The sequence below is a fragment of the Mauremys mutica genome, chromosome 2 (assembly GCF_020497125.1).
Source record: "Mauremys mutica isolate MM-2020 ecotype Southern chromosome 2, ASM2049712v1, whole genome shotgun sequence".
Classification (NCBI taxonomy): domain Eukaryota; kingdom Metazoa; phylum Chordata; order Testudines; family Geoemydidae; genus Mauremys; species Mauremys mutica.
In genome coordinates, this window is record NC_059073.1 from 124688859 (window position 1) to 124789893 (window position 101035).

The window sequence follows — 101035 nt, forward strand, 5'->3', positions numbered from 1 at the left end:
TGGGAGCATGCTTTCAGAAGTCTTAAAAAAGCAACACTCAGATGCAGAAACTACATAACCTGAACCACCAAAAAAGAAAATCAACCAACTTTCTGCTGGTGGCATCTGACTCCGATGATGAAAATGAATATGCATCAGTCCACTCTGCTTTGGATTGTTATCAAGCAGAACCCGTCATCAGCATGGAGGCATGTCCTATAGAATGTTGGTTGAAGATGAAGGGACATATGAATCTTTAGCGCCTCAGGCACGTAAATATCTTGCAATGCCAACTACAACAGTGCCATGCAAATGCCTGTTCTCACTTTCAGGTGACACTGTAAACAAGAAGCAGGCAGCATTGTCTCCTGCAAATTGTAACCAAGTTTGTCTGAGCGATTGGCTGAAGTAGGACTGAGTGGACTTGTAGGCTCTAAAGTTTTACATTGTTTTATTTTTGAATGTGGTTACAAATGTAGAATTATGTACAAAAAGTAAGTTGAACTTTCATGATAAAGAGATTGCACTACAGTACTTGTCTGAGGTGAACTGAAAAATATTATTTTTGTTTTTTATAGTGCAAATATTTGAAATAGAAAATAAAGTGAGCATTATACACTTTGTACTCTGTTATAATTTAAATCTATATATTTGAAATGTAGAAAACATCCAAAAATATTTAAATAAATGGTATTCCATTAACGCGATTAATCAAGATTAATTTTTTTAATCGTGATTAATCGAGATTAATTTTTTTAATTGCTTGACAGCCCTTGTTAATATTTTTATAACCTACAAGAATTTTCCTCCATTATTAATTGGTAGAGGCCCAGTGCCATACAGCCTGGCTCTTTACAATAGTCAACCAAACAGCTGGAGAACAATAAAAACAAAACGCTGAGCTGCCAGCCTTAGCTTTAAAACAAGGAACTCCGCGAGCAAGATGAAGGTCCCCTCAGAGAACATTCAATATACAAAGGACAAGGAGCAGTGCATTCAATTTAGAGAACTCTTAGACAGAATATATAGAGCGAGACCCCCAAAGGTCAAAGGACAAACCTCTTATAATTTGAGATTATGAGACCTGAGGGAACATGGTTGCACTGATAAAATAATTAAGGGACTGGGCAGCTTTTGTGCAGCCCTGGAAACAGAGTGGGCTCCACATCTATGTGCAGAACTAAATTGGGGAAGAGAAGACATGGGCATAATGGAAAGATTTGGAATACACCAGCTGTAATATCATAGCAAGCAATATAAGATTTACTTGAGGGTGTAACTGAGTCATAATAAATTTAATTGTGCATTATTAAATTTTGAAATGGGGTCAGAAAATTAAAGGAAAAATGTCTCCTGTCATCTTGTTTTGATCCAGAAGAATTCTGAGCCATGATACAGCTGCATCTTGCTGATGTAATAAAAAAGATCTATGGGTTTGTCTCCACTACCAGTGGGTTTGATGCTGTGGCGATCGATCCACCGGGGTCGATTTAGCAGGTCTAGTGAAAACCTGCTAAATCAACCACTGATTGCTCTCCCCATCGACTCCAGTACTCCACTGGAACAAGAAGATTAAGGGGAGTCTACAGGAAAGTTTCTCCCGTTGACCCAGTGTGGTGTGGACCCCATGGTAAATAGATCTAAGCTACTAACACAACTCAAATTACATAGCTTAGATTGACTTTTCCCCATAGTGTAGACCTGTCCTATGACTAGAAGGACTTTCTGCCTTACTCTGCTGATCTCTAAACTTGGATGCAGTGTCATCTAGTGGTTAGAAAAGAGGATTGGGAAGCTAAGATTTGGGTTCTATTCCTAGCTCTACCACCACCATGTTGTGTGATCCTGGGTGAGGCATTTGACTTTTGTATAGATGGGGAAACGGGCACAATGGGGATATTAATACTTATCCATGTTGTAACGTGGGTACAGACCATTACTCTCCCATCATTGCTAGTGAAACTGACAAAGATAATGGTTTTCTTATAGGAGATGTGCACACCTGTTCAGTCTGCCTTGTCCATGTCCCTGCCACTATAGGGCTCTTTCCCTACAGGGTTTTCCAATGCTTTGTCCACCCATGTTTTAAAGGGCTCAACTGATAAGGCTTCCACCAGTGAACAGGGAGGTTTCACACACTAATGCATTTTCACCTTCAGGATGTTTTCCCCAGGGTACAGTTTATTACAAGATAAAAGTGCTTGACAAAAACTGAATGAATTATAAGCTTAAAATTCAGTCTTCTGGGTTCAGTGACTTGCAGGTTAGGAATTGACAAGCCTGACAGTGAAAACAGCTTTAAATCAAATGTTTGGGCTAGATGAGATCTCAAAGGTCACCTTCATCCAGCTCCATTCAGGTAGAGTAGGTTCATTCTTATGTGATAGCTCCCCCAGCGTCCTTCACCAATATCTTCCATCCAATAAGTCTATATTGATATGAAGTCACGGTATCTGAGTTATGGTGCAGTAAAGACAGACAAAGCTGCTTAGTATTCATCTTCCCAGCTGCTGGCTCTCATACATAACAGAGCCAATTCAGATAGAGAAGGCAAGAAGTGGATTAAAAAAATAGGAATCCATTATAGAAGTGCAGTCCAGAATGAGAAGAGCGATTAAAAGAACATTTATGTAGATAAGAAGCAAGGGTTGTTTAAAGAAAGGTAAGTCATTGATCATAGCAAAACTATTCACTGACAGTCAAAAGTAAAAATAGCAGAACTTGTACAAAGGAACACACGGGGTGGAAACAGCAGCAGGGAGGTCAGGGCTAGGAAATGAACTAGGGAGGGTAAATTAAATAAAAACCGGTTCTCTTGATCACAAAAGTCAATCAGCTGCAAGATACTTCCCAAGAGCATGTGACCTGGGTAATAGCATAGGAATATTTTTAAAAGGCAGACTTGAGGGAAGGTAGGAACTCTTAAATTAAACCAGTTACTGACCCAATTTCTTTTCTACATAAGGAGATTGAAGGTTCCTATATACTTTCCAGTATATTGTGCCAAGACCTCATGTCCTACTTGGCACATTAGACTTAAATTACATGGACAGGCTCCCATTTACCTCTGCCCTCCCTCAAGCCATTTCCCACTCACAGCTCCATTCCCCAGTCAAGGTCAGCCATCCTTATCTGGAGATCAAGTTCAATTTATTTTGCATTGTCCCCAGATTTTCAATATGTTGCAGGCTTTGGGTATAACAATGGGTAACTGGATTGGAGAAGTTGTCAGGAAGCCTTGACCTGGGGAGGGGGACATTTTGGGTTCTTAGAACTCAGAAAGACAGAGGAGTGAGTTTGTAAACAAAGATTAGGCGTAGGAGACAACATTAGATATTCTGCCTATCAACTCACTGGGCTGCCCTGGACGGTTCCTCAGTTTTCTCATCTGTAAAATGGGAACAATTCTTACCTATCTCCTATGAGTGCTGTGATGAAATGATGCATAAAGAGTAATTTGAGCTCTGCTAGTGAAAGGTGCCATTCCAATGCAGCACATTTAAAATTGGAGAGGAGGGAAATGCACTAGGTTCTTCAGGCTACTTCTGCTGCTTTCACAGGAGAGCTATTAATTCTGCTCTATTGTTCTCATCAGATGTTCATGTGAGGACATGAGATTTAGACCCAGGACAAATAAACGAACTGAGAAGCGGCAAACTGCCAGTCTAGTTTAAAAAAAAATTTTTTTGGTTGAATTTTTAGAAAGCAAAAACGAATCATTAAAGCTCCTGATAGAGGAGCAGCCCTTCATCCCCCTACACAAAGCTAGAGGATGACAGTTGCTTTGGGACACTCTATCCCCAACCTCAAAGATCAACCCATTCAACATAAAACAAAATCAAAGATTTCTTTACCTGTTCATGTACAAGTACCAGCATTTCCCAGTGCTTGTTATGGAGCCAGATTTGACAGAGACCATTTGAATCATACACAGTAACTCCTCACTTAACATTGGTCTCAGGTAACATTGTTAATTAGCAATGAAACATGCTAGTGTAAGGTTGTGCAATGCTCCCTTATAACGTTGTTTGGCAGCCGCTTGCTTTGTCCACTGCTTGCAGTAAGAGCAGCCCGTTGGAGCCAGCTGGTGGGGACTTGGAACTACTGTGGAGCGCCAGCTTCCCCCCCCGCCTCCCCCCCATCAGCTCCTGGTTCCCTTAAGTTCCCTGAGTGATAGCCTACTGGGTGGCTGCCAATTGCCAGCAGTTCAGCTGTCCCTCCCCACTGCAATGTGCTGCTCCAGCCCTCTGCTCCAACTTCTCCCAGGAGCCTCCTGCTTGCTGTGCAGGGTGGGAAGAGAGGGGCTAATGTCAGGGTGTTCCCCTCCCCTCCTACTGGCCCCCACTTACCCCATCTCCATAGAGGGGGGTGGGACAGGACGACACAACAGGGCTTAGGACGCAGGGAGCTTGCTAGCAGGAACTCAACTTCCTGAACTACTTAAAAAGGCAATGTACTTAAAGGGGAAATGCACATCTCTCTCTCTCTCACACACACACAGGGTGTGTGTCTGTTTCTGTCTGCCATGCTGACTCTTCCACTCTCTAACTTCACCACCTCAACCAAGCTTCACAATCATCATAGCTGTGAACAGTATTAAACTGTTTGTTTAAAACTTACACTGTAGGTAGATATTTTATATGTTATAGTCTTTTGTCTAGTGAAAAAAATTTCCCTGGAACTTAACCTCCCCTTATTTACATTAATTCTTATGGGGAAATTGGATTCACTTAACATCGTTTTGCTTAAAGTCGCATTTTTCAGGAACAGAACTACAACGTTAAGTGAGGAGTTACGGTACTGAAGTGATCCATGGGGCAGTATTTCTAGCTCAGAGTACAATACATCCCTCCAGCTTGCTTCCTGCTGGCCCAGCTGTTGGCCCTCCTCCTGCTAGCCAATTTCCTCCTATGCTTATGCTACTTTCAGAGAGAAACCTTGCTTCAGGCCATGTCCTTCAGAAGAGGAAAAAGTTTAAAAGGGCCCAGTTTGGGCAACAGCATTAAGTGTGAGCCTGAGAATTTTCAGATGACCTCATTGACAAAACAGGGAGACAAAGGAGTAAAGATGACAGAAGGGAGGTAACACATGAACAGCAAGGCAAAGCAATAACAAGACCTACTGCAGGGGTCGGCAACCTCTGGCACGTGGCTCACCAGGGTAAGCACCCTGGCAGGCTGGGCCAGTTTGTTTATCTGCTGTGTCGGCAGGTTCGGTGGACTGCGGCTCCCGCTGGCCACGGTTCACCGTCCTGGGCCAATGCAGGAAGCGGGAAGTCGCAGCCAGCACATCCCTCGGCCCACGGTGCTTCTCGCCGCCCCCATTGGCCTGGGACGAACCGCGGCCAGTGAGAGCTGCGGTCGGACGAACCTGCCAATACAGCAGGTAAAGAAACTGGCCCGGCCCGCCAGGGTGCTTACCCTGGCGAGCCGCGTGCCAAAGGTTGCTGACCCCTGGCCTACTGGATGGCTTGGGACCAACAGTGATAACTGCAGAGAGACTGTAAGAAGGCCGGAACAAACAGCATTGTAGAAATGGAGATACCTGGACAGGGAATTTTCCTTATTGTTTGTATTACACCAGCATCTGCAGGCCTCAACCAAGACTCAGGCCTAATTCGCTAAAAATGTATTCCCCCTCCTCCCCCCCCCAGATTCTGGTAGAGGAGGCAGGTGTGAGATGCTTAAGAAAACATAATAGCCACCACTAAAAGTCATTTGCATTTGTATTTGTAAACTGGTACAAATGCAGTTGTTACTGGATTTCGAGGAAGGGGAAACTGGCATTTCAGACATCACCATGTGGCAAGTGAGGACTTTTTAAGCTGACTGCTCTGCCTTTATTTTGTTTCCTCAGATAAGGCAGGAACAATCTGTAGTCAAGGCTCCCCTCTTCAACCTGTCTTGATGCCTCAGCCTTAACATGCAGTGTCTTTATTTTAATAGTCCTCAGCTGAGCAGTGAACCACATTACCACAGAGTTTAATTGCTGTTGTGATCCTGCAGAAATCTTTACCCAAAACAATATATACACAAACTCCCATTACTTCACTGGGGAGACAGAATGGACCAGATCCACCACTGTTACTTCAATTTCTCATTCATGTAACTATTGATGTTGGAGCAAAAATGCCCAGAGCTGCAGTTCAGTCTTTAAGAAAAGAACTTCTACTCACTGTATTGGCAGCATCCAACTTTGCTGTTTTAATCCCCCAACCCCAAGATCATAATTTGCTTGCTCCTTCTGCACAGGGAGATTTGCAAAGAACAACTCCATTTACAGATATGGGATTACAAATTCTCCCCCTTAACTTCTGCTAGGGTTTGGGAATACTGCAAATTGCTGTTGATTCCCATAATCATTTTCTTTCTCCTTCGGAACTCTAACATCTTCTTATATCAAAGGCACGGCCAGCTGTAAAAATAATGTACTGGCGGAGATAAACAATTACTACAGAATATGCAAACACCTAAGCAAACCGAAGTAGCATTATGTACAGCAGGAGAAAGAGAAACACGTTTTGAACATAATTTTTACAAAGAATTAAGGGAGCTGCCCAGATGTTAGAATAGCATTAGAACAAGCTTGGCTTCCTGCACGTATACCTCGATCAAAGAAAGAGACTAAAAGAGCATTTCAAACGAAAGAAAAACATGCATCTGAAATACATTACCCACATTGGTCATTGAAGTAAGCAGCTTTACTGAGTTCAAAAGGAAATTCGATGCATTTCTAAACAAAGAAACTGAACAATATGGGGCAAATAATATATGGAAATGAAGAGAGCAAATGAGAGGCATCATGTAGCCTTGCTTTTTTTTTTTTAAATAATTCTGAATATTTTCATATCTAAAGCTTTAATATTTGAACCAGATATAATCTAAAACAACAGCCAAAAATAAAACCTTTAAGCTGTGAATTTAAGGTATAAAACAGAGGTCAGCAGCCTTTCAGAAGTGGTGTGCCGAGTCTTCATTTATTCACTCCAATTTAAGGTTTCGCATGCCAGTAATACATTTTAACGTTTTTAGAAGGTCTCTTTCTATAAGTCTATAATATAGAACTACACTATTGTTGTATGTAAAGTAAATAAGGTTTTTAAAATGTTTAAGAAGCTTCCTTTAAAATTAAATTAAAATGCAGAGCCCCCCAAACTGGTGGCCAGGACCTGGGCAGTGTGAGTGCCACTGAAAATCAGCCTGCGTGCCGCCTTTGGCACGCATGCCATAGGTTGCCTACCCCGGTATAAAACATGAAGCATCAAGGGATTAATAAACGAGTTTTGAAAAAAATGTTTAAGAGCTCAAATTACTAATCAAATATCCTATTTACTAACAACATATACACATATATTAAAGTTGTCATATTAATAGCTTAGGTTTAAGTTTCCCAAACTGTTTTTGTTTTTTTTCCAAAATTTGAGCAAAAATGGTTCAGCAATGTGAGAATGAGGCTTGTGAAAAATAGGTAGAAAGGCCCAGTGGCCAAAAATTCTTGAAGAGCTCTAGCACGCCCATGATTAGGAGCAGAAACTGAAAGTTTGTCATCTCTGACCCCAGGATTTCTGGTGCCCTGGAAAAAACCCATCCAGTTTTGGTCAGTTCTGAATCTCTGAAAAATCGCCATCTACAGAGCTCTATTGCTAGTTCTTAGTTTTCTGAACATTCCAACTGCACTACACATGCTCCCAAACCCTGCTGATTCTCCTGTAGTGTAGGTGTAAGCCCCTGAGGGCCTACACAGCAAAAAGCCCACCCACCGTGGGCCTGTGCCAGTTAACCCTGGCTTGTGTGGCTCCTGTGTAGATTCCCACAGGGTCCTAGAGCCCAGGCTCCAACCCCAGCCCAGATGTCTACACAGCAATGAATTAGCCCCACAGCCTGAGTCCCACGAGCCCAAGTTGGCTGGCACGGGCTAGCCGCGGGTTTTTCTTTGCTGTGTAGAAATACCTTGAGATAGAGCTACAGCGTTTCAGATGAAGCACAAAGCAAAATTCCTCCTTCTCCAGAAAGGTGCATTGAGCTGGAAGCTTTGTCATCTCCTCTTCCTCTCTAGCCTAAGGAAAGAAATGCTGGGCTGGGAGCCAGGAAGCCACAAGTTACTGTGTTAATTCTGTGCACTTCACAACCCGTAGTACAAAGGTCACATATTCCAACCTTTGGAGGCAGACAAGTATACAATTCCCCACACTTTAGAGGAGATAGAAAAAGTAATTTCTGGCTGATTTGGGAACAGAACCCAAGTCTCTAAAATGACAGACCCACCAGTTTCACATACCTAGATGCACTACTTCTTGGCATGCTCATTTTGAATGTGTGTGCTTGGCTAACATGAGGTTCATAATGCAGACCTGGCTGATGAGCTGTACTGGGGGTTGTTACGCTGTCTGTAAAGTGTGGCTGCTCCTGCATAACCATGTTTGAAAAGGGTTCTGAAACCTAGAGATGCTATCATTAGCATTTTATTTTAGCATTCCTATTTTAATAGGAATCATTAAAAAGGGGATAGAGAATAAGACTGAGAATATATTATTGCTCTTATATAAATCCATGGTACGCCCACATCTCGAATACTGTGTACAGATGCGGTCTCCTCACCTCAAAGAAGATATTCTAGCACTAGAAAAGGTTCAGAAAAGGGCAACTAAAATGATTAGGGGTTTAGAGAGGGTCCCATACGAGGAAAGATTAAAGAGGCTAGGACTCTTCAGCTTGGAAAAGAGAAGACTAAGGGGGGATATGATAGAGGTATATAAAATCATGAGTGGTGTTGAGAAAGTGGATAAGGAAAAAGTTATTTACTTAGTCCCGTAATACAAGAACTAGGGGTCACCAAATGAAATTAATAGGCAGCAGGTTTAAAACAAATAAAAGGAAGTTCTTCACGCAGCGCACAGTCAACTTGTGGAACTCCTTACCTGAGGAGGTTGTGAAGGCTAGGACTATAACAATGTTTAAAAGGGGACTGGATAAATTCATGGTGGCTAAGTCCATAAATGGCTATTAGCTAGGATGGGTAAGAATGGTGTCCCTAGCCTCTGTTCGTCAGAGGATGGAGATGGATGGCAGGAGAGAGATCACTTGATCATTGCCTGTTAGGTTCACTTCCTCTGGGGCACCTGGCATTGGCCAATGTCGGTAGATAGATACTGGGCAAGATGGACCTTTGGTCTGACCCGGTATGGCTGTTCTTATGTTCTTATGCTATGTAAATACAAAACATGATTAAAAGACAAATAGGAGAGATGTCTACCATTTAACCCCCTGCTCTAATCTGTAGACCAAACTCCTCTTAAAAAAAAAAAGGCTAGGAAGACCCTGTGTTTGCTAGGGGAAAAAAGATGCATTAATATTGTGAGTTACAAAATCCTAATGAAGATAAAGCCATTTGTAGTTTCCATGTGGTTGAAAAGACCACAGGGGAGGCTACTAGGGCTAGATGATCAAAGGTATTTTAGGTGTCTAAAGATGAAGATAGGTGCTTTAGGGAAATCCTCTTAGGCACCTATCTCCTGTTGACAGCGATGGAAGTTAGGTGCCTAACCTGCTTAGGCACTTTTGAAAAGCTCACTAGGTGCCTATCACATCTACACGAAGTTGAAAGTCTGGCCCCTAGTCTTTACCTCAACCTGCTAACTCGTATGGAGACTGCAAACTCCCTCATCTTCAATAGGATTTTACCTTGAGATAGCTAACTTGAGTTAAGATCACCTTTATTTCTATGGAAGACAAGACAACCCAGGAATCCAGACACACAATATTCTATTGCCTTGCAGTGAATAGCTACAGATGATGGATTTTCTTTGTTTTCAATATTTTACAGACAGTTAAGACTGCAGATCTCTGGGGCAGTGATCATATCTTGACTAGTTACTGTAAAGCACCTAGCATGCTTTTAGTTGCTAAGAAATAAGCTCGCACATATATTTTGTATCTAATATTTTTAAATTAAAGAGTATTTTTTTAAAAATTCTTCCTTTCCACTTACCTGCCAGGTCCAGTGTTCTCTTGATGTGTGTGTTGAAAACTGCTGAGTGAAAACCCACAAGGAGGTGTTCCAATGGTGTGATTACAGTACTGAGTGAAGGGACCTTGATTCTATTTACAGCTCTGCCATTGATTTCTTGTGACACCTTGGTTAAGTGAGTCAGCCTCTGCCTGAACTACTTGTAATGTTTGTTATGGAGATGCTTAGTACACTTGGAGGTTGAAACCATCTTTGGGAAGCACTTTCCCCAAAGAGAAGGCACAAATAGACATGCAAAGTTTTTCTCAATAACTATTGCAAGGGAAATAGTGTTGTGAAGTGAGACTGAGGGGCAAATTGGAACTTAAAAAAAATGGTGTTTCAAAATGTACGTCTATTTATTCATTAGGCTAAGGCGCACATACTATTGTTGACCTAGATGAACTGCAAAAGCTCACCCAACTTCCCCTCCCCCATTTGTTAAGAGCCTAATAAATTAGGAGATGGGGTACAGTCTTCTACCATATACCTGTCCTAAGTCTCTGTGGCTCCAGAGGCCTCCTGGGTTTTGCAGTTTTGAAGGTTGATTTATTTCAAAGTGGTAATTCTCCTTGTAAATGGCTGTCCAATGCAGTTTTCCTGCTCAATAACTCAAACTGAAGAATGGTCATATGAAAATTACTAGCTCCTTTCATCTTGAAAGCATCAGGATTTAGGGATGAGAAAAGAAAGGAACTGGTCCAGAAGGAGCTAGCCCCTTTCCACTGTGGCCCAAGCAGGGATAAAGGATGTGACGAGCAACTGCCATGTAGGGTTTGTTCTCCGACCCCTCCAGGGACAAACAAGAATGCAGTGGAATGTTTGTGGTAGGTATTTTTGTTGTTTTTAAATATAGGCATGTTTATGTTAGAGAAGCCAAGGTCAGAGAAACCCACCTTGAACTTGGAGCAGAATTGTGGTGGTCCTTAGTTCCCATGGGAATACATTCTAATCTTGGACCGGTACCTGAGATAGCTCTCTCCTGTCCCAACCTTCATCCTATGCTGGAGAAAGTTCCATTGTTGCAGAGTAACTCTAGCCGTATAGCTGGAGAAGCTCCAGCTGATTTTGTATGGCCCCAGGTTGTGAAGGAAGGAAGCATGGGGAGCAGGGAGGAAGAGGGGGTAAAGAGGAGACAAGCTGTGACAGAGTTGCAGTAGTGCTTCTTAGGGGCCTCACAGCTCTCTAATTCAAAGACTCCTTTCAGTTGTTGCATGCCAGGTCCTCTTCTCTGAGCAAGTCTGAACACCATACAGTCAGCATACATGACCCAGAAAGCTGCATATATTTGTTGCTGAGTAGATCCCTTAGAACGCAAACACACTGCTTCCTCCCTCACCTTTGCTACTCGGGAGATGTTCTGAACAGTACTAGAGAGTACGTCAACTACAGAAACTAATCTTTCAGGTGTTCAGCACCTGCAGCTCCCACTGACTCCAACTATTGGAAATCAGGCCACTTAGGTGCCGAGAGGATGTAGAGCCCAACTTTAGGCTCCTATTTTTAAAAATATGGGTAATCAGTGTTTGGCAGCAGTCTAAAGACTCCTGCTACCCTACCCCTAATCAGGACATGCATTGTTTATCTCACTATTACTCGCTAAAACAACAAGGAGCCCTTGGGGCACCTTAGAGACAAACAAATTTATTTGGGCATAAGCTGATACAGACTAACACGGCTACCACTCTGAAGCCTATTATTCAGCTGGAGTTTTTGCAACTACTCGTTATATGTGCTTGGGCCCATATCAAGGAGGTACGGTGGAGAAAACTGATGCCTATAGATCAGGGGTCGGCAACCTGCGGCACACATGCTGATTTTTAGTGGCACTCTGCTGCCAGCTGGGGTCCCAGCCGCTGGCCCACTCAGCCCACTGCCTGGATGAACGAAACCCCAGGCTGGCAGGTTGAGTGGGGCCGGCGACTGGGACCCCGGCTGGCAGGAGCCGGCGGACGGAACCCCAGACTGGCAGATAGAGATGCTCAGCCCGCAGCCAGTCTGGAGTCCCAGATCCGCTCAGCCCGCTGCCAGCCTGGATGGACCGAACCCCAGGCTGGCAGTGGGCTGAGTGGGGCCAGTGGATGGATCCCCATACTGGCAGCAGGCTGAGCTGCTTAGCCTGCTGCCGGTCTGGGGTTCCGTCCGCTGGCCCCTGTAAATATAAAATGTATTACTGGCATGCAAAACCTTAAATTAATGAGGACTTAGCACACCACTTCTCAAAGGTTGCCAACTCCTGCTATAGACAAACTGTACCACAGCCATTTAATAATCTTTGTTTTTCTTAAAGAGGACAATAAAGTTATAGTATGATCTTAATTGATGAAAAAAGCAGTACATCTGGGAAAATACATGCACACAGCAATATTCCTCTGTCCCATAACTTACAAACTTATTTGGCTAGCATTAATAGTTGAGTTTTTGGCCAATTCTCTCTCTAAACTAAGGTCTCGCCTCCCTTTCCTTCTAATATAGTACATTCTATAAATTATATAATTATGAAAAAAGGGAGAGAAAAATGATGACTCCCAAAGATCTCTCAAAATTGGGTGACTGGGCAACAAAATAGCAATAGAAATTCAATGTGTTGATAAGTGTAAAGCAATGGACATTGGAAAAAATAATCCCAACTAGACCCCATCATTCTGTATGTATAATGAGTTACCACTCAAGACAGATCTTGAAATCAATGTGGACAGGTCTCTGAAAACATCCGCTCAACATGCAGCAGCAGTCAAAAAAAAGCTAACAATATTAGGAACTATTAGGAAAGGGATAGATAAAACAGAAAATCTCATAATGCCACCGAGTCTGTAGTACTCCCACACCTTAAATGCTGTGGCCAGTTCTGGTTGTCCCATCTCTCAAAAGATATAGAGGAATTGGAAAAGATTCAGAGAAGGGCAAAGACGATAAAGAGTATAGAATAGCTTCCATATAAGGAGAGACTAAAAAGATTGCAGCTGTTCATCTTAGAAAAGGAGGCAACTGGAGGGCAGATATGATGATAGTCTATAAAATCATGAATGGTGTGGAAAAAAAATGTTATTTACCCTCTCACAATACCACCACCAGGGGTCACCCGATGAAATTAATAGGCAGCAGATTTAATACAAACAAGAGGAAGTAAATTTTCATACGAAATGCACAATTAACATGTGGAACTCGTTGCCATGGGATATTGTGATGGCCAAAAGCATCACTGGGTTCAAAAAAAGAACTAGATAATCTCAGAGGATAGGTTCATCAGTGGCAATTAGTCAAGCTGTCCAGGGATGCAACCCTGTGCTCAGGGCCAGGGACGTAACCAAGCAATTTAGCACCCAGAGCAAGCACATTTGCATCCCCTACTGTTTTTTCCATCATCTCCCACCTCCCCACTCCCTCACCCTGGTTATGGCCCTGTTCAGGGCAATCCTAAGAGACTGACTGCCAAGCTGCCCTGTTCTGTACACTTCCCCTGAAGCTGTGGTACTGGCCACTGTCAGAGACAGGATTGTGAGCTAAATGCTGCATTGGTCCAGTAAGGCAGTTCTTATGGATTTTAATCTGTTGAAAAGCATAGGTTGCATACTGTGCTAATCTATTCAACAAGATAATGTGTATCTGAGATGGTTAACTGTACTGATTACACGAATACATAGTTCAGTTATTTGCATACCTAATTGATACAATTGTTGGTTTTAAAACTTTTGCCAATAACTAAATCTGGTTATACATAAAACGGCTAATGAAATCTAAAAGACTGGCTCATCTCTGTGCATTCAAACCCTGTCTTTTAAAAAAATTAAATACCTCCAACTCCACCCATGCACCACGCCAAAAGTTATCATAAGCTATAATTCAAGAATTCTGTTATGTTGAGGGAATGGTTTAGTGGTCTAATTAATTTGATGGTCTAATTCTTGAGATTTATACTTCTAATAATTTCTAAGAGCTGATTCAACCCTTTCTCTTCCAGAAGCTAATAATCAGTTCCATGACCGTTACTGATCATAGGGGCTTTTTGGATGAATTCTTAAAAACAAAGGTTGTGTCCATACTGCAGAAACACATTTCAGCGCTGGGGTATATGTATATGCTGTAAAGAATTTCAGGATCCAGTCAGGATGAAAGATGTTGGAAACAAGCAAAGGATACTTTTATACAGTAATGCATAATTAACTCTAGATTCCCCACTGAAATGTACTAGCATTACAAAGTTAATCAGATTTATTTCAGAAGTTTGGAATCAATTCCAATCAGAACAGTTAGGGAAAAAGTGTCTTATTAGAAAAGTTAGTAAAAACTTTAAGCTTTCAATTTACAGATGTTCAATAAAAGGAGTGCCTAGTCTTTGTTCTAAGTGCTACTTAACATGCATTAATTACTCCAGGACTCCCCTTCACTCAATTATCTAATTACTCAGTAGCTTAAAGCATACTTGATCTTCGAATAGCAACCGGAGTCCTCCATTTTGGGGGGAGGGAGAGAAGAGAATGTCTTGAGAAAGCAGGACTATTTTACACCCAGGAAGAGTTCCAAAGCTAGGGAATCAATGATATTGCAGCTACAATGCACTCAACTAAAGCTATTAAGCTACTGTATTTTACCAACTTAAATGATTTATTCAATGCCAATGCAATAACCTGCTTTTTGTACAGGATTTTTTAAAACCATTTATACGGGACACTTTCTGCTCACTTGTTCACTCACACTAGTCAAGTTAGTTATACCAGTATCAAGAGAATACACAGGGTCTCTTTTTTTTTGGGTACATTATTGCACAGGATCAACACTTGGCAAATGTACAATCTGGTTGTAAACACTATTTTGTACTGGACCCTAAGGCTATGAACGTACAGTTGGAGGAATAAATGAAAACCTCTCCTGAAAGGACAAAAGAAGTCCTCCAATAACCATTTTGAAGGTTAAGGCAATGCTACTTTTTACCTCTCTAAAAAAACATGTCTACACAAACCACCACCATTACATCTGTGCATTTGTTATATGAAAAACTCTAAGTGTTGCTAGTCCCCAAGTTCCCATGATACAGGTTTTGTTTTCAACTGTTCTTAATTCTTCAATCCTCACTATGAAAACACCAAGAGCTCCATGTACTTGAGATTTTAGAGAGGCGTTTAATAAACTAACATCTTTGATATTTGTTGCCAGAAAGCCAACAGTACTATACCCAGCATACTAGGCAATGTATTACATACTAAAACTCTGGAGGAGTAAGCTTGTCAAAATTGGGAACCAAAGAAGCCCCTTATGAAAATTTAATAACGATTAAGTTTACGTTGAAGGCAGGAAGATGTTGAAAACATGGACAGCTCAAGTCTATATAAAAACTCTCATGAGAAGCTGCAGTATATTCAGCTAGGTTTATACTGCTGCACAGAGCACAGATGAACTGAAAATATGCTTATTTCACAATAGGGTAAGATGGGCTTGCAGTGCTTTGAGGTCTCTTTCGTATACAGTGTTTACAATAAGTTTATTCTACAATTGAAGGTCTTTTCAGATCATAAACCCAGTGGAGTGCAAATGAAGCAGATGATGAGTGACTTGCATTTTACTATCATCAATCATCAATTCAAGGGTTTGGATAAAATTATTTGAATTATGGTAGCACCTAGTAATCCTGGTCAAGTTGCTCTTCATTCTACTCCCTTTCTAATCAGAAACTGGCAAATGTACTTTTAACTAAAAACAGGGCAAGTTAGCACTTTAAAACAGGCTCCTGGAGCACTTGGCAATTTATAGCAGGCCAAGCCACGTGGAAGAGTCTTGGAGTGCTGCCTGAGACAGTTGGTGTTAGTGCATAAGTTTTTTGGACCTAGATACCTTATGGTACTTGCAGAACATTTTTTTTTTGGGTCTCTCTCTTGCAGGGACAACTGCTGGATTCCCCCATTGGTGACTTATTCCTTCAATGTGTGGAACAATTAACTGTGGAGCTTAAGGAGTGGGGAGTTGCTTACTCCACACTAGTCTCATACCATAACAGGTCTGTCAGATCACATTTTCTGATGAGTAAATGTTGGTTTAGAGAGGGGTGGGCAAGCCTTTTGGCCTGCAGTCCCTCACTTCACTGACCTAATAACCCCGCCTCTATGAAAGGCATAGTGCTTCGGTTGATGTAGTTAGGGCAACGCAGTATCTGTGCAGACACTGCGTTACTTACATCACTTGTCGGTGTCCAGCAACGGGGCTCTGTGCAGAGCAGACAGCCTGGGCTGTTGGCACCTGGCAGCAAGGCTCCAGCTGTAAGCCCCACACAAGGTTGACTGCTTGGGCTGTGAGCACCCCCTTCCCCACTTGTCAGAGCAAGTGCTCCCAGTGAGCGGAAGGAGGGTAGTATGGACATGAAAAACTGCAGTAACTACTGCAGTGGCTGTAGGTTGACCTAACATAGGTGGACTTAAGTGTCTAGTGTAAACAAGGTGTATGGTTTTAAAGCTGCTATTAAGGCCTGGAACTGTGGTGCTCTGGATATGAAAAAGGGAAGTCAGGTGACAGATGGAGCATAATTCCTTCCATTTTTGACTTAGGCCAAGACAGCTTGCCCAACAAGTTATCCTGTTAAGGAGTTAACAGAAGTGCCACTTGGCAGATGCTTGGATTTTCAGCCATTGCAGGCCTGTTTGTCTTCTATTCTCCACAGCAGAATGAAGAAAATGACACGAAGACAGCTCACTTTCCAGGTATTATGACTGGGTATGTTGATTTTTCCAGAGCGTTAGGGACTCTGAGCTTTCACTTGGACCAACGAAGCATATCAGAACAGGGGCTTACCCTAAGCCCAAGACATGCAGCCAACAGAGCCTAGACTTAGCTAAGTTTTACTGAGATCCCTGAGGCTTTAAACCACTGTTGCCCCAGATCACTTCATTCCTTCATTTATTTTCATAATTCAATGAATCATAGTAGCTGGTAGTTCACTTACCCAGTCCAAGATATCATGGCCCTGAATTAGGCTATGAAGTTGTTCTTATCTCAACTAGTCAAAGTACTTCATACTTCCACTAACAAAATGGTCCAATATATGCCACTTTCCAGCCAAAGGAGTACCTTGCTAAAAACAACATAATAGGGCAGGGCACCACTTTCATTAGTTTTGTTATGAGCGATAAAGTACAGTACTTGCAGAGAGACGCTTTTTTCCTTTTTTATTGCTGTTAATTCAAGGAAGAAAGGTTGCATAAAATCCAATCTGTTCTAGAAATATAAGTGACCTTTCCAGTACATAACATTTCAAATATCAAAGTATATGGTAAACATACAAATAAAGAGAAGGTAACATACCTCCTATTTACAGTACAGTATTTTAAATCATAAAATAAGTTCCATAAAGTACAACTGGCAGGTAATTCACAATGTGAGTCCATTGGTGCTTTAACAGCCTCACTTAAACTCAAATGTAGTTAATTCATTTAATAATGCGGTTCAAAAATACCCAGATCAAATAAAATATTTTTAATCAAAATAATTTCCATTTACTACTTACTTTTTCTTTTCTTTTTAAAGTAAAGCTTTCATCTACCCTACCCCACCCCAAGGGGGAGAAATGTATACTGGTGCTATAAATATAAATGCTACCTATGAAGACATTTAGTAAATCAAGCTTTTTTTCTTCAAGTTTTTTTTAGCAATTAGGCAGCTGAACCCCCAAACAATTTTACTTTTGTCACCCTACTGCATACCAGCATCTTGCTTTCATTTCTGCTATGAACTGTGAGGAATGCCAAAAACCTATGGATATACAGTGGTAATTGTTCATCGGTGTTGAATGTAGCAGTCATGAAAAATACACTCAATCTTCCAGATAACCTCAGTGCACTTTAGGAAATCAAATATTACCTGGAAGCAATTTAGTACATATTGGCTTTTAAAAATAAAAATACAGCAGCATTAAAACTTATTGACATGACACCAACATGATTAATACCATCTTAGCACACGCATTTCAGTCTTTCACATTATACCATAATCACGCATAGTGGTAAATTATTATAAAATAGTGACTTTGCTATTTGGTAGACTGGTCCTAATACGAATACTTATTTTGTAGAAAACCATAACTTTTGTTCAGACTGAAATAAACCATTTACATTCTAAATACAATGCAACACTAATAGTTTAGGGAAAAATCAAAATCAAGTAATGTTCATTCTGTGTTGACACAGAAGTAGAATAGCTTTTAAAAAAGGACTCACTGTCAGCTTTCATTAGAAATGCAAACACATGGAATACAACATTCATACCAATTCCCCCCTCCCCCCCCCGCCTTTTTTTCTTGGATCAATCAGGCTAAAACATCACAATGGAAATAAGATCTTTCAGTTTAAGCTTGTTCATGTTCATAAATCTGTTCAAGTCCACACAGTTTCATTCCCTTCCCACTTGAAGTATTTTCATTTACTCTGGACCCAGAGCTGTGTGTATGTATAATACAAGATATTACATATATACACAATTCTGTGAGTCTTTAGTCTTGCTCCTCACAGGAAGACTAAACAATTTCCCCATATAATTCATGAGCATAACAATTTGCTATAGTATGGACAAACTCTGTATAAGCTGCCAAATACTCATGCAGTCCAATGAAACCATGTGGACACACAGTGAAGGTGGGAGAAAAACAAAAACAGCAGCATAAGGAGAACAGGCTGGAGGTGGAGTGGGGTGGGACAGAAGAGGGGGGGATTGTGAGGGAACATGACCAAGTTTCTTCTTTCAACCATATGGCTGCTCCACCAGTGATGTCAGAGGTCAAAGGACATTTAAAAAAATGCAGTAAACATTGCACATGTCTTAAGTCTTCAGTGCAAAAGTATGGTTCAAATGCTCTTTTGATTGTTTGGCTGTGTGTTTGAGTTGCATGCATTATGTAAGCTTTTTGCAGACTCAGGAGATCAGGGACTCAGTTTTCTTCTTTTGTATTGAACAGAGGTGCAAGAGCAATGAAAAATTCCAAAAGAATATAAAACCAGGAATATCCCAAATGCAAGACCACAGAAAACATTCCCTCTCCCCCCCAATTCCCCAAACTTCAGTTTGTTATGTAGGCAATGTTTACTTGTTTCAGTCTGCAGAATCCAACGTATCATTGGAAGGGGGAGGGGGAGGTGCGTATCTCAGTCTGTAAGTGCCTAAAACAGGAAAGAGAACTACTAAGTCACTGTTTACAATTAAACAGATTACAAAGCACTACAAGGTATCAAAATGGACATGCTCTTGAAAAGGCACTATCTTGTTCTCCGATCTTATTTAAAAAGGAGGGCTCAAACTTCATAGTTTTTCATCTCCTTGATGAAGTGTCAGCATAAAAGAAATCCAACCTAAAAATGTAAGACACTACCTCCCCTGGAAAAATGCAAAGTAAAAGCAACCCCCAAACACCAAGACTAATTTTTCTTGTTCAAGTTTGGCAAAAATGATTAAGGTCAGAGCAGACACACACTGAGGATCAGAAAGGAGGTGATGGAAGAAAAATGTATTTAATGTTCTACAGGTACAAACACTGTTTCCCCCTCTTTTTTGAATGGAAAGAGGATGGAAGTTCTAAAACTGAAGTCATTTGTTAAATTTTAATTTCTTATTAGTGTCTTATTTCAATGTCTTTCTGCTGCAACTGTCTCAGGTTTCAAACAAATCCCACCTACATAAAATAGGTTATACAGAGGATAGTTGGTTATGCAGAAGTAAAAAAATACATCAGAATGACCAGTTGTTTTCCAAATCTTCACATGCTTTAGAAATCCAAGCCATGTATTGTATATAGTACCTGACAATTTCCAATCCTTTTTGCAACTGAATTCTACCAAAACATCAAAGGGAGTGGAAGACTTGATATTAATAGCATGCAAGTCTGAAAATACTGCCAAAAGCCTAGAGAAAAGAATGACAATTTAGAACAGAGATGGGTTGATTTCCTAGCCCCATTTCATACCCTTTTAAAATTTAGTTTAGTACCTGTGAACTCCATTTCCCCCCAGTGTTTAATCATTGGGCCTAGATAAGCCTCTTTGCAGTTTTATAGCAGATCACTAGTGCACAACGTACATTTATACAAACACACACGCACACACCTTTCTGCAAGAACAGAAACAGCATGGTCAGTAAGGTAAAGAGAAACTAGTAAACTCAAAAGCAAGTCCGTTGTGAGCTATCATGATTACCTTGCTGATTGGCCTCCATGGATGACTGCTTACAGTCCTGCGCATAGTGTCCACTTATACCACAATTGTAACATGAAACATTCCCATTCTTCTTGGGCCCCGATCCATTTGTGTTGGCAACTACGTTAGGTGCTGGATATACAGGATAGTACCTCCCAAATCCTGCCATTTGCTGCATACCATAGTTGGCTTGGCTCCCCATTACTGGGTCATGCATCAGTCCATTTGCATATGGAGTCTGAGGCAGGAAAAAAGGAAACGGTGTTCCATTGCTTTGATGTGCTTGGTTGAGGTAGCTGCCATTGCAAAGAGATGGCAGAGTGAAGAAAGGTGGAACTCTGTAGACTTGTCCATGAATAGGGTTATGATAAAAATAGCTATTGATCTGAAGGCTTCCATTGGACCCACAGCTGCATCTACGTCCACAAGAACCACAAGCCCCAGACCCCAACTGCTGTGGAGGCATTAAAGTCCCATTAGTGTTAGTATTTCCAACAGCATTTATATAGGATGTGCTGTCACTCTGCGCAGTGCTGTGTGTTAAAGCAGGGCTTGGGCTAGGGGCAGGGCCTGGTGTATGGGTAGGTATTGCAGGGGGAATAGTTGACTGGATCTGACCAACACCTAAACCAGCTGATTGAGGAGGTGTGGAAGTTGCTACAGTGTTCAGCACATTTGTATTCTGGTTGGGCAACACACTGGTAGCATGAGGAGTGCCTGGCAAAGTATAGGAAGTTGGTGGAGGTGCTGTTGAAAGACCAGCTGCGGGAAGAACTACCTTTAGACTGGTAGGCTGAGGGATTGCTCCGGTGTTCCCCTCAATATGAGGCACCATTTGATTCAGTCCTACCACTTGGGATGCAGGTTTTGTGATGGGATCTGTATTAGGAACTGGGGATCCTGGAAAACTACCTGGACTGTGGACTGGGATAAAGGCAGTATTTGGTGAGCCAATGCTTAAGTTTCCTGTTGGTTGCTGTGGTCCATTAACTGTGCAATTTTCAGATGATCCCTGCGGAGAGGGTATTTTCAATCTGTGTATTGCCAAGTGCAAAGCTGGGCTACCAGGCTGGATAGAATGTGGAAGAAAAGTGGATGGTACTGGTAGAGGGGAAGCCAACAGCTCAAGGCGTTTTTCAGATTCACCAGAAGTCACTGGCCCTATTCCAACTGGAGTTGAATTTGCAGATTCTCTCATTGGCGATATAGCGACAGGAGTGGTAACAAGCATTCCCATTGTTTTACCATCAGCAGATATGGGTGGTGGAACTACAGCTTCAGGTTTCTGTGCACCATTGTGCATCACACAGTGTAAGGCAGGCATAAATGAAATATGTTGAAACTTTGAATTTAAAGGATCCTCTGAAATACTTCCATTCTCATTACTCACTGAAGGAATCTGAGCTGCTGCTTTGATGTTTGATGGACTGACAGCACCATAAACAGTAAACCTGGCTGCATCTTGATTCCCAGAGTCCTCTGAATTGCTGTCTGTATCTGTTGAAGATAAAGCATTAATGAAAAATTAAAAATGTAAACTTGAGGTTTTACTATATTTTAATGGCACTAGTAAGTGTTATTTCATCTTGAATTAGAATAAATTAAAGACCGTTTATCCACCTTTCCAACTTGAGTTGGACTGATTTTCTCTTTTCAATTAGAGGCATATCTGCCTTGCTTTCCATTCTTTGCTAACACCAAATAATCCACTTGCTATTTTGTGTTTGTGACTTCTATATACATATGTATAAGTGGAGGGCACAGAACAAATTAAGCTCCTCCCATCTACCTGGAAAGATGTGAAATCATTATGCCCCCAGCTGGTACAATTCTCAAAATATATGTGGCAGGGGAAGAGGAGAAAGAGCTCAGGCACACCATGTATATTTAAACAACTTTTCTGCTCCTTGAGCTTTTAGGACAGTCAAAACATTTTCATCTACTGCACTGTCAAATACAAGTAATCTACGGCAGGGGTTCTCAACCTTTTTCTTTCTGAAGATCCTCAACATGCTATAAAAACTCCACGGCCCAGCTGTGGCACAACTGTTTTTCTGCATATAAAAGACAAGGCTAGCTTAGGAAGTAGCAAACAGGGCAACTGCCCAGGGCCACACACCACAGGGGGCCTGTCAAAGCTAAGTTGCTCAGGCTTCGGCTTCAGCCCGAGCCCCGGGGTGGAGGGGTTTGGGGCCCCAGCTGCAGTCCTGTGCGGTGGGGCTTTGGCTTTCTGCCCTGTGGCGTAGCAAGTCTAACTCTGGCCATGCTTGGCAAACCCCCTGAAACATGCTCACAGCACCCTAGAGGGCACCGGACCCCTGATTGAGAACCACTGATCTACAGCACTGAAAACAAACAAACATGGTTAGCATTGAGATTTCTATACAATAGGTTTGCTAAATAAAAAAAAAAAAAGTTTTCATGTGTCACTTCTCAATTTTCAAAGAAAGCATTTCTTGTATTTAACCAAGTCTCTTAATTGTTAAGAGCCCCAACACAATATTAAGTGTATGAAAGCAAGGCAAACATGACCACTAGCCCATCATTCAAAGAAAATAAAAAAGCATAAGTAAATGGTGAAAAATAAATTAAGATGAAAAAAACACTAAGGTATTAACAACTCAGGTAGGGATATTTAAAGATATACACAACGATTTTTACCTTGACAGTGTTCCTAAAACCTAAGATGGTCTGCCTTAACCAAAGGATAGTCAGGCAATCCAAAGGAACAAACCATGAAACAACAAAGTGTCTACATAAAAAAGTGTAGTCCTTCTTATACAGCCCATGCCACCATGCACTACTCCACATGGTCTCCTTCCCATCCCTGGCTCCTACCCAGCCTTGTGTTCATCCTGCCTCCACTGCCCAGCTCCACAATAGACTGCATATATCCTCACTCAACATCGCATTTCGTTTTATGTTTAAAAAGCTGAACGTAGAAGAAGAGTATAAGGCACTGAGTGGGGCTAATTACAAGGCACATAGGGAAGAGTTTTGAAAATGCTATGCAAGGAGCATGAGGCAGGGAGGAGCTCCAAGTCTCTTACAAGCAAACATACAAAATTACGGAAGGTCGAAAAATTTCACCAAAAGTGGAAAGTTTTTCTTAACTTATCAGATTGAGAGATGTTACAGCTGAAAACATGACAAAGTGTAATTGTGCCGCACATTTGGAATCTTACAGCTGAATCTCAATGTGGGGACTTTGTATATGCGGTATGAGGCTGAGCATTGCTCCTTTTTTCCTGGGGTGTATGTTAGTGGCAATGTATTTATCTTGGGGATTTTTTGGTATGTTTTATATTAAAGTAAAATTCAAAGCTATTTTTAAAAGCTTTTGAAAACAGCCCCTCTCAGGAAGGCTGACAGCAGAACATTCTCCAGAAAACTTATTTCAAATACAGACTATGTAGTCACCTCAAGCCTGCAGTGAACAAATGCGATATCTGTACATCATCTCATTTCGCATAACTTTGTAATTTCCAAGGAACTCCTTATCAGTTAAAAAAAGCTTTGGAAATTGCCAAAATGTTGTCGCGTTACTGAAAGTAAACCCATAACTTGTTACAGAACTGTGTCTGCAGGAGATCTATTGTTTGTTCACTGCTTTCTGGAAGGTGCCATGTGACATGCATCATACTCCTTCACAGTAAATAGACATCTTGTGTCTTCCAATTATGTTGCTAACTGAAGTATATAAAGCACATTTTCCTACTGTCATATGACTGCATGTGTGAGAAGGAGTTATTATAATGGTATAAAATGAAGTGTATCAGTTAAGTATTGCAAAGCAAAGATTAGCATTTCTTGCCTTCAGGCATCAATACTACAAAATGCATCACCTAGGTACTCTCTACCATCAACACAAACATACATACATATCTGGATGTAAGTTAAGTGTCAGAAGTGTTATTAAGTAACTTTGGTGTTTTAAAAAGAAGAGGAAAAACCTTAGTGAAATTTTTGGAATACTGTTTTCTTGGAGGCATAAAATTAGTCAATTGGCAAATTGAGTATACCTAGAAGTGAGTTATTTAACATTGCAAAACAAGGTTTTGAAATAGCAGTGAAAACTTGAATCCTGACCAACTGGCAATGTGGTAATCAAATATATGGACTGAGGCAATCACAGTTACACTACTTACAGATTATAGGAATAAAGATTAAACCAGACCGTTGTTAGAGCATTCCAGAGTAAGTGGTCAAGCTCAATGTTTGCCCTACTGAGGTGTTCAAACAAGTACGTACGTACGTATGTACGTACACACACACACACACACACACGCACACACCACTGCACAAATCCAACCTCTGTCTTTCTCTTCTTCACTTTCAAAGCTTTCCCTCCCATGTCGTGGGCTAGAAGGAGAACTGTAACTCTCTGAAGACGTTTCTCCACATGTGTCATGTCCAGATCCAACGTCCAAATTCAGATCTAAAAATAAAAAGAACCTCTCTTTTTATTTTGTATCACACTGTATGGCAGCTGGGTTATTTTGGATTGCTCACACCCTACTAGTTCAGACTTTAATTTCTATATGTACATAGAACCAAAAGAAAGGATAAATGCTCAGTCAAATGGTGTCCCTTGCTGAACTGCAGTATAACAATCATGTCCTTTCTTTTGAATTTCTATCAAATATACTGTTAGGAGGACTTTCAACCACACACACACTTCTCCACCTTAGACTTATTGGGAGAAAGCTCAATTTCCTGGGGAGTTTTAATAGTTAAATATGTAGTAAAACAGAGTCATGACAGATCATATCACCCATCCTACCCAACCAAGTGCTAGCAGACTTCTTGGGAGTGAGAATTTTGTATTCACTCAAATGAGACTGAAAAACCAATGTAGTCTAATGTTCTCTTAGCTATAAAGGTAAATATTTGCTGCTCTGGTCACTGAAAACAAAATCTTCAAGTGGAATCTCAGAAGTATCTGACAGTGTACAAAGCTACAACATAATTAACTGATGGCATGGCAAGACTAGAAACAAGAACAAAAGATCAGAGGTAGGAGATGTCATGAAAGACAAAAAGTGGTCAAGTTTTACCAACCCAAACAGAACATTCTTAGACCATGCCTGGTTATAGCTACAGAGGGATTCCAGCATGCCATTCAGGATGGACATTCTTCACAGACTGAGCTCTGCCTTTGAGCCCATTTCAGATGCAACTTAGTATGTTGTGCAAATATAACCTGGCTGATCACAAATGTTTGGGAAGAATACAAATGACCATCTCGCCTCAAGTAACTCAGTAAAGTCAGGGTAGACATCACCAGCTTTCTTGCCATACGCTAAGCAACAAGCAGGCAAGCACATTCTGTAACTATTACCTTGAAATTGACAACTCCAAATAAAAGCAAATCGCTTTACTTGTTCACTTGTGATTTGGTTATCACCTTGGCGACGGTCCCTGTCAGGCAACATTCAAATGGTAATTGATCCTCCAGAATACTACTGCATTATGGACTTCCATACAAAGGGAACAATCCAGACATGCCTTAACTTCTGAACCTCTCGGAGACATTGCTCTGGACTCCCCTACTTGTTCTCACCAAAATACCCCAGAATTTCCCTTAACAGAATTCTTGATATATGTCTTGTCAGTCTTAAACAGTAAACACTCCAGAGCAGATATTATGCTGTATAAAACACCATGTAAATTTACAGTGTTAAGTGACTGCTTGCCATTTCCTCAAACCACCACAATATTCAAATACAGGATATTACTTATATCTTATCTGGGTTAAAACTTAAATCACCTCTCTCTTATCCAAACAAAAACGTGTGCCAGACAGCCACCACAGTGTACAGTTGGGTTGACAAAGGACACAAGTAATCATATTCATTAAAATATTTTCCTGCAGATCAAAACATACCTTAGCATGGTCACAGAGAATGAAAAGAAGGACCCAAGATAGAAGTCTGTAGCATTTCAAGAATGAATTATGTCAGTCAACCAAGTATCCCTCAACACTTTGAGACCTCCTCCAGGACTGAGTTCAGCCACTAGGTGGTACCAATACCTTATGATCAATTGCAATCAAAGATTATCAGCAAGGACAGACTTTTTTTGTCCATAGTTCATGCCATGACAATCTGAACTGGATTGACTGACGTTTAATTGACAACACCTTACATTAAAAACTGTCCCAAAGGCTAACCAGAAGACAGCTGAGCATTGCACCTATTCAAGAAAAATTAGTCTCCTCCATCAGCTGTGGATCAAGCACTTCTCCAATAGCCTTAATCAGCCAGGGAGAACACTGATCTGCATTTACAGGGGGTGTCAACTTGCCAGTCAAGCAATATTTAGATCTATACAATAGAAGGCATATATAGGGAAACAGAATGTATGGTACGTGGCAATGCCTTCTTAAGAACATAAGAAAGGCCGTACCGGGTCAGACCAAAGGTCCATCTAGCCCAGTATCTGTCTACCGACAGTGGCCAATGCCAGGTGCCCCTGAGGGAGTGAACCTAACAGGCAATGATCAAGTGATCTCTCTCCTGCCATCCATCTCCATCCTCTGACGAACAGAGGCTAGGGACACCATTCTTACCCATCCTGGCTAATAGCCATTTATGGACTTAGCCACCATGAATTTATCCAGTCCCCTTTTAAACATTGTTATAGTCCTAGCCTTCACAACCTCCTCAGGTAAGGAGTTCCATAAGTTGACTGTGCGCTGCGTGAAGAAGAACTTCCTTTTATTTGTTTTAAACCTGCTGCCTATTAATTTCATTTGGTGACCCCTAGTTCTTGTATTATGGGAATAAGTAAATAACTTTTCCTTATCCACTTTCTCAACATCACTCATGATTTTATATACCTCTATCATGTCCCCCCTTAGTCTTCTCTTTTCCAAACTGAAGAGTCCTAGCCTCTTTAATCTTTCCTCATATGGGACCCTCTCTAAACCCCTAATCATTTTAGTTGCTCTTTTCTGAACCTTTTCTAGTGCTAGAATATCTTTTTTGAGGTGAGGAGACCACATCTGTACACAGTATTCGAGATGTGGGCGTACCATGGATTTATATAAGGGCAATAATATACTCTCAGTCTTATTCTCTATCCCCTTAATGATTCCTAACATCCTGTTTGCTTTTTTGACCGCCTCTGCACACTGCGTGGACATCTTCAGAGAACTATCCACGATAACTCCAAGTTCTTTTTCCTTATTTTATCTTTGCATTTATACTACCCAAATTATACATTCTCCCTATCATGTTCTGAGACAGATAGAGCACCTACACTACTGGACGTGCTGAGTAATTTTCTCTTTGCTGTGCACATTTTTGGTGTGTGTGGTTTTTAATAAACAAAGCTTGTCACGTAAAATGCACTCAGATGTGTCCCTTGTGGGTGCTCCACTATCCTCCCTCTTCCCCTCTACTTCGGAGTGTCATAATAATGCTAGAGAAGGAAGGGGGAGGGGGGTAAGAGAGAAGGTCGCACATCGCCAAATAACCACCTCAAGCGCAGGGGGGCTCCAGGCCCCAGCACGCCAAGAGCATGCTTGGGGCGGCAAGTCACGGGGGGCGCTCTGCCGGTCGCCGCGAGGGCGGCAGGCAGGTTGCCTTCGGCGGCATGCCTGTGGAGGGTCCGCTGGTCCTGCGGCTTCGGCGGACCTCCCGCAGGCATGCCGCCGAATCCGTGAGACTGGGGACCTCCCGCAGGCAAGCCGCCGAAGGCAGCCTGCCTGCCATGCTTGGGGTGGCAAAATACCTAGAGCCACCCCTGCTCAAGCAGTGCGAGACGAGGACTGTGCATGTGCAATCCAATCAGGCATGCTACCATAAATCTCCAATTCTGCATGCTGGGGTGGGTGCACAAACATCTAAAGTGGAGCACCCACAGGGACACATCTCAAAGAACCTAAGTTATTGCATAAGGTGAGTAACTTTCTTCTTCTTCGAGTGATGATGCCCCTGTGAGTGCTCTATTTTAGATGACTTCAGAGCAGTGCCCTCCAGTGGAAGGAGGGAGCTTTGGAGTTAAAGTTGTGGCAGATGACAGTACAGTGAGTCCAAACAGAGTATCAGAGGTTACATGCTGTTCTAATGCATAATGTTGAATAAATGTAGGGGCTGAGGTCCACGTTGCAGCCTTACAGATGTCCATAACGGAAATGTTAAGGAATGCTGTGGAGGCCAATAAGGCCCTGGTGGAATGTGTGTGAATCTCTGCAGGGGGTTGCCAGTCATGTTGATGGTAACACAGTTTGATGCAATCCAAAATCCATTTGGATAGCCTCTGTTTAGATATGGCATCCCCTTTGGATCATTCAGTAACTGATACACATAGTTTTGGGGACTTACAACATGATTTAGCTCTATTTAAAAGGCTATTGCCCTGCGTGCATCCAGGGTACGTAATAGGGAGTGCCGTACCTCGTGGGGTTTGGGGTAGAATGTTAGTAGACAGACAGACTTTAGGCAAAAAGTTGGGGTGTGGTCTCAGGTAAACTATCTTTGAAAAAGATTGTGGGTCTTTGGTGGGTCTGCCATGAGAGCTCCCAACTCTCCCACTCGTTTGGCAGATGTAATGGCCACAAGGAACACTACCTTTATGGAAAGGTGCAGTTGAGAGCATGTCGCTATGTGCTCAAATGGAGGGCTGGTGAGAACTCAAAGGACTAGGCTGAGGTCCCATGGTAGAGTAGGATTTTACACTTCCCGGTAGATGATGCCTTTAAGGAACGGTTTTGTGAGTGGGTGGGCAAAGAGCGATATCTACTTTATGGTGGAATGCTGTGACAGTGGAGAGATGTACTCTGAGCTCATGGAGAGGCCCGATTTAAGTTCTAACGAATAGTCTAATATTAGAGGCAAGGGGACAGAGATTGATAGAATCTGTTTTTGTTGGCACCAGGTATTGAATCGCCTCCATTTGTGCAGGTGCACGTGACGGGTGGTTGTTCTGCAGCTGTTTAACCAAGTGTTTTGTACCTCTGTCAAGCATGTCATTTCAGATCCTGAGCCACGGAGTAACCATGCTTTGAGGTGGAGTCTTTGGGGATCTGGGTGAAGGATGTGACCTGCGTCCTGCGACAGAAGACAAGGCAGAAGTGGGAGCATATGTGGTGGATGCACCACCAACTTGAGAAGATAAAGGTATCAGGTTTTCGGAGGCCACATGGGGCTTATTAGGATTTCTTTGGACCTGTCCTGCCTGATCTTGTGGCTCACTTGAGCTAAGAGGGGGATGGGAAGGAAAGCATATAGAAGAGGAGTGTTCCATTGGATGAGGGAGGTGTTGTTGCCTAGAGAGTGGGGACCAAGTCCTGCCCTGGAACAAAACAGCAGGCATTTGACATTTTATGCAGTTGCAAACAGGTCTATTGTTGGGAACCCCCAATGCTTGAAAACATTTTGGAACACATGTTCCTGAGAGAAGTTCCTGCTTAGTGCATCTGCTGTGGTGTTCTGGCATCCAAGTAAATATGCTGCTGTGACATGGATATTGTGCGAGATGCATCAGTGTCAGAGCTGCATGGCTTCTCCGCATAGCGAGTGTGAGCACGCTCCCTGCTGCCCATGAAAAACATTCATGCCATGTTGTCCGTGAGGACTTGTGTGTGTCTGTTACAGCTGTCCCTCCTGCTGCATTCCTTTTTTTCCCCTCTCCTTTCTGGTGTTCTGTGTCCACCCCTCCCAGCCTTGGGCTAACAAAAGTCACAGCCTGGCCCTGCTGTTCATGGAAATGACTTGTGCAGACTAACTGGAGCCATTGCTCTGCTCAGGGGAGGGGGGCTTTTGGCTCCTTTGTTCAGACCTGGGCTCAGTGTAGAGGTGCTCTGCCCAGGTATGCAAGACCTAATATGGCCAAATAGCTGAGCATATGAGTCATGCCTGTGGCTTAAAACTTGCTCAGACATGTCTGTGCCCACCTGAAGTCTCCTCTCCTCCCCTCTAACAAGGGGAACCAATCAAAGTTACTGGCGGGAAACTGCCTAAGTTTGCCTTTATAACCAGACATTTTCTGATCAGACCTTAGAAAGATTCCTGCATTGCTGCCTGGTCTGATCAGCCAGCGGTTCTGGGGGGTCCTTTCTCCGCTCTCATTTTATTTTTGAGCGTACCCCCGTTTTTAAACTCCCCTCCCACGAACAACTAATTTTGCCTGGAGATCTCCTGATTATTGTGAGCGAATTGAGTCCTCTGATGCTGAAATTGCTGTGCCTGCTTCTGCCTTTGCTGCTGTCCTGGGGATTGGTAAGAACTCCCTCTTGCAAACCCCCCCGTCCTGGTTGCTGGCTCTGTTTCCCCAGCAGACAGACCTAAGCTAACTCCATGGTCTGTGCTGCTGGAAATAAACCTGTGCCACTGCCAAGCTGTGCCTCCCTGGATTCTATCCTGGGCAGCCCACTTACAGTTGTCCCACTGCTGCAGCCACACCCTTGGAGAACTACCCCTACCTAGTATAAGGTGCACCCATTAGGTTAGGTTTTGCCTTTAGTCTAGATAAATTGTAATTTCATTTTGCATAGCTGTGGTTAAGTTAGGTTTAGCATTGTACTCTGTAAGTTAGGCTTAGAAAATTGTTGCATTGTGTTTTGTTACTTACTAATTTGTGTAGTCTTGGTTAAGTTAGATCATAGATAATCACAATTATACAGAACACAGCAAAATCTTAAGTCTGTCTCCCCACTGTCAGCACCCCCCCCCCGGGCTTCCCCAGCCACTTACAGTCTGTTTGTTCTCTGTCTCCCCCTGAGTTTAAATCTCCCTCCACCTCATGCTCTCTCTTTTAATTCCTTCCCTCACATGTTCACCCCGCTCCTATTGCTGAAGTCTAGCATAAAACCCCATTGGTTACTTTTTCTCTGATACACCTCACATTCTACATTTACACCACTGACACATTTTTACCTAGAACTGTTTGCTACTTAACATATTTTATCCATAACTGTTAGTTGGTTATATGCTGCTGTGACACACCCTGTACATAGAAAATTGTTAGCTACCTGTTACATCATATATTTCTGTGTTAATTAGTTACCCACTGTATTGTATCCTACTGTATTGTACCCCACTATTGAAACCCCCTATACTGTTCACCAAAAGAAACCCCTCCCCAACTGTCTACCTTAACAAACCCCATACCCCTTCACTATTGAATTTTCCCTGTTTTTGCATTTTCTTAATAAAGTTTATTTTGCACCCCACCAGTGCAGTAATTGTCCCCCAAGATCCCCTACCTGCTGGCAGGGACAGTGTGGTCTTGTTTTTGATGATCAGTAAGAAGTTGGAGCAAGCATTGTGAATGGCTCGTAGTTCTAAAAGATTTATGTGGAGAAGGGATTCTGCTGGGGACTAACGGCCCGGGATGGAATGTGAGTTCAGATGTGCCCCCCAACCCAGGAGTGATGCGCGTCTGTCATGATGGTCATCGTTGGGGAATTTTGTACAAGAGGAACCCCATGCACAGACTGTCTGGTTGTGTCCACCAGAGCAGGGAGTCTTATTTTGTTTGGCATTGTGAGGTGCTTGTTTATACTGTGTGTGGGATGTAAACTGACTGGAGTCAAGCTTGTAGATAATGCATGTGTAGTCTTGCGTGCCTGACAATGAACATCGTGGCGGCCATGTGGCCTAGTAGTTGCAAGCAAGTCTTGACAGTGACTTGCAGGCTGTTTCGTGCTGTGGAGATCAGGTTGGTTAAGGCAGGGGTCCCCAACCCCCGGTCCGGTACCGGGCCGCGGCCTCTTAGAAACTGGGCCGCGAACCGACCCAGTGGACCTCCCGCAGGCGTGCCTGCGGGAGGTCTACCCGAGCCGCAGGACGAGTGCTCCCTCCGCAGTCATGCCTGCGGGAGGTCCGCTGCTCCCGGGGCTCCGGTGGACCTCCCGCAGGCATGACTGCGGACGGTTCGCTGGTCGCGCGGCTCAGCTGGACCGCCCGCAGGCACGCCTGCGGGAGGTCCACTGGCTCCGGTTGAGCTGCCGCAGGCATGCCTGCGGGCGGTCCAGCTGAGCTGCGCGACCAGCGAACCGTCCGCAGTCATGCCTGCGGCAGCTCAACCGGAGCCGGTGGACCTCCCGCAGGCACGCCTGCGGGCGGTCCAGCTGAGCCGCGGGACGAGCGCTCCCGACCGGTCCCTGGTCCTGAAAAGGTTGGGGACCCCTGGGTTAAGGTGAGAAATTGTTGTGGTAGAGAGGCTGTCACCTCGGGAGAACTGAGGTAGGCTCCAATCAACTCTAGTTTTTGCACTGGTGTTAGGGTTGATTTTTGTGCATTTATCTGGAGGCCAAACCTCGTGAAGAGATCTATCGTCTGTTTGGTGCACTCTGATGCTGCTTATTGTAGGTGCTTTCAGCAGGAAGTCATCCAAGTATGGGAATATCAAAGTTCCTTTCCTGTGGAGGTAGGCCACCACGATGGCAAGGACCTCTGAAAAAAAGAGAGAAGTAGTGGATAGGCCGAAGGGTAGGATCTTGTATTGGAAATGATCCTGTCCTATTGCTGGAATTACAGTGGCTAACGTGACCATCTTGAAGTGTTGGGTTTTCACAAAGAAGTTGAGTGGAAGATTGAGAATGGGTCTCCACCCTCCTGTTTTTTTTTCTGTATGAGGAAATAATGTGAATAGAGCCCTTTCCCTCTGTATTCTGTTGGTACCAGTTCTACCGCTCCTAGATGTACGAGGTGGATTACCTCTTGTTGCAGTAGGGCTTCGTGAGAGGGGTCCCTGAAGAGAGAGGGAGAATTGGGGGGGGGAAGGGGAGTAAAAGGGATGAAGTATCCAACCTCAATTATCTCCAGTACCCATTTGTATGTTGTGATGGACTTCCAGACTGGATAGTATGGAATTAGACAGTCTGCAAATGGTTGAGAGATGGGGAGGGGTTCCAACACTGAGAGATGTGGTGTTCTCTGACCCTCGACCAACACATCAAACTTACTGTCTGGAGGATGGTTGTAAGATATAGCATATTGAGGTAGAGGCTGGCATCTCTTTGCAGGCCTCTGTTTTTGGCCCTGTGGTTCATACTGTCTAAGTGTTTGTGTCTATGGTGTAGACCGGAATTGCTGCATGTTATAGTATTTACTCTGTCTTCTCTTGTTCCTAGGCGTATAAATTCCCAGGGATTTCAGTGTTGCCCTTGAGGATATGTAAAGACCCATCTGTCTTGACCATGAAGAGTTTGGGCACTTCAAACAACAGATCCTCAATTGTCAATTGCATCTCTTTTCCAGAGAGATGCAATCAAGAAGCTCTCCTCATGACTATCGCAGTAGCTGTAGACCACGCTGCCATGTCTGCAGAGTCCAAGGTGGCCTATAATCAATGCCATTCCAGCAATCAGTTGTCCCTCAGAGACATCACTCGAAACTGGTATAGTTGTATGTGTTGGTTGTGGCAGACTGATGGTAGGTGGCAGCACGTCCTGTAGTTGCATGGAGCTGCTTGGTGCTGAGTGGTGGTGTTGGTGGCATGGGTTTTGTTTTCCCCTTACTGTCTATATCTGAGCTGGCTCGCTTGGAGTCCTTGGCTCTCTTGTGGTACCCATAGTACCAGAGGGTGCTGAAACTTCAGTGGTAGAAGTTTCTGGTGCGGTCAGTACCAACTGCATGTGTTAGCTTGGGGACTGACGTCTCTTGGTCATTTCCCAAGTTGGTGAATCCAAAGTACACTTTTTAGCCACCTTTTTGGTTGGGTGGTTGGTTGTCTGAGCCTTAGAAGAACCACCTCTGTCAGAGGCTGCTGTGGGTTGACTTTTGCCCCAGGGGGAGGGGAGGTCTGTGCTTCTGGCTCAGATGCTGGCTTGTGGGACTTCTCCATTAGGAGTAATTTCAATTGCAAGTCCCTGGCTTTCCTAGTCTTGGCTTTTACTTATGGCAGTGTGGACACTTTTGAGGTATGTGTGTCTCATCTAGGCAGTGGACACACTCAGAAAGAAATAACTGGGGGGTTGTTTTATGCTAAGTAAGCTCTGAGGCACTGGCTAAATGCTCTGACAGCAAAAGGCAAAGAAGGAACTGAAGGGGGATGGTCGCACAGCGCCAGATAACCGCCTGAAGCAGCGCGAGATGAGGGCAGCCCATGTGCGACCCAACTGGGCACTGCTACTATAAATCTCCGATTATTCACTGGTCTACAATTTTTGAGAAGTCGTCTGCTTCAGAGATAAAATGTGCTATTTATTATGTATTTTGATGTGCTGAATTCAAAGATGACAATTAAAACAACTGATTGGCTACTGTTTCTAACATTTAAGTTTTTACATTTTATGTCTATGCATATTGTGTAGATAGTAGAGTTTTAATCATAAATTGTAAACCTAGGTCTTTTCATGCGTTTATGATTGCTTTACATGATAATATTTCACCTGTCCTGTTTATGTCACACACTAAAAATCAGCAAAAGGGTTATATAAATAAATTTTATTATGAAACAAAAGGCAAAAAACTATTATGTACATAGTTTAGTCCTATTCAGTGTCTACTCGGCGCTTCTTGGCTTGTCTCTTGTATTCATTAAATGGAGCATCTCTTGTCACTGTCCAGCAATAGTCTGCAAGCATTGATGGGCTCCATTTGCCCTGATAGCGTTTCTCCATTGTTGCAATGTCCTGGTGAAATCGCTCGCCGCTCACTGCTCCGCAGTTCGGTGGAAAAAAATCTAGATGAGAGTGCAAAAAATGCATCTTTAGTGACATGTTGCAACCAAGGCTTTTGTATGCCTTGAGGAGGTTTTCCACCAACAACCTGTAGTTGTCTGCCTTGTTGTTTCCGAGAAAATTTATTGCCACTAACTGGAAGGCTTTCCATGCCGTCTTTTCCTTGCCACGCAGTGCATGGTCAAATGCATCATCTCGAAGAAGTTCACGAATCTGAGGACCAACAAAGACACCTTCCTTTATCTTAGCTTCACTTAACCTTGGAAATTTTCCACAGAGGTACTTGAAAGCTGCTTGTGTTTTGTCAATGGCCTTGACAAAGTTCTTCAGACCCAGCTTGATGTGTAAGGGTGGTAACAAAATCTTCCTTGATTCAACAAGTGGTGGATGCTGAACACTTCCTCCCAGGCTCCAATGACTGTCGGAGTGGCCAATCTTTCTTGATGTAGTGGGAATCTCTTGCACGACTATCCCATTCGCAGAGAAAACAGCAGTACTTTGTGTATCCAGTCTGCAGACCAAGCAAGAAAGCAACAACCTTCAAATGGCCACAAAGCTGCCACTGATGTTGGTCATAGTTTATGCACCTCAAAAGTTGTTTCATGTTGTCATAGGTTTCCTTCATATGGACTGCATGACCAACTGGAATTGATGGCAAAACATTGCCATTATGCAGTAAAACAGCTTTAAGACTCGTCTTCGAGGAATCAATGAACAGTCTCCACTCATCTGGATCATGAACGATGTTGAGGGCTGCCATCACACCATCAATGTTGTTGCAGGCTACAAGATCACCTTCCATGAAGAAGAATGGGACAAGATCCTTTTGACGGTCACGGAACATGGAAACCCTAACATCACCTGCCAGGAGATTCCACTGCTGTAGTCTGGAGCCCAACAGCTCTGCCTTACTCTTGGGTAGTTCCAAATCCCTGACAAGGTCATTCAGTTCACCTTGTGTTATGAGGTGTGGTTCAGAGGAGGAGGATGGGAGAAAATGTGGGTCCTGTGACATTGATGGTTCAGGACCAGACGTTTCATCCTCTTCCTCGTCTGACTCAAGTGAGAATGATTCTGGTGCATCAGGAACCGGCAGTCCTTCTCCGTGGGGTACTGGGCGTATAGCTGATGGAATGTTTGGATAATGCACAGTCCACTTTTTCTTCTTTGACACACCTTTCCCAACTGGAGGCACCATGCAGAAGTAACAATTGCTGGTATGATCTGTTGGCTCTCTCCAAATCATTGGCACTGCAAAAGGCATAGATTTCCTTTTCCTGTTCAACCACTGGCGAAGATTTGTTGCACAAGTGTTGCAGCATATGTGTGGGGCCCACCTCTTGTCCTGATCTCCAATTTTGCAGCCAAAATAAAGGTGATAGGCTTTCTTAACCATAGTGGTTATACTGGGCTTTTGTGATGCAAAAGTCACTTCACCACAAACATAGCAGAAGTTATCTGCACTGTTCACACAAGTACGAGGCATCTCTGCTCACTTAGGCTAAACAGAAATGTGTCCCTTTGCAAAATCAAACACTGACAAATAAGAGAGCACGACACTGTATGATTTCTAGAGCTGATATAGGGCAATTTGTTCAGCAGAGTGATGTAAGCTTCGTTACGATTGCATCATCCATGACGTCTAGGAATAACATGATGCAATTCATATCATGTATGACGCAATACCAGCTTCAGATTGCATCATTCATTGTTTTGCCTAAAAAGCAAGTACTGTCCAAACCCAGTCACAGATTTATTCATAGATCCAGTCAAAGATGTATTTTAGTCATTTCTAGTTTAAATTGAGATCCCTTCCCTTTATAACTCACTTATCCTCCGCTATTAACAAGTCAAGGGTCGTATATACTGACCCAATAGCATAACTTGAAAACTAGAGCCAATCAACAATTTTAAGCATCATTTTCGTTCTCAGTGACCCAGAATTAGTAAAGTTTGACTACATTTATTTCAGAAGCATTTTGGCTGTAGAGCAGTGGTACAAGAGTAAGGGTGCATGAAAACCTAAAATGGATCACTCACAGGGACATCACTTGAACAACACTATCTTCCAAAACATAAGAAATGTTCTCTACTTGGAGAGCTTACAATTAGAACTGGTTGAAAACATTACAGATTTAGGGAAGTTCACACACTGACAGTCATTTTTGAAATTTCAATGTCTACTTAAGTCTCGTAAGAGAATCCTCCAACAAATAGGATTAACAGTTCAGGACAGGAAAGGGATGGGGTTACTAAAGCTGCGAAAAAAGAGGAGAGAATGAATTCTTGATAGAAGACAAAGGTGAAAAGACCAGCAAGACAAGCATATAGCAGTAGCATTTTGGACAGACTGTGGGTGGGTGAACAGAAGACAAACAGTAAGGAGAGGGAAGATCTGAAATGGCAAAGATGTGACTTTGAATTTTTCTCCCATATATCTAAATAATCACTAGATGACAGATTAGGAGTCTGGGAAAAAGAAAGATAGCAAAGATGGGGAAGAAGCGTGATTAGGAACAAACAAGTTAAAATTGAGATATTAGTTTAGATTTATGGTGTTAAAATTTCACTAAGGAGGAAAGTGAGAAGAAAAAGGGAAAGTAGTTAATGAATAGCTGAAGTGTTACCTCTAATATTACAATCCTGCTTTCCAACTATGCTTTTCCCCGCCTACTCCCGCCCCACTCCCAACAACAATAGCTGGAGGAGGAGGGGAAAGTACACAAGTGAAAATGGTACCCACAGGAGATTTCTGTGCCAAAAAATTAAAATTTCTGTGCACAATATTTTAAAATTCTGCACATTTTATTTGTCAAAATAACAGAATATAATTGCTCCGGTTTCAATTATTTTGGTAATTTATTTCAAAAATTCCTGTCAACATGTCAACAATACAGACAACAGCAAAGATGATTCCCCCATGAGTAGAGAGTTAAAGAAACCCCTACAACAACCCAATTCCAGTTGGACAGGGGGTAGATGGGGCTGTGTGGGGTCCCGAGCTCAGACACCTGCACGCCCATCCTTTCAAGCCCAGGTGCAGGGTACCCCTCAGCCCAGATAGCAGCATGCCCCTCCCCACAGAGCCCAGCCACGGGGCAGCCCCAGGCCCAGACAGCAGCACCCCCAGAGCCTTTACTCTCCCGCAACTTCTTTACTGTCCCACTAGGGGACGTGGTGTGATGTGACCCTGCCCTTCCTCACCCCCTTTCTGGCATGACCAGGTGTCCAGTTTTTGACTGAAACATCCGGTCGAAAAGGGCCCCAGGCGGCTGTCATCAACACCACTGACCGGGCCATTAAAGATCCGGTCAGCAGTGCTGCGACGCGAAGGCAGGCTAGTCCCTACCTGTCCTGAGGCACCACGCTGCACCCCGGAATCAGCCAGCAGGTCCGGCTCCTAGACAGGGGGTCCATGGGGCTCCATGCGCTGCCCCTGTCCTGAGCATTGGCTCCGCACTCCCATTAGCCGGTTCCTGGCCAATGGAATCTGGGGGCAGTACTTGCAGGTGAGAGCAGGGCGAAACACAGAGCCTCCTGCTTCCCACCTTCCCCCCGCCTAGGAGCTGGACCCAAACCCCTCCTGCCTGGCCCCACCCCAAAGCCAGCATCCCCCAGCCCAGAGCCCATATCCCCTCCTGTATCCCAACCCCTAGCCCCTCCTGCACCCCAGAGCCTTCACCCCAACCCTTGCCCCAGCCCTGAGCCCCTCCCACACCCTGAACCCCTCATCTCCAGCCCCACCTCAGAGCCAATACCCAGAGCCCACACCCCAACCCCCTGCCTCAACCCACAGTCCCCTCACACATTCCAAATCCCTCGGCCTGGAGCACCTTCCTGCACCCCAAACCTCTCTTCCCTGCCCAGAGCCCACACCCCCAGCCAGAGCCCTCACCCCCTCCTGCACCCCAACCCCCTTCCCCAGCCCAGTGGAAGTGAGGGTGGGGAAGAGGGAATGTAGTGAGTGGGGGAAGGGGCCTCAGGTAGGGGAAGGGCTAGGGTGTTTGATTTTGTGCAAATAGAAAGTTGGCAACTCTATCCCTTTGCCAGAGCTGGCTGGGTCTCCCAGGTCCTCTCCTATCCCTGGGAGAATAAGGATCAAATAGCATGCAGCCTCCAGCCCCACCAAACTGGGGGCTCCACTCACTGAGAGTTGGCTTCTGTAGAGTCCAGCAGCCTCTAGTGGCAGCCAGAAATTCTGAGGGGGTAAACAGAATTCTATGAAATTCTGCATTGCACAGTGGCACAGAATTCCTTCAGGAGTAAAATGGCAGAGCAGCTCTGATCATACCAGTTAGGAACCAGACTACCAACTAGTAGAATACATGAACTGCAGAGGTGGTTAAAAAAAAAGGTCTCACTCCATTTGAAGGCATTAGTTTGAATGTGCAATTTCAATTGTTCTACAAGTCTTAACATTGTAGCAAATCCACTCTAATGGCACAGAAGGATTATCAGAGCTGCATGAAAGTATTCTGGTAGCCAAGAGGCCAATGGGGAAGAGGAGAAAGCACAACTGAAGTGAGGAAGGGGCAATACCTATAGCTTGTACAGGCCTACAAATTTTATATAGAAACAAAAATCAAAGTTATGGGACTTTGTGACCTCAGACAGGTGTGACCTTTACTCCAGTCAATATGCAGTAACAGACATTATACACTAGGGCTATGGCTACATTAGCGCTTCAAAGCGCTGCCGTGGCAGCGCTCCCGCGGCAGCGCTTTGAAGCGCTAAGTGTAGTCAAAGCCCCAGCACTGGGAGAAAGCTCTCCCAGCGCTGTCCGTACTCCAGCTCCCTGTGGGGAATAACGGACAGCGCTGGGAGCCGCGCTCCCAGCGCTGGGGCTTTGACTACACTGGCGCTTTGTAGCGCCGCAATTTGCAGCGCTGCAGAGGGTGTTTTTTCACACCCTGCTGCAGCGCTGCAAATTTGCAAGTGTAGCCATACCCTAGGAAGATAACAAAAAATGACAGGATGCTTTCCTGTTCTCTGGAATTCAGAGAGTAACATTTGGCAGGTACACCACTACTGCTGCTGCAGATATGACAGCATTCACTTAAGACATCTCATTTTTTAACATTCAGAGGCATCAGGATACTTATGGACACCTGGCACACATTTTAGGTATGTTATAAGGCACAAATCCAAAAGGAAAGTGCCTTTACCGTCTGCAAACCACAACTCAAGACAACTGAATAAAAATTAAGACTAAAAATTAGGGCTATTGGTTAATTGCAGTTAACTCACGCGATTAACTCAAATTAATTGTGATTAATTGCAAACAATAGAATACCAATTTAAATTTTAATATTTTTGGATTTTTTCTACATTTTTAAATAGTGATTACAATTACAATACAGAATACAAAGTGTACAGTGCTCACTTTATATTTTTTATTACAAATATTTGCACTGTAAAAAGCATAAATAGTATTTTTCAATTCACCTCATACGAGTACTGTAGTGCAATCTCTTTATCATGAAAGTGCAACTTACAAATGTAGATTTTTGGTTACACAACTGAACTTAAAAAATAGAACAATGTAAAATTTTAGCGCTTACAAGTCCACTCAGTCCTACTTCTTGTTCAACCAAAACACTAAGACGAACAAGTCCGTTTACATTTACAAGAGAAAATGCTGCCCGCTTCTTATTTAGAATGTCACCTGAAAGAGAGAACAGGCACTTGTATGGCACTTTTGTAGCTGGCATTGCAAGGTATTTACGTTCCAAATGTGATAAACATTCATATGCCCCTTCATGCTTTGGCCACCATTCCAGAGGACATGCTTTCATGCTGATGATGCTCATTAAAAAAATGTGTTAAATTAATGACTGAATGCCTTGGGGGAGAATTGTATGCATGCTGCTCTGTTTTACCCGCATTCTGCCATATATTTCATGTTATAGCAGTGACCCAGCACATGTTCGTTTTAAGAACACTTTCACTGGAGATTTGACAAAATGCAAAGTAAGTACTAATGTAAGATTTCTAAAGATAGCTACAGCACTCGACCCAAGGCTTAAAAATCAAAAGTGCCTACCAAAAATCTGAGAAGGATGAGGTGCGGAGCATGCTTTCAGAAGTCTTAAAAGACCAACACTCAGATGCGGAAACTACAGAACCCAAACCACAAAAAGAAAATCAACCTTCTGCTGATGGCACCTGACTCAGATAATGAAAATGAACATGCATCAGTCCGCACTGCTTTGGATCATTATTAAGCAGAAATCAGCAGGGATGCACGTCCTCTGGAATGGTGGCTGAAGCATGAAGGGGCATACAAATCTTTAGCACATCTGGCACGTTAATATCTTGCATTGCTGGCTACAATAGTGCCACGCGAATGCCTGTTCTCACTTTCAGGTGACTGTAAATAAAAAGAGGGCAGCATTATCTCCTGCACGTTTGTTTGAGCAATTGGCTGAACAAAAAAGTAGGATTGAGTGGATTGGAGGCTCTCAATTTTTACATTGTTTTGTTTTTAAATGCAGTTTTGTTTTGTACATAATTCTACGTTTGTAAGTTCAACTTTCATGATAAAGAGATTGCACTACTGTACTTCTATTAGGTGAATTAAAAATTCTTTTTTTACAATACAAATATTTGTAATGAAAAAATAAATAAAGTGAGCACTGTACACTTTATAATTGAAATCAATATATTTGAAAATATAGAAAACATCCAAAAATATTTAAATAAATGGTGTTGTATTATTGTTTAATCACATGATTAATCGTTTGACAGCCCTACTAAAAATGCAAAACATTCCTACAGTGCCTTAACTCCATCAGCAGTTGAGGCTGTTCAACAATCCAAGTCCCCATCAGTGGTCTCCATCAAACATTTTTCCAGAAGTTTGGTTACTCATCTTTAAACAAGATGAACACAACTGAGGGAATACAATAGTAGAGTCTTCAGATAACAAATCAGCACATTATAGTTTACCAGCACGAACTATTTCTACAAATTATACCTTCCAAAAGATGGCAACATAATGTGACAGAAGTTCTTTAAAAAATGGTAGTTTAAAGTCACCTCTGGAAGGAAAAAAAAATTCACTTCAAAAGGCCCATTAGCAATATTTTTATGAGTGTAAAGAAACCTCTGAAGTGATCAAATAGGGAGGTTCCTCAAGATGTACGGTCCCCATCTGTATTCCACACAAGTATGGATGAACACCATGCACTTGAGTCCAAAGATTCTCAACAAGCAATGTCCATTGGTGTGTACACCCCCCCCCCCACACCCTCCTCATGCTCCAGACTGAGGGCCTAAAAGGCAGCGTGGGCCAATGGGACATCTGATTTTGTCATCTTCCTGAATTAGAAGATTCAGAGAGAAGTTAATCCTGATAGGATGAAGGGCTGATATCCTCAGAAGGTCCGGGAACAAAAACGGTAGAGCCAGTTGGGTGCTATGAGAATGACTCCTGCCTTGTTGCGACAGATGTTTCCTAAGACCCATGATAGCGGGGAATGGGTGGAAAGACACATCTGAGTTGGTCCATCCATGAGAACAGGAGAGACTCACCCTGAGAGTCATTGCCCATAGATGCTCTGGAGCAGTACTGGGGAAGTTTGGGGGTATGGAGGGCCCATTGAGGTGTTCCCACTAACTGAATGTCTTGCTCAGGACAGAACTCATGGTCTGCAGAGAAGTCTCTGCTAATGAATTCTGAACACTTGGACAGTGATATGGTTTCTGGTGCACCAATTCCAAAGCCTGACTGCTACCAGGCAGAGGGAAAGGGATCTTGCACCACCCTGCTTGTTTTTATATAAGAGAGCATGGTGATGTTGTCCAACATTGCTTGGATACAGAATGACTGCATGAGCAGGAGAAAGGCCCACTCACACTCGTTCTGGGTTCAATTACCAGGTCAAAGATGTGATGACCCTGGCGAGAATGGTCACTCTGGTGTTTACGTGGTCTCCATCTGGCAAGTAGAAGGACAAGAGCTGGGCCTACTGGCAGCATAAATGAAGTCTGACAAATGGTGTTACAAGAACACAAGGCCATGTGGCTTAGCTGAGAAAGCATACATTGCCCATTGAATAAAATGTTTCTTTTTTTGGGGGGGGGGGGGGGGGGGGGAAGGGGTGAGAGCAGGAAGAAAACTCTTGCTGAAACTCGAGTCCAGTGTCACTGATGCACTTTATCATCTATGTGCTGCCAAAACAGACTTTTCTTTGTTCATGTAAAACTGCACTTCGCCACAAGATGAAGCAGGAACAAAGTCACTCATCTGACTGTGTGGTTGGAGTGACCTACTACTTAGAGCTAATCATCAAAATAGGGGGAAAACTGACATCTCAGATGGGCTGCCACCATAGAGGAAAGCCTTTGTGAATACCCTGAGCACTATTGCTAATCCAAAAGGAAGGGCTCCGAACTAGTAATGTTTCCTGACTAACCAGGAACTGAAGCAATTCTGTAGGACAGATTAATATCTGCATAAAAAAAAAGTGCCCTTCATATCGAGAACTACGAACCACATTCACATCTTGTAGGGAGGGGTAACCAACCTGAATCTGAATAAGATGTTCAGTTGTCAGGGGGTCCCGGATCCCAACCCGACATCTCTTTTGGAGACTAAGTAGCATGGGGAATAGTAACCCTCTCCCTTGATACTGAGGTGGTACTTGCTTGTTCTATTGCCCCTTGCTGAAGAAAAGAATCTGCATCCTGGCAAAGAATCTCCTTGTGAGAGCGGTTCCTGAAGGGGGGCAGGGGGGAGTGCGGAGGGAAGAGAAATTTGATGGCGTACCATGGTGGATAATCTTTAGCAACCAACTGTCTGTCATGATAGAGTCCCAAGTGTAGGCAAAACGTGAGACTGCCCAAAAGAAAAATGGGGAGACTGATGCCTACCATTTCTATAACTGAGGTGTCAAAAGTAGCCCTTAAGTGGGTGGGAATGGGTGGAGGTCATGGCAGTAGAGGGGTCTGAAAATGGTGTGAACATCTATTCTCTCAGAGGCAAAGGTCTAAATGCCCAGTGAGGGAGCTTGAGCCTTTGAGGGAGTGGAGAGACTCATTAGTCTTTGATATTATCAGCCTATTCTGTGAGGACAGATCTTGGATGATACTCTGCACCTCTCTAGGGAAACCTAAGCATTGCAACCACGACTCTCTTCTCCTAACAATGGCTATAGCCATCTCCCTAGATGCAGTATCTGCTGCCTCCCCTGTGCTTGGAGGGAAGTTTTGGCCACCAAACTGCCCTCATTCACTAACGCCTGGAAACAGGACCTATTCTCCTCAGGGAGCTGGTCATTAAATTCCATACACTCAGCGTAATTAGTAAAATCATATTTGGCCAAGAAAGCCTAGTAATGAGAGATCCAGAACTGGAGAGAGGTGGAAGAGAAGGTTGTGCTGCTGGTCTCTCTTATCAGAGGGAGTAGCCTTTGGTTGCTGTTGCTTAGATCACTGTAGCCACCTACACCACCAATGAGTTAAGCAGTGGGTGAGAATAAAAACCCTCACCAGTTGGATGGAACAAACTAATGCTTCTCTGCCCTCCTAGGGATGAGAGCACAAGAAGCAGGAGTGTACCAAACCGCCTTTGCTGGGTCCATAATGGCCTTGCTGATGGGGAGGGCAACTTGACTGGGACTTCATCAAGCTGTATCTGTAGCTGCAGCACCACCCTAGGCATGAGCTCTTGATATTGCTTAAAGTTGTCTGGTGGAAATGGAGAAGATAGAGTAACCAACTCATTGGGTGAAGATTATGAGATTGCTCGCTAAACTGTTGGATCCGGCTCACCTTCCCGTTCTGTATATTCCAATAGTGCCATTTGTGGATGTCCAGGCAATGGCAAAATAGGATTCCTGCAGCAATTCTGGCTGTTTAGAGTAGGGCTCTCATGGTCCCTATTATTGCCAGTATGATGGCTCAACTGACAGAGGAGGACCTCATACCACCTCTCTCCTGTGGAATCTTATCTGGGGCTCCTTTGTCATGTCACTGCCTGATGTTGCACAGACTTCTGTGGGGCCTAAGACTCATCCAAAGAGAAAGCCATATCACTCATCTCCAGTGGAACTGACAGTTGCATCTTAACGCTGGCAGGTGGGATAGGAGAACAACTCTACCTAATAGGACAGTCTTTTCCTCTGTTATAACAATGTCCCAGAATAGAGCCTGTCCTGATAGGATTGAGCAAAGATGTCTGCTGGGGAAATGTAGGTCTTAGATCACCCTGGAGAACAATGAGAATCCACTGGCATAGCTGTCAGTACTGGTGCTTCCCTGGTCATCATGGCAGTTGGCTCTCTCTGGGGCTGTCTCATACTGGTAGTCCATTGGCTGTAGAAGTGGATGGGACCACCAGGAGGTATTTATGTGTACCAGGTCTCCCAACTTTGGTGGGTCAGGAAAAAGGACACTCTCTTCGGGGCAGTCTTAATTTAAGATGGCTTGTCCTTATGTTTATGAGAGTGCTCCCAGCACTTCTTTGACACCTTCTCCTTAGGCTTCACAGTCTTAGCCTCTGGCTCCCAAGTTTGTGCTTGGAGGGGCTCTGCCTGCTCTATGAGACTGATGTACTTGGCAGGGGAACGAGGGGAGGTCATCCCTGGCACAGCTCTGGTTGGGGATTCATTGTCTTCTCCATGAGATTTTCCGAGTCTCAGTTCCTAATTTTCATGAGTTCTGGGGTGAAAGAGCAGCAGATGACGCACTTAACAGAAATATGTGCCTCACCCAGGCAATAGAGGCAGCATAGATGTTCGTTGCTCACTGAAATGACTGAGTTCAGGAAACAGTTTTTGAACCTTGTGCATGCATAATTATAGACTGGAAAGGTGTCAGCCTACACCACCTTTTATGCCTTTGGTTTGGCACATGAGGAGAGCTGACACACACATGCAGGCAAGACAGACGCACTACATCCAGGTGCAGGGGGCACATGCATATCCCATGTGTGGAATTCAAACAGGAACCATCATTTGAAGAACAAACTATATTAACTAATATAAAAACTATTTACAGACTATAAAAAAAGAAGTTGGAGAAATCTGGGGACACTGGATTGTGACTCTGGCCACGCACTGGTAAGAAGAAACTGGAGAGGCATTGGCCTGCACTGCCTCTTACACCCTAAGTCTGGAGCACAAGGAAGGCATCTGCGCATATGTGGGCCAATAGAATTGCTTCTTATGAATCCCAGAGCTGGGTGATGACATGCATGTATACCCATGTGTGGAATACACACAGGGACCAGCACTCAAAGAAGAGCTGACTATTGCAACTGTCATATGATCATATAGTACCATTGTACTCACTTTCAAAGTCATTTCTGAGGTTGGAAAAAGCAGAGTCGAACAGCTGAATGTGACCTTCCTCCTACTGCTGGGTATACCTCCCCCTTCCCCATTTTTCCCCTCCTTGATTTTACTTGCTCCTGGGTGAATTCTGTACCACTGCATGCGCACTGAAAACACGTCCCCTTACAGATTTCTTTGCTTCCCTGCAGAAAGTGATGGGGAAGTGAAGGGAAGCCACATCGGGGCTTGTTACTTTAACAGGCCTGGGGATGCCCATGGGTGTAGTCTTGGGGGGGGGGGGGAAGGGAGGAGGAGGAAGAAGTGGCAGGGGGGAAGAAAGGGGGGTAGAATAAGGGCATGAGAGAGGGATGGGAAGAAAAGGGAATAGGGGAAATCTGAAGGGGGAGGAGCTCTGCGTGCAGTGTCTCATCAGCACCATCAGCATCTGGGGCTTTCCCATTAAGCAGGCCCATCGAACCCTCACTCTGATGAGCCCCACCTACCCTGCGTCTGGACCACCTCGATGAGCCCCCCCCGAATCCTAACCAGCAACACCTGGAGCTCCACCCCCAAGCCCCACTCCTCCTGAACTGGGTCCCCCCTACTGAGCCCCATCCCCCATACCTAGACACCCCTGCAGAGTCCCATTGTCCCTGCATCTGGAACCCCAGAATGAGCCCCTGTGTATCCAGATTCCCCCATTCAGCTGCCCACACCCAGACTGCCCCAAATAGAAACCTCTCACCCCACACCTGGATCCTTTCCGCACTAAGCCCCACTACATTTGGATCCTGCTGGGCTCTGCCTGCCTGCCCGCCCACACCTGGTGCATCCGGCGCAGAGTGTTTCTGAGGTGGGGAAGGTCTGGCACTTGTGTGCGACAGGGTTTGGTGCAGCCTCAGTCGGGTCCCTATCCCGGAGAGAGGGAGGTGTGCGCACATGCAAGGTCATCTCCCAGTTCTATGCAGCCAGTGGCCTGGGCTCCCCACTGCCATGCTGAAGCCTTTATTTATTGGCAAATACAATTTGCAGAATTTTAAAATATTGTGCAAAATTTTTTATTGGTGCAGAATTCCCTCAGCTGTACTTCACGTAATCTGCTATTTGAGCTACTATTTATATGGGATAAAATGCCCTCTTCCCTCTGATAATGTTCCATTTACTATGTACTTTAATTCTTGAAGTGCTCAACATTTGGTTTCAGCTCCTCTACTGGTTCAATTATATTGAAGTATAGAGTAGAAGCATTTCATACAAGACTTCACACTTTTCCCATTTGAAGTGAGAAGTTGGTATTTCTGCAGTTCTTCAGTTTTGTTAAAATATTCAAATATTGACAATACACTAGGAAATAAGATATCTGAACTATTTAGACATAAACCAATCTTCCTTAAAGCAAATGTATGATTTGATGGATATTTTTTACTGCTTTTCTCTCTGCTGCTACATGATGAGCAGGTTAGCACTAGTAAAAGTTTCATTCCTTTCTCCACTTTTACTCTTTACTTCCTCAAACTGCACTACCCTCAGTCTTACTGATCATTATGCTAGCCAGACAAAGGTTGTTGGGACAGCAGCACTTAGGACTCCTTCCTCTCAACGTATATACAAATAAACCATAATAAACTGCTGTTTTGTGCTGATTCAGAAATTCTCATTTCACTCTACTGCTTGTGTTTTAAGCAGCCACTTATGCCTACCCTACAATACTTTTCCTTTGATGCTAACAGAAGGAGGTGGGGAAACCAGCAAAAGAGAACAAGCTAACAAATATGGTATCAATAGTTGTGCTGACATGGGAGATAAAAGTAAACAGGCTTAAGTTAGGTTTTTGTCCAAAACAAATAAGGAGATGAGGGGAAAGTGTTCGATGCAGAGGGGCACAAGAGGAGAGGGAAACAGTTACTGAGTTTTAGATAACAGTAAAAAAGATACATACTGGAATTGCCCTTCAATATTAAATTAAATAAATTCCTAACTATTGCAATCACTAGCAGAGGATCTGGACACTGGGCACTCTTAAACATGCATGTAGTAATTGTGCAAAAAAAATAAGACTAGATTAAAAGATATGGCAGCTTTAACAGATTTCCTTAGTATAATGTACTATTTTATTATAGTTAATAAGAATCTTTTTCCTGAAGGGAATGTCTTACCTTTTACTGCCCCTGCACGGATGTGCTGTGTTGCTGCAACTCTAACTCCATTAATCCTATTGCTCAATCTGCTGTCAGTTTTCTTTATTTTATCCCTATGTAGGCAGAATGAAAGAATATTTTTCGAAGGTAGTTTTGGCAAAGATAACCAAGTATACTACAAAAGGTATATAATATTACTTTTATTTGCACTGGAATATTTACTTGTGACCTCAAATGTGCTTATCAGTGAAAACAGTACCCTACAGAAGTCAATTTTGGGATATATCACAGGTCAAAATTGCAACCCATGTTATTCAGTATATTTAGTAAAGATAAATGAGAAAATGGATGGGAAGTTGGAGTTAGCACTGAAGTTTCTTCAGGTACATAACAGAAATATAGCAGAGGCACATACCAGGTTGTCTTACAAAATGGCATATGATTTCAATTTGTGAAAAAAACTTAAACCAGTTATACATATACTGATGGGCTACTAGCTTACAGAAACAGCTGAAATGGTGGCTAATTTAAATACATCCATCTTCACCAAATTACTGTACACTAAGCAATGTCACATTGAGGAACATTTTAATGAAGTGTCCTGGATAATTTTACAGCCTCTACCTTTCACACACGTTAAGAAAAAGGAAATCCTATATCTGTTCAGGATATAGTTGAAGTCAGCTTTCGTCAACAAAACAGTGGAGGTATACACACTGAAACGCTTCTTCTGCCGATGTAACTCCCTTGCTATGCCGACATAATAAAGCCACCTTGACGAGAGGCCAAGGCTTATGTCAATGCAGTTAGGACAACGCAGTGTAGACACTGCGTTCCTTACATCCGCTGTTGGCTGTAATTCTTGTCAATTTCACAGCTCCAGTGGCTGCTGCTGGGTCTCCACTTGAAGCCAGGCTGCCACACAGGCTCTTGGCTTGGGCTGCTGCCCAGGCACCCCGCTGAAAGCCCTGCTGCCCACTGAGGTCCTAGCTCAACAGTCAACCGCACAATCTGGGTGTGGATCTCTCCACCGGAGGCACAAAGCCCCTGGCAGCTGCCTCCGGCTCACAGCTGAGAAGCCCCAGGAGGCAGCTGGGCTCCTGATGGGAAGCTGTGTGGAGTTGAGAGCCCTGGCTCTCAGTCCCCCACACTGCCCCTCTTCAGTTGATGGAAGTGCTCCTGGTAAGGACACACATCACTGACAGGAGGTTAGTATGCACATCAGCCACCACAGTAATTAATGCGGTGGCTGTAAGTCGACCTAACATCGACTGATTTAAGGTAGTAGTGTAGACATAGAATTACGCTTTGTCCTTCCTCCATCCCTTGCACATTTGGCTAAGTTGCAATTTTGTGACAGATCTCAAAAGTGTTTGTATATGTTAGCTTCTCTTCATATGGAAGAATTAGCTTCTTTTTCTACAGATCTATTATTCATTATATTCTTTTTTTCAAACTACAACAAGGAGTTACGGATTTGTATGTTTATGTGACTCATAACATGCCTATCATCATCATCATCCAGCAATTCCAGGCTGAAACAAATGGATGAAAAAGGAACAGCATCCAATTCATCCTTGTATTTACACTTACAAAAAGGCAATCATTTAAAAAAAACAACAAGTAAGCTTGCATGCCTACATTTGACAGAATCCATTTTAAAACTTATATCTTGAAGGCACAGAATGAAGGTCAAAACAGTCAGTCAAAAGAGGGAATCAAATTTTAAGAAATTGCTGGAAATAAGATACAAATCCTCAAATCTCAATGTTAATGGAAACCAAAACACTTAGATTAACCATGGATTTTCTGGTTGCATGCATTATATTTAGGTCCTTAGTTACTAGTTATATGAAATTAAAACTTACTTTTCCAGTTGTGGCTTTCCTTTCTTCTTGCTTATTGAAGATAAGCCCCGTTTCTCTCCTGCATGCTAGAGAGCAAATACCATGATGGTAGTTAGAAAATAAAAACTCCACAAGAACCAAGCAAAATATACATTTACATCTTGTATTGGACAAAAAGTATGAAGTCCACAAAGTTTAATAAGAGTTCTTTAGAGGTAGAAATCTCAAGAGTTTTTCCCCATTTATAGTTGATGGCTAAGGCTCCTAGGTGCTACAGTATTATGGTGACAAGTGTGTTTTTAGAAATCCCAAAGCATTTTATGATGTTTTCTTAATTTAGAATTGCCAGGAATTACGTTCATGTGGTCTGCCTTGGCTGAATGGTACTAGCCAGTGAAAAAATGTTGATTATTAGTATCAGCAAATATTTGGGAGAATGAACCAAATTGCTGATTTGAGTGTTGGAAGCAAGCCGTAAGTCTTTTCCTGTTGAGTGAAACTAGAAGAGTTTCAACTGGCAACACCTAACAATTCCTTCATTGAAAAGAACCAGTTTGATCTCCAGAGTTATTCACAATTCTTATGTCTATTGACACTGCTGAGAGGAGGAGCTAATTTCATGAGTGAATGAAGTTATTGGCTATTCAGAAGAGTGTCTACGTGCTGCAAGTTACTCTACTCCATCACTTGGATGCACACCACTCATACTGGAGACCAATATTTAGAAACAACCTTCAGTTTTCCCCACTCTGGTTGTTGGGTACCAGCCATAGGTACGTCAGAGAGGAATATGGCATCTATGCTCTCACAGGATGCTTCTCCCAATTACTACCCCCAATCTATCAAGACTGGTACAATGAACCAAAAGAAAGCTACACTCTCCTTAACTGTAAATAAGATTCTATAATTTGGTGAATGAGTGAAAATTAGTTATGACAATTCAGAGTAAGTCTGCAGTTATGATGTATTCATCCTTCCCCTTAAAATAGTAGGTAGTGTTTAACCTGCTCTAGTATAGTATTTAATATTTACAGTCTCATGCTTATATACTATTAAGTCAAGAAGTAGAAAAAGTTAGCAGATTGCAAGATTTATAGAATTACTTTGAAGGAAACATTAGTTCACTGTGTATTTTGCAAGACCCACAAAGCTGTTCTTTTGGCTTGCAATATTGCTATATTTGTCAATACCCAACTCTGTATGTCTGATGAAAAATAAATGTAATTCCATTTATTGAGATATACCATAGTAAGTATTAGTTACTATATACAATTTTTTTTCAGAAACGAGGCAGATGACTCATGAAAATTTTAAGTACAGTATGTGTAACTATCTACTAATTTAGTTCTTCCACTTCTGTAACAGTTACTCTTGTTTTACAGTTACTGGAGAATTGCACTGTAATATCAAGGGGATGGACACTGGCTAGCCACAAATAAATGTCACTACAATTGTCTTTCAGCAAAAGATAATAGCATTTTAGTTGCCTATACAATGCAGGTGTGATACAATGGATACGAACGAAGTGCTAAGTGCCCTCAGTTGAGACATTTAAACAGTACCAAACAGGTTACTCTATCCTGCTGTTTGCAGTTAGGTATAAAATAATCTTCAAGCTTTGAACTGTATCCAGTGAGAACTCATTAAAATAAGGTGTTCCCTGTAGGAAATTAAGTGGAACTGAATATTGACCTTTCTGTTCAGAGCTCTCTCATTAGGATATTATGGATCAGCTGAACTTAAACAGTTTCAAGAATTAATGCTGTAGTGTGTATAACTAGCCTTGAAGTAAAATTTAACGGTGAGCTCTGGGTAATATCCTCACCTACCATTATGAACTAAATGAAAGTCACTCACCTGATCAAGTAAGTTTGTACAGTGCTCTGGATGCTGTTGAACAGTGCAGTTTTTTCTTCTCCAATCCACTACCCCATTCTGTTCAGAGTGTTTTATGTTAAGGCCATCCAGTGAAGAACATTTTGTACTGCCAGTGCTGGTGAAAAACATATTACACAAGTATAAAAAACTTCTGAGATTTCCATAACAGCATTCCCAATTTTGTAACATATTGGGAAGACAGGTGTTTTCAGAAAAATTTCAATCTCTCAATAGATCTCTAGGTGGAACATGTTTAGAGTGTGTGTGTGTGTGTGTGTGTGTGTGTGTGTGTGTGTAAACACACAAAAACGGCTCTAAGCTAGATCAACCTTAAATTTACTTTACTTAACAGGCAATTATATACTAGGGATACTTAAGGTGTGTGTGTACATGTGGGGTAATGTTACTACTGGGGGAATTCTGCATCACTGCACATGTGCAAAATTTATGTCCCCTGCAGATTTCTTTGCTTCCCCACAGAAAAATGACCAACAGGGAAGTCACAAAAGCAGTCACGCGACCTTTCCCAGCAGTATGTTCTGTGTGCCCAAGGTAAATGACTGTGGGGCAGGAGGCAGGACTGGAGAAGACCCTGCACCAGGCTCACCTGCTAGTCCTGGCTGGGCTGGGGAGGACAGGACTTCCTCTTCCCCTGCACAGCATCCGGGGCTGGGTAAGACCCACCCCTGGATTTCTCCCCCAGCTGCAAGAAGCTTTGCAAACTCCCCAGGCCCCCACTCCACATCCTGTACCCATCACTCCTCAGCTACAGGGGGAGGGATCCCTGTACAGGGAGCTGCTCCCCCATCAGCCCAACCCCCATGCATCCAGACCCCCGCATACTCACTTTCCTGCCAACCCCCCCCAAAGACTCAAAACTCCCCTGATGAGCCCCACTCCCCCTGCATTGGACCACCCCCACGAGCCACCTGCACCCAGATCCCCACCCCACTGAGCCCCAACCAGCTGTACCTGTATCCCCACCCAGCTGAGCCCCACGTTCCCAGCATCTAGATCCCCCCCACAGAGCTCTATCCCCCCCACACCCAGAGCCCACCCTGCTGAGCCCCAAACACCTTCACATGGACCCCCCCCGCCGCAGAGTCTCATTACCATTGCACCCAGAACCCCCGCAACAAGACCCTGTGCATCCAGATCCCTCCCTGCACCTGGATCCCCCACTGAGCCACCCACACACAGAACCCTTTCAACCCACACTGGGATCCCCCCACACTTTGATCCTGCATTGCTGAGCTTGCCTGCCCACATGAAGGAGCAGGGCCCTTGGGTGTTTCTGGGGCAGGCCCGGTCCTTGTGCTGTGTCAGGGTTGGGTGCAGCTTCACTGCTGAGTCCATGTCCGAGGGGAGGGGGAAAAAGGAGCTGCACAATGATCTCCCACCTCTGTGTAGCCAGTGGCCTATGCTCCCCGATGCCATGATGGTGCCTTCACATTTATTTGACAAATAAAATTTGCAGAATTTTAAAATATTGTGCGCAGAATGCCCTCAGGAATATAAATGTGTTCTATTAGAGTGTGATTTCTAAAGAACCCTAATTTGCTGTATTATCACACTGTGTAGACAAGCCCTTATGTTGACAAAATTTAGGATATATACAACCTCACAAATCCTAATAGCTCATGGAAATGTTTCATGATTCATTGCCTTTTTTCACACTTAAAAAGGGCAAGTGGTTAAACAGCAGTTTTCCAGATTTAGATTTAAAAACAAACAAAAAAAAACCAACTCGTTTTCCTTCTCCTCTGAACTTCAAAAACATTGAAAAAGTGACTACATACCGTTATTTTTAAACTATACAAGAAAGTTAGAAAAAGCCGTGTAGGACCATCTACAAACCACTTTTGTGCTCATTTCTACAACCACAAAGCAGAATTTAAAACTATTCCTTTGGCTGCATATTCTCTGTCCTCACACTTGCCACTTTTGAAGAGTGTTGAGAAATCTAAACTAATGTTTGGCATTTACTTTGGGCCTCAATGCTTTCCAATCAAACCACATGTGGCAATAGCCAGTCTGATTGATTTGTAACTAAGTATAGACACATTGGTCAACATGGACTCTTGGAACAAGATTTCTGATGGGGGTCACCAGGCCACATGGACCTATACTCCACCCTTCATCTGTCATCCACAGATGTGCCCCACTCTTGACTGAGAACAAAAAGAAAAAATAATAAATAATGTGTCTTATAGCAAAATATTGGTTATAAATGTATATGACATTTTGCTTTAAAATATATTTTAAAATTAATTGTTCTTGCCCGCTTCAGGAAAGCACTGCAATACAAAACACTTTATTCCATTCTTGGGATGGTGTCACTCTAGTGCATTCCAAGGCGATAGGGATACTAGAGAGCTTCAGTTGCTCATTACCAAGCACCTCTGGAAGATATTAAAGGAGAGGCTTTAAAGTGAGTTAAATGTTTCAATGAATCCTCAGGAAATAGTTCGAGTAAACCTCGATCAGAACTCAGTCTTCAAGAGTCTTGAAATAGACACACGGAAAGGTCCACAACTAATGTGTACAGGCGTACTTTGGAAGCTTCTGCTAAAGAGAGTCAGCTGATAAAGGGTTAGGGACAGGGACTGTTTTCAGTGTAACCCTTGCTGCTTTTCCAAATACATCAAGTAAGTTTTAAGACTATTTTGAGTCTTCACTTCAGATTCCTAACCTTCTCTCTTTAAATCAATTTGTGCTTTTTCTAAAAAAGAGTGATTGTAGAACTTCAGCCAGAATGTGCAGAAGGTACTATACAAGCTTCTCTACAGTGTACCACCCCTATTCCAGAGATATAATTTTCCTGACCCAAGATTTACACCAGATTCATATGGATGAGTATGTAAGAACTGACCTACAAAAATTTACTTCACCTAGGAGACGCCATTCGTATTTGAACACATGAAGAGAAAGACTGAAGTTATCCACAGGAGGGGAGACAACTTGGGGGGGAGGAGGGGAGAGATTTTAGAATAGCAAGATTACTTCTGTCCCTGTCTTATCTGCTTGGCTGCTGCAAGGAAGGAGAAGTTAAGACCTTTCCCCCATTTTACAGAAACCAGCAGATTCAAGGTGGGAGAGAAGAGAAAGTTTCTTTTCCATCAACTTGCAGATGGGGCACTTCAAGTTTCAGATTGCTACTACCTGAACCCCTGTACCATCCCAGCAACTGGGTTAAGCAAAGTGCTTTTTTGTTTTGTTTTTTTAAGTTAACAGAACCCTCATCTTATGTATCCAATAGGTTTAGTTTAGTCCTAATCGATTAGGTCTACAGACAAGGTGTGGCATAGAACAAGTTATAGTTTCCAGTGTAAGAGAGGGAAATTTAGATGGAGCATGATGATAGATGTATGTATGTATGTAAGTAAGTAAAATGGAAAATCAGCTTCTCTTCTTACTCTGTGCCAGGAGCCACAGAATTTAAGATACATATTGATACTTATGCTAGATATTTTGCAGTTTCTGGTTTTGGTTTTTTTTTTGGTGTGGCCAAGATACAATAAAATTTATATATAGAAATGAAGAACAAAGTGGCAGGCTATAAGGCACCTCGCATACAGATTTTCTGGGAAAGCTAAGCTGCTGTAAAAAGACCATTATATATAAATGCTGTAAGTCTAGATACTAAGATGGATGAACCAGAGTGCCAGGCATTAAACAAGGATATTGGTAGACTATATACCATGGAAACTTGATGTAATGAGGATAATCAATAGTACACGGCACAAAATATATAGGTATCAGTCACATATCAAAAATATATTAGAATTGGAAAAATACAGAGAATGGCAACAAAAATGATTAGGGGTATGGAACAGCTTCCATATAAGGAGACATTAAAAAGAGAGAGACTGCTAAGCTTGGAAAAGAGATGGTTAAGGAGGGATATGATGGGGTCTATAAAATCATGAATGGTGTGGGGAAAGTGCATAAGGAAGTGTTATTTACCCCTTTACATAACACAAGAAGTAGAAGTCACAATGAAATTTATAGACAGTTTGACTTTAAAGTAGACATGCTCGTTTTGCAAACCTTAATACCTACTTGGCAACAGGACTTTTCCCATTATGTTTTTTATGGACTGATGTGTGCTGCATTACATCTGGAGGAAAAAAGAACACAAATCAGCAATGCCAATAGTAATAATTGTTTCTATTATAAGTCAATCCAGGAAAATAACCCATTCAGTAAAGGTTTTCGACTATATTTCACGCAACGTTTTGGTAGTGACAGGAAAAAGACCAGTGCTACTATAGATACAGATCCCAGTCTTACAATCTGATCAAACATGAATGGACCCCTTACACTTGCACAGACGGCCACTCAAGTCAAACAATGCATGGAAGCAGGGGTCAGTTGACATGGATCAGATGGGTAGGACTGGGGACCTTCCAGTTTCCCAGAAAAGTCACAAAAATACCAAAAAGCACAGGGAGAGAAGTGTACATTTCATAAGCAACTGGGATTATTTTTCACCAACAGACTAACCATAGGTGCCCTGGTTGTGTCATTAGAGGTTGCCAGATGTAGCTCAATGGGACAGGGGGGAGGAAAAAAAATAAATCAGTCAAATCAAAAGGAAAAATGGAAATTGTTTCCTTTCTCCAACTCCTGGATATTGCCCCAGAAGGTTAATACGGTACTGGTAAGTTATGAGCTGCTTAATGAGTAAGTTCCTGCATTGATATAATGCATTTAGAACCTGAGATTAGTTGCAATTTAAGTAAACCTTACAAGTAATAGCATGTATATGTAGAAAAATGTTTATTATTTTTAACCACAAGTCCTTGAAGCAATGACCTTGTCTTTTTACCTCTCTGAAGTACTGTATATTTATTATACTGCCAAAAGTAAAATTTCTACAGTTCAATTGCTGCTGATCTTTGGCTTCTAAGTAAGCTCTTTGTCTCCTTTGCTATCATTTCTGGGTTTTTCTATTTTTCTTTTGAAAGTTGCTATCATTTACCTCAACTCCCTTAAAGACGCAGTTCAGAACAAGATCAAAATAGAGATCCAACTAGAAAACTGAAGGCAGAGTGAGAATTGGAATTATTTGGAAAGTACGAAGTTTAAAAGCATTACCAGGGCCGGCTCCAGGCACCAGCGCAGCAAGCTCTCGGTCCCTCTCGGAAGGAAGGACCGGCTTCAAATTGCCGCCGAAGAAAGAAGCGGCGTGGTACAGCAGCCACCAAAGTGCTGCTGATCACGGCTTTTTTTTTTTTTCCCTTCCCCTCTCTTCGCTGCTTGGGGCAGCAAAAATCTGGAGCCGGCCTTGAGCATTACCAAAGTTTACACTAATGGCAATAAGCATGTATTCAAATGCATCTGAAATTTTAAAGTGGAAAAAGTTCTCATTTAAGGACAATGTAAAAATGACAATTTGAACTACACCTCTACCTCGATATAACGCTGTCCTTGGGAGCCAAATAATCTTACCGCGTTATAGGTGAAACTGCGTTATATCGAACTTGCTTTGATCCGCCAGAACGCGCAGCCCGGCCCCCCGACGGAGCGCTGCTTTACCGCGTTATATCCAAATTCGTGTTATATTGAGGTAGCGGGGTATTTTCAAATGCATTCCAGAGTTTGGTTAGTGTTTTAAGATAGATCAGCGCAATGGGTGACATTTTCTTTCAAAAACAGATAAAAGCTTTTCTGAATTGCATAGTTTTCCAGTGGTAGAAGATATTCTCTCTGCCTTGAAGGGAACAAAATTTGACACAAATCAACCAACCCTGGCTTTTACAGTACAGAACTTTAAGAATCACATTTTGCCAATGCATTGCAACACAATCACAATCAGAGAATCCACTGGATAATGTGTCTCCTTAACAGGGACCTGACCAAATAGCTTACTGGTGAAAGGAATGGACTCTTTGAAAAATAGCTATTTTGTATTATTGCAGTACTATGGTGAAATAGCTAAAATTAAAGATAGTAACATTTCTACTAAAGGAGCAAGCAACCTATTGCAAGTTCTTATGAAAACGGAAGTTGAACAGGAATTTAGTCTTGTCGTCTCTTTAGCATTCCTGCCTGATGGCCCAAGCTGCTGCGGTCTTTTTTCACATTTCTTTATTTGAAAAGAGAGTCAGAAAAGTTGCATCCAAAAGTACATCACACTCCACCTTGCATGTCTGCATAAGAGGATAGGAATGATAATACTGTGCACTAGCAAACAGTATGGCTTAATAGTCCTTTGCGTCGCATGCCCTCCTTTGCCTAATCGAAAAGTCAAACTAGCATACTGCGCAAGTGATGCAAAACTGGCTTGGCATTCTTTTCAAAATAAGACTACTTATCCACTGGGCTAGTACATCCCATCAAAACTTATCATGGTATCTGAGAAGTACCAACTCCCATATCTGGAGTTCATTACCCAGATCAGAAGGGTTAGAGTCACTGTTAGTAACTGGTCACAATGCTACAGAAGTGCAGCTTTGAGATAAAAATAGAGGAATGAGGTATTTCCAGATAGAGGATCTTCATATTTAAGATGTTTTATAAATAAGCATCAACTAAAACTGAAATAACTCACTCAACATTAACCAGGTCATAAAAAAATAGACACATGAGGAAGTCACAAATATCTTTGTCTGCGTACTAACAAACCCTCACAACTCTTCCTAGCTGCTCACCCCAGCCTCTCAAAACAACTCAAAAAGCAACCACACCTCCAAAGCCTTCCTATTCACAAAATGTAATAATCGTATCAAGTTACTGAAAGTGTGCAGTAACAAAAATTAAAATGTATATAGCAACTTTCATCCAAAGTCTTCAGCACTTTACAAGAGGTAGAAGTCAGTCAAATACATTATTTCTGTGACTGTCAGCCTGGTAAAAATGTTACTCATAAATAGAACCTTTGAATATATGAATACCTTCCTCCTGACTTGAAGCCTCTGAACTGTCCTCCTTGAAGTGTTCTGATGCCTTAGCTGTCTTCAAAGAGGGTTGTAAGTTACCTGTTGAGAATAAGTTTTATGTAGTTTTCTAGGAAATTACAGCAACTAACTCAGGGCAAAAAAAGTTAGCTTCTGCAAGAGGTACAGAAAACTAGAAGCTATGTTAAGGGAAAAGTGAGAGAGAGAGAGAACACACACTTGGGGCTTTTATACCAACTTAAAGATACCATCTTAATTTTAGCTAGATGAATAGCAGGTGAAGTTATGTGCAAATATCATGAAAACCAGAAGCATACTTTACACAGGTGTGCCAAATGCAAATAAAAGCACTCAGCACACATTATAAATGACTAAGAAGTTGTGTTTCTTTGCAGTTCTAACACCTTTAAAATTCCAACTATGACACATCAACGTGAACTATACCAGTAACATACTCTCAGGACAACAAACCCTTCCAGGACTGGCTATTTTGAGAGAAGGAGTGAATAAGTGTGTCATTTTAAAACTATGGTGCAGCTTTGACTGTATGAAGATGGTTAAACAAACTACTTTAAAATCTCTTTGAAATGGGTTCAAATGCATTTCTGCAAGTTTAGAGTTATTTCTTAATCCTTTCACAAGTATAGGTGAAAGTGATGTGGCATTAACTATAGTTAAGTTTGCCTAATACCTTCTACTGCAAGCTCTAATTTGCAATTACTTATAACGGCCAAGCCAGCCACGTGAGCTAAAATTTTCTATATCAGGTATCTGCCTTGAGGTTGCTCTTTTTGCGCTCTGCTCTTGGGGACAGGGAGACAGGGGAAAAAAGTTTTTAAAAATTCTAACAGTTGTTTTGTTGAGAAACAAAAAGTACTCCCATGCTTTGGAACAGAAAATCTGACAGCGTTTGCTCTGGAATCATTGTTTTTTCCTGTCCAGGAAAATCCATGAAGATTTGGCTGAACTGTAAGTCTTTGGAAACAGTTTGCACATGTGGATTAGAGGCTTATGGGAAGTAGCAACACAATTTTCCTGAACACTGTCAATATTGAGCATGCTTTACCCCCAAAGCACAATCCAGGCTGGGATTGAGTAGGCCTTTTGCTGCTGGTGCTTCTCCAGTCGGCTGGGAGACGGTTGCTGTGACACTGAGAATGAGGACTGAGAGCTAGTGTCTCAGGCAGTGTGGATGACTGCTCACTGAATGGTTAGCCATTCAATATCTTTACCCTGTATGCATGGCCCTAAGCCTTATTTACTGCACACCTTTCAAAACTTGCCTTGAATGCAAATTTAGTAAAATTTCCTCATGGACTTTATGGTGTTTATCCCTGTTACATAGGAGTGCTTCACAAACATTAGTCTATCTTCAAAACAGCCCTGTGATGCAAGATATTCAGTTACCCAACTATAGAGTGAGGGTCTAAGGCAGAGATTCAGGCCAAGGTTGTCAAAGGTGTCCACTAATTTTATTATAGCACTTCAGCTGTTCAAAGCACAACTCCTACTGATTTCAGTTGCAAATAATCAGCACTTCTGCAAGTCAAAGCACGGGTGTCCGAAATAGGGCACCCCAAAAACAAACTGTCACCAGGAAGTTTTGGTTTACGTAATTTGCCCAGCATAACGTAGGAACTATGGAAGAGAGAGAGAATTCACTTCAGAGTAGCACTCAACTGCTTTAACTACAACACTAACCTTTTGCTTCCTGGGGTATCCTGCCTCATTTGCAACTTAACTTCAAACTTCTGCAACAACTGAGGCAGTAGTCTAGACCCCCAACCACCACCACCACCACGCAAACATGGTCCACCCTGTGCACTGAATGCAGCAGGGTGTCCTTTGGAAAAAGGCATGATCATATTATTAGGCTGTACCCTAATGCATTTGCACCAGGGGACAAAGTGAAGGCTGCATGACCAACTTATGCTGCATAACAGATTTCCCACCAGGGAAATCTACTGCAAAATACGTTTGTCAGGGGTGAGAGCCAAAAAGAGACTCTGGACAAGATTCAATATCTTTTGGAGATCAATTTGCCCCAACATTTACACGGTGCAAATCCTACTTTAAGCACTGAAGCATCCAGCATTGAGGTATCTAGCAAAACATGAGGAATAGAGATAAGAAACTGAAGCTGATCTGAAGTCAGCCAAGTTGAATCCATAAATATTTTGTTCCAAGTCTATGAAGGTGTTTGTCATTCACTTTACAGGGCTATAAACATGATACAGAAGGCTTTGGGGGGTGGGGGGGTAGTAAAGATAAATGTAAAAATTAATAATTCACAATAAGTTCATATTTTCCCTTTGTGCCTTGCAGTCCTTTACTCAATCTCTACAAATATATGGAAAGGTCTGCACGGGCAAAAAGCCTGCACACTATGCACTAGTTTGCATACTAGCATGGGAGGAAAAAAGATTTCCCTCCCAAAAAGCAGGATCAACCATTGACTGATATGATCCAAAGAGATTCTATGGAGTACCCAAAATCAGGAAGCCTCAAATTGCTGCACACACTAAGTGTTGCCAGTCTGCTAGAACAGAGGTGGGCAAACTACAGCCCGCAGGATACATCCGGCCCGTGGGACCCTCCTGCCTGGCCCCTGAGGTCCTGGCCTGGGAGGCTAGTCCCAGCCCCTCCCCCGCTGTTCCCCTCACCCGCAGCTCACTGCACTGCTGGCGCAATGCTCTGGGTGGCGGGGCTCTTGCAGAGCCGCAGCCTGACCCAGTGCTCTGTGCTGTGCAGTGGTGTGGCTGGCTCCAGCAGGCGAAACGGCTGCCTGTCTTGGTGCTCTTGGCAGCGCAGCTGTAGTGCCACCAGCCACTGATGCTCCAGGCAGAACGGTAAGGGGCAGGGAGCAGTGGGGGATGGGTAGAGGGCATGGGAGTTCAGGGTGGTGGTCAGGGGGCAGGGGTGTGAATAGTGGTCGGGGCAGTCAGAGGGCATGGAACGGGAGTTGAATGGGTGCAGGGGGAGCAGTCAGGGAGAAGGGGGGTTGAATGGGGCAGGGTCCCAGGGGGACAGTCAGGAAGGAGAGCAGGGGTTGGATGTGGTGGGGGGGGGGGGGAGTCAGGGGTGTAGGGTCCGGGGAACAAGGGGGTTGGATAGGGGGCAGGGGCTGGGCCACACCTGGCTGTTTGGGGAGGCACAGCCTCCTCTAATCAGCCCTCCATACAATTCTGGAAACCTGATGTGGCCCTCAGGCCAAAAAAAGTTTACTTGCCCCTTTGCTAGAAACTCAAAGAAAACAAAACATTCTACAGTATCTTCAGTCTCATTCTAGATTTGTATTCTGGAGAGGGGGGCCAGTGAATAGTCACTTCTGCAATGGATACAAAGTTCATAAAAGGGATAAAGTAACTTGGGGGAAGGAAGAAAAAAGTCTTACAGCTTCTTCGTATTATACAAAAGAATATTTAGAAATTTCTTACTGTGAGTGTGCAAAGATTCTGATGAAATTGACTGGAAGAAATTGTACACTCTCTGACTCTGCAGAAAAGCCTGTGACATATTTGAAAATAGCTGCCTGAAATAAAAGAGTTTTCAGTTACTTTAAGACATTGGTTTTTAACGTAAAGCCATAAGTCATTTAAAATCATCCTAAATTAACCATGAAACAACGTTTAGTTTTCGTTAACACTTAATTTGGTATAGACAATATAAAAAAGTCCATCTTTGTCTTTGAGCTAGTACAGTATTGTTAGAGTACAGACCTTGCAAAGGAATAGTTAAAAGCAAAAACCAACCATGACTTGTAAAGAAGTCTCAATGTTCATCTAAAAACATCCATTCATATAGAATTTTTATTTTTTTATTTTTTTTTTAAATTCCACATTTTTGGTTTCAGACTAGCTTGAACTTTTTAACTGACTGTAACATTCATAAGCAAGACTTGGGGCTACCAGACCATGGAATTAGTGCTCCAGCATCTTAAATTTTTTTGAAACTGAGCACAAGGGGCTACCAAATCCAGTCAGTTTATTCTTTTACGTGTAGATTTAAATTTGTCTATGGAAATAAGTCAGAGTAGTAGTCTGAATATTCTTGGAGGTAAACATGAAAAAGGACTGGATTTTCAAAAGCACTCTGTGTTTATTTAAATCTGCTCCCACTGAGTCAGCAATGAAACCCGTGAGCCTTCAAGTAAGAGAAGGCTTAGGCTAACATCAAGTACTTTGAAAATCCAGCCCAAGTTCCAGTTTTTGCTTGCTGAAGAGTATTACCCAGTTCCATTTTCCAGAAAACTATGCTTTCCATTGCTGAAAAACGTCAAGTTGTGTTACATTTAAAACAACAAACAAAAATTTAACTCTGTCCTGCAGTGACACCACGAGGGGAAAAAAAAAAGTCAGTTTAATCTAACCTGGAACCACAAAAACCACAATGCCATAATTATATGGTTAATGCATGGCATCACAGGACAGTTAACAATGTTTGGGTATCTTAACCACATTTCCATACCATAACATGTTTGGATTTCTTTTAAGTGTAACCTTAACAGAATTTCCTGGCTTTGTAATTCTTTCATAATCATGCATTACAGCCTCCGTGTCATGCTATTAGCCTTAAAGATATGTATACTCCAATTTTAGAGTGTGTGTCCTGGAATTTCTATTAAAATCAATTTGGATTTGGATTATTTGGGACTATCAAATTCTACATATAGCTAGGCTATTTAATTCTATCTTCACATGATACTACCCTTACCCATTCTCTTTCAAGACATCTTGTTTGTCACTCATTGCCTCCTATCTTACATGAAACTATTAGCCCTTTGGGGCACTGTCTTCCTATAGTGTTTGTACAGCTCCTAATACAATGGAGATCTGATCCCTGGATATAACGCTACCATATAATGTTATCTCAAGACAAGCATTTTCTTGAGTAGAGCAGCTAATTATTAAGAGTATCTTCCTAAGAGTGTCTCAGTTGAATACCAGGCTCTCAAAGATAAAACAGTTGCTGTTTCACTTAGCCACTGCAAGTCCATTTTGCCTGTAAATGCTCTGCCCCATGAGCTCAATTAATTCCCACTAAAGTCAATGGATTGAGTCTGGTAGCCACTGGAGATTTTGAAATAAAGTTTCATTCTGCAGTACATATTCACAAAAGAGGGAGGGAAGAAAGCATATAGAAAATAGGTTCAATGGGAAAAAAAATGACTGAACACTGGTTGAGGGAAGGAAATGCTCATTTGACCTGAAAAAGAGGAATCTATTTTCTTTTCTTCAAAGTTAAGGGGAGGAGGGGAGAGAAAAAAACCAAAAAGGAAATGAAGAGAAACTGGACAGAATAAGATACAATAGGTTTCCACATGCGACTCATATCTTATATTACTTTTCTGAAGAAGCCCAGAGCCACTGAGGAAGTCTTATCACAGAATGCCATGCTGCTGACAGCTCACTTAACTTAGGTGGTTTTTTTCAAAGAAAATAATTTGTCTGCTCAGCTGGTTACCTTATTATTGGCTCTAGATCTGGGTGCCGCCGTTCTTCCTTCTTCTGGAAACCCTGATTTAGTGCTCGTAAAATGGTCTTGTCAAACGCTTCAGAAGACAGTTCCTTTGGAAGCTGGTGAAAGGATTCCAAATGAGTTATGCACTTTCATATTCAAAGACTTGACAACAGTACGCTTTATAAGAAGTATAATTGCATGTACTTAGCAGCACTGAGCTTGGATTTGCTACTTTTAAAACAAATCTCATTGCTCTAGAAGCGTGTGCCCCAGTTAACAGCAAAACAATTTGTTAGAGAACTGTGAATATTAAAGTGTCCGAGGCCACTTAGATGTTCCAATTTAGTTGGAGACAAAAATTTGTTAACATTCTTTACACGAAAGCTTCGAAATGATGTGCTGTAATATGAAAGCATGAGATGAGATTCTAATAAAGAACGTCTAAGAAAAAAAAGATAGTTATTGAATTTTTATTTGAGAAATGCTAGTAATCCAATGTCAATTTCCAAAATTTAACTGAATAGCAATACTGCACCTTTTAACATCTAGTGACAGCTATGATCAATAGGTTATACCGTTTACAAAGAAGCAGTTGTCTGTCAGCAGCATCCTTCAGCATATTTGAAGAGACTGAAGTCAGAGTGCTAGCTGGGAACTGCATGTTATTCACTGGCCAGGAGTTAAGAATTTCTTGCACTGCATGAAGAACTATCGGTACCTCATATTTAATGCAATGTGCGCAACTGCTAGGTAGCAACTTACAAAACTTGACAATCAGAATTTCTAAATAAAAACCTGCAAATTAACATCCCACACAAAGAGTAACGAAGGCATAGAAAAAAAGAAAGTGGCAAATTTCAGAAGTAGAGGTTTTTTTTTACTCTCCACTTCATGAAGTGGGCATTGGTCTCATGGACTAGACCACAGCAGCTAGTGGAAGCAGAGGAAACATGAAGACTCATGAAATATAATATTCCTAAGTCAAGTGTGAGTAGAGTGCCCGTCTTCATCTCTAGGACTAGGTGCTTTCATAAGAGCTTGTGTTCTATAGGTGTTTGGTTTTTAAGATACGGACATCAGAGACTTGGTGCTAAATTAGTGGTAATGAGAAAGGAGATTTTGACCACAGAAAATACGAACTTTAAACTCAAATCAAGTGTTGAAAGTAGGAATGTCTTAGACCAGAATGGAAATCTACAAACTGGGGAAGGCTTGCAGAGATCCACAGCACAAAAATCTTGATAGGTGTTCATTATCCAGGGATGCCACCTTAAATGACAGTTTAACTGGTCAAGACCTAAATTCTTGAAGTGCCTGCTTTGAAACCATTATGTAAAAAGTGAATTTGGATGCAAGAGGACTTAGTAAAATTTCCAAAACATACCTAAGTCAATCATCATGACACATGTGGGGACGTACAGATTTGAATATACTGCAAGTTCTCATGGAGATTCAGTTAATGAGATCTTTCCGAGATGAAATGGAAGTATTAGAATGACCTGAATAGTCCTTTGCTTTATGGGGTTTGTTGTAATGAAGGGGACTGAATTAATCTGTCCTAAATAGGGTATTTCTATTCCACAGAGTAGCCCTATGGAATTAATAAGATTCCCCTACCAGACATTGTAGAGGTGCATAGATTTCCCCATTATGCTTTCTTGGGCCACTGAAGTGAGGGAATCATGTAGCAGTTTGAGATGGAGATTGCAGATGCAGCCTTGGCACAGCTTCATTTCCCTTTGGAAGCAGAGCTTCTTTTTCTGTTACCTTGAAGAGTGGAAAACTTGAAATGGCTCATCTTGGCTTGTCGTTTGAGCAAAATTCCCTCTTGAATTGCCTAACCGATGGAGTGAACATTTTCTTCTAGACTTCAGCGACTGAACAGTCTAGAACCTTTTAAATGAGTTTCTCAAGAAACTTTGAAAGTGAGTGTTGAAGACTATTAGTCTAGGTAACACAGGAAAGAGCATTAAATCCATGATCTACTTATTCCAATGTCCTATCTGAGAGAAGCCAAACCTAGATGCAAGAAACCCTGCCGCAGGTAGATACAGGACAGACTGTCCTCACTAAGGTCTCATCTAATACAGTCAACCCTTGCAATAACGTGCCCCATGATAACACAAATTTGGATATAATGCAATCATAAGTTGGCTCCCCTTTAAGGCCGTAATACTATCCACGTTTTGCTGGAATCTTTTTTTTTAAATGACATTTATAAATAAACTGCGTTCTTCCGGTTTTATAGGATAAAGTGACTCATGGCCATTGCAGGCCCATTGCACTTAGTTCTCGGGTTGTACATGTGTATGGTGTTTGCCTATGAACTTGTTATTAATTTCCTATTTTAAAAAAATATTTTACAGTTATGGATACGCCAGTTCACAAATGCAAGTAGTTTTCTGCCCAAGAGAAAATTGTACGGCCTGGATCAACTGAAGAAGGACAAACAACTAACTCAGCTTGCTAGAGATCTAGGAATTAGCGAGTCCACTCTTCAAGGGTGGAAAAAAGAAGAAAAGCTCGGTAGCCTACCCTGCATTCTTGAAGAGGAAACTGGTTTACAGCATAAAAAGGTCAAGTTTGCTAATGACAAAAGCCTAGATTCAGCCTTGTACCAATGGTTTGTCCAGGCTCACTCAGAAGGAGTTCCCATTTCTGGCACTATTCTGAAAGATCAAGCAGAGAAATTTGATCGCCTTATCAATGGAAAAGAATCCAAAATTTAAGGAGAGTAATGGCTGGCGGGACAGATTCAAGAAAAGGCACACTATAAGCCAAGTTCTTGTGTCTGGGGAAATCCGCTCAGCTGATAAAGAGGCTGCCGATTCCTACCCAACTGAGATTAAAAAGTTGCTGGAGGAAGGTTGCTACACAGCCGATCAAGTTTACAAGTGCCACGAGACTGGTTTAGGCTTTAAAATGTTCCCCGATTGCACCCTCACAACCAGGACTGATAGTCACAAATGAAAAGGCTTTAAGCAGAGGAAGGACCGAGTCACTCTTGTTTTGCATCAACAAGTCTAGCAGCCACAAAGTCAGACCTCTGATGATCGGAAAAGCGAGGTCTCCCAGATGTTTTCATCATGTTAATATGAAGGCCCTTCCCTTCGAATACACCAACAGCAAGAATGCATGGATGAATAGCTCCATATTTAAAGACTGGTTCCATAAAACTTTCGTGCCAGCCGTTCTGGGTCATTTGCGAAAACTCAAGCAGGAGAAAAAAGCTCTCCTGCTGGATAATTGCCCTGCCCACCCCACAGTGGAAAATCTTGTCAGTCATGACGGCAAGATTAATGTCTCTTATCTCCCGGAGAACACTGTCAGAAATCCAGCCACTGGACCAAGGCAAAACTATAGTCGTGAAATGATCAAGCAGATGGTAGCGGATAACAACTCCTCCATTGACACATCACTGGCGTCACTCAACTTGAAAGAAGTCTGTCACCTCAGTGGGAAAGCCTGGGATGCTGCTATCTCTGCACGTTGCATTGAATGATGCTGGATAAAGGGTCTTGATCCAGCTTTTCCGTCATCTACACACAATGGTAACAACGACGAGCCTGAATTTACAAGATTCACTGAAGACAACGTATGTTTAGCCAAAGAAGCACTCAGAGAATATGAGCACAGTCATGATATCCTCAGCTGGTTTTCAGCAGATGACATCTGCCCCATATGAACACATCTCAAATGATGAAATTGTTGCAAAGGTCAGCGGGAAGAATAAAGCTGCACCACCAAAGCCCGAAACCAGTGGCACTAATGACGACGATGACGGCAGCACCTCAACTCCCCCACCAAAAGCATCTGAGGCAGTAAAGCACCTAGAAGCCAGTTTGAGGTGGCTGGAAACTCAAGACATGGACAGCAGCAAAGAATCCTGTGGCACCTTATAGACTAACAGACATTTTGCAGCATGAGCTTTCGTGGGTGAATACCCACTTCTTCAGACCTTCTTCTGAAGAAGTGGGTATTCACCCACGAAAGCTCATGCTGCAAAACGTCTGTTAGTCTATAAGGTGCCACAGGATTCTTTGCTGCTTCTACAGAACCAGACTAACACGGCTACCCCTCTGATACAAGACATGGACAGCGTCAAAATCCTCCAACTCAGAAGTATTTTTGACTTTGCTAGAAGCCAACAGTCTGCGGCAAATAAGCAGACCACACTAGATAGCTTTAAGAAGAGATGAAATTTAAAATTACGGAGTCATGCAACCAGATTGACTTTGCACTCTGCGCAATGATTAGTATTGTCGATTTCACATGTTTCTTTCATGTACATGTAATTAAATACTACTCCTATTTAAAACATGCTGGGATAATTTTTTTATTTTTTTTTTATTTTTATTTTTTAAACAAGACAAACAGACCGGCTTGAAATGGTAAATTTTCATAACCCCACTATAAAGTGATCCTGCATTTATCGTGATGGAATTTTGTGGACCCCAATTATCGTGTTATAGTGGGGTTTCACTGTACCTACTACTTGGAGAATGACTACCTACCAGACCACATGCTTATCCAGTTATCCCTTTCAGAATTTAACAAACTGTTTGTGTTAGCCATACAAATGTTGAATCCCTCTGTGAATTATGCCTTGGCCTCAGCAACATCCTGTGAGTCTAATTCCTTTAATCAGTTTCACTGAATGTCCAATTATTCTTGCACTATGAGGGTAGAACAGAAGCTCTCTATCTACCTACTCTATAGTATACAGTAGAACCTCAGAGTTATGAACACCTCAGGAATGGAAGTTGTTCATAACTCTGAACAAAACGTTATGGTTGTTTTCAAAATTTAACATTGACTTAATACAGCTTTGAAACTTTACTATGTAGAAGAAAAAGGATGCTTAAGAATTTTAATTTAAATGAAACAAGCACAGAAATAGTTTCCTTATCTTGTCCGTTTTTTTTTTAAATCTTTCCCTTTTTAGTAATTTACATGTAACACTGGGCTGTACAGTATTTGCTTTTTTTTTTTTATCTCTGCTGCCTGATTGCATACTTCTGGTTCCAAATGAGGCTGACTGGTCAGTTTGTATTTCTGTGTCTGTAACCCTGAGGTTCTACTGAAGGTTTTATACACTTATCATATCCCCCTATTTGTCTTTCTAACGTAAAGATGACTGGGAATCCTTCATACAAGGATTTTTCCATGACCGTAATCACTCATCCGTCTCTGAACTGCTCTAGGGGCAAGATAACTCATCAAAAAAGGTATCAAATACAAAAGCAGCAGCATGAGTATGTGTATATGAAAGTTACTTACCAGTAAAACTGCTCAGTCACACTGTTATTGGAAGTTGCACCAATAGAACAATGGAAACCACTAAAAGCAGTGCCCTTTCTTGCCAGACTTTATTCCACATGCTTGATAACAAAGGGACGGAAGAGGGAGGCAAAAGAGATCTGTTCCCCAATTTGGCAGAAAAACAACTGAAGTGACTAACATCTTCATCTGGCCTAGAACAGAACCTCTGACATTGGTATCATGTCTTGTTATAACATTAGACAGATGTATTCCCACCAGAAAAATATCCATGCTGCAACTGACTTTCAGGGATCATACTGGTACCACAGATTCTGTCTGAGTTAGTCTACCAGGATGTTGATCATCCCTATTAGGTAGTGTAATATCATTACAGCCATCCTGTGCCTCACTACTCTCAGAGACCCACTGCCTCTTTGCAGAGTCACTTGGTGTGGATCCCTCTCTATTTGTTAGAGACAGTATTTTACCATTATGGTGCTGGCCAATCATTTGCACCACATTGTGTAGCCAGTCTAAATTAGGGTCATACATACTTCAACTAAATCCATACCCGCTGGATTCTTAATAGTTAAATCTCTAGGCTTAGCTCTGCACCTGGAAGCAGACATGAACAGGCTTCTTAGCACTTGAGTGGTTACTAGAAAGCTGAGGAAGGTCTCTTAGGCATGGTCTACACTGGGAGTGGGGGGAGGGGGAGATCTAAGTTACGTAACTTCAGCTATGCAATTCAAGTAGATGAAGTCAACATACTGTGGTGAGTCGATGGCTGAAACTCACCCATCAACTCCATCTGCGCCTCTGCTCCAGTGGATTACCAGAGTTGACAGGAGTGCTCAGCAGTCAATTTATTGTGTCTAGATTAGACATGATAAAATCAACCCCCGCTGGATCGATCACTGTGCGTCGATCCCACGGGTAATGTACACAAGCTCTTAGAACCCTTCAAAGCTCTCACAGATCTAGAAGTCTCCCAAATGAAAAAAGCGTATAACATTCAAAAAAGTCTGGAATTGTATGCTGAGCAAGAAGGGTTTTCCAATATGAACTTAACTGTTATTCCCCTTTTGAGTAGCGGAGCTCCAAACACTGATAATTCATATGCACTGGGGTCCATCAAGATGCTCTCTGTATAAAGTTACATGTGCCACAGTTCCCGTTAACAGGGTAACAGTAACACCAGAAGCTATTCGAGCCACGCTCTCGTTAATGCTCTGAATCATTGGGAGAGGTAAAGGAAGATTCCCCAGGGTAGGCACAACCCAAGAATAGCCACTGAGGAATGGATGCAAGACCACAGTAGCTAGGATGATAGTACTGTTTTAACCCATTTTACAGGACACAATGGACATACAGCACAAATATCTGCTAGTTTACTCATATTTTGTGAGCTCCTCAGGGAAGTGGATTGCATTTGTCTCTACAACACCAGGTAGAAAATTGTAAGAAGTTTGGTATTCTTGGCTTTGCACCAGTAATTAAGTTATTTTCCTAGAGCAGTACTAACATGTTTGTTAGCATCCATGTAGACCATGTCCAGTGTTAGCTCCAAGCTCCCCTGGGAGCATAAAGAAAGCCAGCCTTACAGCTTTATAATAGCTCAATTAGAACCAAAAGGGTAGGAAGGGTTGTCTCCCATCTCAAACTACCGTCTCCTGCCAACCAAGGAATCTTATCCTTTGGTTCTTGATAAAAACCATACCTTCTAGTCCTGCTTAGGCAGAAGGATGGTCAACATACTTTGGAAAGAAATCACCATACAATATACATTCCTTTAAATGGAATGGTTAACATACATTGGTATTCATTCAATCAGTGCTTTCCTGAAAGCCAAGAGTCTAGCAATATTCTCAAGCTTCTGTCATTGAAGCTCAAGAGCCAAAATCATCGTCTACTAGTGCCCCATCCCATGAAATTGTAGTGTGATGTACAGTACTCTTGTAGGTTGCTTACACTTGAATACATACTTTTAGTAGGAACTCCTGCAGCTCCTGATGTGTTTTTGTTACACATGTTACGGAAAGATCAGACCAGGTTACCTGATAGGAAGGGAGAGGAGAAGAAAAGGAACGTTACATCATGTTTCTTTCCTTGCATTATACTAAATATGTTTAGTACATCTACAGCACTGTCCATTTCAAGATGGTATACAAATACCCACTGCAATTAAGTATTAATATCCATTTTGGCAAAATATAGATAGTAAGGGCCACACTTTCAAAAGGAGACTACTAACTTTGGATATCCTCTAAAATAGTGGTTCTCAACCAGGGGTCTGGGGTCCCCTGGGGGGCTCCAAACAGGTTTCAGGGAGTTCTCCAAGCAGGGCCAGTGTTAGACTCACTGGTGCCCAGGGCAAAAAGTCAAAGCCCCACTGCATCGAGCTGAAGCCCAGGGCCCTGAGCTCCATGACCTGGGGCTGAAGCCAAAGCCTGAGCAACTTAGCTTTGCGGGGCCCTGTGGCATAGGGGCCCCATGCAATTGCCCTTCTTACTACCCCCTAACCCTGGTCTCCCTTTTTATATGCAGAAAACCAGTTGCTGCGGCACAGGTGGGCCATAGAGTTTTTACAGCATGTTGGGAGGAACAAGCACCAATAAATCAATCATCTCCAGAATGCGAGAGAGTGATGGGGGGGAAGAGGGGGAAGAGAGAGAAATCAAGCTGGACACACAAGATTAGCACACACTTGAAAATTTGGGCCTAAATTATGCATCTGAGGCTATACAACTAAATTACTAGAAGAAGCAGTATTAGTGCTCAGTAATCACTGGCTCCCAGTACCAGACACAAGCCCAGTAAACCACAGTTTCTTTAGAGAAGAGGATTCCAAGTGAGGCATACAAAATTTAGTTCCACTATTCCTACTTGGGTAAGTCAAAACCTCTGTTCAGTTACTCTAACTGTAAAATGATATACTTAGCTCTCTCAAAGTTAAGGAGTTTTAATGTTTAAAAAGTCATACAAAAGATGGATGTAGAATGCAATAAGTATTGCAAAAGTTTGCATCAAAAAATGTTATGAAGTTAGAGTAGACTCCATATTCTGGTATGTGTTTATACACTGTATCAATGCTTCTCCATGCTTTGCTGCACTAGCCAATATGTGAACAGCAAAATAAAGCCTCCATATAATTACTTTTTAAGTGAAGAGTAAATTATTTCCCCCTCCTCTGCTAAATGGCTCTGTTTTCTAGCTTCAGACCTAACTTCAGAAGATCCTATATACCAGGAAGTGGAGCTGATAGCTCAAAATAAGAGAGTATTTAGCAATAGCTGAGTGGCTCTAACCATTACCATTTTCAATCCAGATCCTGGAGAGCCTTGTAAGCTGCTATGATTGTGGAGGATGAGAGTTTCTAGAACCTCATATTTATTGAAGGGTAGAGAAGAACTTACAAGGCAGACCCTTCAAGTAGTTTGGAGCAAAAGGAAAAAGTTGAATAGCCAAGATCTAGTTGTTTGGGTTCCCAGATGTGCTGGAGAAGGAGCTATTCTCCACCCTAAGAGTACAAAGGGAGTGGAGCTGGAGAATTCACTTAAATGCTTTCCAGCAAGTCTCTGCTCCCTTCCTACTTCATGTGGGATTTCCAGACTGCTATCATGACAACCTGCAGACTGGCTCTCTGAAACACCTTTGAGTTACTCATGTTTATGTCACTAATGAAATGATTATGCGATGGCTGGAGATGGTTGTCTAAAGGGTATGTCTATGCTGCAGATGGGAGCATGCCTCCCAGTTGTTAACTTTGCTCAACTAGTGTGTTAGAAGTAGCAGTGGGTGCAGGGGTCAGCAACATGTCTGTACATGGACACATGTCTCTGCAGTAAAAATGTTGAGATCCGCAGTAATTTTTTTAAAAAATTGAATGGCATGTCCATCACTAAGTACAGTAATTTTGTCAAAGGTCCATTGCATAACATGGTGGGGCCGACTGCTAGTGTGGATATTGTGGCACAGGCAGTAGTTTGGTCTAGCTATCAGAGCTCAGATCCAGAGGGGTAGGCAGAGTTGGACTCTGGTGGTTAGCTCAAGCAGCTGCCCATGCCAGTGTCCAACCTACTATTTTTAGCATGCTAACTCAAGTAGAGAGCACAAGTCTGTCTACTGGGCAGGGAGGCATGCTCCCAGCTGAAACAGACATAACCCAAGTTTCTGGTTGTTCTCAGAGAGCCACTTTTACACCAGTTAAGATTGCTTCAATAATAACAGCCTGTGCATCTGCAGTGTGATACATTTTGCAGACTAAATTCTAAATTAATGTGCTCTACAACATTATGGTTTTCTGTCCCCCCAAAACACAAGTGAGATTTTTTTTTTTAAACTTTAGCTCCAAACTTAAAAAAGTTTTTGCCTGGGAATATTGTTACTGTATATTTTCATGTCTACTTGTCAGTGGCCCATAAGGTTAGCTGCTGAAATACCTTGCTTTTATATAGCACTTTATTAACAGATCTCAAAATGCTTTGCAAAAGATTAGTATCATTATCACATTTTACAGATGGGGAAAGGAATCAAACCCAAGCCTTCTGAGTCCCAATCCAGTGCCTTATGTACTTGGCCACATTACATAGCATTGACTAGGGACAAACTGTAAGTTGTCCTCATTTAGTCAAAGTAGCACCAGTTTACAGAATTCACGGATACACAGTATTAATAGTCTAACTCAGGGGTCCCCAACGCGGTGCCCCTGGGGCTAAATGCGCCCGCGTCTTGGCCAGCAGTGGAGCATCCGCCGAAATGCCCCTGAATTTCTGCCGCATTTCGGCGGCGACGCCTCTCGAAGACACCGCTTGCTGCTGACAAGCGGCGTCTTCGAGAGACGTCGTCGCCGAAATGTGGCAGAAATTCAGGGGCATTTCGGCGGATGCTCCACCGCCGCCACAGTCCTTCGTCTGGTGCCTGCCAGACGAAAAGGTTGGGGACCACTGGTCTAACTTAATGCACTTCAGTATAAAAAGCTATTTTTCTGAACTAGTAGCAAAGCCAGGGGTGGGCAAACTTTTTGGGGCGAGGGCCACATCTGGGTGAGGAAATTGTATGCAGGGCCGGGGCAGGGCGGGTGGAGTGCGGGATGTGGAGGAAGGGGCTCAGGACAAGGGATTGGGGCAGAGAAGGGGTGCAGAGTGTAAGAGGGGGCTCAGGGAAGGGGGTTGGGTGCAGGAGGGGTGCGAGGTACAGGCAGAGAGCTTAGGGCAGGAAGTTGGGGGGCGGGGGGCAGGAGGGGTTTGAGCTCCAGCCCGGTGCCGCTTACCTAAAGTGGCTCCGGGGTGGCAGTGGCGCACACCAGGGCCAGGGCAGGCTCCCTGCATGCCTGCCCTGTCCCCACGCCACTCCAGGAAGTGCTGCGGCCCCTGGGTGGGGGGGGCCAGAGGGCTCTGCGTGCGCACATGGAGCCCTTTGCCTCCCGGCCCGGGGGCTGCTTCTGAGAGCAGCACCAGGCCTGCAGCACCACCAGGGGTAATCCCGCGGGCCGGATCCAAAGCCCTGAAGGGCCGGATCCAGCCCGCGGGCCATAGTTTGCCCATCCCTGAGCAAAGCACTACTCATTTCTAATTGGTAATCAACCCCCAATCCCTGGTAACCATCAGATCATTGTCTCTGGATATTCTCATGCTTGTGGGATGCACCAGGTAGACCTTCCAGAAAGCAGTGCTTGTCAGGGCCACCTTTTTGTAGTATCAAACATTCAGAATATAGTTATAAAAGGGCCACATGGCCTTGAATGCCTCCCTGACTTCCATACTACTGGTAGCTGCAGAGACAAAACCTCAGGACAAATATTCGGTATTTTTACTAAGAAATTAAACAGTTTTAGTATTAAATATTTTACTAGTACTCTGTTTTAGAATTATCACAAGCATACAGCTCTCCAAGTCTGGGTTAGACCCAAAGAGGCCAAGATTTTCAGGCATATCATCCCTCTGGAGTAACACACACTACATTTAGAAGAGGCCTAACTGGTGCTCAGTATGTTGTATCTTCAAACCTCAGGCCTGGTAGTACAGGCAGCATTTGCGCCATACCTTAATGAAGGAGGCAAAGAGCAAGTGTCTTAGAATACTAGACACCACTTTAAAAGAACTAGTTGGGAGAGAAATCTCACTAAACACTAGTACTTTAAAAACAATTTGTATATCCCAAAGCGGTGTTAACTTCATATTAAAAAGATGTACTTTTAAAAGCCAGCTGTTATTTGCTTACTTTGAAGGTGTACTCCAAATGTTTGTCAGCCCTTTTTCTTGGTACTCCTTTCAGTGTTATCTTCTCAATGTGTACAGCTGAAAGAAAAAAAACAACAACAATTTGTTGTATTAGGTATAGGTCTGGTTTGAAAATGTATTTATCTGTTATGACAGCATCACCACATCAGAGAATCATGCATCCTCGCTGCCAGTTACTTTTTCTTGGGCAAATAGGAGCAGAAGCTCATGGTCCTGCTGCTCAAGGAAATAAGTTTCTTTGGTCTGAAAACCACTCTTCAAAACTAGATTCTCAACACTGATTGCCACCATTTTGTGTATTTCTGTCCAGATGTATTATACTATATTAGAGATGTGGGCATAAAACCTTACACAGTCAATCCAGTAATTACTGTCAGAGAAGAGAAAGCCTTAAAATAATATTGTAAAATAAATTATGCATTTATAGCAAAATGTTTCTGTGCAGCTAACTGAAAACAGTCAACTCCTGTGCCTTGCAGTCCCATTTTGCAGGAGTCAAGAAATAGGGCCCACTAAACAGAAGGCAGGGTTTGTAAGTCAAAGCGAGAAGAGAGGTAACATGTAGAATACTGATAGACGTATGACAGCATGAACAAGTCAATGAACAGAAAAGGGGTGGGGAGGAGAGAAGGATGGTGAGACTACTGGAAGAGAGAAGTACTATATTAATATTGGCAGATTTTGAACTTGTTCATACGCAGAATTACTGAAAAAGAGCTGAAGAGATTGAGAATAATAGTTCCAGCACCCAGACACACCCAGTAACAGGCCGGGGCAGTTTCACTACATTGCATTGGAGAGGGTGGGCTACAGGCTCTATACACCCTCTGAACCCTCCACATGGTCTCCCACACCTGAGAAAAAGGGGGCACTCCTTGCTGATACTTGTTAAGGAGATATGGTGTTGTAGACTTCAAATACTACTCAAAACTTGAATCGGTGTTTTTCAGGATGTAACTTGTAAGAAAGATTCTGTATAAAGCTGTTATGAAGCTGAGAGGCTCCTCTTATCTGGTTTCTCTAAGGCCTGGTCAATGCTACAATTAGGTCGACGTAGGGCAGTTTACACTGACCTAATTATGTCCGTGTACACAATACAGACTCATCCCGCCGACGTAGAGTGTAACTACTCCACCTCCATGTGAGGCGTAGCGCTTATGTCAGTGTAGTTAAGGAGACACAGTGTATTTGTAGACCAGGGGTAGGCAACCTATGGCATGCATGCCAAAGGCAGCACGCAAGCTGATTTTCAGTGGCACTCACACTGCCCGGGTCCTGGCCACCAGTCCGGGGGACTCTCCATTTTAATTTAATTTTAAGTGAAGCTTCTTAAACATTTTAAAAACCTTATTTATTTTACATATAACAACTATTGTTGTATATTACAGACTTATCGAAAGAGACCTAAAAACCTTAAAATGTATTACTGGCACGCAAAACTTTAAATTAGAGTGAATAAATGAAGACTCGGCACACCACTTCTGAAAGGTTGCTGACCCCTGGCGTAGACACTGCGTTATACAAAAGTGGATGCAAGTGTCTTTTCAATTTCACAGCTCTATGCTGGGAGGCGAGAAGCCCAGGCGGCAACTGGGCTCCCAGCATGAAGCTGTGCAGGGCTGAGAGCTCTGGCTCTCAGGCTCCCATACTGCCTCTCTTCAGTTGGTGGAAGCGCTTATAGTGAGGATGCACACCACTGACAAAAAAGGAGGGTAGTGGTGACATCAGCCACTGCAGTAATTCCTGCCCTGGCTGTAAGTCGACCTAATAAAAGTGATTTTGGGACATAGCATGACATGCCCCAAGTATGCATCAATATAAAGAATCCATTTCCTTACAACCATGGGCTGATCTTGACAGACCTCATAAGTTAAGTAAGGTCACAACATTAGCATTTGTATCAGCGACCTTGAAGAAGGAAAGACATGGATCTTTTGTACAATTCTGTCTGCTGGAGATTCTCTCGTTGTTCTGCTCACTTTTTTTTTAAAAATTTATTAAGTAGCAAGCTTGTTATTTCATCACTGAAAAAATTAAGGTTGAAATTGTTAAAATGTTAGGTAATTCAGAGATAAGGAATCTTAATTAACCTCCTTGCATATATTCATTAGAATAGGGTTATTCATTCTTGCCAAATCAGCTGCAATATTATCACCTTATATAACTTGTACAGCTTCTGCTCATACTGCATTTAAATTTAAAAGTTTCAGTAGGTTAGACATCAATTTGTAAATGCCAGTTCCAGACTTAAACAGCTAAATTAGTAACTGAATCTTGGATAAACTGGAACAAGCAACTACACAAACCTGAAATCCTATAATCCCACAACTCCTGAAATACTTAGTTTCCAAACCATAAACAGTATCTTTTATAGCTAGGAATTTTAAATGTCACTTCCCAGTTGTGTGTGTTTTTTTTAAATTGTGAGAGCAACTTGTTTTCAAAGTAACAAGAGGAAAAAAAAGTGACCTTACCCACCAATACATAGACATTTAAGTTAGCCCAAAAATTAAACAAAAAAGTTTCAAGTTAAGTCTGCTACACCTGTCACTTTAAGCTCAAGAACTTAAAGATAACAGAACAGTTAACCTTACAAAATCTTCAACTGCCTATGTTAACAAATGCATTGTTTTTAATTATAAAGAAATATGCATTGCATAATACCTTGAGTCTGGCCCTTGGGAGGGTCCTTAAGAGGTATGGTTAAATGGGAAATACCAGTTAACGTTTGCATACAGACAGAAGAATTCTTGGTTTACATTCTTACAATCATTTGATAATGATGTACATGTAATTATGACATTTCACCATACGTTTATGATTTAATAGGGAAAGTGTATGCCGACTAGTATTTGAGGCTGATCCTAACTATGTGTGTGCACATTTGATATTAATATTGAAAAAGAAACTAGTATTTTATTTTACGCTATTTAAGACTTGTGTTGAAATATTTATAATATTTAAGGAATAACTATGATGCATTTATTATGTAGGCAGTGTAAGATGTGTAATGTCCTTTACTAGTCATTTTCTTGCTTTTCAATGCTTTAGATTGTCATCAATCAGAGCACTAACATTGTAGTTACCTCTAAGCAGCCTATAAGTGTTTCTGAAATAAAGACTTAGTTTTGTAATTTCCTACGTTGCTTTTTTATTTATGTTTTTAAATAGACTTTTCTTCCAGAGTCAGTGTTTTTAAGAGTTTAAGTAAGTGGATGGATTGGTCATCTAGTTAAATTAAGTAACACTGGCTAAGATAATGGTTCATACATAGCTCAGACTCATTCTGTACACAATACATATTCATGCTGAATGTCAACTTAGTATGCATGTGTGCATTCTACAGCTTACCATCATTCTAAACATCGTTTTAAACACTTAGCTACAATCAAATTACGTACCAGAACCAAGTCTAGAAGCTAAAATCTCTTGTTTTCCCAGTCAATTTCTAACCACTTATAGTGGTTAGCACAATGGGGCTTCAAACCCAAGACAGAACTTCTGAGATGTTTTTGTAATATGAAGATAGTTATGCCTTAGTTCTTTCCTCCAAACTCAACTTCCCTACAGTCTAATTACCCCATCTTGCAGTGTTGCTTTGCCTTTTGAGTTATACATACAGGAACAAAAATATATTTTACAGCTGGCTTGAAAACAGAGTTCTGAAGTCATCTATACGAGAAGAACTGGGGTTTACTGGATAAGATATATGATTGCCACAAGTTTCCAAGTTACCTGAACTCTACTCAGCGATCCCACCTGGAAGATGCACTACACACTCCTGGATGAATTCTGCACCACTGCTCGGAGCAGCCGGTGAAGACGTAAATCAGCGTGGGGGGTGGGAGAGGGCTGACGTTCGTGGGGAGACATCAGTTAATGCCAGGGGGTGGGACTGGGCAGGCATGCAATTGAATGAACAAGAGAGACTCTGTCCTTCTGGCTCACTATTGCAGCATGTCTGGCATGGAGGGGCTTTGGGGTGTTTGGAGGCAGGCTCTGTACTCTCAGGCAGAATATAACATAGCAGCCTGACTACTTAGTTGGTCCCACTATTAGTGATTTGTTCCTATTCTTAGTGCGTCCCCCCCAGGAGCATAAAACGTGTAAAAGTTTTAAGGCTCCTTTACATTGCCAGAGAGGTATAAAGGAGCCTTATTGTAAAAGACAGTAGGACCATATAAATGCTTATGGTGCTTCAGTGATTAGAACTGGTCTAATTTTTTGGACTGAAAAATTCTCCGATCAAAATGTGCTCTATGAACTGTCTACTACTAACCTTTCTGAAAATGGTTGGCAGCCGATATAAATTGTGAGTTTGATTCCCCAGGCCTCACTTGCTCTCCAGTTGCCTATGATGTAATACTGAGCATATGGCTGCATATAATTTGTTGACTAATAAACTAGAAATAAAGGGTCAAACCTAGCTACGTTACTATTAGACAAAGGGGGTTTGGATATTTCCTCCAATTCCCTACAATCCCATTCTCCATCCATTGTATTGTAGTTTAAATAATTTACCAAAATAATTGCAACTGGCAGGATTATATTGCATTGACAAATAAAATATGGAGAATTTTAAAATATTGTGCACAGAATTTAGTTTTTGTTGCAGAATTACCCCCGGAGTATCTATATATACATACTCCCTAAGCAAAGAGGGCGTTTTTAATGAGGAATGCAATAGAGTAATAGTTTGTCTAGTTTTCCATGATGGTAATCAAGTGCGACTCATTTTCTTCAGTATTTCACTACTACACTTTTAAAACTCCAAACTGGAGTTGTAAAGAAAAGCAGAAGACTCATTCCCATTTACGTATTTTGTTAAGCTAAAAACATTCCAAATAAAACCCTCATGTAATTGCCACACCTGATTATAACATTGAGCAGGAGAAGAAAACCAAGTAAGAGAGGATACAGCAATGGAGACAGGAACAGCAATGGGTAGGAGAATGGACATTAAGAGGAAAGATACCTGACTATTAGTGCCAATGCCAGTGAAGCTAAGCAGTACTGGCAGTAGAATGACTGTACCCAACTGGGTGAGGAATCTGGGCGAAGTCAAGCAGAAACAAGTACACCTCTACCCCACTATAATGCGACCCGATATAACACGGGTTCACATATAGCGCGGTAGCAGTGGGGCTCCGGCAGTGCTTTAAAGGGTCCAGGCCTCCAGCTGCTGCTGGGAGCCCCGGCCCCTTTAAATTCCACCAGAGCCCTGCCGCCGCTACCCCAGGGCTGTGGCAGTGGGGCTCCAGCAGCGATTTAAAGGGCCGGGGGCTCCCCGCAGGACCTGGAGCCCGGAGCTCTTTAAATCACTACCAGAGCCCTGCTGCCCCTACCCCGATATAACAGGGTTTCAGCTATAACGCGGTAGGGATTTTTGGCTCCCCATGACTGCGTTATAGCGGGGTAGTTGTGTATGATTTTTGTACGCCAATACAAGGAGTCTGGAGAGCAAAATAGAGGAACCAGAACTACTGGTGCAGGAAGTGAAACCAAGTATCATAGGGATAACAAACATCATGGAACAGTAGTCATGACTTGAGTATAAGTATTGAAGGGTATGTGCTGTTCAGGAAAGATAGAAATAAATACAAAGATGAAGGAGTTGCACTGTATATTAATGATGAGGTAGACTGCAAAGACATTAGAAATGACGGAATGGATAACAGTCTGTTTGGGTCAAAATCACTTAGTAGAACCTCTGGTAGCTTTCTTCCCCAAGGATAGTACTTGGGTATGATACTCATAGGATCCGATTTGTATATGGAGACCTCTAATGTTTTTAATGAAATAAACAGTACTGAGAATTGTGTGATTATGGAAGATTAACTTCTCAGATATAGATTGGAGGATAAGTGCTACTAACAATAGTAGGGCCCAGATTTTCCTGGATGTGATAGCTGACAGATTTTTTCAAATAGTTTCTGAACTAACAAGGGGGAATGCCATTTTAGATTTGGTTTTGGTGAGTAATGAGGACCTCACAAAAGAACCAAGGTTATCCCCTACAATCAGTTCAAGTGAGCTCATTCAGTTTAAACCAAATGGAAAGAAACAAAAGTAGATCAGCAACTAGGGTCCTTGATTTAAAAAGGGCACACTTAAAATGAATTAGTTAGGGAAGTGGACTGAACTAAAGAACTCAAGGATCTAAATGTGAAGGAGGCTTAGAATTACTGAAGCCTGCATCCCAAGCAAGGGGAAAAAATTCATACGGAAAGGTTCCAGACCAAGCTGGACGAGAGCAAGCATCTTTAACAGGTTATTTTTACCAAAGCAGACAGCCTACAAGGAATGAAAGGTGGGATGGATCAGTAGGGAAAGATACCTATTAGAGATCAGAAAGTGAAAAATGCCAAAAGCCAAGTAGGGTTGGATCTTGCAAAGGAAATTAAAAACAATAAAAGGTTCTATAGTCATACAAAGAAGAAAACAATCAAAGAAGCAGTGGGATAGCTAAGCGCTGAGGATGGGGAGGAGATTAAAAATCACGTAGGAATGGCCCAACATCTAAAACAAATACTTTGCCTCAGTTTTTAATAAGGGTAACGAAGAGCTTAGGGGTAGTGGTAGGGTGGCTACTGAACAAGAATATGGAAGTAGAAATTACCACATTTTAGGTGGAAGTCAAAGAAACAATTTAATGTGACTAAGTGGGAGGGGGCGGAACGCAGATCATTTCTATCCAAGAATATTAAAAGGAACCGGAACATGAAATTGCAAGACCAATAGCAAGGATTTTTAATAAATCTGTAATCTGTAAACGAGTATGGGTGGTGGTGTCATACCCCATGACTGGAGAATTGCTAATATAGTTCCTATTTTTAAGGGCCGGGGGGGAGGGGGAGAGAGAAAGAGAGGAGTGACCAGGAATACTACAGAACTGTTAGTTTTACCTTTATTATATACAAGTCTTGAAACAAATTTTGTAAGAGAAAGTAGAAGGGCAGTCAAACAATTAAAGAAGTTAATCACGAGATTAAAAAAATAGTCATGATTAACAGCAGATTTAATTGCACTGCTAAACAATAGAATACCATTTATTTAAATCTTTTTGGATGTTTTCTACATTTTCAAATATATTGATTTCAATTACAACAGAAGACAAAGTGTACAGTGCTTGCTTTATATTATTTTTGATTACAAATATTTCGAATGTAAAAAACAAAAGAAATAGTATTTTTCAATTCACCTTATATAAGTACTGTAGTGCAATCTCTTTATCCTGAAAGTGCAACTTAAATGTAGGATTTATTTTTTTTTTTTAAACATAACTGCACTCATACATAAAACAATGTAAAAAAATGTATTTACTTTGCAATGCCGGCTACAAAAGTGCCATGTGAATGCCTGTTCTCACTTTCAGGTGACACTGTTAATAAGAAGCAGGCAGCATTATCTCCCATAAATTGTTTGTCTTAGCTGAACAAGTAGGAGACTGAGTGGACTTGTAGGCTTTAAAAAGTTTTACAGGTTTTTGTTTTGTTTTGTTTTTTTTAAGTGCAGTTATGTAAACAAAAATAATTAAAAAAATAATCTACATTTCTAAGTTATACAAGGCACTAGTGAGACCTGATCTGGTCTCCTATGTTTAGGGAAAAATGAATGCAAACTGGAACAGAGGCAGAAAAGGCCCACAAGGATGATCGTAAGAATGGAAAACCTACCTTACGAGAGGAGACTCAAAGAGCTTGATTTATTTAGCCAAACTAAAAGAAAACTGAGGGGAGATAGGACCGCTCTCTAGAAATACATCAGAGGGATAAAAAAAGGGGGAAGGAGAGGGAGTGGGGGGTTAAAGTAAAGTGCCAATGTGGACACAAGAACAAATGGATATAAAACTGGCCATAAATAAGTTTAGGCTTGAAATTAGATGAAGGTTTCTTACGATCAGGGGAGTGAAACTCTGGAACAGGCTTCCAAGGGGAGCAGTGGGAGGAAAAAACTTAACTGGCTTCAAGACTGAGCTTGATAAGTCTTTGGTATGATGGGACCACCTACATTGACATGTATCTGATCTGCAACTGCTAGCAGCAGATATCCCCAACAGCCAGTGACTGGACACTAGATGAGAAGGGTCTGAGTATTATTTCCCAGGTATATGTCTGATGGGTCCTGCCCACAGCCTCACCATCTAATTGATCACCATATTTGGGGTAAGGAAGAGATTTTCCCCATGTCAGATTGGCAGAAACCCTGGGGCTTTTCATCTTCCTCTGCAGCATGGGGCATGTGTCACTTGTAGGTTTAAATTAGTGTAACTGGTGGATTCTCTAACTTTAAGTCTTTAAATCACGATTTGAGAACTTCGGTAACTCAGCCAGAGATTGAGAGTCTACTACAGGAGTGGGTGGGTGAGGTTCCATGGCCTGCAATGTGCAGGAGAGGTAAGACTAGATCAGGGGTGGCCAAACTTACTGGTCCTCCGAGCCACATGCAAAAATCTTTAGAAGTTTGAGAGCCGTGGTCACCTACTCGGAGCTTCTGCCCTGCAGCAGGGTAGGGGGCTTCGGGCTTCAGCCCCATGGGAGGCACCTGACAGTGTTCATAGCTTCAGAAAGAGTGGGGCTGAAGCCTTAAGCCCTGGCAGGTTCCTCCTGCAAGGGCTGAAGCCCTTAGACCCACCACCCCACTGAGCAGAAGCCACTAGACCCACCAGAGGGCAGAAGCCCCAAGCTCCACCCGTCTGATAGGTGGAGAATGGGGGGTGGGGTGAGGCTCCGTGAACTGCACTTTCACTGTAAAAGAGCAACATGTGGCTCATGAACCACAGTTTGGCCACCCCTGTATTAAATGATCATGATGGTCCCTTCTGACCTTAAAGTCTATGAGTCTTAGGTTAAAGGAGTGAACCAAGCAAGTAACAATTCACTACTTCACAGTATTGACATCTTAATTCACAAAATGTTTTGCATCACTATAGCAACCAATACTGTGGATAATGTCAGTTCATGTTAAGTTTATTTTCCTCCTCCCAATACACCATCTCTGCTTCGGGGGAAGCTTATTTCTTGACCCACCAGCAATTAATCTCTATCCATTCTGATATTTGCAGTAGGAAACTAACTAGAATTTTACAATCCTGTCATTCTGCTCATACCAGATTGGAGAGTATGTGTATCTGGTCCAGAAGCAGCTGCACTTAGGGAGCAGTCAATTCCTCAGTTGAGTGAGGAGTAAGACATAGGAGTCCCATAACACTAGGTTAAATTTAACCTGCAAAGAATACCAAAAACTTCTAAACAATTTTATTTACATACCTTCCCGCTGAAGTCTATGAGAGGCCATCGAAAGTCCATCATGAGGTGGTGTGATGTGATCCAAACTGTTCTCATTACTTGGCATGCAGTCATTATGGGAAAAGTCATTCTATATGGGGGAAGAAAAATAGAGGAGAAGTTCCTTTAAACAATACATATTCTCAAAAAAGCCACCTGAAATTACGCAGGCCAAATTTTGTAAATCTGAGAGGTTGCTGTCAACAGAAAAACACAACCAAGTAAGCAAGCAAGTTATTTTTTCCTACAGGTGCACAGTACATGCTATTGACAAAGACTGAGACTTTAAGAAGTGACTAGTGACAGTGTACCTCAATTTTCCAGGTGCTCAACACAAAACATTTTCAAAAGGACTTTTTTTCCCCCCACAGCCTCTGAAAGTCAGATTCCTTTAAGATGTCTGAAGTTGGGCACTCAAGATCACTAGTCTCTCTCAAAAAACCTTGGCAAATGTAATAATTACCATAAGTGATAGATTAGCACTAACCATAGCAGCAGATTTAAGTAATTTGTTCACTTAATTCTGAGCACTCTCTCAAATACAAGTGTATAAACACTCCTCACATACTACTTTGTTATGATTTTGCTACTAAAATATGTATACAGCTCAGTTGCCCAAGTCATCCTAAAACTAGGAGATAAAACACCTGTATGCCTCAACATAGTAACTAGGGCAAGTGAACAGAACAAAGGGACTATCAAATGTCAAGTATGGCATCTGGAAAGACTGTGCAGTAAGTTTGAGATTGGCCATTTCACTGTAGCATAGAAGTCTGAGCATCTGTTGACATGCACATCACAAGTCTTGTCTTTTCAATTTGTTCTTGGATAAAAGAAGCTTACTGGAATAGAAATACTTCAGAAAAGGTCTGGAAGGGTCATTTTCAAATGATTTTAAGTGTTCTTAACTGTACTAAGTTTGTTGTGCTCCTGGTGGAAGCAACATGACCCCCTATCAGGGTAAGCTTTTTACAAAATCCTGAGATAGCTTTCTTATATTTTGAGATACTGGAAGTGAGGTACCTGGGAATTCAACTCCAGAATACATTTTAAGGGAACCAAAGATGCATTGTGTTAAAGCCCAACATGCTGAACTGATATTAAATATTCAGAGTTGCACTCCAATTGCCATTCACACAGGAAAGTCAGAAGACTGAGTGATCAGCTGTAAGGAGCTTTGAAATGCTGATTATTCACAAGATGTATTTCCCCTACCCCCAAGCCTGGATGCTGCTACCTCTGCTCCTTTATCCCTGCAGACTGAATTCCTGATAAATAGAATTACTTTCCATCTCCAGTTCTGATTTTACACATCCCCAAATCCACGTTTTCAAATGCATAGGATACTGATCACACTCAAAGTCTGTTTTGGCTTTCTTTGCAGTTGTCAACATAAAGATCTCCTAAGGTATGTTACCACCACTTCAGATAAGCAGAGCGCAAAGAGTGAAGATCAAATATGTACTATAGACCAGGGAAAATAGGTGTGTAGAATCATGTGTTTCCTTCAGCCTTCACCTTCGGTCAGAGGCAGACAATGAAGTCTCCCACTACAAATTTCACAGTTTTATATGCACTATGTATACAAAGAGCAAGATGCGCACCCTGCCATGGCCTCTTTATGCAGGCAGAAAGGACCACAGTGGTGTAAAGGAATATTAAAAATGCTAGATTCATCCAGATTTGCCCAAAACACAAAGTGGTCTTGTAAGGACCCATTCATGCATATTTCAAAAGGAGGCATGCATGTCAGGAGTGGAGCAAAAGCAAGGGTCCATGCAGTGCCACGGCCCACAAGCAGACAGGGACAAGCTGAGTAACTTAGACAGCCCCACCCCCCAATGGCTGTCAGTAATGTCAACGGCTGCTAAGCAGTCCAGAATCAGAAAAGCACAAAGGTGTGTTAAAGCTACCATAGGCATCCCTCCTCCTGTCTTGCACAGAATTTAAGAGGCACAGAAACTCAAAGTGTTTACTTAAACCAATGTACTATTGTTACATTTGGACTGTTTATGGTGGGCTTCATTAGGCTTTGAGGAACATCTCAGTTTTCAAACTTATGACTTCCCTATTAATAGGAAAAAACTGAGAGTCTTCTGAACATTAAAATGATTTGCACAGATACTTAATCATTCAGCTGAAATCCATAGCCCATTCCTCTGATAAATACCCATCATTTCAGCCTGCTGAGATTTAAAATAAATTCTGATCACAATATGAGTATTTGAACTAATTGGCATTTTAACAGCTTTATTATTTGCAATTTTTCTACAATTAGAAATAAAAATATTTTGGATAGATAGAAGTATTTTGAGACAGACTCAGACACTAAACATTTTGATCAATTTCACAGCTAGAGGGTTTTTTAATTAGTCAATTTCACATTTTCAGCTGATTACACCTGAAATTTCACAGTGTTGTAACTCTGGGGGTCCCAACCCAAAAAGTACCTAGAAGTGGGTCTGATCTCCTCCCACCCACCCACCCCTCAGCTGCCATGTCCTATCCCTCCCCATCCCAGCAGGAACTCACAGCTAAGAGCAGGGGAATATCCAACCCATATCCACAAATCTCCTCCAGCTGTAGGAACCTCCATTGCTACATGAAGCTCCTCCTCGCGGAGCCCCTGCTACACAACCCCCAGCTCCGTGTGCAGGTGGCGGAGTCCCCCACGGTGCGCCAGAGGTTGGTCCTGGTGGAAGCCACCAGGGTCGGAGACCTCCTGGACTACGACCGGGGAGACTGGCTGGATCCCCTGACGCTCGCTTGGCGGATGGGGCTCTCCAGACCTTGTACTCCCCGGCTCGTACTACAGGAGGTGAAGGCCGCTTTGCCGCCCGCTGCTCGGGCCTACCTCGACCGGGTCCTGCGTGAGGGCACGCCCCGCCCACGTCTCTGGGCAGAGTTCCTCTGGGCAGCGTCTGCTGGCTCCCTTGACGCCTTCGAGGAGCAGTGGGCGCTGTCCGGGGTCTCTGCTCGGTGTCCCCGTCAGGCTCCCTTCTTATGACCCTTTGACCACATTCCTGTCCGTGTTCTTTTATTAGTTGTCCCCCGCAATTAGTGGGTTTCTGAGGCCCTGTGTTTCTTAGGCTGGGGGGGGTGGGGGGTTCCGTTAGCATGGGGCGGGCTTCGCCCACCCCATTTCCCGGAAACCCAATAGATACATGAAGCTCCAGCCCTGGAAGAGGTGGGTCTTATCTCCCCTTGACAGCGAGACCAGCTTTGCAGAGGAAGGACAAATCCTCTCCCTCCTGAGCCCAACTAGGACTTGCAGGTAGGAGCCACCTCACTGGGGGGCTCCCAGCAACCAGGGGGAGATCAGATTTTGCAGGGAAGGGCTTATTTCACAGCTGTGAAATTGGTAGGGCAAAAACTATGGATGCAGTTGAACAAGCTATTTGAACTGACTATTTTTAGCATGTGTTTTGGCAGACAGTGAAAGTGCCTTCTTGTGATCCAACCAAAGGCCTGGACTCAACTTTCAAAAGATCAATGCAGCTGCCAGAAAATTATTAACTAGGCCCTGTTTAAGCTCTAGCGAAATGCCTTGTCAGATACAAAAAGTAGATACAAAAGTTAGCTCTACCACATGCAGCAGAATGACTCTATATTAACATTTTGGAAGAGCTGTCTAATATGTTGTTTCCTATAATAAAATAGTCTCCCATTACTTTACAACCATGAGCTTTAGTGAAAAGCTATATCACCTTTCATTTTAGAAAGCTGTACTTTCTGCATTTAACAGCATTTTCTAAAATTGACCTAAACAAACAAACAAGAGTAGGAACTGGCTTTCTGCTTACATGTCAGACCCAAGATATTCACATATTAAAATTTGTGACAAAATATACTACAACATACTCCCTTAATACAGTCTAACCTGAGGCATACTTAAAACCTAAGTCTGACAGTTTCCTCTCTTTTTCTTAAAATACAGCTATTTGAAGAATTAGCTTGTATTGTTTTGATTTTTAATGCTTTAACAACTCTTGAATAGAAAAAGAGATGAGAAATTTTTTAAAACAAGCTTTCAGCTCCACAATTCACTGCAGCATAAGAAAGAGGATGGGAGTTAAAGATCGGGGAAAGGTAACACAGGAGATAGGGAACTCATAGGTGGTCACCACCACAGCTCTTAGCTTATCCTTTACAAGCTCCAGTCTCTGCTGACAGCATAAAAAGGACTTAAGACCCTGTATACAACTAGGGGCATACGACAGGAAAACCAGACCCTAAAGGGAGAGGAAATACTCATGTCCTCATTGAAAACACCTGGTCTCTATCTGAGCCAGTACGAAAGAAACTGAGGCCATGTCTACACTTACCAGGGATCAATGCTGCTGTGATCGATGCGGGGGTGTGTGTGTGTCAATTTAGCGGGTATAGTGAAGACCTGCTAAATCTACTGCAGAGTGTGCTCTCTGGTCGATTCCAGTACTCCACCGGAACAAGAAGATTGAGGTAAGTCAACTGGAGAGCATTTCCCGTTGACACAGTGTGATGTAGACACTGCAGTAAGTCGACCTAAGCTATGTTGACTCCAGCTATATTATTCACATAGCTGGAATAGCGTGACGTAGGTCTACTTACTGCAGTAGTGTAGACAAGGCCTTAGTGTATCTGACAATGGTTTAATTCTGGGAACTCCATAGCTGCAAGGGTTTGAGATATGGCCAGTCTACCACTGCTCTATGAAACCTTTTCTGCTGTCCATCAGTGGAGCCCCATACTGTCTACAAGACCTTTTTTAAACACAAGTACTCATATTAGCTTACTAGTGTTTTGGAAGTAGTACAAGTTTTGTGGAGGGGAAAGACTAATGAGAACAATGTAGCCTATCTACATTAGTCACTTACCCAACCTCTCTGTATTCCATTTTCATTTCTTACCCCTTGTTGAAACAGAGCAACTCAAGCCAGACTACTCACCTTCTTTACTGTCTACTTGGGTTTTTTTTTTTGTTTGTTTTTTTTAATCACCATACGCTCAACACTACTCTACATAAAGCGATTTACTAAGATGTACAGTCTGTTTCCCAACAGGTACCACATTCAGTTTGGTACTGACCTATCTCCCTCCCTCCCCGAGAGACCATTAGCTCCTTCATAGAGCCTGAGGACTATTATCCAGAAGCAGCGCTCTTTTCCAGAAGCACATGGGTCAGGGTCACCATGAAAGAGCCATGGTGTTTTTGCACTCCAGTATGTAAGAAACTATATTAGGCAAAAATATATACTAGTTTGCCTGAAATGTAAAGTCAATAGACTACACAAAAACATTTAAAGAAATAAGAGTGTCAGTAGCACACTGACCTTTCTAGTCTTCCAATTTAAACCTGCTTCAGAAGATATACAAGTGATAAGAACCTAAGTAGGTGTGTCTGGCAGTATACATCAACTGTATGTGCAGCATGGTGGCAACTGGGTAGTTTTTTACTCTCTCAAAACAAAAAACTCCCTTAGATTCTAAGACAATTAAGCACCAGCATCTTGCTTTTTTATAAATCACTGAAGATTAGCCACAGAAATGGTGTTGTGTTTTGCCATAACTTGTTAAGCAAAATAATCTGTAAATAGAAACCATTCATTTATTTGTTTACAAGTTGATTTACAGGAATTTTCTGAAAGTGGTTCCTTAAGCCAGCTAATCATAGCACCTATCAGAGTACTAGGATATTAAATAAGTTCTATTTAACTAAACAATCTTAGTTCTAGTACTGTCATTAATCAATCCTGATTAAATATTCAAAAATCTAGACTAAGCCTTGCTTACAATATATGCTAGTTAGAATTATTTCTATTATATCACGTCAAGGTGCTGAAATGGTTGTTTTAGGTCCTGAAAAAACATTGTCTGAAGAGGAATAGCTCAATATTTGCTAAAATTAATTTTAATGGCCAATTCACAGCCAAGGTTAGTTGAAAGTTCCATTAAATAAACCCTATGTTTTGTTACTCAATTTGATGTATGATAGTGATAGCAACAGGCGTTTTTGTAGAATGGTATGTAAAGTATGGAGTTTGTGGTCTATAGTGTAAAAATAGATGAATGTAAGATTTTATTGGATAGATTATGGGCATTAATACATAGAGTTGAGATTCCACACAATACTAACTGAATTTTTGACAAGCTATTTTTTGCAATTAAAACATTGAAATAATCCATTATTTGCAGTTTCTTGAATGAATGCGTATCAGGTAATTCTTAGTAGCTGAAGAAAACATTCATTTTTGACTATGAATTACAGCACCTTGAAAACCCAACCAACGTGTTGTATTAAATGCTGTATACATAAAATACAGTCCTTGCCCCAAAGAGCTTACAGTCTAAACAGGCAAGAAAAAGGAAGTATTATTTCCCTTTTGCAGGTAGGGAACCATGGCAGAGATTAAATGACTTCCCCATGTCACAGAACCTGTTGCAGAGCCTGGCCTGAACTCAGATTTCTCAAGTCCCGCTCCATGCTTCAACCATAAATCCAGCCTTTGAGTTTATTTATCCTCAAGTTTGAAAAGGACCTCAAAATCTTTGTATTTACTTATCCCCCCGATCCCCTTTTCCTCTAGAGTCTGGACTTTGACTATACCTTGACCAAGAAATTTGGATATTTACAAAAAAATAATTGTATCCCTGTTATAGCTACAGGCATGAACTACCAAGAATCAAAATCAGAGCAAATTCAGATTGACTGGTTCTTTTCCAGACTTTCAAGTCCACAGACTAGGCCTGTGGAATTAAAATGCCATAAGGCTGACAATATTGAGCTTGAATCCTCAGACAGCAAATGCATTGCAAGCAATTCCAAATGTAACCCCCATGCTTACTAGCTTTATAAGAGGCTGCTCTCAACAAGAACAAGTTTTCAGACAAAGTTTTTAAAATACAATATGCCAACAAAATGAAAACCTCAACTTTGTAAGGTGTCACTTGGAAGGAGACCAAAATGGAAGAGTTTTAAACAGGTTTTCTGAGGCAATAGCAGGAAAAGGGATCGAAATTTAGCTTAATAAAAGCTGATTATAACCTTAACTATGAAATTACTACTGTTCCCATCTTGTATGTTTATGCCTGCAGTGTTACAGGTTGGCCCACATTACATGCATTTATATTTAGTGAACTACTCTTTTAATGAAACTTACATATACATTCTTTTGTCAATAGTCTGCTGTAGGTTTAATTTTTTCTTTAAAAAACTTAAAGTGAAACAATGTTAAACGAATCCAATTTTCCCCATACGATTTAATGTAAATGCGGGGGGTTAGGTTCTAAGGAAATTTTTTGGGGCAGACAAAAGGCATTATGTACAGTACTGTACTGTGGCTGGGAAGTGCCCCGGCTTACCCCACACAGGCATCACACCACTGCAGGCAAGGATGCTAGGAAGCACCTTTGCAACAGCAGCAGCTTCCCTGGAGAAGAACAGGCTCGGACTTTGCCGGGAATGCTCCAGGCCCTCCTCTTCCTGTTCCCCCGGGGCCACCTCTTCCCACTCCCCCTCCCCCTCCTCTCCAGCACACCACATCCCAAACAGCTGATGTGGGAGGGAGGGGGAGGAAGAGCGGAGACACAGCCCTTCCCTGCTCCTGCCCTTCCCTCCCAGAAAGTCCTAAGCACAAAGTGCTGGAAAGGAGGGGGAGGAGCGGAGAAGCCATGCATCAGAAAATCCTAAGCACCACTGAACAGCTGTTTGGCAGTGGGGGAAAAGCTGGGAAGGAGGGGGAGGAGGTGGAGAAGCGGAACTTGTGCAATGCTTCCTTGTAAAGTTGCTGCTCTTCCACAGAATCTTACAAGCAGTCAGCCAAACGACGTTATAAGGGAGCATTGCACAACTTTAAACGAGCATGTTCCCTAATTGAGCAGGGACACAACATTGAAACAACGTTAATCGGGACAACATTAAATGAGGAGTTACTGTACACTGAAGACTGAAGCACTTTGAGATCACTGACAAAAAGCATTATAAGAGAAATATTTTTTATTAAAAAAGTGTTTGACTGAACTGCCTTCACTTATACTAATTTATTCAAAACCTGAGAAGTCAAGGAAGAGAAAGTTGATGAGCTAGTCTCATCTCAAGCTATAAATGGAAGTTAAGAAATGTGATGACTGATCTATCCATCTTGTTCTAGAAAACTGGTTGATACAGTACATATATGATAAGTTCTCACTACCATTTGTCCTATTGTTTGCCAGTAAGACTGATATTACAAGATTAACATATAGGAGGTTTTAATAATTTTAACTTTTAGCTTCTAATAAAATAGGCTTACAGGGATAATGATGAATATATTTTCTAAATATACCAGTTTTTTAAAACTCTGTTCAGCTACTCAGCTCAGTTTTACCTATGGCAGTGATTTCTATAGGCTAATTTTGCAGTGTAAAGTTATCCCTCACTTTCTTCACTGACAAACGTAAGAAGTGAGGTATAAGAAGGTACAAGAACCTACATAGAGAAGAACAGAATGAGCAACAAAGTACTTTCATTGTACTCTATGTCAAAAGTACTTCTCAAACCAAGAACCTCAGTAATACTGATGTTTGACAAGGATATATACTTTGTCAGTATCACATGTCAAAATATACTATCTGTGTGTTAATAGTAACAAAGCTTTAACTGTTTGAATGTCAATGTCTACAGTCATTACATAATTGTCTGACCATCCATAATTTCCTGCAATTGTGAAAATATAAAACAATATAAAAATGCTTTCAAATAAGTGCTGACATTATCTCTCAAAACTATACAAAAATAAAAATTAAATTCTGCCAACCCAAAATACAAAGTTTAATTTCAAAACCTCTTATCTATTAGGACAAGAGAATTTGATTCCTTTTGGGACACTGAATGATTGCTATTTTAGTCCTTGGGGGCTGTCTGTATTTCTATGCTTAGATATCGTTGGTGATTTAGATACCAGTGAGCAAGACTCAGGTTAGGAGAGGCTCTCCTGCAGCCTGCTACACTCACAGGGCTCTGCACACACGGAGATGATCGAGGGAGACAACTTACAGCGGGTGGGACGAGGCGCTTGGGAGACAAAGGGAACAGACCCCGTTGCACTTGCTGTACGCCCGATAGCTGGAGACTCCCCGCCTCCGGGCGGGACCAGAGCTTTAGACGCAGTCCCTGCTGCACGGCTGCTCCCCTGCACGCCACCGGGGCACGATGGTGACACGCGGGACTCAGGGGAGACCCGGCGACCACGGACCGCAGAGCTGGGAGCTCTGCCTGCCCGCCCGCCCGGCTCGTCTACGACGCAGTCCCCGGAGGGGGCGGTGCAGGTTCTCGGCTTTAAGCCCGCGAACTCCCCTTAGAGCTTGTCCGCGACTCACGGCCGCTCTCATCACCCCGAAAAACCGACCCGCACGCGCCGACACTGCGCCCTCCCATTGGCTGGCCGCGTGCCCCAATCCCAAAGGCCGGCTCCCTCTGCCGCAACGTTCTCACTGCTCCCTCCCACATCCCCGCAGGGCGCAAACGGCAAGCGCGCGAGAGGCCGGGCCCCATCAGAATTAGCCAGACCCATCTCGCTCGTTATGTAATGAATGGAGACTCCGCCCCCAGGGCAGGCCCGAAGTCACGTGACAGGGAGCGTCGGTTCCGCGGCCGCCATTTTGAATCGGGGCGGGAAGCCACAATGACCGTTAGTCACCGATTTACTCTGCGCCCCCGCCCCTCCCCCGGCGACAGGGCAGCGCGAGCCTCCTCCACAGAGTCACGGGGCGGGAGGCAAAAGGGTGCCCCCTCCACACACAGGAGAAGGAAGCATTTCCCCCCTGTCACCTCCTTCCCCACAGGTAGAAGGTCCTTCCCTGCCTCAGACGCGGCCACCCTCCCCCACAGGCATCGCCTCTGTAGGGCAGCCGGGTGGTAAAGATCCGGCTCCTCCCAGCACCCCTCCTCAGACAGCAGGTTCCTGTCCCTTGGCGGGTCCTCCCACTGTGTGGCAACTGAAAGGTCTACGCTTTCCCGCTCTGGTACTGCTAGCCCCCCCACCCCCCACCGAGATGTCTGCCCTGGTAGTGATGGGGGAACTAGTTTTAGTTTAATTAGTTTTGGACAGGTCATGGATGTAGCTTTCCACCCCTAGGACAAAGGATCAGAGGTAAAACACCTGCCGCCACTGGGGCTCCCACGTGTAACTGACAAGCTGAATGGCTGCAGCAGTGGAACTAATTGGCAGGAACTAACACTCTAGAAACTCCCTGCACAAACTACTGGAAATGCTACCCCCTGGAGCTTATAAAAATCAAGCATGCACATGTTCCCTTACGTTTTCACTAATTAGCACCTCACCTACTAGAAGAAGTGCACAGACAAACCTATGACTCCCCTGTGAGATACAAAGGGTATTTACCTCCCATTTGTAAATTGGGACCTACAGGTCAAGTTACTTTCTCAACACCACACAGCAAATCAATGGCAGACCAGTGTCTCCAATCACACTGCTTCCCCTGGTTTAATTGCAAGCTATTTGATTGGGAACTGACAGCATTTTTAGGTAAGGTCCATCCACCCACTTTTCCCAGACAGCCAATCCCAGGAAGTGCTCTGTAGTATTTATGATAAAAATTGTTGGGGAACGGTGATGCAGAACTTCAGTGCCGTGTAGGCTAAAAAATGTGACCTGTAGGATAAGCCAAGCTGATTTGGCTATCACTGCATTCTAGGTAGTATGGTTTATATGAATAGACTATGCAAACAAAGTGGCGGCTTTTTAACTATAGCTTTTAAGCTAAACAGTCATACAGAATAGCCTCCATGGATACACTCCACAAAGGGACTTGAACATTACAATGCTGAGCATCACAGCATCTAAGGCCCCAAGAGAATCATGGGAACATAATGATCCACAAAGCCAAGTTAGGTGCCCAGGTCCCTATACAATGAATTGTCTCTGGCCCAACAAAGGATCTACTATGGATAAATACACCGCTACCTTGATATAACATTACCCAATATAACATGAATTTGGATATAACGCAGTAAAGCAGTGCTACGAGGGGGCAAGGCTGTGCACTCCAGTGGATCAAAGCAAGTTCAATATAACACGGTTTCACCTATAATGCGGTAAGATTTTTTGGCTCCCAAGGACAGCGTTATATCGAGGGAGAGGTGTACTTGAATATTAAACAGAGCACACACGTCAAGAGTGACTACATCAGTGGTTAGGGTATCCACCTCAGAGATGGGAGACCCAGGGTCCAGTCCCCATGCTCCAATTGTTCATTCTTTATCCACTGTGGAATGGCTTCAACACGAGGAAGACTGAGGGACCCTCAACTATCCGAAAGCTCAGTTAGAGCACTCAGAGGTGGGAGATCCCTCTTCAAATGCTCTCTCTCCCCCTGCAACAGAGGGGGGAATTGAATCTGGGTCTCCCACATCTCAGCTGAGTGCTCTAACCATTGAACTAAGAGTTATAAAGGTGGGCATCACCAATATCACCTTCTCCAGTGGCCACATTTTGAATGGGACCCAATCTGCTAGGCAGCCTCAAGCATGCCTACTAGATCAAGTCCTACAAACCACTCAGGCCAACAAACACCCCTATCTTTGCCAGGTTTGTTAATCACTCTGGGACATAGGCTGGGAAACAGGCATCTGGACATTCGGGGTGGGGGCAGAGAAGACACACACAGCATGAATGCCCAAAGGCAGAAACATAAGCACCTACATGGTTCGCCAGGAGTTTTGTACATGTGGAGCCAATACTGAAACTTGAGCACCCTAGTCTAGTGTTTAGGTGTCTAGGCACTGTTGTGGACTTGGGCCCTTGTGAATAAGAATCCTAACTTAATGCTCTGGTTAAGCCTCTAGTGCCATCTGTGGCACATCACCTAGTCTATATAACTGTTTACTATCTTCTAATTTCAGTTGGGAAAAATATATGCCTACTTACCAGCACTCACATCCAACAGAAAGAGTTGCCAGCTAACTTACCATAATCCTCTCCCCCCACAAAGTGAATCTTGGCAGGTCTTTGTTATAGGCAGACTTGATGCAAATGAATTCGTCAAAATAAGACAAACCTCGTGTTCCCTACTTTATTTTACGGCTTACGTGAATTCATCATTAAGATTTCAGCATCAGAACATTCACTCTCTGCTGCTGACCTGCCAACTGAATAATTTAAAGCCAGAGTTGAGTGTTTACTTAAGATGTATGAAATCTTAAAAATTGATGCCCGTCTGGTCCTTAAATATCCCAAGACACATTGCATAAGAGTTAGTTGGCTTTGGTGTCCTGCTTATTCTCTTTTGTTCAGTATGCCATGAAAGAGTTTTTTGCCTGACTGCTGCCTTCTTATCCCAGAGGTGGCTGTATACTGATGGTGTCATAGGTAGTCATGAAACACTTCATTACTCCTACAGTGAAAAAACTAACATAAGATCATTTCTATACATGGAACATGTTGCAAAGAAATGCTCCCCACACCCTTTGTTCCTCTTAAGCCAGGAGCCATCTGGAGACCAAAAGCTGTAGACCCATAAAAAGATGGCACTGTCAGATAAATAAGGGGAAATTGTAACAAACATTTTTAAAAATATTCAAGAACACAGAGCATAAATTAAGGCTACCTAGTGAAATTCTGAGTTTCACAATAGCTGGTTCTTATGAAAAGATGACTTGTACCATTAAATGAAAGGCTTTATTACCAGAAATAACCATCAATGCAGCAACAAGTGTCCCATCTAGGAAGCTAAGCTATCCACTTCGAACACATGTTCTAGTTTTGACATTTTCATTTGCTCACATAGTAAAATGATCACTATCCATGCCTAACATAACTTACACAATGTTGATGTCCAGAGGCCAGTCTTCGGCTTGGTCTACAAGTTAGGTTGACATAATTATCTCAGTCAGGAGTGTGAAAAAGCCACAACCCCAAATGACATAGCCATGCCAACATAACCCATAGGATAGATGCAGCTATGTCAAGGCAAAACTACTTCTGTCAATGTAGACAATTTTGTTTGGAAAAATTGTGTTCCTACACTGACAGCAAAACCCTCACCATGGGCACAGGGTGCAGCTACACTATGGTATTGTCCCAGCATAGCTACACCTGCATAGTCTCCAACATAGACATGGTTTTATACCCCTGATCCCTGCAAATTCAAGTGTCTGACACAGAACCCGCTGTCCCACTAAAAAGTCAGATCTCTTGCCAACATTCACGTTGGCATTTGGACATTCAGTTTCTACAACATACTGGACGTATCACTAGAGACTATCCGCAATCTCCTCTAGCAGTAGCCTTTTCAAAACCAGGCCAAAGGTTTAGATATTATTAGCCACAGCTTATGTGGATCATAAGTATAATTCATGGTGGAGACTTTAATGCTCCAGGCTGGGTGTATAAAGAGCTCATTGGACTGCACTAGTGCTGTTTTGCCCCCTACTAGTTAGTATATGCTGCAGTCAGCTCTGAATACAGCAGCTACCAGGGAGAATCCCCTTTCCTCCCAGAACCACCTTCGGACATTATTAGGTCACAAGGGGAAATTCCTACAGCAGCAACCAGAAGATGGGGAGAGTGAGGGCCTCCCACATAGCAGCATGGAGATTAGGATGGGAGAAGATGCAACTTCACCATCTGGGATGATGGCAGAAGGGAGAGAAGAGCCCAAGACAGCACATAGGAAGGGGGGAATAGGACGCTGTCTGGAAACTAGGGTGGGAGTTTTGGTACCTGAGCTGCAGGGCCGAAGGCATCCTCCTCCTGGTCCTCAAAAAGGGCCCTCCGCAGCCGCTCCAGGTGCTCCCTCAGGGTGACCCGCTGGTGGAAGGAAAAGGCGGGGTGCAGAGAGGCCATGGTGAACAGCAACAGTAGCTCCTCCTGCGCCCCGATGCCCAGGCTCTCAACAGGGAGGGCCTGGCCGTTTTCTCCAGGCCCTTCCATGTCCTCCTCGGGCCCGTCCTCCTCCCGCACGCGAGCCCCGCAGCTCTTCAGGACGGAGTCCACCTGGGGCAGCAGGCAGTGGAGGCGGGCAGCGGCCTCTCGGTTCTCGGAGCCCAGCAGCGCCAGGTAGACGATGAGCTTGGAGCGCACGGCCGGGTCTCGGAAGTCTCCCAGCTGCCCGGGGTCGCTGAGCCCGTTGGCCTTGGCCTCGGCGTCGCGCAGGCAGTGGTAGTCCTTGCGGGCCAGGTCCTCCAGGCAGGAGCCCAGGAAGCGCAGCTCCAGCGGGTTGCACAAGTCCAGCAGCCCCACCATGAACTCCAGCCGCTGCGCCGAGCCCAGCACTAGGCCGAACCACTCGTACACCGTCTCCTTGTCCGTGCGGGAGGCCGCCACGCCCGCGGCAGCAGCCGGCGGCGGCGGCGGCGGCCCAGGTCCCGGGCCCAAGCCAGGCAGCTGGCTGGGCCGCTCCCGCCCGCACCCCGCCGACGCCCCGCCTCGGAGAGGCGGCCGGGGCACCTGCTGCAGCTGGAGGTGACAGTCCCGGCTGCCGGGCTCCTTCAGCCCCATCCCCGCCGCCTCCTCCGCCCGGTGGCTCGTCTGTTTCAGCGGCAGCTTCATCTTCAGCATCCTCAGCCCGGAGGGGCCTCGAGCATCCGAGAGGCCCCGGCGGCGGCGGGCGAGGCTCAGCGGCTGCCGCGCCCGGAGGAGCCGCTCATGCTGCTGCTGCTGCTGCCCTGGGCGCGCGGCGCGGGGGGGCGGTTCTGCCGCCGGCGGCTGCGGGGCGGAACGTGTCGGTTCCCGGCGCGCCCCCGCCTCAGTGCGTGCGCGGTGCGAGGCCCGGGCGCTGGTCTCTCCGCCACTCGCCGGCGCGGACTGAGCACGGGCTGGGGGCGGGCGGGGCGGGGCGAAGAGCGGAACGCCCGGTATCCGCCTATCAGCGGGCAGCTTGGTGGCCTGCCGCTTACGTCAGTCCGCTCCTTTCTACGACCTCCCCCGCCCGGATTCCGCCGGGTCCTAAACAGGCCCCGTGTTTCAGTTGAAAGAGCCCGGGGAAGGGTCTCGCTGCAGCCAGGGGGTGGGGAAGGCGGGTCTCGCCGCTGCTCCAGCCCCGTCCCTGCTGCACGCAGGGGTGTGTTACAGACCAGGGGGGCATGAAACCCCGGCCGTAGCCAGCCCAGGAAGCCTGTTCCTGGTATGCAATAACCCCAGGCTGCCTGGGGAGAGCAGCCTCAGGAGCCTGTCACTGGGGAACAGCGCTCCTGGCCTCAATGCCGGGCTGCGTCCGTGGTTTTTCATGTGCAGGCTGAACTGCTCTGCTTCATGCCACCCATCTGTAAATGGGGATAGTAACAATCCGCTATCACATTTCAGCACCGCGGCTGGATATGCTTTGGGCCATGGGAGTGTGAGAACGGCTCTCGGGGGGTGGGGGGCACTCACCTGCGTGCGGGTGGGAGACCTACCTTCAAATCCCTTCTCAGCAGGCAGAGGGGGAAACTGAACTGGCCTCTCCCGCATCCCAGGTGAGTGAGTACCCTAACCCCTGGGCTAAGGTCTATAAGGGAGGCCTAAGCCCTGCCTTTCTCCCTCAAACGTGACTTCCAAGAACAATTTAGGCACCTAGGCCCAGATCCAACAAGAGTATATTAAGCACATTGATTTCAAAGGGAGTTAGGAGCTGAAATACTGTTGAGGAGCTGGGCCTTAACTCCTAGAGAGGGGTCATGGCTGAGAATCCCAAGCAGAGATAGGCTCCCTAAGAGGGGTGGGAGTCTTAGGTCACATCCTTCTTCTCAGCATTTCCTACTGACTAGCTTATGTGGCTCCCACCTCAGCTTGCTGGCTTTTGTGGATCCCATTTTTAAATACCCAACTCTCCCTAAGCATTGTTTAGAAAGACAAAGCACCTGACTCAGGGATATGGTTTCCATTGCATGGTAAGGTACCTAAAAGTTAGGCACTGCCACTCTGAGGGTTGTAACACATTAGTCCATCAGTGAATCTAACTGTTATTGCCTCAGGTACTCCTACGGTAGAAGCACCAGAAA

General features: G+C 43.0%; 1 protein-coding gene across 2 annotated transcripts; it reads right to left on the reverse strand.

The window, feature by feature from the left end:
- Positions 1–17123: 17123 nt before the first annotated feature.
- ZCCHC2 (zinc finger CCHC-type containing 2) lies at positions 17124–99847 on the reverse strand. Of its 2 annotated transcripts, none has more exons than XM_045005294.1 (14): positions 98778–99847; positions 85060–85168; positions 75771–75847; positions 71534–71605; positions 64290–64402; positions 62264–62358; positions 58824–58907; positions 55987–56044; positions 51904–52039; positions 50068–50132; positions 48218–48312; positions 24463–24588; positions 20151–21647; positions 17124–19121 (listed from the first exon to the last, which is right to left on the reverse strand). In XM_045005294.1, exons 1-14 carry the CDS (start codon positions 99612–99614, stop codon positions 19054–19056), a joined length of 3432 nt encoding a protein of 1143 aa, XP_044861229.1. In that variant the 5' UTR covers positions 99615–99847; the 3' UTR covers positions 17124–19053. The 2 variants fall into 2 exon arrangements, with proteins under 2 accessions (XP_044861229.1, XP_044861227.1); XM_045005292.1 differs by having other exon boundaries at positions 17124–19860.
- Between the last annotated feature and the right edge of the window lie 1188 nt (positions 99848–101035).

Excerpts from the sequence above, each read along its gene's own strand:
- ZCCHC2 (XM_045005292.1), bottom strand. The coding sequence starts at position 99,614 with ATGCTGAAGATGAAGCTGCCGCTGAAACAGACGAGCCACCGGGCGGAG. Across the intron at positions 52,040-55,986 it reads GGGAAAAGTCCTGTTGCCAA|CACTGGCAGTACAAAATGTT; the intron begins GTAGGTATTAAG and ends GTTTTTCACCAG. Across the intron at positions 21,648-24,462 it reads TGAAGAAGAGAAAGACAGAG|ATACAGACAGCAATTCAGAG; the intron begins GTTGGATTTGTG and ends TATCTTCAACAG.